The sequence below is a fragment of the Micropterus salmoides genome, unplaced genomic scaffold, assembly GCF_014851395.1.
Source record: "Micropterus salmoides isolate LMB-PRFRI ecotype aquatic unplaced genomic scaffold, ASM1485139v1 Ms_hic_scaffold_17, whole genome shotgun sequence".
NCBI classification, from domain to species: Eukaryota; Metazoa; Chordata; class Actinopteri; order Centrarchiformes; family Centrarchidae; genus Micropterus; species Micropterus salmoides.
The window spans coordinates 3,210,791-3,353,341 of record NW_024040817.1 but is presented as its reverse complement, the minus strand read 5'-3'; the positions used below and the strand labels follow the sequence as shown (position 1 = coordinate 3,353,341).

Genomic DNA, 142,551 nt, shown 5'->3' with positions numbered 1-142,551 from the left:
AATTTCCCCTTTATCAGACAGAAACCTCAAGCAGAACCTAGACTCAGGTGGGGTTCCAAATAATGGTAATGGGTAACACCACATTTGGTCCATAAGCAGGAGAAGTGTGTGTATAGGGCTTGTATAGTGGAGGTCTGAACCACATTATATAGGGAAAAATTGTGCCTATATAATGTGGAGTGCTTAAAAATCAATTTACTTTAAAAAGACTACATAGTGCTATATATGTAAATTACCATGTGTAAGATAAAAGAAGTTAAAAATAATGCAAATATTTAACAAATTCATTAAAATGGGGGAGAGCAGTAAGATACATCATAAAAACACAAATAATATGTTAGTTTTTTTTTTAACTAATAAAACACTACTAAAATCCAAGATCCACAATTTTTCCCTCTCTGAGAAAGTTGACTTAACACCTCTTTGGCTGGGCTTAATCATTTGTATGCCTAAACAATATGAAGATGAAACGTGATGTTTTACATTTGGTAGTTGTTGGAGCAGGTGTAGATGTTGGGGCTGCCGTGGTTGTTGTTGGAGCAGGTGTGGTTGTTGGAGAAGCAGGAGTTGTGACATTTATGGTTGTTGTTGGAGCAGGTGTGGTTGTTAGAGAAGCGGGAGTTGTGGCATTTATGGTTGTTGTTGGAGCAGGTGTGGTTGTTAGAGAAGCAGGAGTTGTGGCATTTATGGTTGTTGTTGGAGCAGGTGTGGTTGTTAGAGAAGCAGGAGTTGTGGCATTTATGGTTGTTGTTGGAGCAGGTGTGGTTGTTAGAGAAGCGGGAGTTGTGGCATTTATGGTTGTTGTTGGAGCAGGTGTGGTTGTTAGAGAAGCGGGAGTTGTGGCATTTATGGTTGTTGTTGGAGCAGGTGTGGTTGTTAGAGAAGCAGGAGTTGTGGCATTTATGGTTGTTGTTGGAGCAGGTGTGGTTGTTAGAGAAGCGGGAGTTGTGGCATTTATGGTTGTTGTTGGAGCAGGTGTGGTTGTTAGAGAAGCGGGAGTTGTGGCATTTATGGTTGTTGTTGGAGCAGGTGTGGTTGTTAGAGAAGCAGGAGTTGTGGCATTTATGGTTGTTGTTGGAGCAGGTGTGGTTGTTAGAGAAGCAGGAGTTGTGGCATTTATGGTTGTTGTTGGAGCAGGTGTGGTTGTTGGAGAAGCGGGAGTTGTGGCATTTATGGTTGTTGTTGGAGCAGATGTGGTTGTTGGAGAAGCGGGAGTTGTGGCATTTATGTTTGCTGTTGGAGCAGGTGTGGTTGTTGGAGAAGCGGGAGTTGTGGCATTTATGGTTGTTGTTGGAGCAGGTGTGGTTGTTGGAGAAGCGGGAGTTGTGGCATTTATGATTGTTGTTGGAGCAGGTGTGGTTGTTGGAGAAGCAGGAGTTGTGGCATTTATGGTTGTTGTTGGAGCAGGTGTGGTTGTTAGAGAAGCAGGAGTTGTGGCATTTATGTTTGTTGTTGGAGCAGGTGTGGTTGTTGGAGAAGCGGGAGTTGTGGCATTTATGGTTGTTGTTGGAGCAGGTGTGGTTGTTGGAGAAGCAGGAGTTGTGACATTTATGGTTGTTGTTGGAGCAGGTGTGGTTGTTGGAGAAGCAGGAGTTGTGGCATTTATGGTTGTTGTTGGAGCAGGTGTGGTTGTTAGAGAAGCAGGAGTTGTGGCATTTATGTTTGTTGTTGGAGCAGGTGTGGTTGTTGGAGAAGCGGGAGTTGTGGCATTTATGGTTGTTGTTGGAGCAGGTGTGGTTGTTGGAGAAGCAGGAGTTGTGACATTTATGGTTGTTGTTGGAGCAGGTGTGGTTGTTGGAGAAGCGGGAGTTGTGGCATTTATGGTTGTTGTTGGAGCAGGTGTGGTTGTTGGAGAAGCAGGAGTTGTGACATTTATGGTTGTTGTTGGAGCAGGTGTGGTTGTTGGAGAAGCAGGAGTTGTGGCATTTATGGTTGTTGTTGGAGCAGGTGTGGTTGTTGGAGAAGCAGGAGTTGTGACATTTATGGTTGTTGTTGGAGCAGGTGTGGTTGTTGGAGAAGCAGGAGTTGTGGCATTTATGGTTGTTGTTGGAGCAGGTGTGGTTGTTGCTGAAGCCATGGATGTCTGTGCATTGCCTGAAGCAGCTGAGCAATGTAACGGATCATCAGTATAATTATCAGATTTCGATCAATTCAATTCAATCAACTTTATTAATCCCACTAGGGGCAAATTGAAGATCCCACATTTCAAGGCATTGTCTAAATCATATTTTATGTGTATTTTATTACTTGAACTTACCAACAAACAGAAGAAGAATGGCACAGATCTTCATCATCATCATTTTGGATAGTTGGCTTTGCTATTTTAAAAATATAATCATTTATTTGTTAGTTTCAGTTTAGTAACTATTCATTAACAACTCAATAGTGTTTTAAACAAATCTGGATCTTCTTACTGATTTTTACAAGCATTATTTTAAATTGCTGAATTAACTAAATGTAGTGACACTATTTCATGAAATGCACGTTATAGCTGTCATTACATTTTCCACTACGTCTTTAAGACAATAATTTGTTAACTGTAAATGCAAACTACTACCATTTGTTAGGTTATTAATTAATTAAGATTGTAATTGTGTTACAGTAAGCATCTACACTGTTACTGGAATTCATTTCTTTGTTAAAAGTTTTAAGTTAAAAATAATAGTCAAATACCTATATAATAATATAGTTTCAATTGTAAACCCACACAACAGTTACACCCAGTGATAAAGAATAAATATGCAATTGTATATTTAGACATTTCTTGAAGATAGAATATAATCACATCTTGCTGTGATGAAAATTGGACAAATATCCATCATTAATGTACTTACAGACTTTGACATTGACTTGTCTTCACTGCAGTGACTGAAGCTGTGGTGCTCTTTGATTCCACTTGTTGATTATCCTTTGCTGTTTGCTTGTTGATGTCCTACACTGAACAAACAGCAACGTTTGTATCCACACAATGAAGACAATTCTCTGAACAAATACGAAAAAGATTTGCATCAGTAATGCTTTTTCCGTTGTGTAAGATCAGCCACACGTCCATACTTCCTTTATTGATATAGATGATATGTTTAGTGATTAAAGAAACTAGTTGGATGAGTTTTTTTTTTTAGACATGACGTTGGATGCAATAGTTTGGCAGAGGTGGCATTAGCTATGAATATGAACTGGTCGTGTGTCACATCTCTCGTCCAGCTGCTGTCTCACCCTCAGATCTAATGTATTAGTTCCTGTTGGTGCTGTTTTTGCTGTGTGGCTGCTTTGACATGTTGGTCTTCAAGTTTGCTGTCTGCTGTAGTGTAAAATGTTCTCTAATTGGTTTAAATTGTTGTCAATAACTATTAGATATAAGTTATTTTGGTATAGTATAGCCTGCGATGGACTGGCAACCTGTCCAGGGTGTACCCCGCCTTGCGCCCGATGTCAGCTGGGATTGGCTCCAGCACCCCCGCAACCCTGTACGCAGATAAGCAGTTGACGATGGATGGATGGATGGATGGTATAGTATAGCCTAGTATAGTACGCTATACTATAAGAATAGTTTGCACACTTCACTGCTACTACTACTACTACACAGTCCGTCATAGAAGAGACCGGGGATGGTTGTAATACGGTTCAGTTGTAACACGTTCCCGTTTCTCCAGTCAGGATGAAGTAACAAATCACCTGATTCATTCTGCACATGTTCAGTTTAGTCTTTATTCCACATGGGAAAAAGTACCCCTGTGGCAGGCACTGCCATTTTTATAAAGAAAAAAGAAACTTAAATTATTTGTTACAGCATTACCTGCTTTGTAGTTAAACTTCTCAAATTGTAATCTGTTTATTGTATGTCTATGTAAAGTTTTAGCACACTGTAAGGTAAACTCTTGGCTACAAGAGTTTGGATTAGAGGAACCAAAGAGTCTGGGTTGGCTGTAAGAACAAAGATTATGTTTAGTTGTATTTATGTGTTTTCTTTGTCTGACACACCTTATTGTTTAATTGTTTTTGTTAATTGTAAGAGCTGTAGGCTTCTCTATGGGCCTATGAGGCCTGCACTCCAGGAGTGCCAAATGTCTGTCACCACTGTGACGGTGCAAAACAAACAAGCACAAACACACATTTTTTCATTGTGTTCACTACTATGACTGACTGAGTAACTAAAATACTTTGATCACCCCTACAGACACACACACACACACACACAAACCAGTTATATTAAAAAATCCTTTCAGTGTTGAATAAACACTTTGAAAATCCTGGGTATGTTATAACTAACCCAGACTATGGGGTGAATTGTAACATTTTACTAAACCCGATGTCTATGAAGATTCTCAGTCATCCAGGTCATAGTTATCCAACAAAGGTTAAAATCAAGGGCAACTGGACTTGGTTGAAGCTACTGGAAGACGTTTCTTATCCAAAGGACTTCTTCAGTTCTGACTGACTGGCAGGGAAACTCAGCTATTTAACCTCAGTGGGGTCGTTATCCCGGGTCATCGATACCGCTGGTTCGTTAGTGTTCCTTGTTGCTGTGACGACAGTCGTTACAGTCGTTGAGACTACCTGTGGCCAAGACTGAACGACCATCGTTGGTATCTTCACCTGAGGCCAATAGGTTACGTTTGTTGAGTTTCCTGGGAAGTGATGAAAGGACAGCATTGTAAGTGGGGGATAAGTGGTGGCGTAGACCCCCTCCCCTGTTCAATGACGGATGCAGAGTCTCTGCTGTCTACTTACATCTGAAGGACAGAGGACACTCGTTTGAGGACCACCAGGTGCACATTTTAGACAGAGAAGATGGATGGTTTGAAAGAGGTGTCAAGGAAGCATCTACACCAGGGTTGAGAAGCCGTCATTTTTCAGTTTTTGCAAACTATTCATTGAACCTGAAGTCATTTTTTTGCTTTTGTCTGAATTACACCACAATTAAACAAGACAGTCAGCCTGCAGGTCTCCTCTGTTGGGATTGTTCTGGTGCAGGCTCCGCTCTCAGGGCTGCTCCAGATCAGGAAATGCATGCAGTGCCGTAGATTTATATTTAATTCATAAGTCAACATTGTAACATGAAAACTATCAATTCTTTCTAGTTATTTGTAACAGTTGCTTTTACAACAGCAATTACATGGTAAAAGTTTTGTAAATGAGTGAAGCTGCAACCTTTCATGGTCACTGGACAGTAAAGCTGGGCTCTCATTTGGTAAAAAGGGGGGATGTCAAACACACAGGTGGGATTAATTTAGTATAATGCTTCTAATTCAAGGCCAAGGTTCACTGAAATGTAATAAATAAATGCAATAAATCATTCCTCTTTCTTCTCTCCATGTTTACAGTCAAGAGCGCTCTGAGCTCCTTTTGGTCTGTGTCATGAACATGTCATGCAAGACAACAAAATTTGGATTTTCCAGTCTTTGTGTCTGGACATCATGAGTTGCTCTACATGCTGCATCAATAACTGCCATCATCTTCACTTCCAAACTCTCAAAGTGACAGCATTTGGTCTGATGCCAAAGATAAAAACAGGAACAAGGAAATGTTTTAATGCTTCTGCAAATATATGTTGACATATTTCATTTGTTTTTCATCTTCTTCTAGAAACTGCAGTAGAATTAAGTTTGCTCTCCATGCATACAATTGAAGAGCTCTGTGATCTTATATTGTTCAATGTCACAAACATATTAAAAAAGATTAAAAACATTCTTTGTCTATAAAGAAATATCTATGAGTCTTTTGGAATTGTGTGTAAGTTGACAGCCAGTAGAAACTGGAGTCAAAATGCTTTCAAGAGTAAAAATACTTTGCCCAGGAAGCTTATTCAGATCCTGATTCTGGACAGAAAACAAATGTCTTTGTTAGCAATGTGTTGTGAGAAGGTATGCTGTTGTCGAATGTTTCACTGCTGCTATGTACATGACACAATGAATGAAGAACAACAAAATAAAAGAACATCACTCTACTGGGATTGGGGGAAGAACTTATATCGGCAGCAGTTATGTTTCCTCCAAAACATACAGTATATGCAAACCAGACAGTGCAGAGGCTGGTGCTCTGGGTGCTTGACCACCTGCCCTTTTGCCCTTTGATGCCTAAAGTGCACTTTTTTCAATGCAAAATGTCCCAAATTAATTTACTTTTAAATTAATAAATGCCCTTTTCTGAAGGCCTGCCGAATCAAACTTTCAGTAAAATAAATGAATTCTAATTTTGCAGTAAATGAAATGACCCACATGATGACCTTTCACCTGACGACCTCATCCGTGACAACCCTCTTGTTTAGACACCGTTAGCGAATCAGCAGCACCTACAGGACACCTTCGATACCGCTGGTAAGTGGGGTTTGTCGCAATATGCTTGTTGTGGGTTGTTAGATGTATTTTATAAGAAAGATGCAAAAGAGCACATGCACAGTAGCTTTTTTGTTTTAAGACCTGACTTAAAAGACTGTAAGGTGCTAGCTAATGTTACTTCTACACACAGATAAAAAAAAGCTGCTCCGTTCACTTGTTCTTGCTGTTTGAGGGAAAAAATTTTCATGGGCATCAAGAGGTCTGATCTTTTTTATGTAATTTGACTAAACTTTTCATTTGAACTAGGATTATTACATTAACTTAATAAAAACCTTGTGCCTTAAAATAATTATAACAACTTTGGTAAAACAGGCTTACTGATACTCCGACTTATAGACTATTTATCAGCCCTTTTTAAAATGATGAAATTCAGAAGAGTTTTGGAATAGATTTACACTTCAATAGCAACAGTAGTGTTTATAACAGGAAAACTAATATAAAAACTCAATAACTAGAAATACATATAAAAATGTCAGTGTCAATGTAAAATAAATAATATTCCTGACATCAAAGTTAAGAGTGAAGAAGTAATGACCAAAAAGGTATGAAATGTTAACATGCAGAATTAATTATAGTTTATTTATTTAGACATATGATGAGACATACAGTATAGTCAATAAAAATCTAAATATATTCACAATGCAATATATAAAATCATTGTCACAATAGTGCATACTGTAGACACACAAGCAAGCAACACACAGACAGAGAGACACAGACGCACACCTCTGTCTATAGATTTGTCTGTCTCACTCGCACTGCGATGGCCACCCTCATCCTTTCCCCCGTTCATTTTTTCTTTTCAGATTATTTCCCACACTTTTTTGAATCTGGCATCTTATTTTCTCTACATGCGGCTCTCGGTGTGCAGCAGTCTCTGGGAGCGTCTCCCTCTTATTTTCTTGTAGAAGTCAGCCTTAACCCTAACCCTACAGCAGGTCAGTCACTGTGAGCCAGTCCCCAACACTCAAAAATCTTTACATCTTTTCATGGTCACATAATGGTTTAATCAGCTAATATATATGCTATTTTTGTTTTAATATCTCTATTCACAGATCACCTCCAGTAGTATCAGCAGGAACAGTAACAGCAACATCCCCAGCAACAGCACCTGTTCCCTGTAAGTTATGTCAGCCCACAGTATTTACTGATGTATCGATACAGAAGCATCTGTATATGCATTTCAGCAAGGAATATAAAACAATATATTTTAAATCCTTGTTCCATGTGCCCTATTTTATACTTTGAGCACCTGCCCTTCCAAAGCTCTCTGCACGGCCCTGAATCAAACCAAATCTACTAATTTGGTTTGTTAAAAGTTTTCATCACATGATTATCGCTTGATGTTTTCAATTCAATTTCCCCTTTATCAGACAGAAACCTCAAGCAGAACCTAGACTCAGGTGGGGTTCCAAATAATGGTAATGGGTAACACCACATTTGGTCCATAAGCAGGAGTGTGTGTATAGGGCTTGTATAGTGGAGGTCTGAACCACATTATATAGGGAAAAATTGTGCCTATATAATGTGGAGTGCTTTAAAAACAATTTACTTAAAGTCATTCTACACAGTGCTATATATGTAAATTATCAAGTGTAAGATAAAAGAAGTTAAAAATAATGAAAAGATTTAACAAATTCATTAAAATGGGGGAGAGCAGTTCTAATAAAACACTGCTAAAATCTAAGATCAAGAATTTTTCCCTCTCTGAGAAAGTTGATTTACCACCTCTTTGGCTGGGCTTAATCACTTCTATGCCTAAACAATATGACGATGAAACGTGGTGTTTTACATTTGGTTATTGCTGAAGCAGCTGTGGTTGTTGTTGGAGCAGCTGTGGTTGTTGTTGGAGCAGGTGTGGTTGTTGTTGGGGCAGGTGTGGTTGTTGTTGGAGCAGTTGTTCTTGTTGTTGGGGCAGCTTTGGTAGTTGTTCGAGCAGTGGTTGTTCTTGCTGTTGTTGGGGCAGCTTTGGTAGTTGTTCGAGCAGTGGTTGCTCTTGTTGTTGTTGGGGAAGCTGTGGTTGTTGTTGTTGTCCTTGTAGTAGTTGTTGGTGCTGATGTTCTTGTTGTTGGGGCAGGTGTGGTTGTTGTTGGGGCAGCTCTGGTAGTTGTTCGAGCAGTGGTTGTTCTTGCTGTTGTTGCTCTAGTTATTGTGATGTTGTACATTTCATATTGAACATGAATACATTTATCTAATAGTTTAGATATACCATCTGGTTATGCTAAGGGTAAAGTCAGAAGTTCCCCAAAGTCACTAGAATTCATCATCTGTCAGCAACTGTTTATATCCAAAATTTGAATATCGCCGCCACCAATTATGATCTTACTGTTTGTATTGTTTTGCATTTGTCTTTGCTTTTATTGTTGGCTTTTTTTCTTTTCCCTTTAAAAGTGCAGAAATAGTTAATAGAATGATTACTAATTATCACAAATGCCAAATAATTTTCATTCAAGACCAGCTGCGCGTGAAAAATTGCTGTTCATAAATGCCTAATTTTGCAATTTAAATTAAGTTAACAATTATTAGAAAAGTCACTATAGATACTGGAGTACCTCAATCTTGGAAGCTGTTTACTTGTTAGTTATTTGGCACTATTTTTAATGCCTGTATAAGCTATTTTGTATAATGGTTTTTGCTATAGTTAGTTCTTTGTTGCCTATTTGGGGCAGTAATGATGAACTAAAATTATTCTACTGTGTTCCATGAGATGCAAAGCCAACATGGGCTCGGCACAAACCAGAATAGACAAATATGAATATGATGCTGCATCAGAAAAAGGAAAACAAAGGACACTCTTGTTCTTTGCATTTCATTGTTTAATAATTTGAATGCTTATTTGAATACCTATTAACATGCACACCAAAGTGTAGGCTACAGAGCAATCGCCACAGTATGCTGAATAGTTTTTCCACCCTGCAAATACCTTACACTGTAATTGAATGAAACCACTATATATATTAACTAACTCTGTTGAAATTCGACCTGAGATCTAGTCTATAGTGCATGACATAAGCTCTGTACTCATAAAAATTGTGTTTGGAAGAAACATAAATCACACTTAAAGTGTGTTCAAACTTCAGATATACATTATAAAATCACTGGTATAGACGTGATAAATAATGATTATAATTTTTGGCAAGTCCTTTAGTTTCTTCATGATAAATAAATATTATATATAGCTGTAAAAGTGGCTGATGTTGTAGTCTCTTGTTCCAGTCGAGTTCGTAATTCCAATGAACTGCGTTAACCACTGCAATGATGAAAAGGACACTTGTATTTTTGATGACTGCTAAAGAGGCAGATGTTGGAGCCTTCGTGGTTGTGGTTGTAGAAGTTGTTGAGGCACCTGTGGTAGTTGTTGGGGATGCCGTGGTTGTTGTTGGGGCAGCTGGGGTTGTTGGGGCTCACGTGATTGTTGTTGCACCAGATGTGATTGTTGTTATTGAGACAGCTGTAGTGGTTGTTGTGACAGCTGTGGAGGTTGGGGCTGCGGAGGTTGCTGTAGGGGCTGCTGTGGTTATTGTTGAGGCAGCTGTGGTAGTTGTTGAGGCTGCGGTGGTTGTTAAAGAAGCCGTTGTGGTTGAGGATGCAGTTGTTGTGTTTGTTGGGTCAGCTGCAGTTGTTGGAGCTGACGTGATTGTTGTTGGAGCAGATGTGTTTGTTGTTTTTGAGGCAGCTGTAGTGGTTGTTGTGACAGCTGTGGATGTTGGGGCTGCGGAGTTTGCTGTAGGGGCTGCTGTGGTTGTTGTTGAGGCAGCTGTGGTAGTTGTTGAGGCTGCGGTGGTTGTTAAAGAAGCCGTTGTGGTTGAGGATGCAGTTGTTGTGTTTGTTGGGTCAGCTGCAGTTGTTGGAGCTGACGTGATTGTTGTTGGAGCAGATGTGTTTGTTGTTTTTGAGGCAGCTGTAGTGGTTGTTGTGACAGCTGTGGATGTTGGGGCTGCGGAGTTTGCTGTAGGGGCTGCTGTGGTTGTTGTTGGGGCAGCTGTGGTAGTTTTTGGGGCGGCTGCAGTTTTTGTTGAAGCTGCTGTTGTTGTTGAGGCTGCCGTGATTGTTGTTGGAACACCGGTGGTTGTTATTTAAGCACCCATTGTTCTTAGGCCTGCTGTGGTTGTTGGGGCAGCTGTGGTTGTTGTTTTTAAAGCAGCTGTAGTGGTTGTTGAAGCCACTGTTGTTGTTGAGGCTGCCGTGATTGTTGTTGAGACAGCTGTGGTTGTTTGGGCTGCCGTGGTTGTTATTGGAACACCGGTGGTTGTTATTTAAGCAGCCATTGTTCTTAGGCCTGCTGTGGTTGTTGGGGCAGCTGTGGTTGTTGTTTAAGCCACTGTTGTTGTTGAGGCTGCCGTGATTGTTGTTAAGACAGCTGTGGTAGACGTTGGGGCAGTTGTGGTAGTTGTTGGAGCAGCAATTGTTGTTAGATCTGTCATGGTTGTTGTTGGGGGAGCCGTTGTTGTTGTTGAAGTACCTGTAGTTGTTGTTGAGGCAGGTGTGGTAGATGTTAGGGCTGCTGCGGTGGTTGTTGGGACAGCTGTGGTAAACGTTGGGGTAGCTGTGGATGTTGTTGAAGCAGCAATTGTTGTTAGATCTGTCATGGTTGTTGTTGGGGCAGCCGTCGTTGTTGTTGAAGCACCTTTAGTTGTTGTTAATGCAGTTGTGGTTGTTGTTGTAGTTGTTAGAGTAACAGGTTGATGTTGGAGCAGATGTGGTCGTAGTTGGGGCAACTGTAGCTGTCGTTGGAGCAGATGCGGTTGTTGTTAGAGCATCAGTAGTTGTTGTGGCAATTGGGGTTGTTGTTGGAGCAGCTGTAGTTGTTTTGGAGGCAGCTGTGGTACTTGTTGTGGCGGTTGTGGATGTTGTTGAGGCTGCTGTGGTTGTTGTTGGAGCAGGTGTGGTTGTCGTTGATGCAAGTGTGGTTGTTGTTGGAGCAGTTGTGGTAGTTGTCAAGGCAATACAAGTTGCTTTTGAAGCAGATGTGGTCATAGTTGGGGCAACTGTAGCTGTCGTTGAAGCAGATGTGGTTGTTGGGCCTGCCGTGGTTGTTGTCGGAACAGGTGTGGTTGTCGTTGATTCAGGCGTGGTTGTTGTTGGTGGCAACAGAGGTTGTTGTTGGAGCATCTGTGGTTTTTGTTATTGATTCAGCTGTTGTTGGGCCGGCTGTGGTTGTTGTTGAAGCAGCCGTTGTTATTGGGGCAGCCGTGATTGTTGTTGGTGCAGCTGTGGTTGTTTGGGCTGCCACGGTTGTTGTTGGAGCAGATGTGGTTGTTGTTACTAGCTCAGCTGTTGTTGAAGCAGCCGATTTTATTGGGGCAGCCGTGGTTGTTGTTGGTGCAGCTGTAGTTGTTTGGGCTGCCACGGTTGTTGTTGGAGCAGATGTGGTTGTTGTTACTAGCTCAGCTGTTGTTGGGGCAGCCGTGGTTGTTGTTCCTGCAGCTGTAGTTGTTTGGGCTGCCATGGTTGTTATTGGGGCAGCTGTGGTAGTTGTTGGATTAACTGTGACCCATCCACCACTGTGTCCCTGAGTTGATGTTGTTGGGGCTGCAGTGGGTGTTGTTGAAGCAGCCGTTGCTGTTAGGACTGCCGTTGTTGTTGTTGGGGCCGCTGTGATGGTTGGGGTTGCTGTGGTGGTTGGGGCTGCTGTGGTGGTTGTTGGGCCAACTGTGGTTGTTGTTGGTGCTGCTGTGGTTGTTGTTTTTAAGGCAGCTGTTGTGGTTGTTGGGGCAGCCGTGGTTGTTGTTTCATCAGCCGTAGTTGTTGGGGCTGCTGTGGTTGTTGTTGGGGCTGCTGTGGTTGTTGTTTCAGCAGCCGTAGTTGTTGGGGCTGCCATGGTTGTTGTTGGGGCAGCCGTGGTTGTTGGGGCTGTTGTGGTTGTTGGGCCTGCCGTGGTTGTTATCGGAACAGGTGTGGTTGTCCTTGATTCAGGTGTGGTTGTTGTTGGGGCAACAGAAGTTGTTGTGGGAGCACCTGTGGTTGTTGTTTCGGCAGCCATAGTTGTTGTGGCTTCCATGTTTGTTGTTGGGGCAGCTGTGGTAGTTGTTAGATTAGCTATGGATGTTACTGGGGCTGCCATGGTTGTTGTTGAAGCAGCCGTTGTTGTTGGGGCTGCTGTGGTTGCTGTTGGGGCAGCTGTCATTGTTGTTGTAGAACCTGGAGTTGTTTTTGAGGCAGCTGTGGATGTTGTTGAAGCAGCCATTGTTGTTAGGACTGCCGTTGTTGTTGTTGGGGCCGCTGTGATGGTTGGGGCTGCTGTGGTTGCTGTTGGTGCTGCTGTGGTGGTTGTTGGGGCTGCTGTGGTTGCTGTTGGTGCTGCTGTGGTTGTTGTTTTTAAGGCAGCTGTGGTTGCTGTTGGTGCTGCTGTGGTTGTTGTTTCAGCAACCATAGTTGTTGGGGCTGCCATGGTTGTTGTTGGGGCAGCTGTCGTTGTTGGACCAGCTGTCGTTGTTGGACCAGCCGTGGTTGTTGTTGAAGTAGAAGTGATTGTTGTTTTTAAGGCAGTTGTAGTGGTTGTTGGGGCAGCCGCAGTTGTTGTTGGTGTAGCCGTGGTTGTTATTTCAGCAGCCATAGTTGCTGTGGCAGCAGTGGTTGTTGTTGGGGTGGCTGAGGTTGTTGGGCCAGCCGTGGGTGTTGAAGGTGCTGCCATGGTTGTTGTTATAAAGGCATCTGTGTTGGTTGTTGGGGCAGCTGTGGTTGTTGTTTTGGCAGCTGAAGTTGTTGTTGCCGGTGCAGCCGTGGTTGTTATTAAGGCAGCTGTAACTGTTGTTGGGACAGCTGTTGTTGTTGGTACAGCCATGGTTGTTGTTTGGGCAGCCGTAATTGTTGGGGCCGCTGTGGTTGTTGTTTCAGCACCTGTTGTTGTTAGGACAGCCATGCTTGTTGTTGGTGCAGCCATGGTTGCTGGTGCTGCTGTGGTTGTTGTTGGAGCAGATGTAGTTGTTATTTATAAGCATTATTTTAAAAAGCTAAATTAACAAAATTTATTGACACTAGCATTTCTTAAAAATACATGTTACCACTTTCATTACATTTTCCTCTACAAACTGTATTCAAGACATTAAAAGTTTGTTAGCTGTAAATGGAAATGACTACCATTGATTTAGAGAAAAAATTTTAGCATCTATGAATTCAAGTCATTGTGTTACCATAAGCATCTATACTGATCTGGAACAAAAAGCAAATTTTTGTGAATTATTTAAACTTGTAAGTTAACAAGCAAATGTCATATTCACACTACTACACTATTAAATCTCACTATAATTAAAGTATTCAAATTTAACCCCTTCCAGAAAATGGTAAACAACAAGCAGAGAGCCATAAAGTACCTGTTGAACACTATTGATAAGGGAAAAACTTTTAATTGAGTATTAATTGAAGACAGACAGAAATCACAACTTGCAGTGATGGAAATTTGACAAATATTCATCACTGAAATACTTACAGACTTTGTCTGGCATTAACTTGCCTTCACTGCAGCGATTGAAGCTGTGGTGCTCTCTGATTCCAATTGTTGCGTAATTTTACGTCCAAACAATGAAGATGAGTTGTCATCATGCTCTGAACAAAGACTTGCATGGGCAATGATTTATTCCTCTGTGCAATGTGTGGCCACACCTTTCATTCATACTTACAGGTGTAATCACTTTTCTTTGGTCTGACTACCACCTGAATTAAAACTAGACTGCCAGCCTCTCATGCTTCCAATACAGGCTCTGCTCTCAGGGCTGCTCTAAATGTATGCAAAAAGTACAAAATAAAATTCTGTTAGCACTTTTGGTGGAAGCAATTTTGTCATTGATTTATATTTAATTAATTAGTCAACCTTGTAATGTGAAGATTCTTGAAATGTGACATAATTTGATTCAGTCCATTCTGGCTTCGTAGCATATGACATATAATCGTAACATGTATATCCAAGACAGTGCAGGAAAATATAATGCCACATACAAAACTGTCCTTTCAACCCTTTCCAGGAGATATAAATATTATTCACATTTGGCCTCATGTGACAATGCCAATGACGGTCATTTACACAATGCACTTCATCACCTTGGTAACGGCCCCACAGAGGTTATATACCTGGGACTCCCTGCCAGCGAAACATCTTCAAGTATCTGTAAAGTCTTGAAGGCTTTGATTCAACCATCCTTGGATTTCTAAATTGTATAAATCATGATTCTACACTACTCTAGTTGAACAAAGATCTAGAGGCAATGTTCTATTTACTTATCAAAATGTGAGAGGCACAATGTTATCTAGTTCAAAAATGTATTTATGTATTTATTTATATATGAACTCTACTCAGAGTTCAGTATGAGTAAAGAGAATGCACCAAAATGTTTGAGATTGTTAGCATGATTGCGGTGGAGCAATTAACTCTACTCTAATGGATCAATTAAGGCACTGTTCAGCAGTAAAAAGATTTTGGGTTGATGACATTTCTTGAATTATTTTATGTGTAAATATTCCAATATACCCTGCAGTGTGGTACTGGGCAGTAAGGTAGATGGACTCAATTCCCAACAGCTAATTGGACTAGCATGTCTCTCTGTGAAGACGACAATACCCATCCACTGGAAAGTGAGGAAACCTAAATGTTTCATCTTGGAGAACTGGCTCAGGGAATATCTGGACTTGGTCTCAATCGAACAAATGACCACAACACTAAAATTTTGGACAGTGGACTTGAAGGTCCTTGGACTTTAATTAGGTCATTCTTGAAAACACCACATTCTTTAATAAAAGGTGAAGTAATAGAGAAATTATGTTTGTGTTGTAATGATATGCAATTGATATTTATATGTGAACAGTCTGGTTTCTCTGCAATCTCTGCCTTGAGGTATTTTTAGGGTGGTGTGATGTACACTTCCTTGGTTTGATTTTGGTTTGAGGTTGGTATGGTAGGTTATGGAGGTTAAGTCATGTAAGTAACGTTATTTTAAGCCAAACCATGATGTTGTCCTAAACCTAACCAAGTATTTTTGTTGCCTAAGTTTCACAACATTAACAATTTAATAACTAGTTTTTATTTAAAAGTCTTTCCAGAGGTTGCATATTTTTTGACCCCTACAATTTGAAAAATGCTATACCCAGGGTGTTAAAAAGCAACGACAAGTGTTGACCAAGCCTCCATACGTGACGAGTTGAAAGTGATAATGTGTTGTTAGTTGCAAACGAACAAATATTGTAAGAAAACAAATGAAATACATTTTCAGCAAATTTTCTGTAGACACATTCAATATAATTATTTTGCAACAGAAACCAAGTGAAGCGCCACTTGAATACAGAAAATTTGATGCATGCAATCAATTCATGCTGACTGTAAGCATTTAAAACAAAAACTCTAGGGCTGTTGCAGTTTCATAGGCCTTTTATTAAAAACAATCAACTGTTTTTTTCTAATATAGCTGTTTTTTATTTGATTTTTGTTTCATTCAGTAGCTTTCAAATGACTTGGCAGACACTTTGAATCACAAGTTAAAATGTCACCATAATCAGTGGAGAATAACTAGTTTTAGTGTAAGTACAATGAGGCATTTCTGCTTTACTAGTTAGTATTTGTATTGTGACAGACTTTCTGTTTGTTGTCTTTTATAATCTATATACATTCTGATATGTTGGGGGAAAAGTGTAATCATTATCCTTTTTTCCTTTCATTCTTTAAACATTTGTTTGGTAACCTTTATTTTTTCTTTCATCTTTTCATGTTTTGACTGTAGCCCCGAATTTAACTCAACAACAGCAACAAAAATATTTTCCATATTAATATGTAATAATCTTCATGACAGCCTCTCTCGCAGGTCTTCAAAGAGCGGAGGCTACTCGCAATAACTGATACATTTTGCTTGAAGTTCACGTAATGTGACCCCCCCACCGTTACTCAGACCGCCTGCATTTAGAGAGAGAGAGAGAGAGAGAGTGCATTGCTCACAGCTTCAGGGCTTCTCCGCGACTTCTGCATTGCAAAATTGTAATTAGTATATTTAAATATAAATGTTGTCGGTCAGTGTCTAGTCAGTGTATTAACACAAACGGTTAACAGTCGCCTCACAGCAGTGAGAGAATATCATGACACCTGACGCTCTGTGTCCTGCTGTCTCTGTCCCTCCTCCCCTACTGTTTTACTGTCTCCAGGATGCTTCATTCCCTCTGAAGCGGCTGTGAGCTGCACTTTATCAGAAGTGCAGAAGTGAACATTTGTGTGGAATTGTGCTGATATTTCTGTCTGATCACAAGTGTTTTCAGTTTTTTCTTCCTCTGATGAAGATCAGTGCGCTCGTCTCATTGAGTAAGCCAGAGATGCGCTCTGTGTCTGTCAGAGGGTCTAAAGGGGGTAGCCTCAGGGGTGGACTGTAATCTGGGCTACCGGCCGACGAACCTTTAGGGCCGGTGTTACGTAATTAGTTAGGCTATTTATATAGGCCTAACTGATTTTAAATAATGGGCCAACAATCAGCCCATAAGCCTATCCTGACATTGGGCTGGCCCAATCACATCTCTTACTAACCCCCACTCCCTCCCCCTCTGCTCGATCTGTTTCTTGTGTGGTGGGCCAAAAACAAAACCGCCAAATGCGCGAAAATAACCTTTATGTTTGGAACTGGAGCTGCAGTAGCTTCATCATTAGCTGCATAGAGCAGGCACTTGAAGGAGTAAAGGAGAGCTGTGGCCACTCAAAAATAGCTTGCACCAAGAAATGTTAATTAACAAATAAAATGCTATGAGAAAGGTTTATTTGCACAATAAGAAAACCTGCAATACATATATTGAATATAAATATATTCAATAAAAAGTAACTTAAGGTAAAAAAAAAAAAGAACAAGCTACTGATTACGGCATTACGTTCTATTATATTTTTATATTCTGAATTGTCACCTGCCACCTAACTTTTGTCCTTCACTTTATAAAAATAAAGACATTTCCACCATAAATTGGCGCAAAAAATGTCTCCACAATTCAGGAAATTAATGCTCAAAATCTTCTGGGGGGGGCAGACCCCCGATTTAACATTTCATCAATATTTCTTTTTAAACTAAATTCAAATGAATTAAGCTAATTTATCATTAAGGTGCCACATGCACAAAGACGTTAGGCTACTTCAGGCATGTCTGCATGTATGGAGACTCAGCTGGGATTAAATTGTATTAGAAAAGTTGATCTACAGGAGAAACATATCTGACATCAATACAGAATGCCTGACAGCCTTACTGCATGAATTGCCACCTCAGACATTTCCTCAATAAATTGGTGTAAAGAAAATTCACCAGAATGCAGAAAATTAAGTGTTTAAAGCCCAAATGTTTCAGGGGGAGGACCCCCAGACCCCTCCTAGTTAATATTATCAGTGTTAATTATTATCAGAAATGAGACAGTTGTTAGAGTTACTGCGTGGAGGTCATTTACTGTTGCTTTACAGACGTACTTTGGGTAGCTGGCAACGGGGGTTGGGGGGTGAAAACAGGTGAAAACATGAAAGGTTTCTGGGCTGGGCTAAGCCCCCCATGTTTCAAGGGCCTGGAAACGCCCCTGCTCTTCTTTACAGATTTGTTGCGTTTGTACTATCGTCTTTGACCTTTTTGTGATCTTTAGGTCTAAGATTCATCTCTGGTTCCATAGGTTTTGCACATTATCACCTTCTCGAGTCATTGACACTATTATTTCTGTGTCACCGCATCAGCTATGATTTCCCATGTTTGTAATTACCTTAGCTTATATATTAATTGATTTCAAGAAGCGACCAGGAAAGACTCAGCAAATAAACTCTCTTTATTAAGTTGTCATCTGGAACTGAAACTTTCAGTCTCTGCTGTCAGAACAGATGCATCAAATATTTTGCTGTTATATTCATCAGTGAGTTACCTGTCTGGGATCAGCTGAGGTTGGATTAGTGTGAATACAAAGCTGTCTTTACCTTTAATTTTTTTCAACATTAGAGAAGTATATCGTTTATTTAATTATGTGTAAGTGAATTAAATTGAATCTGTTAAATTAGCTAGATTTGGGGCTTGTTTTAATGTTGACAGTGCAAATTAAATTAAGATTCAGCATTTAAATTTGGGAATACACTTTTATGAGCATGGGAGTCTTGTAAGAAGAGCTGGGTGTGGGTGCTGACACCACAGGTGGAATTGTACAGAGAGACAGAGGAATGTGTTCACCTCAGTTTTCCTGTACGCATTAATTGTCATCACTAACTCAGTAAAAGGTTAGACACCAGAACACTGCAGGTTCCAGAGACGCCACAATGATGAGTGACATGTTCGTAAATCCTGCAGGCAGGTTAAAGTAACGCTCCAGTGACGATGAACATGGAGAATGAGACAGGTCACAGCAAGTTTCATACACTGAAACATACGCATCACAGCAGCCAGGACGCTTTGTTACGGCTTAGCAACCAGAGTCACGTGAGTTTTCAGTCAAGCGAACAGTTTTAATAATCTAGGTTAAGGTCATTATCACCATCATTCACTCACCAAATGACACAAATAAATCTATAATATATTGTCGAGCGCAAAAACAATCATCTCAAGATCCATTTAACGACTGTTCTTGAGGTTTTAACCAAATCACATTATCGTAATCAACAGATGGAGTTTCCATTTCTCATGGAACTGTCGAGGCTCAATTTTCCACTTTTTCAGGGGAACTTTAAGGACTTGTCATCCATGTTCCCATTAAAAGTTGAGGTTTGTTTTGTGAACTGCTGGTTCCAACATCAAGAATGAACTTTGACCTGCAACTGCTTGAAAAACATTTGAACATGTACAGTTTTATGACAACTTTGCAAACTCCATCAGCTGAATAATGTTAATGTGACATGATGAAAACCACCACAGCAGCTACTAATTAACCTTAAGTTGTTTTTGTCAAAAGCTTTTTCAGTGGTCGATAATGAAATTTAGACCTCAGCATTTTTCATTTTCACATCAACACAGCCTCTTTTAATTTGAATCCTGGGAAAATGCTACTAATCCAGATCATTTGATGCACAAATTTGCCACCTCGTCATGAAAAAAGTTGTTACAGGACTGTTTTGATCCCATGCAGTTCCAGATGATCACAGATGTCTGTCTTTCAAATAATGGATTTGATACATGCTTTTGAAGGTTTGATTATGTGGGAATGTTGCCATCGTTTTATAGAGAAACCAACCAGATTCCTTTTTTAAATGTAGTTTATTTCATTATCATTTCATTCAGTGGCTCTCAGATGACTTTGATGAATTTTGTCCAATAACTGATCTGAGGAGTCTAATCCCCTTTTCACCTTCTTTTTTTCTTTCATTCTTTAAATAGTTCTTTAATATTGTCTTTTCAGCATGTACAAACAGTCCAACCATGCTTACGTTGTGTGAAGCTGCCTCGTGACTGTTTTCCTGATGGGCAGCTGACAGAATTGAATTGTGAGTGAATTGCGTTAATAAGATCCTGTCAACCCATCAGGGTGTGTCTTTCATTATTGTGCTCATCCTGTACTCTAATAGCTGTCAGTCTCTGAGAACAGACATGGCTGTCTGGAAGAAGCTGGGGTTGGATCTGTGTGAGAACTATGACATATTTAGTTCAAGTGCGTTCATCATTAAGGAAGTAATGCTTAATATTTTAAATACGTAACCATAAATAGTTCAGAAGAAGAAGCTTATTAAAAAGAATCTGTCGAGCTTTAAAGAGCTGGGTGTGGATAGTGACACAGGTGGAATTGTTTGTGGAGAAAGAGGAATGTGCTTCCTTCAGTAATTGTATATGCATCAACTGTACTTCCCCAGCTCTGTAGAATGGTTTATGAGGAATGTGTGTCTGTACTTTATGGTACACCAAGACAAATCAACACATTCTCATCTCAATGCGTCACGACTGAAACGCCCCCATTTGCTATGTTGCAGCGACACAAGGGAGGCTGCAGGTGTAGGGTTAGTCGGGCAACATGCATACATTCAGTGACTTAGGTTTAGGTACTAACATTTCAGACGGTTGTGGTAAGGGTAGGGGCTTCGGGGGGATGTCAACACCCCAGAGCGTCAAATAACTACGCTTTGCCACTCTTGATGAGAACGGGCTGGACAAATAGACAATATACAATAACTAAACCATTTTCTGGAAAACAAGAGAGTATATCGCTTGAACCCTTCGTTCTGAAAATATAGTTTTTGTTGCTGAAGATGCTCTTCTTGAGATGGATTCTCTATGGAAACCCATTTCTGCCATAAAAGAAAAATATGTTAAAAAATACATGAAATGAAGACGAGACTCAAACTTTGTGTCATTGCAACTAAGTAAATTATTTTCCTAATTTTTACGTATGTCATACTATATTATATATATATATATATTATATTACTTACAATGAGCATATTTATAATGTGTAGGAGAAACAGAATAAATAGGCAAAAGGAGCTTATTATATACTAGATTTTCTACAGACCTGTTGGCTCTGTAGGAAAACTGCAAGAGGTCCAGGAGTGGGTCTGTGGCAGATTTGAAGTGGGACAAGACAAGGCACTCAAAAGACTTCATTATCACAGAGGTCAGGGTGATGGGTCTGTAGTTGTTAAATCCAGGGATGCATGTTGGAGGCTTTGGCCGGCTGGCGTATGGCATGTCTTGTTTCACAGTAAATGCAGGTTGTAGAGAAATATTTCCTGTAATGGAATGCAAAGTCTGCGGCATCTGAAAAAACACCAATCCATGTCACTCTCCTCTGGCGTTTCACTGCGTGAACAAAGGTGAGAGCACCTTGGACCAGAATGTCCATTAATTTCACTGATGACAGGTGAGAGAGCTTCAGGGAATCACAGCAGAAACCTGAATTTATAAACACGACAAACAAACGCGCAGCGAAAAACAGAAGCAGCTATCCGTAGCGCAAACATAGTTGTCAAATACTGTCCACAGCCATAAAATCAGGTTTTAATTTGGCATGTTTTTAGGAACAAAATGTTATAAAAATCAGGCTATGAATGAAAAATCCCCACTGCAAAAACGTCTGAATATAGATTAAACTGTAAAGTTTCCAAGCTCAGAGGATGAGAAAAAAGTCATTTTGAGAAAACAACCTTTAAAGATATGTAGGCATACACGTAGCAGCCAAAGGACGTGACCAAGCGTCTATATGTGATGACTGGTTTTGTAAAAACAAATAATGTTTGTGTCACCCCTTCATCTAGTAACGCGTTGTTCTGTCACTTTCAAATTCATTGAGAAAGTTTTTTATATATTTTGATGCAGGCAAATGCTTCTTAAAAATATAATTTCAAATCAACATTTGAGTCAAAGCTGGTGGAAGTAATAGATCTTTTACTTGAGTAAAAATATCAATACCAGAGCATAAAAATACTCGGTTACAAGTGAAAGTCTTACATGTACTTAACAACAAAAGTATAAAAATATACTTCCAAAACTAAAAGTACTCTGGATGCAAAAACTACAGTATCTGCTTCTATAAAATACCTCAGAATTGTACATCAAAGTCAAGTAATATGCACTGATTGCATCAACCAGAACAGAGAAGATCTTGTGACATGGCTTTTGAACTGCGTACACAGTAGGCATTAAAACATTTAAGCAAAACAGCAGGAAACAAGTCTTTCTTCTTCTAAAAATTCCCTACCCAGTAAATATGTGGTAGTGTGTTATTGGTAATTACCACAGGTAACAAGTAAATGCAGAGAAACTACAGCTGAAAGCTGAAAAATTAGGAAAAAACACCACTATCAACTGAACAAAATACTGCTGTGACCTGTTTAAGTTGGTAATAACTCAGATATTATTGTTTACTGTAAAAAGGACTCTTACTATGCTTTGCCAAGGAAAACACGACAATTTACTGAGTAAGTAAAATGAAACTGTACTGTAAAAGGAACCCTAGTTTGTTTTTCACCCTCTGTAGCAATCCCAAATTTGGCAATGATAGCAGTCAAAGCGATCGTGTTCCTGTCCACGTCCAGTGTTTTGCAGCTGAGGCTCACGCTCCTGGTGCGACTAAACTCTTTTAGGACAGCTTCAGAATCAGAATCAGAAATACTTTATTGATCCCCGAGGGGAAATTCTTTAAGCTGGTATCTGTGCATCTCATATTAGTATTTTTACTTAAAGGATCTGAATTCTTTGTCTGCCACTGCCACACACACACAAATGAATAACTTGAATTATTACTGAAAGGGCAGCCTGTTTACAATGATAAATAAATCGGAAGGTTTGCCTGTATTTTGAAATTCTGGTTGACATGTCAGCAACCCCTGAAACATAACCATAGTACTTTTTACTTTTTATATCAAAATCAGGTACTTTTGTACTTTAACTTTAGTAGAAATTAAAATGGAAGACTTTTAGTTTTAGTGGAGTAATATTTAGAAAGGGTATCTGTCTGCACTTTTACTCAAGTACAAGATTTGCATACTTCATTCACCACTTGTGAAAAACAAAAATGTGCCGAAAGAACGCAAAACAAAATGGTAATTACATCTACAAATGTACAGTAAATACTTGAAATACTGTTATCTTAAAAAAATTTAAGTGTTGCATATAATAACACATACTGATCTCCTCAAAACCTGCCGACAAAAATGAACTATTCTGTAAGGAAGGTTTTGTCCAATACACTTTTCTTCTGCAACATCACCTTTTTGCTCTGTCCACGGCTCATCTGTCTCAGAGTTTTAGGTTCTTCTGCTCACCTGTAGATCCACCTGTCTATAATTACTGTGAGGAAGTGTTCAGGAAGGCATTCGGTGACACTTAGTGGCAGCTGCATGAAACTACAAGATCAGTGAACTCACCTCAACCAAAGGCCTTTCTCATTTCTCAGTTTGACCCTTCTGGACATCTTGCATCTCGTCTCAAGCGGAGGAGACATTTAACAAAATGAGATGTCCTTGCCTCAGAGTCGTCATTTTAAAGCAACGTCAGTTAAATATGGCTCAGAGGCATACAGATCATATCTCCACAATGTAGAAACATGTCTGTCAACATTATGGCATGTAGAAACGTCTTGCGGTTGCAATAAACAGCATATGTTGAAAACAGTCACAGATTACAGTAGCCTAGGTCATCAGGCACTACACAGACATCCATTAACTTTAAGGCAATACGCCTTTAGCCTGAAAACAGGAAGTCATCCTCAGCTTGATGAGGCGAGAATTTCACCATCAGTCCCTGTCAGAAATGACAAGTGAAATTTATTTCAAACAGCCTACAGCCCCAACTACAACTGTCATCACAGGAGTACAGGAATGGCATGTGCAGACAATATTATTACAGCATGAAATACAGCAGATCAGTGCTCTGGTTGATATTACAGCCTAATAATTTGACGTTAGCTGTTTGCACTCGTTTTGTACCGATTATAGCAGCTGAATTGCTGTGATAAATCAAATAAGCATGCATAAATCTTCCACCCGCCCCCCTCAGATTTAGAGAGCACACCTGCATGAACATTTTACCCCCCCCCCCCCCCACCAGTCACTGTAGCTTTCCAGGTAATTTCTTTATTGTGTTGTATTGCTGTGTGAGTGTTTTCTTTAACGATGACTTTAATGGTTAGAGAGGCTGCTGTCAGTCATTTGAATGTTGTCACAGCAAATAGGCCTACCGTAGGAAACCTGCAATAATAAACTTGACAGGACAGACTGAGGAAACACAACTAAACTTTCATCTTCTATAATCCATGTTAAGACGCTCTGATGGAGCTCAGGATTGGCCAGGAGGACGGCTGCTTTACTCCAAACTGTTTCACTGAATGAACAACGAACTCCGGACTGTGTGTGAGACATTTTGAATGTGTAGAAGAACATAAAACATTAATAAACATTAGATCCTTGCTTCCCAGTCCATTTCACACATTTAAAATAAATGGGTTTCATTGAATAGTATGAGCATATAGTTTGGTAGGATTATTCAAATTTTGTTTTTAATATGAATGTGTTTATTTTAGGTTAGCTATCTTGCATGTCTGTTATGGAGACTGATCATGTACCTTTTGCGGGTGCATTTGGGAGTTTTCACTTGCCTAAATGTGAGTCAGTCTTTTGACCACTTTTTAGCACTTTCTATGGCATGAATAGATTTTTTGTTTCACTGCTATATAAAGTTAATTTAGAACAATGTTTGGAACATTTTTGAGTGTGTTAAATAAATTAATCTGATTTTTGAAGTGTGGAGAAGTGGTCTAGTGGTCACCAGGTGGCGCTGTAGGAGGGTGCAAGACAAGCCGTCCAAATCATACAGGCTGTTTTATACAGTTTATCAGGCTTCACAGATCTGATCCTCTCAAAGAAGTGACAATCACTCACGTAAACACCCCCTTTTTCACTATATGTTTTAAGTTAATTCTGTAAAAATCCTTGACAGATCTTCTTTACTGTAATTAAATAAGAAATAAATGTTTTTAATGCTTGTTCAATTAACCATAAACAATCAATGAACAGCCACCTGTGAAATGGTTGTTGAGACCCTAACAGCGGACAGACTGCGTGGTTATAAAAACACTAAAGAGACCTTTCTACTGACTCTGAAAAACACTAAAAGAAAGATGCCCAGAGTCCCTGTTGATCTGTGTGAACGTGCCTTAGACATGCTGCAAGGAGGCACGAGTACTGCAAATGTTGACATAAGTTGCAATGTCTGTACTGTGAGGGAGACAGGAAGGACAGCTGATTGTCCTCGCAGTGGCAGACCACATGTGATAACACCTGCACAGGACCACACCAGATAGTGATTGTTACTTTTGATTTTGAGCCCCCCTTTGTTCAGGAACACATTTTTCCATTTCTGTTAATCACATGTCTGTGAAACTTTGTGCAGTTTATGTCTTTGTTGTTGATTCCTTTTATGTACATGCATATATTAACACATGTTAAGTTTGCTGAAAATAAAAGCAGTTGTGAGTGAGAGGATGTTTGAGTATATTTCATTTATTAATTAATATAAACTAAGATTTATTTCCATGTTGTGTTGGCACATTTGGTTGAAGGACATATTTTTGTAGTTTGGTAAATATAAAATAAGTCTCTAAAAACATCTATTAAATAAAATGCTTTCACTTGGAGAGTCAGATTAGATGTCAAAACCAAAATGTGCTTAAAAAGCACAAAAACCCAAGAAAACATGAAACCAAAAGTAAAGTGGAGTTTCAACAAAGATGTAAAGCAATTTTAAAATATGACAAACTTTAATCCATTTCTAGGCTGATATATGATTTTATTCCAAGTCACCTGGATATCTCATTACTCGATTACTTAAAAAATCTTTTCTTTTAAATCTATAAAATTATGTTAATGTTAATTCAGGATTCTGACAGGTCTCTACTAATACTAACAACAGATCACATCTCTCCAATGATCATGACTGGCTGTATGTATCTGATTTTAAAGTCCTCTTGTCAATAAAAAGTTTTTTTAATTTGGAGTTCACTAACTAAGACCACGCCAATTAAGGCAAGGCAAGTTTATTTGTATAGCACATTTCAACAACAAGGTAATTCAAAGTGCTTTACATAAAACATAAAAGCAAAAGGGAAATATAAAAAGTTTAAAAGCAACATAGGAAAATTGAACAAATACACTAAAATACAACAAACAGTTACAGTGCAGTGTACAATTAGGGTTTGTAATGAGACCAGGGGTTCCATTACCTGAAATAGTCAATTGAGTATTCAGGTGGGGATTACTGATAAAGCAGGAGCCATACACATTGTTATTTTGATTGTTTATTTAATTTGTGAATCATCTGATAGCTGCCTTTGTGAGTGGTTCCACAGGGGGGGTCTGGCCATCGTGCCTGTGTGGAAAGAAACCTCAATCAGGGATAGTCAAGGTTCACAATATAGTATTGACTGCTTTTACTCTATTTCAGTTAGTTGTTAAATTAGTTTAAACAAGAAGACAAACAATGTAAGTACTCACCTCTTCCTGGTTGTCTCTTCAGCAGGGGGCGGAGGCAAAGCAGTGTCGTAGGCCCAAGCACCTGCTTAAGAGCTGCAGGAGTAAACCATGAAGCTGAGAGGGGGGGGGGAGTAAAGATTGCTGATTTACGTGATTATTTTGAGTATGCTTTATTGATTTACTGATAGAAATTTGTATTTATGTAAATATTCATTCTTTGGGCTCTATTTTTATGTGGTGTTGGGTTTTTGGGTAAATTATTTATTATTCTAAATGATGGTGGTCCCACCTGAGTAGTTTTACCCACTTAATTACCTGCAGGAGGGAGTGTATAAAAGGCAGCAAGTTACTTCTGGTGCAAGTTCTTTTGTTGCTTGTTGGTGTCGGTGTCTCCTCTTGTTGGTATGGTTTGTGCTTGCATTTTACATCTTTCTCATGTCTCTCTCTGAAAAATGTAAAGCCACCGCCAGGCCATCGGACAGGATTAAAAGAGTTAAATGGAAAATAAAAACTGGCTGAGGGGTTGAGCAAATAATTGAATTACAATTATTCTGAAAAGAGAATAAACAGGGAAGTACACTTAATCTACTCTCTCTAGCTAGTCTGTACTCGGGTCCACAGCAATCTTTGGGTCCACTGAAACTCCAAAAACCCTCGGACACTACAGAGAAACCAGGACATGTCTGTCCGCAGGCCACTTTGATCCAGTTGTACTCTGGACCCACTTGCGCGTTTACAGGTGGACAGAGGTTCCTGCAAATCACTCAGGTGTGAGATTTAAGACCACTTAACACACTCTGTTCAATCTCACTCTCATTATCTTTTCACTCAATTAAGGTATAACACATAGTTTATTTGGTTAGAGAGAAGGTTCAGGATTGAATGGAGGGACGGGTCGGATGGCGGCCGGAGCAGCAAGGAACCCGGGGGTCGGGACTCAGGGTGTGGACACATCTCTATAAGCGTCTTGCTTTATGATCCCCCTGTGGTTCCTGTGGTAAAAAAGAACAATTAGGCGGAATAATGAATTTTAGCATGCATGTCTTTGATGGTGAAATCGGAGCAAACATGGGGAGAACATGCAAACTCCCCTCAGAAAGGCCTGAGCCGACTGAGGTCTGGACCCAGGGCTTTCTTGCTGCCCACTGAAGAGGAGAGAAACAGGGTTTGGGGGGGAGGTGTTGTGAGAACTGAGATACTGGCAGAGGAAGGGCTTCGTCAGACCCATGTAAATATTCGCTGGTGATTGGATTGTAGAGGCACAGGTGGATGAAATGAGTGAAGCACAGGTGTGGATGGATTAATGAGAGAGGTGTGCTCTTGTTCCTGAACCTCAATTATAATAACATGCTCCTATCCCCAGGAAAACACCTAATATAACAACCATTAGGCCTATATGCACATTTTCAGAGTAAATGGAGATGCAGTAAAGGAAAAGATGAGATTTTCGTATAAGATCTAAATTTCAAAGGCAATATCACTATTATAACCAAGATCCTGAAGATGAAAATGTAACAGAATGTCTTGTACTACACCTTGACTACACCTAAACTTTAAATGTAATGAAAGAAATAGAACCAATTTATGATTCAATTTATAAAGATTTACCCAGGCGCTCTCCATGTTTTTATTTAATATTTATTTGTTTGACTGTTTAGTGGGAGTCTTTCTTCAGAGCATTATTTATTTCCATACCACCATGTTACAATAACAAATTTGTATTCAGCAATACATTGACATAAAGAATCAACATCTTAATTACAATTAACATTTTCAACCAAGCCTTTGCTCGGGAGATGGGTACCAATGATTCTCTGAGCAGTTTTAATTACCTGCTGCAGAGCCGTCCGGTCCCGAACCGTGCATATCTCATGCCATTTTGTGATGTTTCCAGTCAGGATGCTTTCTGTTGCCACTCTGTAAAAGCTGACAAGAACTTGTCACGGGAATTTGGCCTTCTTGAGCTTCCTCGAGTCGTTCCTGAGCTTTCTTCACCAGTGTGGAGATGTGTGACGACCACGTCAGGTTCTCTGTGATGCTGATTCCCAGGAACCTTAAACTGTTCACCTGCTCCACCTCAGCTCCACTGATGTAGACCAGTGGTTCTCAAACTTTTTCACATCTAGAACCCCTAAACTGACACTCATTAGAGATAAGATTTTGTCCCATGGTCCCCCATCTGATTGCATTTTGCTTTTAGATATTTAATTACAGAAAGAACATGAAACCCTTGTCCAAAACCGACCCTGTATTCTGTCATTGTGTTACTTATAGATGGAATAGTGAAAATAAACTATTCCCCTTTTTGCTGGGGACAACCTGGAACCTCCTCAAGGACCCCTGGGGGTCCCACGATCCGTCTTTGAAAACCACTGATGTAGACAGGAGTGTGTGTCTATCTCCTTTTTCCTGTAATCAACTATGAGCTGCTTGGTTTTGCTGTGTGTGTATTAATGTAGGGCAATATCCCCAATATTATCCTGCAGATAATAAAGCAACTGAATGTCTTCTCCTACACCTTGACTACAACTGTAACTGTAAATGTGATGAAAAGAAACTAAAATACAACATTTATGATACAGTTTATAAAATATATACCCAAGGGTTCTTCAAGTTGTTGCCATATTTACTGTTTACATGTTGACTGTTTACTGGGAGTTTTTAATTTAAAAAATGTTTTATTTGCATACAACCATGTGATAAAAAACATTATTCCTATGACTGAAAAACTCCATGCTATTGAGGCAGATAATTGGAGAATAAAAGGGCCCACAGTGGTGCATACAATACCAAATTATCTCATCGTCTCTGTGAGTGGAAAGAGTGTCAGTACTATGAGTCAGCCACAAGAGGGTGACAAAGACCGTCTACGTCAGTCCCAGATGTCAGAGTGCACAAATTGAGATATTTTTGGTTTATGGTCAAACTTTTCTGAGGTGGTGGGGATGTGTCCTTGTGTGACTTTCCTTTATTTCAGGGTGACAAGTCAACAGTATACGGACATAGAGAATGAATGTCATTATAACAACTTTTCACTCTAAATACGGTAATACTCAAGATAAACCTAAAACAATTCAATGATTAATATATATAATGGCTCAGTACTAAATAAAATGAGAGAAGTAGGCCTTCAAGGAACATAATATTATTTTAGTCAGTCCACCGTTTAATCTGCCAATTTACATACTTTCCATCAAAATGCAAAATTCTTAAACTGGACTTTAGTTTGTGGGATCAATATTTAGCCAGCATAAAATCATGTTTTTGTTAATTTATTCAGTCTATAAGTTATAAGGATGATGTGCTCACCACCACCGGATTTACACATTTCGCATCATTTAGATTTGTATCATTAAATCTGCATGTATAAATCTGCCTTTATATTACACTCTTTAAACTATGTTTGAATGATATAAGACAAATGGTCAGTGGTGGAAGAAGTATTCAGAGCCTTTAAGTAAAATTACTACTACCACACTGTAAAAATAATCTGGTGCACAAATAAAAGACCTGCACTGAAACAGTTTCTTTTGCCTTTTGAAATGTCACTTTCATTTCCATTTCGTGAATCTGTTGCGTAGAAATCAGATCAGCCAAACATCACAGCATTTCAAGCCGGTGATGTTGACAGCCACCTACAATTTGATGACTTTATGTGATGTGCGTTTCAGCAATCCGCACAAAAGATGCGTGCATACAGTTCAGCTGAGTGGGTGGAAGCACATTTCCACAGTTACACCCTGACAGCTTGCATTCTTTCTGAGAGGAACTGGTGTGACCTATGAGGGGACCCACACCTTCCACACAAGAGTCAACATGTAGCAGCTACTGTAGGAGTAGGCTGCTGCAGCGTTTCAGGGTGTATTTGTTATTTTTGATCTTCTTGTGGGCAACTTGCCAAAATGTAGAGGACATCCCATCACATGCAGACACCTTGAAGGACTTTAAGGGACAGATGAGATTTTAAATGTCACATTTTGGTGGCGGTCCAACCCACCAACAGACACTCCACCCAGTACAAGTACTGGTTCATGCCAGTACCTCAAACACAAATTAGGCTGGGCGTGATGACATGATAACAGTTTGGGTACAACAATGAGAGCAGGACAAAAACCTGAACCAGTTTTAACAACATCACTTAATTAGTTCCATTTCATATCAACTCACGTGTCTCATAGCTGAGTTTTTAGAGTCAAACATCACTACGATAGAAAGAATTGTACATGTAAAATATCAGTACACATTTATTTTTGTACACAGTATATGACCAAAAACAGGACACAAAAACAAGCCTGTAAAATGTTTTAGTTTGCAAATGTCTTGCCCAGCTTACAGCCTCGGTGTGTAGATGAGTGGTTTTCAGCTCATGCCCACTTCACTGTTTTCTTTTCCTTCTCAAATGAAAGAATTAATGTACTTTAGCAACAGAAAAATACCACGATAGATTTATCTTGGGATCCCTCGGCAGTCCTGCAATTTACAGAAACAGTTGACTAGTATTAGAGACACTGAATGTTGTATTGTTGTATCTTTGCTTCACTTTGTCCACTTTGTTTGTTTTTTAGATGCACGTGTGTAAATTGTTCGGTAACATGGGGAGAAAACTTCAAACCAGGGTCAAATTCCTTCTGTGTGTACAATTACTTGGGCAATAAAGCTGCCTCTGATTCTGGATTACGCTAGCAATTCAATTAAAAGATGCTGGTAATCAAAACCAAAGTCAAGAAAATGTAGAAAATATGAGGAAGCTTGTCAATATAAAATACATGTCAAATGCAGACAATTGTCTTTTGTGCCTCAGAACAAGTAATACGAGTACACGGTACTAGTCAGACACGACAGAGAGATATCACATGCCAATAAGCCACACAGGAAACTCACTGTGTAAAAGATGCATCAAGCTGAAGTAGTTTTTATTTGCATTACAGGAACCTGTTTAAAGGTTCTTTATAATGTCTTTTCAATAAAACTGATTTTGAAACTGATTTCCACAAAATGAATAGTTGATGAATGATAAATTCCTCTGTGGTGAGATGGAGGAGGCGTGAAACAGTTTCAGCTTCTAAAAGAAGGAATGAAAGATTACATTTAACTTTTTCTGTGACAGAACCAACTCCACAATCTCAACTCAGGGGAGAGGAGCCTGAGGCTTCTTCAAAAAAAAAAGGTTAAAAAAAACAGGTGTGACCAATAAACGTACATCAATAAACCTGAGGCAGCAGGTGAGTGTGAAACAAGGAACGACACCAAAGATTTCCCTGGTGCAGCTACTGAGGGGTCCTGCGTTCACTCTGTCGTCAGTTTCAGAAAACTGATTTGCTCAACTGAAAAAAGGTCACATCTCATGATTATTTATAAATAGTTTTTTAACAAAGTCTTAAATATATTTAACAAAACTCTGATTTCTTTACCAATTTATTTTAATTCCTTCACTCTCATGCAATTGTTACATCATTTTACAATATAATCAGTTTATACAGGCACCATTCTTTTGTATTCACTAGAGCAGGCAACAGCAAAGGAAACTCTGCCACAATGTGCATGTTTTCTATGCTACTAGTATATATGTAGAATGACATCACCAAGGAGGGGGATGTAGTTTCACTAATAATTTGTTTATTTTGCATGAGGCAAAAAAAACAATTCATGTCTTTTGGTGTTATTGGAATACATAACACTTAAAAAACAAAAATCTTCACACTAAACTGAGGCATTGCGCAACAGGCATGATTAAAACAAATGTTATTTACTTTTCGTTTCACAAGTTAGATAACATCCAGCTTCAAAAGAAAACTAACTTGCCTACAAGGATTTTCACATTTGAGCGAGCTCGGGCTGTCTGTATCATGTAAAGATCTATCAGCAGACAAGAAACTGATTGAATGGATAGTTATAGTTACTGTTTCAGGCAGGATACGTTTTTCATGGAGTGGTCAATTTTGAGATTTTGGTCTATTTTTGTCTTCTTTTACTCAAAAGGAAAGAAACTTTCAAGAATACACATTTTTAAGCCTACTACCCTCCGTCTGTTTGCATCTGTAGATTTCTTCTAAACAATCCGAAACAAGTTAATCTGCATATTTAAACATAAGAAGCCTCTTGTTGTAAATCATTAACTGAGGAAGTTCTGTGGTGATAAGCTTTACTTATTATGTTTATCCTATTCACCTGCAGTGAATGTCGAATGTATGCAAATTTTTGTGATGATGTTATTAGACATAAATTTTAATGTATTCATCTGTAGTGACTCCATTAAGTACAGTACATTAGGCCATGATTTATTGCCATAGCTAAACTTTAGTTACTCATGAGTCATGCGTGTTAGCGAGACACTAGTTTACGATATTTGTCTTTTGCCTAATTAGCTGTAAACTTGAGGCACTGGTAGCTACTACGTTGTCGTTTTAAAGCGCAGACCTTTTGCTGCGTTTGCACCTCCCGTCCAGACTAAAATGGCGAATCCGAAGACCTAAAAGAGAGGACAAAACGCTTCCAACCCTGTTTTCGTTTTAAAACTACAGACAGAGTTTTTGTTTTGGTATTTTTATTAATAAATGTAGACCATGCAAACAACACTTACCCACTCGTACTGTGCTTTCGCCGTTTGCTGCCTCTACAGGTCTCTTTGTATTCCCGCGATACTTTCAGTAACAGTCGGTCCATGCAAAAATTTTTTACTCAATAAATATGTTTGTTTTGCAGGGAAGCTGTGCGCAAACAGGAAAATATATGTTAATTTATTTTTTTTAAAAGCACCCCAAGAAAAAGGGCAGGTGCTTGAGCCCCCTTTTGATGTCTATGTGTGCACCTGCCTGCTAAAAGACAATAAACAACAACAACAATAAAATAAAGGGAATAGAAGAATAAAATGTATAAGTAAAACAGACAGATAAATGAATACATAAAAAAAATAAAGGAAGTATGATGAATTATAAAATAAATACAATTCATCCAAAAGTCTGGTTAAAAATTTAGTTTGCTTTTAAAATGTACTCTGCTGCCCTCAAGTTCTCAGGAAGGCTGTTCCACAGACCTGGGCCATAATAATAAAATGATATCTCACAGTTAGGTTATTTCCTGACTTTAGGGATAATAAAAAGGCCACTACCAATGGACCTGAGGTTTCTGGAAGGTTGATAAGAACACCGTAACATAGACTAAGATTATTAAACTAATCAAAGGCTCCTAACATCACTTTTGAAGCAGACAATTGGTTTCATGTGTGCTCTCTCTCCGGTCCTACTAATCATTTCAACAAAGTTTGAAATTATATTAGCTGTTCTGCTCTGTTATGTTATGTATGGCAACAGCTACAATTTAATTTACAGTCTTTTGCTCATAATATTTTTCAAGTTCTATATTTAGTATTTTTTATTGAGGTCATAGCTAAAGATGGTGTTGAACTGGACTACATTATATAGAGAGGTGTTTGTAGTTTTGTGTCTACATGAGAGAGTCAGAATATTAGAAACACATCTGAATAGGATCAAACTGGTGTTTTTGTGGAGCTGGTGTTTGGCCCAGCTCCACACAGACAGCAGTTTCGATCCAGTAATGGTGGTTTGGCAGCAAAGAATCTTGATGTTACGAACTACTGTCTCTTTTCATCTACACATTAAAGAAATCACCAACACCGCCCTTTCCCCCCACACAACATGATAAAATAAGTAATTTTTCTGTCCTCGGCTGATGCAGAGATCCTAATTCAAGCTTTTGTTTCATCCAAACTTGATTATTGTTATTATTATTATTGTTGTGCAGCTACAATAATAACTAAAACTATCTGATCATATCACAAAATTCAGCTTCCCTTCATTGGCTGCTTATTAATGTCAAGCAGTGGCAGACCGTAAGTACATTTACCCAAGTACTGCACTTCTAAAATATAAATTAGAGGTTATTGTACTTTATTTGAGTGTTTTCTTTTCATGTAACTTTCTAATTCTGCTCCACTACAATCTCAAAGGGAAATATTGTACTTTTTACTACACTACAGCTCCAGTTATTAGTTACTTTACAAAGTAAGATTTAAGTAAGAGGGGAAAAAATATTATGTTTTGTTATAAATTAAACCACAATTTATACAAGTACAGCAGAAACTATTAGTCGATTGAAAGATATTTAATTGCCAACTATTCTGATAATACATACAAAAACGTTTTTTTTTGTTTCAGCTTCACAAATGTAATTTCGAAGATTTGCTGCTTTTCCTTTTGATTATTTAAATGTATTTTTAGCCATTTCAAGGTTTGGACTGACAAAACAAGCATTGTGAAGGCGTCACTTTTGCCTCTTGGTAATTATGACAACATTTCTCGGAATATTTCTGAATTTTTACAATCAATTAATGGAGAAAATAATCAACAGATTTATCCATAATAACCATTAATTGCAGTCTGATAAAAAAAAAATTGCTCAACTTTAACCAACTACAGCAGTAAAATCCTGCTTTTACATGAATGCATGAGGAATAATAACCTCATGATATAAAATAGTATAACGGTCACAGGGAACATTCTTCCTTCTGCTTTGAGCACTTACATTTTTGATACATTAAGGCCGTTTTCCTGATTATACTTAAGTAACATTTTAAATGCAGTGGTTTTACTTGTAACAGAGGTATTAGTATGTTTACTTAAGTAAAGGATCTAAATACTTTATTCACCATTGGTGTCAGATCAGACTTTAAGCTGCTTCTCATGACTTCATATCTGTCTGCTCTCCTTAAACCTGATATCTCATCCCGTGCTCCCCGCTCTCAGAATACAGGTGTCCCCAGAGTTAAAAGATGGCTTCAGGTTGTATAATCCTCTCAGGTCCTTTTCCTCTGGAATAACCTCCCTGCTGACATTAGACAGTCTCACTCTGTTGGGACAAAATCTGGACACTATTCCTAATTAAAGTCAGAACAGTTGGATTAGATTGCATTAGAAGGTGCAGGTGTAAAGAGGCCACTGAGTGTCTGTTTGTATTGGACAATTTAAGTCAATAAACTACTACATTTACCTTCAGGAAAGTTTAACAGCGAACATATGTGTTTGTTTAGATGTCACTGCTGTGTGTTTGTTGACTTACCTTAGCCACACTGTGTCCTCTGTAAATAAAGGAATCAACGTCAGTCTGCCACACCAGGTGGAAAGGGTGGCGATGCTAATTAAGGCCTGCGTCACACGTAGCTGCTAACACATTCAGGGATGGTCTCTAGCATGTCTCTTTATTGTTCCTTTGTCGAACAGCAATGTAAACAAGTAATATTTGCCTTTATTTCCTATCCTGATCATTTGTAATGGAAGTGCAAAGGTGCCAAATGACCTCTGCCACGGGTCACTCACACCAAAAATAGCAGTTGCATTTCCAGTATTTTGCTCTTCTAAAGAAAGAAGCTCCTTCTTTTCAAAATATCAGGATTAATTCAAAAAACAATTAAATAAAACACAGAATTACGCAGAATTACAGCTACAACAACACCAAGGCTGGAAGTTTGCACATGAAATAAAGGGAGATGTTCCTACCAGTATTTTGGGAAGGTAGAAATGTCACTACCAATTTCTGAGCAAACCTGTTCACATTTTGTTTTTGGAGTAAAGTCCCGAGGTTACGTCAGAGATACATGTGACTGTTCCCCAGCTGTTGTTGTGTCCTTACCTGTGTTGAGACCAAACCTACAGTGTTGGAACACAATAAAAGAGGCTTTAACTACAAAAAATAACCATCCCAACAGTGTTAAAAACGAGGTGCAAGGTCAGCAGAGACAGACACAGATTCAGACACGTGTGTCAAACTAAATGTGACTTAAGTCATGTGACTTACACAATGTACTTAAGGTCCGGTAAGCCTGTCGCTGGACTGGTACTTTCCTAAGGAGATATTAGCTATCACATTCTGACCACTGACAGGGGAAGTGAATAACACTGATTATCTCGTTACCATGAACCTGTCAGTGGGTGGGATATATTAGGCAGCAGGTGAACATTGTGTCCTCATGGTTGATGTGGTAGAAGCAGGAAAAATGGCGTAAGAATGTGAGCGACTTTGACGAGGACCAGTCTGTGATGGCTAGGCTACTGCGTCAGTCCATCTCCAAAACTGCAGCTCTTGTGGGGTGTTCCCGGTCTGCAGTGATCTGTTCCTATAAAAAGTGGTCCAAGGAAGGAAAAGCGGTGAACGGGCAACATAGTCATGGGAAGCCAAGGCCCATGTGGAGAGAGAAGCCTGGCCCGTGTGGTCCGATCCAACAGACAAGTTACTGTAGGTCAAACTGCTGAAAGAGTTAATGCTGGTTAATGTAGTTTTGCATTTATGACAGATCAGTTAGATATAGAGCTGTCAAAGAGTGGTTCCAATGGAAAACAGTGTTCTGAACCAAACTATGCACCAATATGAACAAATAAACTTCACCTGCTGCTTGTGTGAGGATGTGCAAATCTCAACAGCATCCTCTAATAGAAAGACTTTGTCTCGTACTTTCTTCACCAGGCTGTCAGGGGTTAATCAGCCGGGACAAAAAAGGGAGACAAGTTCAGGGAAAAGTTTAGAAATTAAATCAATATATGTATGCATAGGCCAACTTTACTTTTTATATATATGTTTAGTTGTTTTACTCTAAAATAAGTAAAGATGATTTTTTTTAAATACTTTTAAAACATTTACAAAATCACTTATATTAATCTAAAATATTAAATTTTGTATGCTGTGTCCAGTCAGGTTCACATCTGGATATCCTGATCTTCGTTTTCCTTTATTGGAGTGGTGGTTCTGTGTTGAGGTAGTGGTCAGGTCTGGTGTGTCTCTTTCCCTGCATCTGTTGGCGTTGTTGGGGAAGTCTTTCTTCCAACAAAACCCACTTAAAACCTTCCCTGCAGCTGGCAGTAGCTTAAATTTCTGTAGTTTTCTGAACAAGCAACATTGTTACCTGGAACTTGTGTTCATATAGTAATAATATGTTTTCTCAGTGATGTGTGGTAACAGTTGGTTGTAACAACAAATGTGGTGAAGAAAGCTCGACTGGATTTTAATGAAACTGTTTTAGAGAGACATTGATTCAAATGTGTCATAATTTTGGAAGATGGAGATTGTAGTGCTGTAACTGTTTTGCGTCACACAGACAGGTGTTTCTGTGATTTAGCATACCAGACCCATTGTGGGCTACAACAAACAAACTAATATCTGTGCATCAAAGCACACTGGCAACCTTTTAGCAAAAAACCCAACCCTAATCTTAAACTATTTTTATTGTCATACTGAAACATGTGATAGTACTAGAATGAAATGATTCACAAGGAATCTAAAATACTCAAATTGAAACCACCCACAATGACATGGACACTCTCTTTCATTCTCTATCTCACACACATATAATAATGACAATAAAACCTTTTCCTTTCCTCAGAATACGTTTTCCACTAATCATATTAAAACCTTTAGCCTCTTGTGATGCTTTTACTAGCAGGATAGAGGCAGGGATGGGCAAAGATACATCAAAATGTATTTTTAAATAAGAAAACAATATACAATACAATACAATACAAAAACTAACCACATGGTCTAAACATAAAGTACTACAATTATAAACAATACATTTCTTAATTACCGGTGGCAATGTCATAATGGCATGAAATGTTACTTAACAAGTTTCACATGTCCATTAACCACACAGAACGAGCGTACAAGCATCAGAATCCAAATCCTTGCCATGAACAGAAAAGGGGATACTACGCCTTAATCTGGGAGGGTAAAGTCTTCACGTCTATAATTAAGTGATTATTATTATTAGTTAGCCAATACATGCGTTGTCTTCAGACGTCATAACTTGACTACAGAGACGTATCTATCTATATATATATATATATATATATATATATATATATATATATATGAGGTGGATGAGACCAAGAGACAGATAGCGAAGACAAACTCAAGTAGAAGACACTGAGATAAGCCAAGGAAACAGACAAACGCTTTACTTTACTTCACTTCATCATCATCCAAGTAAGTACTAGTTTTTTTAAATGTTATTATACATCAATATGTGTATAATTCTGAAAGTAGGTGATAAAACTAGAGGAAAGATGCTTCCCCCCTAATTTGTGAATCCGTTTGTGAATTTGTGTTTCATTTTTTTTCTTAAAAAACTAATTTAAGGGGCAAAGTGCTTTTTTTACTAGTGGCTCACATTATACAGACTTTTGTAAATACACAAACCAGGATTTTCTTTTCTTTAATTTGTCGCAATGTTAGTGTTTAAAAAACTGCCATTTAATTTTCACAATCCAAGAAAAATGTTGTTATATATCTCTTGGCTTGTTGTGTTTAAGAATATTAAACTTTTCTTGGTTCAGGCTTTTCTGATGTGAGGGTTTGCTGGCGTCACTTAGCCAGGGAGCTGTATAACTGTTCATTACACACATTTGTTTTCCCTCCCAGTGGCTTCTATTAGGTCATTGGGATTTTTTAAATAAAGTTGTGTTGTGTTCGCCCTTCAGTTATTCAATGTGTCTCTTCAAGACATGCATTTTGGGTTTGAGCTGCTGTCATAGCACAGACTTAAACTGAATTCATAGCACTAGCAAAATCAGGAAAGGTCCGTCTGTTTGTAGTTGGCTACAGGTTCTCTTTGTGTGAAACTGCATTAAGAGTTTGAACTATTGCTGTAGTACTTTCATATACTAATGTGACCCACAGCTGCTCACAACAAGAAACAAGCTGTGACAAGACACATGCTTATGAACTACAAACAATTAACAATTAAGCATCAAATCAATTCTAGCATTTAATATAAATCTACAAAATGAAATATGCCGTCAGAGAATGGAAGCAGTTTGTCATCTTACTGAAAATATATCTGCATTTATTTTTATTTTTCAGGGACAATGTACATTGATCAACATCACTGTAAATGTACCAGTGGTAGCCAAAAGGCACATTTTTAACTGTTGTTCCTTGGCCAGAGATTAAAAATATTCTTTCTCCTATTTCTCTTTTTATTCACAGGAAATGATCAAATACTTTTTTGGAAGAAAAAGCGGTGGAGAACAAAAAACAATCACAATGATCATCAAGACTTTTATCGTCATCCTCATACTTGGTAAGTAATAAAAAAACAAGATATTTAAATAGGAACCTACACTAAGTGTGACAAATGTATGACTGAACTCTGACCAAACTCTTAAATGAAAACAGCATCCAACAGCCAGCCTGCTGATGGACACCTGAAAGAGAAGTGTCCAGGAAAAACTACCACAACGGCCCTGCCAACAACCACAACCCCACCAGCAGCAGCAGCAACAGCCAAAACAGCAGCAGCAACAGCACCTTGCAGAGGAACAACAAAAGCACCGCCAACCACAGACAAACAAACTGCAGCAGTGACAGCATCCAACAGCCAGCCTGCTGATGGACACCTGAAAGAGAAGTGTCCAGGAAAAACTACCACAACGGACCTGCCAACAACCACAACCCCACCAGCAGCAGCAGCAACAGCATCCAACAGCCAGCCTGCTGATGGACACCTGAAAGAGAAGTGTCCAGGAAAAACTACCACAACGGACCTGCCAACAACCACAACCCCACCAGCAGCAGCAGCAACAGCATCCAACAGCCAGCCTGCTGATGGACACCTGAAAGAGAAGTGTCCAGGAAAAACTACCACAACGGACCTGCCAACAACCACAACCCCACCAGCAGCAGCAGCAACAGCATCCAACAGCCAGCCTGCTGATGGACACCTGAAAGAGAAGTGTCCAGGAAAAACTACCACAACGGACCTGCCAACAACCACAACCCCACCAGCAGCAGCAGCAAAGACACCTTGCACGGGAACAACGGACGCTCCGCCAAACACAGACAAACAAACTGCAGCAGTGACAGCATCCACAGCAGCAAAGACACCTTGCACGGGAACAACAGACGCACTGCTAAACACAGACAGACAAACAGCAGCAGTGACAGCATCCACAGCAGCAGCAGCAGCAGCAACAGCAGTAGCAGCCACAACAGCAGCAGCCGCTGGAACAGTGAGATCCAAAGAAGTAGACGCTGCAGTCAAAGCTGCACAAGTAGCAGCTAGAGCTGCCACGTTACTAGCAGGAGGAGAAGCATCAGCAACAATGGCAGCAAAAGCAGCCGTAAATGCAGCAGAAGCAGCAGAAGCAGCAGCACTAGCAGCAATGCAAGCAGCATTAACAGCACCAGCATCAACGGCAGATGTAGCAGCACAAATAGTAGAGGCGTCATCAAAAGCAGCAATGGCTGCAAGACAAGCAGCAACAGCTGCAACAAAAGCAGCTTCTGGAACGGCAACACCAGAAGCCATTACAGCAACCGCAAACGCTGCAAAAACAGTGTCAGAAGCAGCAGAAGGAGCATTAAAAGCATTATCAGCAGTCACAGCAGAAAAAGCAGCAAAAATGACAGAAGAAACACGTTCAGCAATAGCCGTAGCAGAAACAGTGGCAGAGATCGCGGAATCAACAGCAATTACAGCGGAAACACTTGCAGACGCTGCAGCAGCAGACAGCACAAAAATGATGATGTCAACAGCTGCAGCGGCAGCAAGCGCTGCAACAGCAGCAGCAAATGCAGCAGAAGGCGCAATCCCAACGGCATCTCAAGAAACATCCGGAACAATGGTGACGACAACAGTGGCAACAACAGTGGCAACAACAGTGGTTGGGTCCACAACAGCATCTGCAGCAAATGCAGCTAAAGCAAAGGAAGCAGCAGTGGTTGGGTCCACAGTGGCAGCCGCAGCAGCAACAGCAGCAGCGGCAGCAGCAGCAGCAGCTGCTGGACCAGCGGCATTGACAGCAGCAGAAAATGCAGTAAATGCTTCAAAATTAGCAGTAGTGGCTGCCACGTTAGTTGCAGCAGGGGCAGCCCCAGTGGAAGTGGCAGCAGATGCAGCAAGAAAAGCAGCTGAAGCAGCAGAAGCAGCAACACAAGCAGCAATACAAGCAGCGTCACCAGCAGCAAAAGCTTCACTAGCAGCACAACTAGCTGCATCAGCACTCAAATCAGCAAACGCAGCAACAACAGCAGCAACAGCTGCAACAATGGCAGCATCTGCAAATGCAACACAAGAAACAATAGCAGCAGTTGCAGACGCTCTCAGAACAGTGACCACAGCCGAAGCAGCAGACAAATTACAGAAAATATTATCAGGTGACACAGGGTTAACAGCAGCAGAGCGTGCATCAGTAACAGACGCACAGCTGGTGGCACAGTTTGCACAAGGAACAGCAATGGCAGCAACAGCAGCAGCAGAAACAGCAGTAGAGCTATTATCAGCATCAACAGCAGAAATAGCAACACACCTAGCAGCCATCATGGCATCAACAACACAGGCAGCACTAACAGGTGCTTCAACATCAGCTGTAGCAGCAGAAAGGGCAGTGTCAGGAGCTCCCTCTGGCAACGCAGCAACAGGAGAAACACCAGCAGCAGCAAATACAACAGCAGCAGCAGCAAATACAACAACAGCAGCAGCAGGAGCAGGATTAGGATCAGGGTCAGGAGCAGGAACAGGAGCAGGAACAGGAGCAGGAACAGGAACACAAACAGAAACCGGAACAGGGAGCAGCTCAACATCAGCAGCTGCAGTGAACAACAAAATCAGTCTAATTTCTGTCACACTGGCTCTCATCGCTGGTGTGTTTCTATGAAGACCAACATAACAACATCAGCATATCATGACTGATGGACTCATAGGTTAACTGTACTACAACTATATATTTATAATTTTATTGTATTTTTTCCTTAACTTATTCATCATGTGTATATCTAAATTATGAAATTCAATATTTATTAAGTCAGAGAAATGAAAAAGGAGAGGAAGGGTCAACCAATCTTAACTGTGGATGTAGTGACATTTTAAAATTGTTTGTGATTGTAAAGTTGTGAAACAACTGTGTAGGTTATGAAAGAATATGCTAACTTCTTAATAATCAATAAATGCATCACAACTAAATATTTTTGCCTCTTTGTGTTTCACTCAAAACCTCAACTTCATTTGAAATTTCAGCTACGATTCCAAAGTTTTCAAAGACACCAAATATCTGAAAATTAATTTTGGGCAGTGTTGGAATCAATATCAATATCAATTTTATTTATATAGCACACTTAAAACAACCAAAGTTGACCAAGGTGCTTCACAGGTTAAAATACAACAACAAGACACTATTTACACAGTAAAAGTACAGCAATAAAACATTATAATATACAGTATACGATATATAGTGAAATTGCCAGGGATAATAACAGACTTAACTTGAAGGAAATGCCAAAGAGATGTTTTTTAAAACGTTTGAGAGTTGAGGCAGTTCTGATATGGACTGGCAGGTTGTTCCACAGGTTAGGGGCAGCTACACTAAAGGCTCGATCGCCTCTGGTTTTAAGTCTGCTTCTGGGTGCATCCAGGAGGAGGAGATTGGCGGATCTCAGCACTCTAGCTGCAGTATGAACGTGAAGAAACTCCGTTAAGTACAATGGAGCCAATCTATTAAGTCATTTAAAAGTTAAAATCAATCCTGTAATGAACAGGAAGCCAGTGGAGGGAAGGCAACACAGGTGTGATGTGGTCCCTCTTCTTCTTTCCTGTCAGGAGGCGGGCAGCAGCATTTTGGACTAACTGCAGGCGCTGAATAGATGACTTGTCTAAGCCCACAAATAAGGAGTTGCAATAGTCAAGGCGGGAAGTCTCCAAATCTTCAGGAGGGAGATAGGTCTTTAACTTGGCTATAGTTCTCAACTGGAAAAAGCAGGATCTAACTGTGGCAGATATCTGTTAATCAAATTTAAATGCACTATCCAATACAACACCAAGACTCCTCACAGTTGAGCGGTTGTTTGAAGTTAAAGGGCCGAGAGAATCTACATCAAGCAGTTCAGGGTGTCCAAACACTATGATCTCTGTCTTGTCTCCGTTTAGGTTGAGGAAATTTAGATTCATCCACGTTTTGATGTCCTTCATACAATCAAGCAGGGGCTGCAGTGAGCCCTTTGCTTTTACATTCAGGGGCAAATAAATTTGAATATATCAAAAATGGAGGCCAGGGGCAGCATATACAAAGAAAATAAGATGGGGCCTAAGACAGAACCTTGAGGGACACCGCAGGTAAATGGGGCCGTTTCAGAGGAATAATCACCGAGGTGGACAGAGAAGCTCCTATCTGTTAGATAGGATTGAAACCACCTAAGTGCAGTACCTTTGATTGCCACACAATTTTCCAACCGTGACAAGAGGATTGAGCGGTCAACAGTGTCAGAGGCAGCAGTGAGGTCTAAGAGCACTGGGACGGCAGAGTCAACAGTTAAAATCAAGTCATTAAAAACTCTTTAAAGTGCCGTTTCAGTGCTGTGACGGGGTTTGAAGCCGGACTGGAACTTTTCATTACAGTATTATCAATTAAAAGTGTTTGCAGCTGGGTAAAAACTACTTTCTCCAAGACTTTAGATAAGAAACACCGTTCAGAGATGGGCCTGAAGTTAGAGAGAACAGATGGGTCGAGATTTTCCTTTTTTTTAGCAGGGGCTGTACAACAGCCAAGTAAGTCAAGACAGGTATTTATCAATGACAAAATACATGGTCCAGTGGTATCGCTGACCTAAAAGTGCAATGAGATAACTTTTGTTATGAATTGGTGCTATATAAAGAAAACTGAACTGAACTGAATATGTGTGATGGCAGCCAATGTGGAATAATATGATTTTTCCTAACTTCAAGCTACTTGTGGGGAAATTAAAGGTTAAACTTTTCAATGGTCCTACCCTGGAAAAAACTAAATCTTTACAAAGCTTCTGGGAAAATGTCCATTGGACAGATGAAACAAACCTGAAGCTGTTTGGCAAGTCACATCGGCTCCATGTTCGCAGATACAAAAGTGAAGAGTACAAAGAAAAGAACACTGTCCCTACTTTGAAGCATGGAGGAGGCTCAGTTTTGTTTTGGGGCTGCTTTGCAGCATCTGGCACAGGATGACTTGAATCTGAACAGGGTACAATGAAATTTCAAGACTATCAAGGCATTCTGGAGCGAAATGTGCAGCCCAGTGTCAGGAACCTTGGTTTCAGTCGCAGGTCATGGGTCATCCAACAGGAAAATGACCCATGTAGTGTACCTACGTATGGTTTTTAATAAAATTATGAATATTAATATTTCAGAAATATTAATTCATAAAGCTCTCGTCGAAGGGCACCACCTAAAGACTTGCTGTCCGCCCAAGGCTTTAGGTCCTTGAGTATAGCTTGATAATTACACAAATTTCTGGTAATTCGTTAGTTATTAATGGTTCAGTTATTCTAAAATCGTTAAGTTTAATCAATCAGTCAGTCTCAAATCTGAGGACGAATACTCTGTACAGGGACCCAGGACGCTAAACAGTACAAACACACAAATCACTATAATCAAGGTGAAATCTATTGACTAACTAAAGGGAATAAAACAGTGTTAGTAAATATGGGAATATTACAGGAATAACAGTCAAACATGAAACAAACTAGAAGGTAATGAACAGAATATGCAATAAGACAAAATTTTCAAGTTTGGTATTGTGGAGGGAGAATATTCTAAGAGAATGAGGTAACGAATAGCCGTAAATTATGTTGCAAATTTGGTTTAAATAAACTAGGGGTTTCTTAAGTAAAGATGAGGACCAACTATAGGACACCAACGAGTCACAGAATGTGGTTTGTTTTGCCTTACTTTTGTCGTAATTCCCCGTGGCAAAGGCTCACTGCCGGTTTGGCTCGTTGTTGTTGTCCGGGCCGGGCTGGGTTGGCACCCCAGCGGCGTCTCGAGCTAGTTTTAAACAGGTGGATTTCTTCCAGAGTCATATGTGGGAAAACGCGTGCAACAATGGGCGGTCAGTGCTGGCTTTGCGCTCTGAGTTCGTTTGGTGTCGCTATACCTCAGAGGAACACACTCCAGACTCTGTCGTTGGAGCCATGACTACGTTCAACCCGAAGTGAGGATTGAACGAGTTTCTGGGTTTCTGGGTCAAAAGTTGTGTAGAACGGTCCCGACATGCCAACACAGTCTCACTCCCTACTCGTCAAATGTCTGACGCATGGTCAAGGCCCTTTGTCGTCGCTTTTTAAAGACTTGGGTAGCCCTTTTGCATCAATTATTGACGTCCACAGTCAAGTTCGCAACGCTTAGCAGCAATAAATATGCAATATCCGGTTACACTTTCAAGATAAAACGGAACGTTTCGTTACATTGCCATGTTGAAACGCGCATAATTAAAGTCGTGAAACGTTGCAGTTTCGTTAGGTTTAGGCACAGAAAGTACTTGGTTGGGTTTAGGCAACAAAACTACTTGGTTAAGGTTAGGAAAAGATCATGGTTTGGGTTAAAATAGCTATGTATGTCAATTAAGACTTAAGTTAACTAACGTTAATGTCAATTTACCTCACTCGCCTAAATAAAAACATTTAATGTTTTGTTTCGCACGGGACACAAACCCAGTTCTCCTGCTTCAAGGTCCGGGTTCTGGCCCTCTATCCACCTCAATCACCTCCTTACTTCGTCTTTTCTCTTAAATATCATACTTGCCTTTACCATCAAAAACTGACACAACAGGGCTTCCCTCAATATGTCGAACTATGACGTCAAAGGGATCCCTAGTGCGTCACACACTGACGATTATGGCTCTTGACCAAGCGTCCATATGTGACGACTTGGGAGTGATACCGGGTTGGACATACAGGCTAGGTGAATTGGTGTCTCAAAAATTGTCCTTAGGTCTGAGTGTGACTGGTTGTTTGTCTATGTGTGGCCCTGCGATGGACTGGCGACCTGTCCAGGGTGTACCCCGGCTTTCGCCTGATGTCAGCTGGGATTGGCTCCAGCCCCCCGTGACCCTGTACGCAGGATAAGCGGTTGACGATGGATGGATGGATGGATGGATGGATGGATGGATGGATGGATGGATGGAGTACCCTAGGGGTCTCAAAGTTTTAACATTAAATAGACGAAAGTATATTTGCGTGTTTTTCAATTGATCTCTTCTCCACAACATCAAAATTTGAAAAAATGCTAGCAAAACAAGGTCAAACACTAGAGGGTTAATTATTTCTTAATTGTTAATACTTAATAGAAGGCGTAACACAGCTTAACTAAATAATTCCAGTGTTATATCGATGGTCACATGTTTTAACTCGGGAGACAAAATATGTGTAAGCATTGCAGCAAATAATCCGTTATATAGTGACATTATCAGAGATATTTGACACTTCTTCTCGTTTCAAGAAGTATTCTAAGCACTTGTGTGTTATACCTTTTCTGTCCTCTTGTTGGAGCTCTGTTTCCATAAAAGGACAGTGGATATTCACCTTTTGTGTTTTATGACCTCAACAAAACAAAGCTAAAAACACGCAAGAATGTCTCAGAGAGAAACACTGGACTATAATGGTGGCCTTCTGTGAGCCCCGATCTAAATCCTATTGAACATCTGCGGAAGGTGCTGAATCATGCAATCTGGAGAAGGCACCCTTCGAACCTGAAACAGCTGGAGCAGTTTGCTTATGAGGAGTGGGCCAAAAGTCTCATTTAGAGGTACAGAAATTGCTTGATTGCAGTGACTGCCTCAAAAGGTTGTGCATCTATCTATCTATCTATCTATCTATCTATCTATCTATCTATCTATCTATCTGCGGGAGTTTTCAAGGCTGTCGTGCAGCCGGGGAGAACGCGAGTTGTTCCTGGGAGAAGAAGAAGACGAAAGATTAGCTAGCAAAAACACTGGCTCAAAAAAATGTTTTGTCTGTTGTTTGTAAAATACATACTGTTGTGTGTTTGTTGACTTACCATAGCCACACTGTGTCCTCTGTAATTAAAGGAATCTACGTCTGCGTGCCACACCAGGTGGAAAGGGTGGCAATTCTTCAAATTAAGGCTAATTAAAGCCTGTGTCACACCTAGCTGCCAACACATGCAGGGATGGCCTCTCAGATGTCTCTTTATTGTTCCTTTGTCAAACTGCGATGTAAACAGGTAATATTTGCCTTTATTTCCAGTCCTCCGGCGTCATTGATCATGCGCAAAGGTACCAAATGACCTCTGCCACAGGCCACTCACACCAAAAATAGCAGTTGCATTTCCAGTATTTTGCTCTTCTAAGATAAGCAGCTCCTTCTGTTCAAAATATCAGAACACAGGATTCAAGAAACACAGCATCATGAAAGAAATAAAATGATTATACAGCAAAAAAACCAATTTAATAAAACACAGAATTACATAGAATTACAGCTACGACAACACCAAGGCTGTAAGTTTGCATATGGACAATGGGGAGATGTTCCTACCAATATTTTGTGAAGATAGAAATGAATAATGAATTTCTGAGCAAACTTGTTCTCATTTTGTGTAAAGTCGCGTCCCCGAGGCTACGTCAAATTACCAGCTGAGATACATGTGACTGTTCCCCAGCTGTTGTTGTGTCCTTACCTGTGTTGAGACCAAACCTACAGTGTTGGAACACAATAAAAGAGGTGTTGGAAAGGCACAAGGTCAGCAGAGACACACGTGGATTCACCACGTGTTAAACTAAATGTGACTTAAGTCATGTGACTTACACAATGTACTTAAGGTCCGGTAACCTGTCGCTGGACTGGTACTTGCCAACGTTCGTACATGTCATTTTGGGGAACAGTCACATATGTAGCTATCACATTCTGACCACTGACAGGGGAACTGAAAAACACGATTATCTTGTTACCATGAACCTGTCAGTGGGTGAGATATATTAGGCAGCAGGTGAACATTGTGTCCTCAGGGTTGATGTGGTACAAGCACCTTGTGCTTTGGCGAGGACCAGTCTGTGATGGTTAGGCTACTGGGTCAGAGGCAGTGTGATGCTTTGTGCAAGGTTCTGCTGGGAATCCTTGGCTCCTGCTATTCATGTGGATTTTACTTTGACACACACCTATCTACACCCTTAAACAGTATTCCCTGATGGCATCTGCATGTTTCCGCAGTATAATGCACTCTGGTACATAACAATGAGTTCAAAGTGTTGACTTGGCTTCCAAATTCCCGAGCATCTGTGGGATGTGCTGGACAAACAAGTCCCATCAATGGAGGCCCCACCTCACAACTTACAAGACTTAAAGGATCTGCTGCTAACGTCTTGGTGCCAGATACCACAGCACACCTTCAGAGGTCTAATGGAGTCCATGCTTTGATGGGTCAGAGCTGTTTTTGTTGCAAAAGGGGGACCTCCACAAAATCAAGCAGGTGGTCATAATGTTATGGCTGATTGAGAATTGACAACTAACCAATTTTATCATTTAGGTATGAGGACATGTTGACCAATGAAGATCTCCAGGAGCCCATATAACATTAACATTTGGGTTAAATATTATTTTTAAGACCTCTCTGGGCAGCTTGTTTGTAGGCAAAGGTTCAGGCTTGTCATGCCAGTGTATGTTCCAGTGATGCAACAATGCAAACAATGGCAGGTAGGATGATGTTATTTTAATCCCTTAATTATTCTATCACATCAACCCCAGTACTGTACAAAAAGGGGGAAGAGAGTCAGATCCTGCTCATTTATGTAGTTTTGCATTTATGACAGATCAGTGAGATGTAGGGCTGCCAACATTACATTACATTTATTCATTTTTGCTGACGCTTTTTATCCAAAGCGACTTACAATTGCTATATATGTCAGAGGTCGCACGCCTCTGGAGCAACGAGGGGTTAAGTGTCTTGCTCAGGGACACAATGGTGGATGGGTCACAGTGGGGGATTGAACCTGTGTCTCTCACACCAAGGGCATGTCTTATCCATTACACCATCACCACCCGCTACAAAGAGTGGTTCCACTGGAAGACAGTGTTCTGAACAAAACTATGCACCAATATGAACAAATAAACTTCACCTGCTGCTTGTGTGAGGATGTGCAAATCTCAACAGCATCCTCTAATAGAAAGACTTTGTCTCGTACTTTCTTCACCAGGCTGTCAGGGGTTAATCAGCCGGGACAAAAAAGGGAGACAATTTCAGGGAAAAGTTTAGAAATGAAATCAATATATGTATGCATAGGCCAACTTTACTTTTTATATATAAGTATAGTTGTTTTACTCTAAAATAAGTAAAGATGATTTTTTTAAATACTTTTAAAACATTTACAGTGAGCTCTGAAGATTTTGTACATTTTTTTTTTTACCAGAATCACTTATATTAATCTTAAATATTAAATTTTGTATGCTGTGTCCAGTCAGGTTGACATCTGGATATCCTGGATCTTCGTTTTCCTTTATTGGAGTGGTGGTTCTGTGTTGAGGTAGTGGTCAGGTCTGGTGTGTCTCTTTCCCTGCATCTGTTGGCGTTGTTGGGGAAGTCTTTCTTCCAACAAAAGCCACTTAAAACCTTCCCTGCAGCTGGCAGTAGCTTAACTTTCTGTAGTTTTCTGAACAAGCAACATTGTTACCTGGAACTTGTGTTCATATAGTACTAATATGTTTTCTCAGTGATGTGTGGTAACAGTTGGTTGTAACAACAAATGTGGTGAAGAAAGCTCGACTGGATTTTGTTCACAGGCAAGTAGCCTATAAGTAAAACTCCACATGTTGACTCAGGTGCCAGTATATTAGGTACACCTACAGCTAAAACTAATGCAGTAAATGCAACAAGTCTACATTACATCCTCTCTTTATGAAAGCTATAATATTCTGTTTTTAATGAAACTGTTTTAGAGAGACGTTGATTCAAATGCGTGATCATTTTGGAGGATGTAGATTGTAGTGCTGTTGAACTGTTTTGCGTCACACAGACAGGTGTTTCTGTGATTTAGCATACCAGACCCATTGTGGGCTACGATCTAAAGGGTAACTGGCTCACAGTTTTGATGAGTGGGGTGGCAGGTCCTTGATCCCACTTAACGAGCACAGCACTACCCTGTCAGAAGGAGAGTTTGTACCTAAACCAGACCATATGATCACAAAAACCTCAAACTAATCTGTGCATCAAAGCACACTGGCGACCTTTTCGCAAAAATCCAACCCTAACCTAAAACTATTTTTATTGTCATACTGAAACATGTGATAGTAATAAAATGAAATGATTCACAAGGCATCTAAAATATTTAAATGAAAAGGTATTATCGAACCACCCACACTGACATGGACACACACCCTCTCTCTTCTTTTCTTTCTCTCTCACACACACATATAATAATGACACTAAAACCTTTTCCTTTCCTCAGAATACGTTTTCCACTAATCATATTAAAACCTTTAGCCTCTTGTGATGCTTTTACTAGCAGGATAGAGGCAGGGATGGACAAAGATACATCAAAATGTATTTTTAAATAAGAAAACAAAATACCCTAATATTATGTGTAACAAAGTAAACTATTGTACTTTTACAGGGTATTAAATTTTTCTGTTCTAAACTAACCACATGGTCTAAACATAAAGTACTACAATTATAAACAATACATTTCTTAATTACCGGTGGCAATGTCATAATGGCATGAAATGTTACTTAACAAGTTTCACATGTCTATTAACCACACAGAACGAGCGTACAAGCATCAGAATCCAAATCCTTGCCATGAACAGAAAAGGGGATACTACGCCTTAATCTGGGAGGGTAAAGTCTTCAAGTCTATAATTAAGTGATTATTATTATTAGTTAGCCAATACATGCGTTGTCTTCACACGTCATAACTTGACTACAGAGTCGTATCTCTATATATATGAGGTGGAGGAGACCAAGAGACAGATAGCGAAGACAAACTCAAGTAGAAGACACTGAGATAAGCCAAGGAAACAGACAAACAGACTTTACTTCACTTCACTTCATCATCATCCAAGTAAGTACTTCACTGAAGATTTAAAGCCATTTCTGATTTCTGCTACTTTAGATTATTATCAGATTAAATGTTTTTTTTGATTTAGCAATTATAGGTAATTGTAAAGTGTTATTATATATATATTATATATATATGTGTATATTATATATGTGTGTATAATTCTGAAAGTAGGTGATAAAACTAGAGGAAAGATGCTTCCCCCCTAATTTGTGAATCCGTTTGTGAATTTGTGTTTCATTTTTTTCTTAAAAAACTAATTTAAGGGGCAAAGTGCTTTTTTTACTAGTGGCTCACATTATACAGACATTTTTAAATACACAAACCAGGATTGTCTAATGTTAGTGTTTAAAAAACTGCCATTTAATTTTCACAATCCAAGAAAAATGTTGTTATATATCTCTTGGCTTGTTGTGTTTAAGAATATTAAACTTTTCTTGGTTCAGGCTTTTCTGATGTGAGGGTTTGCTGGCGTCACTTAGCCAGGGAGCTGTATAACTGTTCATTACACACATTTGTTTTCCCTCCCTGTGCCTTCTATTAGGTCATTGGGATTTTTTAAATAAAGTTGTGTTGTGTTCGCCCCTCAGTTATTCAGTGTGTCTCTTCAAGACATGCATTTTGGGTTTGAGCTGCTGTCATAGCACAGACTTAAACTGAATTCATAGCACTAGCAAAATCAGGAAAGTCCATCTGTTTGTAGTTGGCTACAGGTTCTCTTTGTGTGAAACTGCATTAAGAGTTTGAACTATTGCTGTAGTACTTTCATATACTAATGTGACCCACAGCTGCTCACAACAAGAAACAAGCTGTGACAAGACACATGCTTATGAACTACAAACAATTAACAATTAAGCATCAAATCAATTCTAACATTTAATATAAATCTACAAAATGAAATATGCCGTCAGAGAATGGAAGCAGTTTGTCATCTTACTGAAAATATATATGCATTTATTTTTATTTTTCAGGGACAATGTACATTGATCAACATCACTGTAAATGTACCAGTGGTAGCCAAAAGGCACATTTTTAACTGTTGTTCCTTGGCCAGAGATTAAAAATATTCTTTCTCCTATTTCTCTTTTTATTCAAAGAAAATGATCAAATTTTTTGGAAGAAAAAGCGGTGGAGAACAAAAAACAATCACAATGATCATCAAGACTTTTATCGTCATCCTCATACTTGGTAAGTAATAAAAAAACAAGATATTTAAATAGGAACCTACACTAAGTGTGACAAATGTATGACTGAACTCTGACCAAACTCTTAAATGAAAACAGCATCCAACAGCCAGCCTGCTGATGGACACCTGAAAGAGAAGTGTCCAGGAAAAACTACCACAACGGACCTGCCAACAACCACAACCCCACCAGCAGCAGCAGCAAAGACACCTTGCACGGGAACAACGGACGCTCCGCCAAACACAGACAAACAAACTGCAGCAGTGACAGCATCCACAGCAGCAAAGACACCTTGCACAGGAACAACAGACGCACTGCTAAACACAGACAGACAAACAGCAGCAGTGACAGCATCCACAGCAGCAGCAGCAGCAGCAACAGCAGTAGCAGCCACAACAGCAGCAGCCGCTGGAACAGTGAGATCCAAAGAAGTAGACGCTGCAGTCAAAGCTGCACAAGTAGCAGCTAGAGCTGCCACGTTACTAGCAGGAGGAGAAGCATCAGCAACAATGGCAGCAAAAGCAGCCGTAAATGCAGCAGAAGCAGCAGAAGCAGCAGCACTAGCAGCAATGCAAGCAGCATTAACAGCACCAGCATCAACGGCAGATGTAGCAGCACAAATAGTAGAGGCGTCATCAAAAGCAGCAATGGCTGCAAGACAAGCAGCTACAGCTGCAACAAAAGCAGCTTCTGGAACGGCAACACCAGAAGCCATTACAGCAACCGCAAACGCTGCAAAAACAGTGTCAGAAGCAGCAGAAGGAGCATTAAAAGCATTATCAGCAGTCACAGCAGAAAAAGCAGCAAAAATGACAGAAGAAACACGTTCAGCAATAGCCGTAGCAGAAACAGTGGCAGAGATCGCGGAATCAACAGCAATTACAGCGGAAACACTTGCAGACGCTGCAGCAGCAGACAGCACAAAAATGATGATGTCAACAGCTGCAGCGGCAGCAAGCGCTGCAACAGCAGCAGCAAATGCAGCAGAAGGCGCAATCCCAACGGCATCTCAAGAAACATCCGGAACAATGGTGACGACAACAGTGGCAACAACAGTGGCAACAACAGTGGTTGGGTCCACAACAGCATCTGCAGCAAATGCAGCTAAAGCAAAGGAAGCAGCAGTGGTTGGGTCCACAGTGGCAGCCGCAGCAGCAACAGCAGCAGCGGCAGCAGCAGCAGCTGCTGCTGGACCAGCGGCATTCACAGCAGCAGAAAATGCAGTAAATGCTTCAAAATTAGCAGTAGTGGCTGCCACGTTAGTTGCAGCAGGGGCAGCCCCAGTGGAAGTGGCAGCAGATGCAGCAAGAAAAGCAGCTGAAGCAGCAGAAGCAGCAACACAAGCAGCAATACAAGCAGCGTCACCAGCAGCAAAAGCTTCACTAGCAGCACAACTAGCTGCATCAGCACTCAAATCAGCAAACGCAGCAACAACAGCAGCAACAGCTGCAACAATGGCAGCATCTGCAAATGCAACACAAGAAACAATAGCAGCAGTTGCAGACGCTCTCAGAGCAGTGACCACAGCCGAAGCAGCAGACAAATTACAGAAAATATTATCAGGTGACACAGGGTTAACAGCAGCAGAGCGTGCATCAGTAACAGACGCACAGCTGGTGGCACAGTTTGCACAAGGAACAGCAATGGCAGCAACAGCAGCAGCAGAAACAGCAGTAGAGCTATTATCAGCATCAACAGCAGAAATAGCAACACACCTAGCAGCCATCATGGCATCAACAACACAGGCAGCACTAACAGGTGCTTCAACATCAGCTGTAGCAGCAGAAAGGGCAGTGTCAGGAGCTCCCTCTGGCAACGCAGCAACAGGAGAAACACCAGCAGCAGCAAATACAACAGCAGCAGCAGCAAATACAACAACAGCAGCAGCAGGAGCAGGAGCAGGATTAGGATCAGGGTCAGGAGCAGGAACAGGAACAGGAACACAAACAGAAACCGGAACAGGGAGCAGCTCAACATCAGCAGCTGCAGTGAACAACAAAATCAGTCTAATTTCTGTCACACTGGCTCTCATCGCTGGTGTGTTTCTATGAAGACCAACATAACAACATCAGCATATCATGACTGATGGACTCATAGGTTAACTGTAGACTATAAATATATATTTGTTATTTTACTTATTCAATTCATCATGTGTATGTGTAAATTATATAATTCAATATATCTAAGTCAGAGGAACCCAATCAAAGAAAGTAGTTGTTAGGAAAGGAGAGGAAAGGTCAACCAGTCTTAATAACTCGGTGCAGTGACATTATAAAATTGTGTGTTTGTGATTGTAAAGTTTTGAAAGCAACTGCACTACTTTATGAAAGAATATGCTAACTTCTTAATAATCAATAAATGCATCACAACTACATATTTTTGCCTCTTTGTTTTTCATTCAAAACCTCAACTTTATTTGATATTCCAGCGGAGTTCCTAAGTTTCCAAAGACACCAAATATATGAAAATTAATTATGGGTTGGAATATATATATTAGATAAATATTCCACTCACTTTAACATCATACAGCTTTAATGAAGGTTTTATACAGGTTACGTATATTTTTTGGGTCTGAAATGAGATAACTTTTGTTAGGAATTGGTGCTAAATAAATAAAACTTAATTAAATTGAATTAAATAAACGGTTGGAATGCCCACTTTGAACAATCGGCATATACTCTTCTCAATTAAAAAGAAATATAAGACTTTTTTAAAATCATATTTTACTTTAACATCTTCTTATGGAAAGAGCAATATATAAATGCCATGAAAGTGGTGACATTTTACTTACACTTCTTATTTAGCATTTTATAGACAGAACATAACCAGTTAATAGCCTAAACAATAGTTTTACACAGATTTATTAATGTACATTATTTATGGACAACTATAACTGTTCCTTGAGGCGTTGGAAAGTAGATAGTGACTGAGAAGTAGTCCCCTATATGCTTCCATAGAGAAGAAAGTAAAACATTCATGATGTCTTTATAGGAGAAGATGCATTTGTTGATGTTTATAATGTATGCATAGTTATACTCCATATTATTTGCTTACTTACATATTGACTTGTTTATTTTTATACGCTGATTGGCGTAAATAACTTTGTGATGCTAATTTTTATCTTTATTTTTTTGCGTGTTTGTATATGTATTACTGTAAACCACATTATGAGACATATTCTTATTTTTAACTCTTATTTTATCTTGACTTGTTTATGTTTTACACTGATTGGAAAACACTGTTACCTGCATTGAAATTATTATACGAAGAAAAGTGTTTATTATTATTATTATTATTATTATTGTATGGATTCATTATTACTTTATGTACTTTATATTTAGCAGGAGATAAAGGTGGCATTAAATAATGGTTTGTCCTGGTATCTATCTATCTGTCTATCTATCTAATGAGTTTTGTGTTGTAATGCACGGACTGGCCTCTGGGGGCCGCTGCCGCTGGGGAAGGGGTGACGCATCCGCCGTGCAGCCGGGGAGAACGCGAGTTGTTCCGGGGAGGAGGAGAAGAAGAAGAAGAAGAAAGATTAGCACGGCTAACGTTAGCTAGCAGGTGAAAAATGTTGCGCTGCAGATGTTTTTATCGTTTTTTCTCCACCAGCGAGGCACAGCCGTAACTAAAAACCACCCAGGCCACATGTTAAAGAGTCAGACAGAAAATAATCACCGGTGTTTGTCGTTAGAGTGGTTTATTAAGTCTTGTTTTAGGAGGCTTCGTGCAGGCGGAGGGGGTCGCGTCTCCTCCGGACAGCTGCCCGTCAGTTAGCTAACGTTACAACGTCAGGTGAGTTTATAGTTTAATTTACTGCTTTTTCCCACGCTTTAATTTAAAGTCTCCGTCAAGGATTATGAAGAGTTATCTCTGTGGTTGTTAACCTGGCAGAAAAATGTAACTTTGCAAACTTGTTTATTTATTAAAACCGTGATGAAGAGTTACTGTTTTCTCCTTGTTGGAAGTTTTACTGTTCTTTTCCAGTATAAAGATGGATTCTCCCATCAGCAGTCAGTCTAACATCACCTGACGAACAGATTGCTGTTATGTTTGTGTTCTTTTCTTTTAAACTTTAGCCTTATGTTGTTGTTTCTCATAAATGTGCTTGAAGTCTCTGTGTTGTTGAAATTTCAGTAGGTTTTGCTCTTTTGTTACATCTTTAAATTAGTTTCGGTTTTGATCACCTACACAGTATAAAGTAGGGCTGGGCGATAAAACATCATCATCATTCAATATCCATAATTATCAGGATAAATGTCAAATCGTTAATTCTCTCAAGTTTAAAGGCTGATTTTTGCTCCTGAGTTTAAGTTAATTGTGGTTTTAAACTTTTCTTTAAGGTCAGAACAAACACTTGATGCCAAACAATGAATCACTTCACAAAGCTGAGGTATCTTAATAGAAAGATGAAGTGCTATTTCGTTTGTGATTCAAATGAATTAAATCAAACACTTGTTTTAATGCCCAGCCCTAGTATGAAGTAGGACCGCAACTAACCATTAGTTTCATTATTTTTGAGGAAAGAAACCAAAATATGCCAAATATTCACAGCCTGAGCCTCCTCTGAAACAGTTTGGAGGTCTGCCTCCCACTTTGAAAACCTCTGCTTTACAGTTGGTGTTATTTTTTTCATTGTCAACAAATTCCATGAAAAACAAAAACAACATCATCTCTGCGCGTCTCAGCTCCAAACCCAGTGGTTCCTACCGAAGATGTTAATATTTAAAACACCTCACAAATATATAGTTTCACGTTAATAAAGCTGCTCACTGTTTTGTTTTTTTTTAATAAAAAAAATAATAGTGCATATGTTGAGGATGAATCCACATGTGACACTGAATCAGAATAAACTGTGTGTTCATGGGGATGAAGGAACATGTGACCCAGTGCAGCAGAGAGACTCACTGATGGGGTTTAATAGTTTCTGGACAACAGTGGCGGAAGAAGAAACATCAGGCTGTGAGACGCACAGGACTCGTTAGGAAATACATTCACTTCTGGTTTAGGTCTGCACACACACACCCTAAGATCATCTCCATGTTTGGTTCTATGTAAGGGACTGAAGGCCCTCACAGGTGCAGGTGTAGAGTCTTAATATACGTGTTCTCCCTCTCTCTCGGTCCAGGGAGGATTGTGGAAAACAGCAGCCATGGCAGCTCCAGTAAACATCCAGACTCCCAGTAAGACCTGGGAGCTGAGTCTGTATGAGCTTCACAGGAGCCCTCAGGTAAGAGAGTGTGTGTGTGTGTGTGTGTGTGTGTGTGTGAGCTTATTTTGTATTGACAGCATTTTAAAAACACATGACAAACTCATTAGATATCAGCAGTTAAGACGTCCTCTATCAGTCTGTTCTTAGTTACGTTTTATTATTTTAATCATACAGTATGAGAAAACAGGGTTCCCACGTGTCCTGGAAAAACCTGGAGAGCACTTGACCAATTTTCCAGTCATTTAAAACGCCTGGAAAATGATTTTAACATTATGTTGCGGCAGCGTTGTGAACACATCCCCAAGTCACATCCAGCCAGTAGCACAAGTTGAATGACATCAATTCAAGTGTGTGTGTGTGTTCAGGAGGCGATCATGGATGGGACGGAGGTGGCGGTCTCTCCGCGCTCTCTGCACAGCGAGCTGATGTGTCCCATCTGTCTGGACATGCTGAAGAACACCATGACGACCAAAGAGTGTCTGCACCGCTTCTGCTCCGACTGCATCGTCACCGCGCTGCGATCAGGGTGAGCGCAACACAACGGAAACTAATCATCGTTTGGTTTTTGGATGAAGCAGCTGCAACAAAAGACTTTTCAGCAGGTTCTCTGCTTGTCTTGTCCAACCAGTAGTGGTGGGTTTTATCATAATACTGCAATAAAAGGTAGTATATTTTCTGTTTTCAACATTTTAATTGTATTCCAGCCTCCACTTTTATTTTAGTGTTTATGCATTAATTTATTCGGCTCCCTTTCCCTTCAGTTGTCTTTTCCCCTCATTCACAAACGCACTGAGTTATACTTTTGAACAGTTATACTTCCACTGCGTGGCTTAACACCCTGTTACACGCACACACCTACACCCCTGCTGCAAACTCAGCGGCGTACGCCCGCCTCGTTCTGTCTCTCTCACCCTACATGTGTCTGCTCCCCTGACGAAGTGTTTGTTTACAGCAGCACAAGGAGGAGGCTTGTTAATGACGTAGCGTATGAAAATGATCTGCGCCGGTGTGTTCACTGTCGCTTCACTTGGTCCATGCTTGTAAAATATTCACCATGTCCGCGTCTTAATAGAAAACAACTTTTGATTTATTTTATAGCAATAGAATAAGCTAAACATTTAAACAAGTTTGCTACTTGGTTTTACAGAAATTAATTACCACCAGATTGTGCGTCTGTCCCACTAGTATTTTTTATTGATGGATTTCTGGGCATCTGTTTCTGTGATTTCATTTAAGTGATTAGTGAGAACAAAATGGTGAAAGTGCTGCATACCTAAAGCCCAGTCAGACTCGTTTATTGGCTTTATTTTAACCTCCGTTATTTTGACTGGAATACTGTGCAGATACTTTAAACTGAACACCATACGAGGTCAGAATTAACACCCCACCATATCTCCTCCCCCCCCCCCCAGGAACAAAGAGTGTCCGACCTGCAGGAAGAAGCTGGTTTCCAGGCGTTCGCTGCGCCGAGACTCAAACTTCGACGCGCTGATCTCGAAGATCTACCCGAGCCGGGACGAGTACGAGGCCCACCAGCGCCGCGTCCTGGATCGACTCAACAGGCTTCACAACAAGGAAGCACTGAGCTCCAGCATCGAGGAGGGGCTCCGACAGCAGGCTCGCTACAGGTCCGAGAGGTGGGGAGGAAAGAGGGGGATGGCCTGGGGTTGTTCTAACCTCACGGTTACAGCGGTCTAGGAAATAGGGCTGGGTATCGAGTTCAATACTTTCTAGGCCTCAATACCACTGAGTATCAGAAAATGCCTTGTGTTTAGGTTGCAATGTTGCCAGAGCACAAATTCACATATATGCAATAAAAAATATGTAAAGAAAGACAATAAAAACACAATATAGGCCTATGTGTCACATTAAAAATGTCTTGCTTTTTGACAAGCAGTAGAATTTTTCAAAGGAACAATTATTAAAATAAATGATGATGATAATGTGATAATTAAGTTACTTTATACAAACAACAGTAGTTCTCAGTTTGTTGAGAATAAAATCGGTATCGAAGTCGAGATATCGATATCGAAAATCTTTGAACGATACCCATCCCTACTAGAAAAAGCTTTTTTTGTTTTTAAAGTAGTGTTGGGTGGTCGGACATTTTCTTCCAGTGTCACACCTATTTCAAAGTAGCGATGACCAAAAAGTGTTGTTTTTTTTTTTGTTTTTTTTTGCAATTCCTTCTCCAGCCAACAAAGTGGAAAGTAAATCTGAATAACGTAGTTCATAATTTTTCAAGCCTGTCAAAAAACAATAGCCAGGTGCCCACATGAACGTTGAAACAGGTTTTGCATGCTGTAATAATTCCTCCTGTTCATACTTGACTGTGAGTAATCCACATTCCTGACGTATTTAAAAGTGTATCTCAAGCTAATATGAGGCTTCAGCTGTTTGAGGTAGCGTTTCTTGAGTTTCCCTCTTTGTGTTACTGTCACTGGACACACAAAGAGGGAATGTTTCACTTTCAGAACTCTAAATTTGGAGAACGTGATCAGTTTAATTCAGACTGGTGGAGCCTCGAGTTAACCTCCATTCAAACATTTGCATTTAATCGTTTAGCTGAGGCCTTTATCCAAAGCGACCTACAATTGCTATGTATGTCAGAGGTCGCACGCCTCTGGAGCAACGAGGGGTTAAGTGTCTTGCTCAGGGATAAATTTGTGTTGCAGTGGGCATCAAACTCGGGTCTCTCTCACCAAAGGCTTAAAAATATCTACACAGAACAAGAATTGTGAATTTTGGAAGTGCATTAGGATGGGATCTCTTACTGGTCAGCGTGGAGAGATAACAGGAAGAGAGAGATGCCCGGTCTGAGTCAAACCAGAGACTTTGTGGTTCACACTCAGTGTCATACGCCGTGGTGACTTTTTATACTGTTTAAGAGATTCATTTTAATCCATTTTAATTATTTTGGGCCATGGAGAGATGTTTTCTTCGTGCCTACCACAGCACACTCTAGTTTTATAATTGTCTTGCTTTAGTTTTTCTTGATTGAGAAAGACTTGAAAACATTAAAAATGTAAAGAACAATAATAATGTTTCTGTAGATTTCCCTTTATAAAACTTTGCTTGATTTCTATCGGTAATAATAAATACTCACCAAGTTAATGTCTGAGATCTGTGAACACGGTGACTTCAGTGAGAAGAAGTCTGATGGGGCAAAAAGATCGAGCTGCTGAACCAGAATTTCCCCTTGTTAACCTCCGCCCTGCAGGAACCACCGGGTGAAGAAGCCGACTCAGGAGAGTGACAACACCACCTTCAGTGGAGGGGAAGATAACGGCGACGCCCGCTCTCACCTGTCTCATGACTCTGCCCCCTCACACACCCCTCACCCCCCGGGCCAGACCCCTTCTGAGGCCGGACCGAGCCGCAAGCGGCGTGTGTCGGAAGACGGCTCGGGGCCCGAGGCGGACAGCGGCAGCCCCACCCCTCCGCTGAGACGCCACAAAGAGGGGCCGGGGTCGGAGATAGAGCTGGTGTTCAGACCACACCCGCAGCTGGTCCACGCCCAGGACTACAACCAGACCAGGTGAGGCGGGACCTGAGGGCCAATTTGGAACTTCCCAACGTGATCCTTTTCACACCTGAAACCTTCCTGCGTGATTTTAATTTAATTAATTAAACGCAGACACTGATTAGCTACAACAAATCCAATAACTGTCACGAGTACAATAGTAGTTAAAGTTATAAGTCGATGTGCGGAGACTAAAATCAGGAGCGTGTTTGATCGTCTGAGGAGAAATTTTCTTTCTTTGCAGATATGTGAAGACGACAGCCAACGCCACAGTGGACCATCTGTCTAAATACCTCGCTCTGCGCATCGCTCTGGAGGAAGGACGGAACAACAGAGAGCCGGAGGACAGAGGAACAGCGGAGAGGGGAGGAGAGGAAAGAGGAGGAGGAGGAGAAACTGAAGGAACAGCAGGAAGCGGAGAGGGGTCGACTCTGAGCAACATCAGTGAGAAACAGTACACCATCTACATCCTGACGAGAGGAGGACAGTTTTCTGTGAGTAACAAAACCAATTACAAGCTTTTTTAAGGTTCAAGGAATATTTCATTTTCCCCAAAATGTCAAACTTCCTTTAATCGACCATTAGAGACATGCAAGACAATAAAAAGTGAATTTGTGGCGAATGATTGAACATTTATTTGCTATAAGTTAGTGAGTAACAATACTAGGGGCTGCAACTCCTCTGCTGTCCGATCAACAGTCCAAAACCCAAAGATATTCAGTTTTGGTTTTATTTGTCCAGGTTTTCAGGTATCATTGGCTCAGGCGTATGTAGTGGTCAGTGGAATTTGATTTGTGTTGCTCACAGCAGTCTTTCCACCGAAAAGTAGCGCAGACTTTACATGTTAAATCTGTGCTGTTTCCATCCGCGACTGTTAGGAGTTGATTGATGGAGATAAACAGCTGCTGGAGCTAATTAATTAAATGATGAAACCACTGAAGAAGAAGACAGAACGAACGAGGTGACGTCATTTAAAAAAAAAAAAAAAAAAAACACCCATCAAAGCTCAAACTGTGGGCAACCTGGTAGCTTCGTGTGTTAATGTGAGGAAGGTACAGCTGGGCGATAAGGCCAAAAATGTTGTGTAAAAATGTCATATCATTCTATATCCATAATTATCACAATAAATCTGAAATAAAAAAAAAGAAAGAAATTCTGTCAAGTTTAAAGGCTGATTTTTGCTCCCGAGTGGGAAAGTAGAAGAAACCAGATGGTTACTTGTATTAAAAAAAAAAAACTATAGTGATTAAATCTTTTTTTCAACACACACAAAAATAAATTCTTAGATGCATCGTGATGCGGACTTGAAAGATTGTGAATTGATGACATAATGTACACGGGACACAAAAAGCAAATCAGTGGTTAGTGCTAGCTAAGGTCTCCCTTGTGCAGCAGGTTGTTTTGGCTGTTATCTAAGTTAACATTAGCTAAATTAGTAATGAAGTAGTGTTAATTAGTTGCATGTCATTACTACCTACCTACAGGGGTTGGATAGATCAGTTAGAAGCAAAGACCAAACAGGTGTACAGTTGTGTTAATTACATATACTGTATGTTATATGTAAATTATATTAAATCTTCAAGAAGAGTCTGAAAGCTGGTTGTTAAATAAAGAACTGTGGTGACCAGGAGGAGCTGAGCCTAGTAAAGTAAAGTAGGGATGCAAACTAGTAATTTTAGATGTTTCTTTTAGATTTTTAATGTGCAAATTAAATTCCTGGTAATTTTCCGGAAATCACATAAGAAAAAAAGATGCATCAAGTAGCATCGATAATCGTTTCATAATTGCATCGCTCTGATTCTCACCCATAATATGCATAACTTAGATTAAGTAAAAATCTTTTTTCAGTCCCTTTTTCCTCAACAAAATAAATATTGTAATAGAAAAATGAAGCACTAATTTGTTCATGATTCACATGAAGTGAATCAAACATTCGTTATTGAGGACATGCGCAGATTGAAAATGTGCATAAAAACAGATTTTTTCATCCTTCCTCCCTCTTTCCTTTCCCCCGTCAGACGCTGAACGGCTCTCTGACTCTCGAGTTGGTCAACGAGAAATACTGGAAGGTCAGGAAGCCTCTGGAGCTTTACTACGCTCCCACCAAAGACCAACCACAACCACCGCAACAGAAGTCTCCCCCACCACCACCTCCTCCTCCTCCTCCTCCTCCTCCTCAGAGGGAGGGATGAGGCAGAGCAGTGTGCCGCTTTTCTCTTCAACGCTCCTCCCGTTTAACCACATGGTTGAAAAGATTATCAGTGTCTCTTTTTTAAAAATGGACTGGCATTAATACTGCCCCGTTTGAATTCATCTGCAAACTGGACTGATCATTCAGGATGTGTGAAATCTGACCTGAGACCTGATTTTTGTTTTTTTGAAGGATTAATCAACAAGAAAAAAAAAAAATGGTCAGCAGCAGTGAGGAGAAAGAAAACAGAAACCACTAACAGCTGGTACATCTTTGCTTTTTGTCAACAGACCTGGAGGACGAGCGGGTTGCCTTTTGTTTTCTCCTGAGGCTGCGAAAACATCTGCGACTTGTTAGCTTTTGTTTTCCATCAGTTTGAATATCTAATGACAAATACTTAACTACACGCATTTAAAATACAAAGCCGTGCAAAGGCTCTGCTGCTGCAGCTTCTCTGATCTGGATAGTTTACATTTTTTAGTGCTGATGCCAAAAATGAAAACTAAGTTTCAGTTCTGATTCCAGGTGGGATTGTTTTTCCAATACTCAAAATAAACACACTTTATTTATTTCTCCTAACACAAACAGCCATTTAACAACAACTAATAGAGAATTTAATGACATTTGGCGAACTTATTAAGGCGATACCTACGGAAGCCCGTGTCTGCCAGAAAAAGAAAATGAACAGTTAAAAATGCTGAAAAATACTCAAAATTATGTGACCATTAGGACTAAATATGAGATCAGTCATGATTTTGTAAGTAGAATCTAAATTTATTGACATTTTCTTTGTCAGAATTATGGCAAACAAATTTATCATTTTGAGATTAATCGTTCTGGGTAAGTCATAGAAGCTTTCTGAACTTTCTCTGTCCAGAAAGCTGTATGGTTAAATTTTGACAGTAATTCAAGTTTGGCCTGAATTTCATTGCTGTGTCGCTATAAACATATCATTTTGCCTTCCAGTAAGTTATTTTTGTCATTGCTAACATTACGTTTACTTTGAAAAATTTCTTGCCGAAGATGCCGTAAAACAGGACCAATAATCCGACGAGTTTGACTTTGTTACTGAACTTACTGCTTCAAGACGTTAAGAATCCTCTTTTAGAAAAGATCAAAGTCAAGTTTTGGTTTTTAAAAACTTAAATCTTCTTAGTTTCTGAACTCAATTTAATGTCAGAATTAATCTATTTATGAAGTATTTGTGCAATTTAATTTTTAAGAACACGACTGAAGCTCTTTGCTGCTTTCAGACAGAATCAGACCGCTTGGCACTAAAGCAAGTGATTGTGCATTACGTCTCAGTTTGACCTGCTCTATCACAGATTCGCTTTCCTCCTTATGCACTTAGAATTAAACTTTAGTATTGTTTTCACACACACGGGCTGTAACGCGCTTCAGCAGCACGTTCAAACCAGTGTTGAGTCATTCCCATTTCTGCAAACGCGCCCATCAATTCTCTGAACTGCTTATCCTGTTGAGGGTGGAGGAGGGGCTGGATCCTATCCCAGCATGCACTGGGTGGCTATACACTTAAGAGCAATACTCTGGCTGGTTAAAGAGGAGATGTGCAGGTTCTTTGAACTTATCTGCTATATTTTACTAAAAAACATCTCACCTTTAAACATGTAGCTGTAACACCCACCATACCTCATGTTTTATTCTGTAAACATACCAAGATTTTGTTCCATGTTTCCCCCTAAAAAAAAAAAAAAAAGCATGAAAATGTCTTGAAACCTTTTTCCCGTTAAAAGGCCATACGCTTTAGTTCCGGTTTAACCAGAGATCTTTTCTGTTTCGCCTCTTTGCTCCACTTCTGTCTTTATGCACTTTATATTTCCTGCAGCCATATCAATTCTACTTTACCTCAGATTTTAATGGAACATTTGTATATTAAGAATAATGCAATATTTCCTTTTCTTCTGTTGTATAATTACTCTTATCTTCTTTTAGCAATGCAGCACAATAAACATAACGATCATATGTTTGGTGTGATTTGTATTGATCTTCTCAGATTTAGATTTTTCTCCAGTAGAGGGATGTGATTATTTTCTCACAGTGGAGTAGAAATCTACAAATAAGATAACTGAGTATGTCTTACATGCCTGTATGTTGAAAGCTACTGGTGGCCGTTAAGTCTTTTCTTAAAGCAATTCCAATGTGGCTGGAGGACAAAATCTACAGTCCTGCGTGTTATGGTTTTTTTCTTGCCAACAAATCCTTCTTAGTGTTAAGGATCACTTTGTGGACAGGAGGAGTGATTAGTCACTAGTAACCAACATGCAGGTGAGCATCAGAATCAAACGTCTTGAGATCAAACGAGCTCCGTCATAGGTCTCTTCCCTAAATGTTTCTTCTCTCACTGAACAAAATGCCAATACCTGCAACTTTGTCAATTTTGCCTGTTCGGCTCAAAGGAGCAAATGAGGGTCTAATAAAGACACTTTACTGTTGCTGGACTCGTAGGGACTAAAAAGGTGAGGATCTCGCCGCCTCTGCCTCTTCAACCCGCATGCTACCATTAAATGAGCTTTATCCCAAAACTGGCACCAGTGTCTTAAAAACTGACCCCAAATGAAATGAATGTACACCCAGTGAAACAAAACACCCGGACAGAGATTGTGACAACGGTGGCATTTTATTGAAACAAGGGAAGCAGGGGAGTTTACTTCTTCTTGGACACACCGACAGTGCGACCACGACGGCCGGTGGTCTTGGTGTGCTGACCGCGCACACGCAGACTGGAAGGAAAAGAGCACATAGGGTTCCAGTTAGAAAGTGCACAAGACAGTTCAAAATTATCAAAGGCCACTTTTACTCATGCTGATTGACTCAACACTGTGTAAACTTTATAATGCTTCTAAAGAGAGGTTTTTCCCCAGGACAGGCTCTCTCTGCACAGAATCTCCTCCACTGACCCAGGAATAAGATTTCAAAGACTGAGCTGCTGGACGTCTCCCGAGATACAAACACTTCAGCTCACGGAGACGCTGCACCGCTATGGCTAGGATCATTGTTTTTATTAAACGCTGTGGTGGACTAAACCTAAAAGACTGCGCAAAACTGATCAAAACTGATCAAGAGGACGTCAGACTTTGGACTTAACGGGATCAGATCTCTTACCCCCAGAAGTGCCTGAGACCACGGTGAGCCCTGATCTTCTTCAGCCTCTCCAGATCTTCTCTCAGCTTGTTGTCCAGGCCGTTAGCGAGGACCTGAAATAGACGCAACACAGAGTTTGTCAGGTCGCAGCACCAACACGAAACCGCCACAATAAAAACATGACGAGCACAATGAGGCTGTGCAACCTGCAGCTAATCAATCCAATACTTCCAGCGTTTGCCTTAGGATATTTTTCCAGGGGGGGTGGGTGCATTACGATATGTGGTGTCATCATTGACGTGCCTCACTAATTTTTGCCACCTTCTCCGCTCCTTGACATCTGAACCCGACAAGCGAGAAGCAAACTCCCTATATGTGTTTGCGTATTCTTTTGGGGGAATATAGGCTAATCATTTCTTTATGTCATTCTTTCAGGGGGTGGGGGGGTCATTTATCAGCTAGCTACGATGCCTGGGAGGCTGAACTCAGGGAAAATGTTGTATTTGTCGATGATCATGTGAAACGATCAGAAGCTCCAGAGCAGCTACTAAAAATGGACCTTTTAGTGACCAAAGTCCAAGTGACCATTTCCAAATTCAAGACCGGACAAAGAACAATCTGAAATCTGCTTAGTTTTCTTTTTTCTCAGAGTGACTTCACATTTTGATAGGTTCATTTTGTATATAAGACATTTAAGTTAGAACCGACCTGAGTGAACAAAGGTCAACTTTGTCAGCTCTTCTGACAGACACTGTTTCAAACCTGCTGCTCTGCATCAACAACTGTTTTTATTTGGCACATATAACTACTAGGTTAGTGTGCCAGTGTTACTGCTACAAGGTATTTCCCCCTCTGTAACAAATCAAAGCTGACTACAGATATTTTGAGGACACCTGTCATTAAGGTATTTGACCCAAAAAGAAATTGTTCTCTCTGCCAAATACAGCTGGAAGAAAGTGTGTCAGCCAACACCACATGATGCAGCAGACACCTGTAACGACAGCACCGTCTGTGTAAGAATCTCTGTTGTCAGACTGGCTGGCTACTTTCTATCTGACGGGACCGTGAGATGGTTCTTAGGTGACGTGTGATAATCTCAGCTACCTCATAATTAAATGTGGCTATATTCCCCTTCACCAGTGAAGAGACCTGGAGGCTCTGACTGACACCACAACAAGATACCTGTCATTAGGGATGGGGCTGAATGATTAACTGCATGCACACGACACGCGAGAGTAAAGCAGTCTGCAGAGGAAGCATCAAGCTCGCACGCTACGCTGTACCGTGACTTGTTGTACAATGACCTCAGGCTGGGCGATGTGGCCAAAACTGTTACCACGAACAAACATTTCATATTATTCGATAGATAATTATCACAATAAATGTCAAATGTTCCTTTCAAGTTTAAAGGTTGATTTAATCGGAGGTAGAACATTCAAAACTATTATGATAAAATCTGTTGTAATATTTTCAGTCCCTTTCCTCAAAAACATTTTTTATATATATAAAAAATTATATTGCGATAATTGTTATTTTATTGCCCAGCTCTACCTCAGGCTCGACAGAACCTGAGACTGCGGAAACTTTAGTGTCAAACAGATGTGGAGAGACTACGGTGGGTGGGTCAGAGATCCAAGAGGGTCCGTTTTATACTTTCTGTGAATATAATCTTATTCCATCCTGTGTAGACACCTTATTTTGAAAACCAGACGTTGTCACATGTGTTTCCTCCTGAAATCGTCAAGACCCAATTTGATAAATAATGTGTGATGTGGTTATTATATTATAATTATTATAATTCATGCATCTGCTAATTTCATAACATGTAGGCTTGGCCTACAGGAAAGAATAGTCTGTTTAACCTCATATTGTGTCTGTTTTGAGTAATACAGAAGATAAAGAGCTTAAAAATATATCCATAATTGTTCAGCCCTAGCTGGGGATTTAACATAATCCATTACAAAAATACATTTGCATGACTCGTGTCGCTGCACAAGGTCTAAGCAGGGATTCCCCAAGAAAATAAGCTACAGCGTTCAAGTTTTGGAGGCTTCTAGACAGACTCAAGAACGCGGTACTCTCAACTGGAAATGCAGGAGCGCTACTGCTGTGCACGAACACGTGAAGTAAAATTATCCCGGATCGCTGTGTCAAGAACAGCAGCAACATTTTAAATCGCTCCTTGTTGTTAAAAAGTCGTTTCTGACCACTAGCATGTAACGCAACACCACGTGTCATTTAATGTTTGCCCAGTTTATATTTGCTGTTTATTTAAACAGCCGTGCATGAGAGAGAAAATTTCAGGTGCAGTATTTTTATGACCCGGCATCAAAGCAATGACATTTTAAAAGACATGCCACTATTCTACTCAGATTATGCGTCTTTTCCAGGATAACTGAATAATATATTATTAATGAGATGTTTGATATTTCTTTTGAATAAATTGTTATCTTAATCAAGTAATAAAAATCCTCAGATCATCATAAATAAATTAGTTGTTAGGTTAATCAATTGGAAAAGTTATTGTTAGGTGGAGCCCTGTCTGTCATAAATCTGAGGTGAGGACATGAGCAGATAAAGATTTTGTTTAACATCCTACAGTCTTGCTTGAGATTATTTTACGATAATTATTGTAATCATAGTTTTGAGCTCACCTAAACTTAAAGATGAAATGCTTTACAGGTGGGCACCTACCTGGCTGTATTTGCCGTCCTTGACGTCCTTCTGCCTGTTGAGGAACCAGTCTGGGATTTTGTACTGGCGAGGATTCTGCATGATGGTCACCACACGCTCAACCTGAAAAACAAACGCAGCTGTTAATTCATACATTCTCACAGACCCCAACAGTTAAAACATGATACAACGCCACATCTATTAAGCTGCTGCAGCATCTGCACACATGCACCTCTACAGGGAAGCTAAATCGTCAACGTACTGTCTGGAAATCATACCCTACTGTATTACAAAATCATCAATTCTCAAGTTTCATGGAAGGACAATGGGGTATTTTTCTTGCTGACCGTGTGGTGCGACTGCTGTTGGCTAAGAAGTTTTCCAAAATGTGCAGCGACGCTACAGAATCAGAGTATAGAGAAATTTGGCTTTTTGTCCAATCAAAATAGCTGTGTGTGTGGTAAAGTAACCATCAAACCGTCTATGCATTTAAAAATACATCCTACTGTGGCTAGTGTTGAACTTAATGCAGAAGAAGCAGCTTTAAATCTGATGTAACCAAGGGGGGAAGCCACAGTTGAAACAGTGAAGCCGACCAAAGCCTGCACGGACGGTTCCATGTAGGCCCAAAAATGACGTCAAACCCTGTGACATCGCGTCGCACGCCTCTGGACCAACTAGCACGAAAGGCAGGCGTCTTATCCACTGCACCATCACCACCCTTACATAACTTCTGAACTCAAAAGCTACATTTCTTAATTTTATGCATTATCCCAAAAATCCTGAAACAGCCCATGAAATAAATGGTCTAGTAGCAGGATTTGAAGTCAGCAGGGATCCAGATCGACGCTCATAGAGCAACACAGACGTCTTCACTATTTAGGTGAAACAGTGAAATCAAGTCATGATGGGAAAAGGAAACGATGTCGAGCAGAGATGATGAATATCTGAGCTAACCCTAAAAATACTGATATTACTACATTTACAGCTCTTTGTTAAGTTGCACCAGAGATGATAAAAATCAAAACACCCGTCCTGCTGTCGGGACCGTCTCCTACAATGTGAGAAATCTAAGAACCCTCGACAGACGCCCGGTTCTCCTCACCTCCTCATCAGTCAGCTCTCCAGCCCTCTTGCTGAGGTCGATGTCGGCCTTCCTCAGGACGACATGGGCGTAACGTCTGCCAACACCCTGAGACAAACGGGGACATTAGGGTCATTGTACACCCAATACACAAGATTAATGTCTCGTGTGCAAAATTCGACATCAGAAAACACGCTGTAAATATATTCATGCTAATCAGTCGGTCTTATACTGAAAATTCAAAAGGATGAAGCTCTACGTGCAGGTAAAACGTTCCCATTCTGCGCTTTATATTTCAGAGAAAACCTCACCTTGATGGCAGTGATGGCGAAGGCGATCTTCCTCCTACCATCGATGTTCGTGTTGAGAACACGAAGAATGTGCTGGAACTTCTCTGGGATGACAAGCGACTGAAAAACAACACACACACACCATCAGGGTCGCATGAACGTCAGAATCAACGTTGCCATCGCTCACTTTTAGATACGAGTTTGAAATGCTGAAGCAATGCTGGTGGCAACACTTCTCTGACCCAGAGGCATTTACGGTCAGTGTTGCATTTAAGGCTACGTGTTGGTACTGCTTGCTGCTGTAGTAGTGGTGAATTAATGCGCTTGTGTTGTCTCCAAGTCACTTTCAACCTTGGAACTTTAAAAATTACGGTTAAATTCATGTATAATGCAGCAAAATGTGCGCCGGATGCCTCAATGACCATCTGACAGTGTTTCCAACCTGTTTTCAAACCTAGTAGCATGTTTAACTTGACAAACTACTGAATTTCACACAGACCACATCTTAATAAACTGAACAAGAGGCACAACTCCTGACTTCTGTAAAGTTCAGCCGAAATAAATGCCTTCACATTAAAAGATCTGTTGTTATTTAATATTTAAGATTATCTTACACTGTCTGATCAGTAACTTTGTTGGTCGGGGCCAAATACATTTAAGCTCTGGACTCTGGGCTGAAGTGTGGCATCTCTGTGCAGCTAACGTTACACTCAACACATTTGGCTCCAGTTAGCAAAGCTACAAGAGCTGTTGCTGCTCTCATAACCAGCTTCCAGGCATCTCCAAACCCTTAAATACGACCCAACTGCAAACCAAAGCAACAGAACACTCTAACTAATCCGGCAAACAGTGTATTTACACTCACTAACATCCACTTTGTCTCCCAACATGATAATGATCACTGGAACATGTTAAAGCTAGTTAGCCTTTGCAGCTAGCCGCCTTCACTTCAACACGGATGTTTCTTTAAACTTGTTAGCCGGTAAATTGAAACCGTACAGGGGTTACAGCTCTGCTTTAAATCGTGAATAAACTAAATATATGTGAACATAAGCCACGGACAGGAACTTTAGTGAGCCACCCGCGCTACTTAGCCACCATCCGTCCGTTCAGCCCGGTCCAACGCCGACAGTAAACTGCGTTAATACGTCCATTTCTGCTACTAATATTCCAACAATTCCACTTTATTCCGCTCGCAGAAGCTATATAATATTAATAACGGGTGTAAATGTAATACATGAGTAAGATTACAGCTAGATGATTACAGATTTTAAAACTAGTCCAGGTTGACAGAAAATGAACTCACCATCTTGGAAGCAGGTTCCGTGCGAAGAGGAAGCCGCAAGGTTCTCGCGAGAGTTTGTCGCTGTCGGCAACGGAAGTCAGTCCGTCGCTTTCTATCTGTCCGACGACGCAATTAAACAACGGTTGGATTAAACAAATGATAAATATAGCTTTGCTAACGCAGTCACAACAAAAAGTAATACATAATTGGAGTTTAGTTTGTATGTAATCACATTGATATTTTTGTTTGGTTCCTAAACGCCTGGACGCCTTTTTGTTTTCGGGGACGAAGAAGCGGAACATTTGTAGTTTTTTTTGGACGTTAGCCTAAATTCGCCGCAATGGCGGAGGGAGCGGCGGCTGCTGTTGGACCTGGTTCCGATGTAAACACAGCTGGAAACCCCACCGAAATCGCGATGGCGTATTTACAAGATGAGGTTGACTTTTGATTACTTATATTTGAATCAGCTGTTGTGAAAAACTAAGATAATCAGCGGTTTCTGCGCTGTTTCACTCCTGTGTCCTGTTAGCATTCATAACAAGAAGCATTATCAATGAACTGTAACGTTAGATTTAGCTCACTGGCGTGTTTCTTGTTAGAATAACATCTAGGTGAATCAAAATGTTGTGATACTAAACAAGATCTTGCCAAATTGTGTATTTTGACAACGTGTATTCATGTCGCTTGAAGCTAATGTGACGTTAGCTGTTAGCATCCTGTCAAAACACCGAACAGCTCAGTTATTTCCTGAATGCATCCTGTGACAACAAAGGGTGTTTAAACGGATTAGGCTTTCAATCTTATTGTATTAATTAGTCATAAAGCAAAGATATCTGTTTGCGGCTTCATACGTGTGAATATTTGTTCAAATTCAACAAATCCTGCACTGTCACTGCCCCAGTGGCTGATGCCACTACAGAGTCAGGAAAATCCTTATTAAAGAAGACCTGAGTTTCCTTAGCAGATACAGTCTGCTCTGGCCTTTTTTGTAAAGTGCTATCCAGTCCAGTCTATTGTTCAGGTGAACACCCAGGTACTTGTAAGATGCTACCGTGTCAGATCCGTACCCAGGATGTTCACCGGTAGAGGAGGAGAGTATTTGCTCCTGCAGACATCCACCACCAGCATTGATCTGGAGGTGGTTCAGCTGGCACCAGGCCACAAAATCCTGCTTCAGTTCTCTGTACTCCCTGTCGCCACCACCTGTTACGTGGCCAACCACTGCAAAGTGGTGAGAGAACTTTTTTATGTGGCAGTTATCCGAGTTAAATGTGAAGTCTGCAGCGGAGAGGCTGAACAGGAACAGGGTCAAAACTGTCAGATAAACTGAGTTTCTTTTATTAATTTATGTATGTTAACTATTTATGTGTTAAAGATAGACCCACCACTTAAAACAAAATAGTTGTCTGAAATAATTATGTGTGTGTGATTCTATTTGTTTCTGCTAGAAGACTGATGGAGACATCGCTAACCTCAACCTGGGAGAACTGGACATCACCACTGATGAGTTTATCTTGGATGAAGTGGACAGTAAGGCAACATTAGGGCATTAATTAGCAATTAATATGTCCCATTGTGATCAAGACGCGAAGGAGAACAACACAGATGAATGGAGCGCCCTTGTTGGCCTGACAGCATCATCATTTGCAAACAATATGTTTACAGTGCCTTTCTAGAGTTAAAACAGGCAGAGTAAACCTTAGCAAAGGATTAGTTGCCACATGAGGATAATAAAAGAATATTACAATTTGAATGTTTTACAAACTGTAGCAGGTCCTTACATTTTATAAAGTCACATTCAGACCTTATAAAACCTCCTGCATGGAAGGAACTACCAGTTAAAAGCCATAACAGTCTTCTCAGTCAATGTTTTTGTTAAAGAGAAGCTGTAGGTGAACACCATCTGTTGTCCACAGCTTCTGTTGGATGTTTAATTTGTCATGAAGGCTGATCCTTTCTGCCTGTTCCTCTGCAGTTCACATCCAGGCCAACCTGGAAGATGACCTCGTGAAGGAGGCGCTTAAAACGGTGAGAACCTCATGATACTTATATTTGATCAGACAGGCTGGAGTGCAGGATTTAACATGGACGTCTGAGAGAGTGGTGAATGGAGGTGAATATCACCCGTCATGGATTCCTGCTGCTGTCTGTAAAAAGACAAAGAGTTTACATGCTCAGCACCTTCTGATAAATTAATATAATTTCAGCATGATTATTAAACTAAAACATAGTAAGTTCAGTCTGAACTGTGAGCCAATATGAAGCATGTTTTCTTCAGGTACAGTGTTTTAAGTGTGATGACGGCGGCCTTTCTTCCATCTGTTTTCAGGGCGTTGACCTCCGACAGTACTCCAAACAGGTGGAGTCGGAGCTTCAGAGGATTGAACAGGCCTCCATCAAAGACTGTATCCTTCCTGCTCACTTTGAATATCTGGATGTTTAATGCATTAAAGATAGTTTTTTTGGAGTGACTCAAAATATATTTTGTGATGACCTTGTTATTAAGTTTTATTTTTCTGCTGGATTGGTTAAGAGTATTTTGTCTAATAGAATAACAACTGCATCTTTTTTTTAAACAACTTAACTAAGTGTCTCAAAAATTGAAAATATTTTGTAACTGCAAAACACAAAAGTTTCTATATTTATCAGCAATCACAATATTAAGGTGTGAAAATACTGGATATTGATATTACAAAATACTTTTTTTCTCATTCCTATTAGAGTCTTTAAATACAATAATTGTGACCACAGTATCAGCTTTTGTCATAGCGTACGCGTATTTAGGTTCTTGTTTTTATTGTGAACATGTTTTATTTCATTTGATATACAATATATAAACATTTGGGAGGGTATCTGTAGTTGTTTTCCTGACTGGTCATCTGTCAGACATCAAGGAGAGTCAGAACATCGCTCTTCTGCACAACCAGATCACCGCCTGTGACTCCATTCTGGAGGTAAGACGAGACCCCTGATCCCACAATCCACTGCTGCATGACGAGGTTAGCGTGAGTCAGTAGAAGATATAAAGAATACAAGACAGCAGATGTGTTGCTTTCCCGGCTCAGTTTTTGCTACACAAAACTTGTTACCAGTTCTTTAAACTAGATGTTGTAAATATAAAATGAAGCATGGTTCTGCAGCCGTGTGCGCCTTATTGCGCTGAGTTTATTTAGAAGCTGGAGTTCAGTTGATATTTCTAGATTTTTCAGATTTTCACCTGAAATTTTCCTTCATGTCACCTTAATTTCTTTTTGTTTCTGTCCCTCTGTGCTCCCACCTTACTCGTCTGCTTCCACACTAGGTATCATGTCTTCATGGTTTTGCAGAGTGTGGGGAACGTAAAGCTCTGTCCTCGTCCTCTTTTGTAAAACAGCATTTTCTGCCAATAAATGTCTCTCTCTTCGTTCTCTCCATTTGTTCTTGCAGCGTATGGAGGGCATGCTGAGCGGCTTCCAGAGCGACCTGTCCTCCATCAGCAGCGAGATCCAGACTCTGCAGCAGCAGTCGGTCAGCATGAACGTCCGGCTGAAGAACAGGCAGGCGGTACGCAGCCACCTCAGCCAGCTGGTGGACGAGCTGGTGGTGCCCGGAGCCATGATTTCGTAAGTGTTACCGGGGGGATTTAAATATCTCCTGTTAAATGTACCGTTGAGGCGTGAAAGAGAAGAAGAGTGTCTGTCTGACGTCGTCCTATGTCGTCGCAGCACCATCCTGGACAGCCCTGTGACGGAGCAGGATTTCCTGGAGCAGCTCCACGAACTCAACAATAAGATCAACTTTGCCAAAGAGCTGAGCTTCAGAGAGACGCTGGCGTGCTCCGACATCCAGGACATCGTGGACCGCCTCAAACTGAAGGTGAGAGAGAGAGAGAGAGAGAGAGTGAGTGAGTATATGTTGGGTCTTAAGTCTTCAAATTTACTTTAACAGAATAACAAGGGCTCTAAGTGACTTATCTCAGATGAAGATTATACAAATATCGTGTGCAATAAAAAAAAACTCTGGAAATGGATTTTGTTTATCTCTGAAACTCTGGCTGCTTTTCTCCCGATTTTCTATTTTCTTTTACAAATCAAACTCATGCTGACATGAAACTATATCAATATGTTTGCCTCGCTTCAGGCGGTGTCAAAGATCCGAGAGTTCATTCTTCAGAAGATCTACTCCTTCAGGAAGCCAATGACCAACTATCAGATCCCACAGAACACTCTGCTCAAGTACAGGTGAGCACAGCTGAGCGTCCACGTCCTCAGACTCTTTGTAAAAATATTTTAGTCTACAAAAATTATTCTTCTATCATCTCTAATGTATTTAAATTCTTTATTAGAGGTTTTATTGTTCAGAAAAAACAAAAGTGAAGTCCAGGAAAATGATTCCAAGTTTTCTTACAGCTACATTTAGTTTTCTGGAACATTTTGACTTGACACAGTTAAAGTTGTATACTTGAACTTCATGCACAGAAATGATCATATTTATTCTTATCAAAACCCTCCGTAGTGTAAAAAAGACATAAACTTTCTGACAGTTCTGTCCTTTATTTCTTCTTGCTGTAGATTTTTCTATCAGTTCCTTTTGGCCAATGAAAGAACAGTTGCAAAGGAGATCAGAGACGAGTACGTGGACACGATGAGCAAGATCTACTTCAGTTACTTCAAGTCGTACAGCGGCCGGCTGCTCAAAGTGCAGGTCAGTGGGTTCACACAGGAAACAACACAGTCAAGACGTCTGTGAGCTCATTTCTATTCCATGAAACTCTACACGTGTACGGTGAAATGAGTCCTTCCAAGAAGAAGATACTCTAAACACAGAAGTGTTGCATTAAAAAAAAAGAGATTGTATCAGCAGCTAACAGATAAACTGAGTGGAGGTCAGTCTGACTGCAGCTGTGAGCGCTGCAGACTGTGTTTCGGTCTCTGTGGTTTCCTCTCTTTACCTGTGACCTGAGATTTCTGTGTCCTGTCTGCAGTACGAGGAGGTTGCAGACAAAGACGACCTGATGGGAGTAGAAGACACAGCCAAGAAAGATATCCTTTAAACTGACTGCGTGTGTGTTTCTGAACAGATATTCATATCAAAACCTTTTTCACACGGTACACCACAATGTTTGCTGGTTTCCACACTGCAGGCACTTTATATTCATTTCATCCTTTCAACTTCAGTCATGTAAAAACTTAAATCCAGCTACTAAGATCAATTTAGCTGTTAAATCAAAAGGATCAAAGCGAACAAATAGATTCAGTAATGAAACAGGTGCATGAAAAAGCACAGGCATCTCTGAGGAAGCTCTGATAAAGCCGCCTTACCTGCCCAGCAGCAAACAGCACACAGACACAGTTAGAGATTAGATGGTGAAGAAACGGCTCGATCAAAGAGTGATTTCCCGTCTCCGGTTTCATTGGAAGAATCTTTAGAGGCGTGAAGAGGTTAATTCATGGGAAGGTTCTTGGAAGGGACTGTTTCATTTGGTAGTAGTGCAGTAGCTTTGCAAATGTTTTACGAGGAAGAAAATGCACCTGACGTGTTAGAGCGAGATTTGATGAGAAACACTGAATGTAAAAAGTTTTTTACAGTCAGGTCTCTCTAACTCTTATGACCAAACGTCATAAAGGATGCACGTATAAAATGTAAATCCTCAGTTTGACTCATAAAACAGTTTGATAAGAAAAAACAGCACTCAAAAGTCTACAATAGTATTTTGTAATTTATCAAACCACAAAAGAAAAGTTCAGTCCAGTTTAACCAAAGTAGCAACATAGATTCAGTCCATCACAAAGTAGCAGAGGAAAAACAAAGAAAACTGGCCAGTGAAAGCAAAGGGGGTTTGTTGGACGGAGACAGTAAGGAAACTGGGCGATTATTGTACTCAGCAGTGGTATAGAGGTGGAGTAGTTTATGGTTGGTACAGAAAAATGATTGCATTTGTTGAAGACAACCTCAGTTTTACAGTATTTATTTATTTTTGTCTAACAAAGAGCGTGTTGCTCCACTGCTAATTCTCCTGATCCTCTGTCGATCCTCTCTCCATTTTCCCTCATCCGCTCTTTTCTGAGAAAAGATTCAGCGGTGGCCCCAGGGCAGGGCGAATCAGTGAGTCCGATGAGGAGTGGAGGATTGTTTACAGGGCGGTGCAACCTGATAGTTACAGGTTGTCACAATTTGTCAAATTATCATTCCCAAGCTCACACAAAAACTTTGATACTCAAACAACACTAAAATAAATCCAGTGGAAATGACGCTCATGACTTGTATGTGAACAACAATAGATCTAGTGGTCAGGTTTTATCTGATGGCCCCTTGTAGGGTCCTGACCCGCGGGTTTGGAACCACTCAGAGTCTTTAAGATGAGAAAATTTTTCGACAGAAAATATTTTATTCTTCCCAAACAAGCAAAAACGTTTTCCAACTGACTAACCATCCGCTCAGATAACTGACTCCAGCGCTGAGTGATTCTGAGTTTTAGAAATGTGGGTGAGGTGTTGAGCAGGCGAAGTACCCGAACAACTTAGACAGAAATATCTCTGGTTCTTCTCCAAGCAATAGTGAGACACAGAACTGGCAGAGAATCAAAGTCCGTTTTAAATTAGGGTGGGACAACACGGCTCACACGCCTCAGGTGACCTTACCTACAGGACACCCGGTACACGTGCAAGTGGATGCAGTTGTTACCTGCTCATCTAGATCAGGTGTGTTTGTGTCGCACACGTGGATGAGTGACACATAACGAACATACTGATTAGATATCTGCTCATTAATGACTCACGAGGAACGCCTCGCTAACGCTAAGTTAGACTCAAAGGGTGTGAATGGTCGTTTGAGGCGACGCAGGAAGCTCCTTGACTCCCTGCTGCAGGTTTCTTCTCCAAACCGTCTCTGAAGAGCAGGAACACCATCTTCACCGTGGGCCAGAGGGGGGCCATCCTGAGTCCTGCTGAGCTGGAGGGGCCGATCCTGGTTCCACACACAGCTCAGAGAGGAGACAGCAGGGTGAGACGTCGCAAACGTTCAGACACACAACAGGGCTGCAGCGATTATTTTCATTATCGATTAATTTGTCAGTTATTTTCTCTTATAATATATGGCGGTTTTGGTCCCTAAAATGTCCTCAAACGGCTTGTTTTGTCCACAACTCAAATAAATTCAGTTTAATGTCACTGAGGAGGAAAGATACCAGAAAATATTCACACTTGAGAAGCTAAAATCACAGAATTTCAATTAAAATAGTTGGTGATTAAGTTAATAGTTGACAACTACTTGATTAATCGACCAATCGTGGCAGCTGTAATACACAGCAGCACAACCAGGCTGAGAAATGCTTTGTAGGAGTTTATAGGTCAGTTTTAGTACTCGTGGATCTGAAATGAGATGTTGTGCCTGTGCAGTAATACTGACCAGCGGGGAGTAAAATGTTGACTCTGAAGTGAACTAAAGACAAAGCAGGACTCTCTGAGCTCAGGGTGAACTCAGGACGTGATCACACAAACTCATCATGTAACCGTCTCCCAGCGTGGAGCTGAGGCGCAGAAGCAAACTGTTGATCAACACTGACATCTTGTGGCATCCTGACAGACACTTTGTGAGAACAGAGTGTGTTTAATGGTCACGTTCCTCTCTGTCTCGCTCCTCCAGTATCCCTATGAGACGTTGTTTCGCAGCCAGCACTACGCTCTGCTGGACAACGGCTGCAGAGAGTTCCTCTTCATCTCCGACTTCTTCATGGTGGCAGGAAACTCCGCCCTCGACCTCTTCAACAGCATCATGGGAAAAACTCTCAGCATGTTCCTGGTACGAACAACGCACCTTCTCTTTCAGTGTTTTAAAGGTCGCAGCAGAGAACATTTATTCATATCTCATGACAACGTACAAACAAGATGTATCCTTAACATCTAAAGATGGACAGATGATTGATTGATTGACAGGGACAGCGCACAATTAAAATACCATAGTTAGCTAGCAGCTAATTTGCATCTGTTGTCCCTGGGCAGGTAGACAAAACAAAACAAAAGGCAAAAACAACCACTAAACAACAAATACGCTACATAAAATAACAAAATAAATTATAACCATCAATTCAAAATTGATAAAAACTTTTTTTATTCATACACCAAATGCAGAATACAAAAAATACAATGCAATCATTAATAGTGACACAGTCTAAACTATGACAGTACTTGTAACCTAAATGTACTTTACAGTGTTCAGAACTTTAGCAGTAAACAGGATTTTGTAGTTATTTGATGTGTTTATGTGCTTTTTGTTTGCGTTTCACTGCTGACATTGCATCGGAACAGCAGAAAGGATTGTTCATTTCATATACAGTATACAGTTTTTTACCCACGACCCCAGCTATTATTGGACACCCGGCTTTTATTTGAGAAAACATGGTAATTATTTTATTAAATGTTTTTTCCTCTGCTCTGTAAAGCGCTGTGTGTATACTGAAAAATAAGTTTATTTACTCGTTGTCATGTAAGACTGTGCCAGACTTACCAGATGTTTTTAATTCAATATGTTGGAAAGCCAAACCACACGGTGTCCTATCATTCTGTCCTGTTGTCTGTGTCTGCTCCGTCTCTGCAGAAGAGTATGTCCACGTACGTGTCCGACTGCTACGACAGCATCGCCGTCTTCCTGTGCATCCACATCATCCTCAGGTTCAGAGCCATCACCGCCAAGAGGAACATCCCTGCTCTCGACAAGTCAGTGTCGCATTACTGATCAGAACTATTAGAACAGCCAGAAGAAGTTTTACAGTTTAGTGTGTTGTGAATCAGTTTTGGTGCCTTCAAAGGTCTCGAGACTCACCCAGCTGCAGTAATATATATCTTTGGACAAAATTAATCATTTAGATCCAGTCCAGTTTCCAGTTTTTTAAAGAACTGGATTAAGACAGTGATGACGATAGTAATGAGTCTCACCTGTGTGTGTGTGTGTGTGTGTGTGTGTGTGTGTGTGTGTGTGTGTGTGTGTGTGTGTGTGTGTGTGTGTGTGTGTGTGTGTGTGTGTGTGTGTGTGTGTGTGTGTGTGTGTGTGTGTGTGTGTGTGTGTGTCAGGTACTGGGAGGCGGTGCTGGAGCTGCTGTGGCCGAGGTTTGAACTGATTCTGGAGATGAACATCCACAGCATCAGGAACACAGACCCTCATAAACTGGGAGTACTGGACACCAGACCACACTACGTGGGTCTACACACAGACACACAGGGACGAGGACAAATGCACACTTGCAGTACATTTAACTGAAACAAGTGTGGGTGTGTGTTGGTTTCAGATCACACGTCGTTATGCAGAGTTCTCATCAGCCATCGTCAGCATCAACCAGACATTTCCCAACGAGAGAACCCACACTCTGCTGGGACAGCTGCAGGTATAACACACACACACACACACACACACACACACACACCACTTGAAACCGCTGAATCTGAAGCGATAGAAAACCTAGAAAAGACAAAAGACTTGAGACTGGAGCGGAGGTTCACCTTCCAGCGGCACAATGACCCTGAACATACAGCCAGAGCTACAATGGACTTTAGATCAGAGCATATTCATTTGTTAGAATAACCCAGTTAAACCCATAGAGAATCTGTTGCAAGACTTGAAAATTGCTTTTCACAGACTCTTTCAATTCAATCTGACTGAGCTTGAGCTAGTTTGCAAAGAAGAACAGGCAAAAATTGCAGTCTGTAGATGTGCAAAGCTGAGAGAGACATACCCCAAAAGACTTGCAGCTGTAATTGCAGCGAAAGGTGGTTTTACAAAGTATTGGCTGAATATTTTTGCACGCCACACTTTTCAGATTTTTATTTGTGAACATTTTTGAAAACCATGTATGATTTTTCCTCCACTTCACAATTATGCAGCACTTTGTGTTGGTCTATCACATGAAAACCTAATATTGATACATAACGCTTGTGGTTGTAACGAAAAAAAATGTGGAAAAGTTGAAGGGGTAAGAATACATTTGCAGGCCACTGTATAACAAAACAAAAGCGTCTGTAAGAAAGTAAAATGATTTAAAATTATCTGCATGATAGACCGCGTTGTCTCTTTGTGAATAGATTTTCTTTATTACTTTCTGTCACAAACAGAATTAGATATTAATGACATTTTTCCAGAAACAAAACGAACGAGTATTTGTTTCCCAGGTTGAGGTGGAGAACTTTGTGCTAAAGATGGCGGCAGAGTTTCCCTCCAGAAGAGACCAACTGATCTTCCTCATCAACAACTACGACATGATGCTCAGTGTCCTCATGGTGAGCGTCAACGCTGCATCTTCACATGTTCTTTCATCAAACTGAGTCATTGACTTTCTGGTTATCTGTTCTCGTGTGTTTTCTGTCATTCTCACCTGCTGGAAATGACAATATTCTACTTTTTTATCAAGTCCTTGTGTGATGATTGTTTCCCTCTCGTTTTGCCAGGAGAGGGCAGCAGACGACAGTAAAGAGGTGGAAGGTTTCCAACAGCTGCTTCTGGCCAGGACTCAGGTAAACCTCACAGAGAGGAGTTATGGGAAATCTGGGCACACAAAAGAAGGAAGTGTAACAGGACATAAGAGTTATTTACACACACAGGTATATTAAAAGTGTTAATTGACTCTAGAAACAGGTACAGGGTTACAAACAGAGAACTAGAAACTGGATATGAGGGTCACAGTTAAACAGATTAGGAGATGATGTCATTGGTTTTATGCAAATTTAGAATTATATAATAGATGCAACCCTGAGTTATGGGCTTAAACACAAACCGATGCGATTCAAGTATTTCCTCTGTCTTTTTGGTCAGTACCTTTTTGTTGTAAAACTTTCTTTTTATTTTAATGTTAGAGAGAGCGTGATGTGTGTGGACGTATTCTTGTATCACAAAAGTCAGAATTAACTGGATTCAACCACAGACTGTATATAAGAAGAGGACGTAGTCATGGTGACGTCACCCGTTGGTTTGTGGACTGCTGTTGAAGCCTTCGAGTTTGGCCGATAGGGCGCCGCCATGTTGAGTTTTTGCAACCAGCGGCACCGGACGTGACCATATTTGGACGAGAAGGTGGAGCTAACGGCCGTGTGTGGAGCTAGCTAGCTTGCTTAGCTTGGTGCTTCTGTAATTCACGTTAACTGTCATTTTAACAGGGCTGATAATTTTAAAACCAGCCTTAAAATGAAATGTCCTCACCAGAGAAAGTGAACAGCCGACTCCTAATAAGCTTTTTCAGCAGCGCTGGTTAAATTTGCACAGTGCTGTGGGTACGAGTCACTCTAGCCTGATTGACAGGTCGTCATTGTAACGACTTGTCAATTATAGATAATCCCGCCCTGAAGCATCCTCTGCTTTCTGATCTATTTTCCTCTAAATGAGACCATAATTTACTAAATGAACATCATGCTGTGTTGAAGAAGACTTGAATCTAGCGACTGAGACCATAAACTCATCAGGAAAGTGTTTACTGAGGGAATAAATCAGCTGACAAGTACAAACATTTCACTGTTATTTCTAATGGAGCCGGACTTCTTTTTGCAACCAGAAGAGTCGCCCCCTGCTGGCCGTCAGATAGAATGCAGGTGTCAGGGACGAGTCAGATCGCTGACGGAAGCTTCCCGCTTGGATTTAAGTCTTGATTTTCTGTCGTGGATCTTTTCTCCTTTAAACAAAACTCATTTTAACTATTTGTAACCCTACCTTTAATGTTTTTTTCCTCCTCCCCCCTCTAGGAGTTCATCGAAGAGATTCTGTCTCCCCCCTTCGGAGGGATGATCGCCTTCGTGAAGGAGGCCGAGGCTTTGATGGAGAAAGGGCAGCTGGATCGATTAAAGAACGAAGAAGGTGAGAGGAGTCGATTTGATCAAATACTCCATTTAAGATTTCTAAAAAAAAAAGATGGAAGGAGAATATCTTTTTATCTGGATAAAGCAACAACAATGAAAGACAGACACAGATTTTTATCCTGCATCCTGAACAGGACAGCCTCACAGAGCTGCTGCTGTGGTAAAATCACTCATTCGTTTTAGACTCTTTCACTTTGTGGTTCAGTTTTGTTTTACTAAGTAATGAATAGCTTTCCTTCATAGTCACTCAGCCGTCCTCTCAGTTTTGTTTCTCTCGTCACTCTGAGGCTGCAGAATTTCTCACTTACGACGTCGCTTCTGCTTCCCACATCCTTTCTTTGTTTCCTCACAATCATTGCATCATTCCAAGTCTGTATGGTCTCTCGCACATGCGACAAGAAACACGAATAAAGAAAAGGAAACAAAAGCAACAAGGCAGATGTGTGCAGTGAGGCGATCTGCCCCAGGAGCAGCTGCTGCTCTGGCTCATGGACATGGGAGACGCTGGGCCCAGGTGTGCCAGTTAGGTCTGCAGCTGTGGAGACTGCAGAGGGAATGTCCCAGTGACCAAACTCCCATCATATAGAACTTCATACATGCCTTAACTTCTCTGTGTGCGTGTGTGTGCGTGTTTCTGCTGCAGCTCGCATCACTCAACTGGTTCGGGGGTTTTCCAGTACGTGGAAGCAGTCGGTGGAGTCGATGAGTCAGGACGTCATGAGGTCATTCACCAACTTCAAAAACGGAACCAGCATCATACAGGTGAGACAGCAGACAGGTGTGTCGTGCTCCTGCGCCTTTAATTTCTAAATGTGTGTGTGTCTCTCTAAGAGTAAATAAGTGGTGGAGTTAAGTCATGACCACTTCCTGTTTCCTCCTGCAGGGCGCGCTGACCCAGCTGATCCAGTACTACCACGGCTTCCACAAGATCCTGAACCAGCCGACGTTCCGCAGCCTAGCCGTCCGCTCCGAGCTCATCAACCTGCATCACCTCATGGTGGAGGTGAAGAAGCACAAACCCAACTTCTAACCGTGTGCCCCATCATCTGCGTCATAAACAAGACACAGGCTGATTGTTTTTGAAACAGGATGCCTGAAAACACCTGGAGTCTGGAGGTGTTGAGTCCTTCCATTCCCCCTCCCACAAGCTGAGCAAAGCAAGACATTTTTTCCACAGAGTTAAATAAGTAATCAGAGTTGGACTTTAAATTAGAATCCTTCAGATTTCAGCCCCTCATTGGTTTGGGCGCTCTGTAAGTGGTGGTAACTGTGTTTTACTACCACAAGAAGGTGAACTGGTACATTTGTTTATCGTGCAGCCATTTTACATTTAAGTCAGTCAGTAATTGTCGTGCTATGAACACACAGTGAATGGACTTATGTTTCTGAGAAGTTGGAGTTCTTCACCCAACAGCTCACTCTGGCTGCTCCTGACTCTCCATGACTCACCCACAGTTTTCCAACTCAATCCACTGACAACAAAATGGCCTCTGTCGTGTTTTGTAGACTTAAAGAAACGATCGCAGTCTCTCGTGGCTGCTTCGCCATGAAAAACACTAGTTGACGTCTTTTTAAAGGGAAGTAGCAGCGGTAAGAAATGCAGCTTAATCCAGCTCTGACACGTCTGTATGAGATCAATCCCATCAAGTTACAAACACTAACACTGCATCGTATCCTCCTGTGTCTGTGTGAAGGAATTTTGAATTCCCGCTACTGACAATGAACACTATTAAATAGGCAGACCACAAGTAGTGACTAGGTTTATTAAAACAACAACTTTTCCACGGGCCAAAATTTAAGATCAGAATTTGGACCTTAATTATGAAACACTGGTTTTTAATTTAATCCTGAAGCAGAATTCATACACTGATAGGGTTTGTAACCCTACTCTAGAGAGGGAGAAGCTCTTGCAAACACTTGAAAAACCATTTTTGCCCGTCTGTGATGCAGTTGAGAAAGCTGGTGATATTCTGTATTTTTCTTATTTTCTGCAAATCCCATGAAAAAAGACCCAAACCAACAACTTAGTCTGTCTCAATACGTCCCAACTTCCTGTCTGTGGTTCTCAACTCAGAGCTCACTGGTTCCTCCTGACAATAACCAACTTTAGATTTAAAAACAGCCCCAGTAATTTCCTCAGACAACGGCTCACTGTAGTTTTTAATCAAACAAAACAGGAGCAAATAGTGCAACATGAAGAACAATATTGAATATCACCTCACTTAAATGTTAAAGTTGTGTGCCTTTGCTCATATATGTTGCTGTGCAGTTCATCGTGCTGCTGTGTGAATCTGAATGTGAAGTCATTCCTGGTCTGGAGTTTAAAAATGAACGATGGAAACATGACACGATTGTGTTTGCTTGTTTTATTTTCATCTATTTAAGATTTTAGTTCGAGTTAAGTGGAAATCAAGAAATCATAATTGAATCAATTTGTTCAAAAAGACAAAAGAATATATTTGAATACCAAAAATGTATAAATACCATCAATATGACCGATCACACCAAAAAGTATATTAACTACAAACATTTTACATTACTGTTGATAGATTTGCATTGAAATCCACCTGTGGCTGTCTGAAAGCAGGAAATCAATCTAATTACAATAGTATTTAATTAGATACAAAAATATCATCTGGATAGTTTAAATAATGACAAACATACAGATTTTCAGTGGCAGATTCACCAAATCAAATTTGGTTCACATTTTTAAGTTTTAACCTCTTTAAACTGAGAAATTTGCTTCTGTTAACCTGTGAGGATCCCAGTCAGGAAATACTCCTGTACATATGATGTATATATAAAAACATTTGTTGTTTTTATATACACTTGTATTGACAAATAAGCATATACATACAGCATGTAAATGATGGATTTCTAAACATAGAGCCAAGATAGCCCCTCTGCTTTCAGCTGTCATACTAAACTACGCAAATGGACACATATCCAAGTGTATGGAACACCAATGAGGTCGTTATTCGTCTCCTTTTCCCTGCCCTCATGTTTTATATCGTATATATATATATATATATATATATTTTAATTGGTGTTTATTAACGCTGTCGCAGGCGGCGCTCAACGTTTGTGAATGCTGCCCTACGCACACGCACACCTGTGGATCTGAACGCCATCCTGTACGATGACAACAACCCCAGCGTGCGTCTGTTCACACTGGCAAAATGTAAGGAAACAAAAGTTGTTGTTTTTTAAAATCAAAAACAGGCTTCCGTAGAACATATTAGTTCATTAAAATACAACTGAGAACATGACCACAAATAGTAAAGTATATGAAAATTACATGTTGCTTCTAAAAGTGTGAGAGAAGAGATTACTTAAAATATAAATCTTCGGAGTCCCAAGTAGTTTTAATGAACTCTCATGTGTCTTTTTTCAATTAGTTTATATTCTTTATATTTAATTCTTCTAAAAACAGGAGCTCTACATTTGTGTAAATAATATTTTGCTTGCAGAATCAAATTGTTTGCAAGGTATTCAACCTTTTTTGTCCTGTTTAGTAATTCCAAAAGCAACAATGTTATTTATTTCCTTACATTTCACCGGCGTAAACACGTGCACGCTGGCGTTGGTGTTGTCATACAGGATGGCGTTCAGATAGCTTGCAGGCTCACGGCGTTTATAAACAACAGCTGGAGAACTAAATCAACATACGCATAAAACATCGAACGGCAGGGAAAAGGAGACGAATAATGACCTCGTCGGCTTTCCTTACATGGTCTTAATCTTCTCATCTAACTCTGCAAAAAAAAAGAAGATTTCAAAGAAATGTTGAACTATTTAAACACATTTTGTCTGAAAATGCCGTTCAAACAAACAAAAACTTTTCTTCAGTCAAATCACATCTCACACACTTAATTTACAGTTGACATAATTCCTCTCACGGCTTATATGGTGCAATTGAAATATAATATGGGTTAAAGTTCAGAAGCACGATAATAATATCTGACAGAAACATTTATATTGTTTGTTAAAGTGTACAGAGATCTGTGTGCGGTTTGCAAATTTCTCAGTGATGAAGAATGTGGAAACTCGTGACAAGAACAGACAAGATGAGGAGAGCTGAGCAGCTACTTTTGGCAGCGGCGTCATCTGGAAAGATATCAGAGGTTGGAGATAGAGGGTTTATTTCAGGTTATCTGAATATCTGGTTCATTTGCCAGAATAGAAAGGTTATTTTTCTCACCTGTTGTTTCTGGATACTCCTGAATCTGGTGGACTTTCAGAGCAGTGGAGTTTTCTGGGAAACGGTGAACAGTAACATGTGAAAATAATGCAAATTATACCTCCACATATATATCAGTTTAAGGACAGGAACATATTCTGCAAGGCTATAAGAAGAAGGAGGAGGAGGAGGAGGAGGAATGCGGCGGGTACAGTTTTAACTGTATTCATTTATAAAACTCAGTAAAAAAAACAGTAAGAGCGCTGAACATTTAAAAAACAATTATCAGAAGAATGCAGTTCCTAAAACCTGACGTGACATCTTCATAATGTCTTTGTAGGACCAACAGTCCCAAAGCCAAATACATTAAATTTACAAAAACAGGAAAAAATCCTCACGTTATTTGGCTTTTTTTATTTTGCTGGATAAATAACTTCAACGATCAACTTATCAACCAATCGATGCATCTACTAATGCACCAGGGGGTAAAGCAGGCCTCTCACCTTCCACAGAGAGCTGCACGGTGCTGACAGCGAGGCCATTTTCATCCAGAACTTTGTACGTTCCTTCATCTGAGCTCTTCAGTTTCTTAATCGTCAGCTGCTCTCTCAGCGGATGTTTCTCCAGACGCTCACTGTTTGCATCCCCCTTCATCCACACGTCCAACCACTCCGAACTGTTCCTGTGCAGCAAAGTTTGGTAAAGTTTGGTAACTGTGAAACATAATTCCCGACATCACCATCGTTTGTTCAAAATGTTTAAATATACTGGGGAAATTATTCATTGACTGGATCTATTAAGGAACCCTTGATTTTTATTTCTATTTTCAAGCGCACAGAATTTCCAGCACTGAATTACTTTATATTTTCGCCAAAGCAGCTGAAAAAGACTTGCAAGGCCGCAATCAAAATGAGGAGGGGGGGGGGGGGATCAATTGGAGCAGGCAGAATTATAAACGTTAAAGACGACTTTACTTTCATTTTCTGAGAGACCATCTGATGAGGGATTCAGACGAAACGCACAAGAATGAGTAGTTTCTGTACTTTCTGTGAGGGAGTGCGTAGATTTAACCATAGCATCGTTTTTTTCACCCTGATATTTCCTGCAGTTCTTGACATCTTTTGTCTCAAGCCAATTCAGCGATCCGCACAATGACCTCTTCCTTCATCCATGTCTACAGTGAAGTTATCCCATTTAACATGCGTTTTTGAGGTCAGTTCAATTTAGTTTAACTTTGGCATGAAAATCAGGGGGGTGTGCAGAGCTATTACTGTCGATCTGCGCAATGCTGAATTGGTGTTGAAACATCTGAGTCTTTTGACCTTGACATAACTGTTGCTGCAACAAAACATCAGATTTATCATGAAGGGCAAACAGTTGCACCAAACAAAGAGCTGCTAAGTGTTCAAAATAACAACCACCTGATATCAACACTGCTTTTCAAATGTCCTCACTGTACATAAAAAAATAAATAAATAAATCTACTTTGATTGTAATTGTTTGGCAAATTTAAAACATTCTGCTCAGCAATAACAATATCTTGACCTTTCACAACTGAATGCACAGCGGTTATATAGGAGCAACAAAAGTGATCACGTAGACAAAACAGCTGCCAGCTGGTGGCTGATTAAATGTTCTGTTTCAGCTCTGAAACATGTATAAACATCCTGCTGTGGAGCTTAAAACAAACAGTAAATGTCCCAGCAAAAGACTGATTGTTAATGACTGACTGAATTGATGAATTAATAATTAATAAATGTGTTTATGGTACACAAGAAGAGCTACCTACTTTGGAAAATTCTCCTACGTAGTCTTTTGTTTTCCTAAACCCACGAATCTGTCTGTATTCAGCTTCTATTCTGTAAGCAGACGTCATAGCGTGACTCATAACTGCAGGCAGCCTGTAATTTGCTTTTATTTGATGCAAATAATGGAGACGAGACACGTAATTAGAGATGAGAGTAGGTGAAGTGTGAAAAGAAGAAATGAAGAGGAAAGAAAAGATTGGAGCACACGTGAGAAAAGGACGGAGGACGTGAATGTTCAGCTCACCTGCCCTGGAAGACCACTCTCACAGAGTGACGTGTGTGGAGATCCAGAACCAAGTCCTGACCTGGACTGTGAGACTGAAAGGATTTGTGGTCTGAGAAAAAGAAAACAGCATTGTTATAGACAAATACAAACGAGACGTGCGAAGACGTTAGATGAAAGACCAGAATGAAAAGTTTACCAAAGTGGAATGAAAACGAACAATGAGTCAAGAGGAAAAAGATTATTTAATTTGAGGTTAGAGAGACTGGAAAGGGGGGCGGGCAAAAACACATGAGATATGAGTGTAGAGGAGAAAACATGACGTGCCAGGAAAGAGAGAAGAAACGATAAAGGAGAGCAATGGAGGAAGGATGAGATGAGAAAAATTGACATTATACAGAAATAGACGAATAAAAAGAAATGACTTGAGAAAAGGAGATGAGATTCAATCAGATGAGAAGCATTGAAAACTTAGAGTAGGACAAAAAGTCACGAGGGGAGGTGCACGATCAGAGAGGAAACAGCAATATGAGATGAGAAAATTAGGTGCAGTTTGAAAATGAATCCAAGAAGATGATGATGGTGTAGGACGAAAGAGAACGGGAGAACTGAGGGATGATCTCTCATGAGATGAGGTTACAATCCCTCGTTCGAAAAGTCGAAGAGATGAGATGGAAAAACACGAGGAGAAACATCAAGACGATATTATAACAAATCAGTAAACAGAAGAGAAAGTGGAACAAAACCCAACTAACCAAACACGGACAGCTTGACGCTCTGAATGAAGACCCTGGTTTTTGCGGACCTCCCTCCATCCACCACCATGAAGCTCTCGTATCTCCCCGTGTCGGCGATCTGGACGTCGCTGATGATCAGGGAACAATCCCCGGACCCGAGCTTCTCCTTAGGAACCTCCACCCGGCCCTCAAACACCTCCGCCTGCCACATCTGCTCTCCCCACAGCTCGAACACGGCCTCGACCGGGGTCCTCCACTGGATGTGGCAGGCGGACGGGGCCACCTCCCCCAGACGTGGCTTCCAGCTGCAGGGAAGAACCACCTTGTCTCCCACCGTGGAGATGACAGACTGGAAATGGCTGGCAGAGGACAGCGAAGAGGAGTCTGGAGAGGAGCGAGGCAGTGAAAGAGAAAATAGACGTCCTTTAAGATGTTAAAAAACATACTAGTACTACTGCTTTGCTTTGGTCTGCTTTCTGTCCCCAAACCAAACCTGGAGAAGCAGCGTTCACTTTTTGTGCTCCATTTATCTGGAACAAACTCCAAGAAATCTGCAGGTCTGCTGAAACTCTCAGTTCGGGCCTCTGGTTATGTTTCAGATGTCTATGAGTTGTTATCAGTTCCACCAGAGAGACATTTGGTTCTCTTTTTGTAAAACACAAGTTCACATTGTCATAGGTCTACTACCATTTTTGGTGTGATCGAGATTTCGGTTACAAAGAGAGAGAGAGAGAAATATTCTCTTGCACTTTTGACAAAAAAAAAAAAAAAAAATCCCAACTCAAGCTCCACTTACTAGCATGTTCCAGGGCCTTCAGTCATATCACACGGTCTTCATCAGTGGGAGGAGTTTGCGTAGTTGTCATGGAGATTGATCTGTTGACATGCAAGCTGTTACGACTTCAAAAGCAACTTCTCGATCACGCTGGGTCCAACGGCAGGCATCAAACTCCACTCTTGGACATAACGGTTGAATATCAGTGTGAGAGACGGTTGAAAGCTCTGGAAAAGCTTGCACGTGGACCTTGAGTTGGGATTGTTGTGCCAAATTTTTATTTTCAAGGTCAAAAATTAACTTCAAGTCCTCAAACAACCCTCTGACATGACTGCACTCAAAATGTGCTATTTTCATACAAAATGTTTTGATTTTTAATTCAGATCTGCATCCACCAACTGCTGGGGAGAATAGCAAATGCAACTGGAACGATATCTACAAGGTGTGATTTATCATTTAGAGTCTAGTTGCACTTTCATATATCGCATTTTTATCTGTGTTTTAGCAGCGTTGATCTCTAAAACCTTACAACATGTTGTCCCTGTTTCTGCAGAACAGACTGAACATCAGGTGTTACAGCACAACAGTGTGTGTGCGTGTGTGTGTGTGTGTGTGTGTGTGTGTGTGTGTGTGTGTGTTACTCACCAACTAAACTGCCAACCAGGAAACACAGCAATAGCTTTATGAAGAACCTGAAAGAATCAGAGGATTCATGAGAAAAGAAACCAGCAATAAGTCTATGGCAACAGACCACACCCACATAATCTAACAAATAAAAAAGCTTTTATATGAGTTTTTATGGGATTTAATTAGGACACATTATTAATTTAAGTTTGTTTTAAAGGATGTAAGATTTAGGGATTAGAGAGTTTAATTTTTTTTGTGTGGAATTTTTTGTATTTAAATGGAAAGAAATGAATAATTCTGCCTAAATAATCCAGAATAAGAGACGTTATGAAAATATACACTTGTATTTAATATTTGAAGTTTCCAACTTCTTCTGCGCAGCAGATGTCTGACTGATTCATATTTAAAAACTGAAGCTAAAATCCTGTTTATGTCAGAGCTTTAAAACAGGAGTCACGAGCCAGTGAGAGTTTTAATATTGACTGTAGGTCTGAAGCTGTGTTCTGTTGCTTCAGGCATTTCTGCACATTCAACATCTGTGTTTCAGCAGACTTCATACTGAATTAACAAATGTAGCCTGTGACTATTTCTTATTAATTGCTTTTTATTATTGTCTTGTAATTTGAAGCTTAATTGGCATCACTGCCCTGGTGAGGATAATTGCATCTAATTGACTGCGAAGGTTATGTTTCGTTTCTAGATAAGTGTTGGTTTCCACAGTAACGAAACCGCAGGTGTCCGCAGGGTGTCCGCTTGGTTGCAGTTTGCACAACGAGACAGATTCCTGCTGCAGTGACCTGAATGACCCTGCATGCACCTTTTATTCTGCAGGTATGTTCAACCTGCAGCCTGGACGTGTATTTACCGCCATATGTATAAAAAAATAATTCTGCATCTAGTTAAGGGACTATGTAAAAAAAATATACATAGGCAATATAAATAAAACAGGTGTAAATACTCCAACTCAATGTGAAGGAAAACATAAAGCGTGCTGTTTCTTACCGGTGTCGTTTTCTGACGGTTTTCATGATGTCTTCTGTTCGGAAACTTAGTTCAGTCCTCTTCTCTCCGCTCCAAGTTCTGTGTGATGTCTGTTTACAATCAGCTGGGATCCCCGTTCTTCTCCTGCCACGCTCTAAGTTTCGATTTCCTGTGTGTGTTTAACAAAATAAAAGTCCTTGTAGCACGGCTCGCAAGGTGAGAATAAGAAACAATATGAGCATAAAGTTATTGACCGGCCACAAACTGTTCTGAACTAAAAAAGAGGCATTATTTATTTTATGTTTGTTTGTTTGTTTACTGACATTCATTTTACCTACTGTATCCTGGTCCAAGCTTTTGTATATTTTTGTATTTTTATTATTATTATTTCTTAATAAAACTTAATAATTAAGTGATTGAGGGCAATTCTCTATGTGGCCCCATCAAATGTAAATGTAGTCCCTTTCTTCCAACAAAGAGTGTCCTTTAAAAACACTAGGGACATTTTGTGGGGCTTTTATTTTGAAGGACTTCCTGTTGGTCTGACATAAGCATGTGAGTTGATTGTTCTCCGCAGAAACGAAACCTAAGGACTGCAGCTTGCGTTAATCAGTTTCAGCCCTGTCTTCAGGAGAAGTGTGTGTGGTTGCTGTGTAAGTGGAAAATCTTCAGTCTTCCGTTTTCTGGCCCAACTAAGATGCTGTTGGTGGTCTCTACTGTTTTTTTAATGCATAATAAAATCCCCACACACTTCCTTCCACTAAAACACTTTGTTCACTTTAGTGAACTGGCCAGACCTCCTGCTCCTGCAGCTGCACAACAAAACCTCCACAGTGTTTTCCTAGATTATGGCAGGTCTCACATGGATCCTCTCTTTGCTTTGTAAGTTAATTTATATTTATATTTTCTGATTTAAATGCAGGGCAGAGCACAAGGCTTCACTTTAGGTATCAAATTCAAGGGCGTGTCACTTGAGTTTCAAGGTTGGCGACTGTGTGGGAAAAATTCAAGGGTTTTTAGGATAAGATAAGGCTTAACTTAGAAGGTTAATGTTTTGTTATGTCTGGTTGTGTTTGTTTTGTCTATGCGTTTAAGTCATGGATCAGGTGGTGGTGTGGTGGTGGTGGAGGTGGTGGTGGTGAAGTCACACCTGAAAATGTAAAATCTAAACTGAAAGAAAACAAGCTGAGACCTGTGCCTGTCCTCTGGGTTTGTCTGTGTTGCAGCCGGTCCGCTCAGTCTTGCTCTGCACTGGGACAGACTTTTGCTTTAGGCTCAGTTGGATTATATGAAGTATTCAGATCCTTCACTACAGTAATACTAATAGGACAGGCACATTGTTAAATCTGCAGATGACACAGTTGTTGCTTCATGGAACAGAGTCATTGGCCTTTTGCACAGTGATTATTTCCAAAACCAAAGATAAATGTTATTGACTTCCACCTCCCCAGACTGTTAAAGGACAAGAAGGGACTGCAAAGGCTGTTTTATCTGCCGAGGTTAAATGTTTTTAATGTTGACAGACACCAAATGGTGCTTATTCTACAGATCCATCATAGAATCTGTCTTTAACCTTCTCACTGATTTATTTCTGTGGAACTGTGTCAGCAGAAAGCTCTCCTCTCATTAATGAATTGGACATCCACTCGGGTCAGAGATGTAGGTCACCAGAAATGAAGTATTAGCAAGATGTTCAAGATTTCATTTAATCTAATAAATTACAATCTGCATCCTGCTTCCTCACACAGCTCAGCACTTTCTTTGTCTTTGCTTTATTCTTGTAGTTTTTATTTAGCCTTTGTTGCTTTGATCAACCTTTCTATGGATATTTCCTGAAAAACTATATTTAATTTAAATAACTAAATGTATCTAATCCAGATGTAAAAATACTCTGTACAAGTAATATTCCTGCAATGATACTTAAAAGTATGAAAGTACCTTAAAGTTAAAAGTTAAACTCCCCTGTGACATCATTAGATTATTATTCCTCGTGCATAAAAGCAGGATGTTACTGCTGTCGTTGTCGAGGTGGAGCTCATTTTTAACTATTTTGTATCTGACTGCAACTAATAATTCTTTTTATTGTGGATCAATCTGCTGATTATCTCCATTCAGCGACTGTTTCAGCTCTACTTGAGTATTAGCTAGTAGTAACTGTGATGTACTTTATTTTTGTATGAAAAACATCTTAATTTGTAAAGTGACTGGTTACTAATGCTGTCAGATAATTGTTTTGAAATAAAAAGTATTAAATATTAAATAAATACTGAATATTTCCCACTGATGTGTAGTGGAATAGAAGTAGAAAGTAGCGTGAAAAGAAGAGACTTGACTAAAGCAAGTATGGTACTTGGTAAATATACTTAGTTTGATTCACTGTGTGCAGGAAAGCAAAATGTTTCCACACTGACTCCTCGGGTTCAGTGGGTTGAGCTGCATGCAACGTCGGGCTGGGGATCAAACCTCAATAGTGTTTTGGTACTGACGGAAATGTGTCCTCAGCACAGAATATCAGAAACATATTTCCTGATGTTTTTTATTCCTTTAATCTTTGTGTGGCTCATCAGATTTAAATTGGGACCCCTTTAAGTCAAGTCCTCTAAAGGAAATCATAGGTGTCCTTTACACTGGGGACGCTGGGGACATGTCCCCACCACTTTTTGAAAAACATTTGTTAAAAATGTTCTGAAAATAGCCTGCACCAAAAAAGGTGACTAACAAATGAAAAGGCTTTGAGAATGATTTGTTTGCACAACAAGAAAACATGCAGTGCAATTTAAATATGGAAGAAACAAAAAGCTGCATTACTGCATTGTATTCTGTTATATTTTTGTATTTATGAATAAATGCAGACATTTCCACTATAAATTGGAGCAGAAAATGTCTCCAGAATGCAGGAAATTAAGTCTTTAATGCTCCAATTTTCTGGGACCCCCAGAGGCCCCTTTCAGCATTTCATATTTCTTTAAAATAGTGTTAAAAATCTTCACCTCTTGTACTCGTGCATCGTCATTTCTCGTGATCCAAGTGTATCATGCACCACTTTTCAACTCAAAGTGAAGCCCTTGAGTGAAATCAGCCACGGTTACTCCGGTCTGACCTTCCTCCTCACCTGTCTTTACCCTCCTCAGGTGTTGCAGCGTGTCACCTGTCTTCAGCCTCACCCGTTCTCCGCTCTGCCCTGTTGGTCCAGGCTGGGCAGAACGCCTTGCTGACCTGCAACCTGACGTCCAGCAGCACGATCACCTGGTACTTTCTGCACTCAGATCAGCTGCAGCCTCTGCTGACGGTTACATTAGGTAAACTGGGAGTAGAAACAGTCGAGTTCCACTCCGCAGACAGCCGCATCAACAAACAGGGAGATCTGGAGAGCGGCCAGGTCAGTCTGGAGATCCTGGAGGTGGAGCAGAAGGATGCCGGGCTGTATTTCTGCACGGGGCAGTGTGAAGGAGGAGTTTGTGTTAACAGAGGAATTCATCTGGCTGTGGATGGTAAGAAAGTCATTTACTTATTTATAAATAAGTTTTAAATGAGATTTTAGCTGAATTTAGACAGTTTATCTCTGAGGAGGATGATGAATACAAATAATTCACAATGAACAGAAGGACAACTGAAGGATTGTACTTTAGCAGGAGAAAAAGCTTCTTCAGTATTAGAAATGCATGCAAGACGAATACAGCAGTGCTTTAAGCTCACAGTTTGCAGGTCATCACCATAAAGAAAAGTATTGGGCAAACATTTGATCTGATGATGGTGCTGGAGGAAACGTTAAGAAATCACCAAATTACTGCAATTCATACAATTGTTGTTGACACATTTCACTAATTGTCAACCTGTTGGTGGCGCTAGAGGGAAAGTCAGAGGATCACCAAAGTCAGTAGGACTCGTCATCTGGGGAACATGAATGTCTGTACAAAGTTTTAGATGTGATAACTTGAACTTCATGCATGATTTCCCGCCTAAATACCCTTCTAAACAAAGATGAAAAGTCATTGTTTTGAAGAACCATTAAAAGTCAACGCCCAGCTTCATTTGACAATGTTCCAATGTGTGTTACTGTAAGAAGTCGATACCAGTTTTTCTTTTTATTTAAGATCTTTAGAAAGACTAAGTAAAGGAAAGAGTCTATTTGAGATCAGTGGTTAGCATGACTTCATCTCATTATTATCCAACTTCTCCTCTCTTCACTGGATAATCCGGTTATATGCAGAATAATAAAGTAATTTGAAGCCCTTCTGCATTTGATATCTACATGTTTCACATGGAGTGTCGAAGGTTGCAGGTGAATTAAAACAACCTTTCATTTGGTTTCAAACCGGCCAGACAAATTCTGACTGTTGTTGTGGTTCACAGGAAAATGATAAAGAGTAGCCTAGTGTTTTCCCCAGCTGGAGCTTGTCTCCCCACTCCGGATGAAGCTGACATATATTTCCAGAATGTTTAATATCGGACATCTTAAGAAAGACCAGAGGTCAAAAACTAAATCAATCAGTCAGTGAACTGTTCCTGTGTTCTGTGTTTCCAGGAGCTGACGGGGAGCCAACCAGGCAGCCGTGTTGGAGTCTGGGGATCTGTGTTCTTCCAGCCTTACTCCCCCTCTGTTTTGTTTTCATCGCTGGAGTCTACCTGTGCACAGGTGTGAAGTTGGTTGTGTCCTCTAGTCTATCTTTTGGAGGACCAAAAGTTTAGACAGTGAGAGAGACGGCATGTTTGGACACTTCTTCAAACTTTAACTCTTGGTATTAAAGTGAGAATTAAGTTTAGGTTAAGATTAGGTCTGTGTGTCAGTGTCACCACCCAGCGGTGGAAAGCAATTACAATTACTCAAGTACTACTTTACTTGAGTAATTCCATGTTATGCTACTTTATACTTTCTGTTACTAGTTACTTTGCAAATTCAAGTTATTAATGCAAAATATAATAAATTAAGACATTTTATTTAAATATTATAGATGAATTACTCAGAAATATATTGTTGTGGTAAAACTTTATTTTACCTACATGACTTTGTTAATTATATATCTACTATTGTGTACTTATATTCAACTTTTGTGGTACTCCCATGTGAACTCAAGCTTTTAAGGCCACTGCAGAGAACAGTCTCCTTGCTTTAAATGCTGTTTGTCCTCTGCTTGTGGCCAGATGCTGCAAGCAGGTAGTGCTTATGCTTGCAGCTGCAACATGAAAGTCATACTACTACTCATTATATCTATAATAATACTACTAATAGTATCTACAGTATATTTATCTGATTCTGAAATGTGCCACTCTGCATGATTAGTGCTATTTTTGCTACTTTTTATACTTTGATGATAGTACTTTAACTTAAATTTACTTGTAACAGAATATTTCTACACTGTGGTGTTGCTTCTTTTATTTCAGTAATAGATCGGAGTACTTCTTACACCATTTCTTTCAGCATGCTGTTTGAGCGCATAAAATCCAAAATCAAGGTGAACATATACCCTGAACAAAATTATAAACGCAACACTTTTGTTTTTGTCCCCATTCGTCATGAGCTGAACTCAAAGATCTAAGACTTTCTCTATGTACACAAAAAGCCTATTTCTCTCAAATATTGTTCACAAGGCGTTTCAGAGAATTTGGCAGTACATCCAACCGGCCTCACACCAGCCCAGGACCTCCACATCCAGCAGCTTCCCCTCCAAGATCGTCTAAGACCAGCCCGCTGGACAGCTGCTGCAACAATCGGTTTGCATAACCAAAGAATTTCTGCACAAACTGTCAGGAACTGTCTCAGGGAAGCTCATCTGCAGGCCCATCATCCTCATCGGGGTCTCGACCTGACTGCAACTTCGCACAGCTGTTGAAGAGGAGTGGACCAACACTCCACTGGGCGCAATCAACAACCTGATCAAGTCGAAGAAGATGTGTTGCACTGCGTGAGGCAAATGGTGGTCACACCAGATACTGACTGGTTTCCAGACCCCCCAATACAGTGAAACTGCACATTTTGGAGTGGCCTTTTATTGTGACCAGCCTAAGGCCTTTTATTGTGGCCAGCCTAAGGCCTTTTATTGTGGCCAGCCTAAGGCACACCTGTGCAATACCCATGCTGTCTGATCAGCATCTGGATGTGCCACACCTGTGAGGTGGATGGATTATCTCGGCAAAGGAGAAGTGCTCACTAACACAGATTTTGACAGATTTGTGAACAATATTTGAGAGAAATAGGCCTTTTGTGTAAGTAGAAAAAGTCTTAGATCTATGAGTTCAGCTCATGATGAATGTGGGCAAAAACAAAAGTGTTGCGTTTATAATTTTGTTCAGTGTATATTATATTATTGTGTGTTAAACTATAATTAGCTCCGTTTGCGTAGTTATTCAAGTGAAGTGAAATAAAAATAAATAAATCTGCTAAAGCATATCTGCTTTCTGAAAGGAGAATGTGTTAAAAGTCAGAGTTAGTTCCAAAGATCAAAGTTGAATCATGACAATTAACACAAAAAGACGCTGTAAAACTTCTACTCTGAAAATAACATAGTGAATATTTCAGTGTTAGTTAGTCTATAGTCTGTAATAGTAACACATACTTTTACCCAAGAAAAGTATCAAGTGAACTTCATATCTCATAACATTTTCACTTCAGAGTCTAACTGTTCAGAGGTGAAATTAATTTCTTTCTCTCTTCCTCCTCTGTGCACCTGAACATGTGCTACAACAAAAAAAACAGTTCACCAGGTACTGATCATCCAGCAACTTTAATTATTGTTCAATTATGGTCAATAAGGAAGAGGAAAAAAAATAAGTAACAATTACAATCGGTAACATTCTCTTTTTAAATGGAAACTAGACTAATTCAATGTCACTACGCTCATAACAGTCAAAGCTTGTTATCAGAACTACTTAATATTCCATTAGATGGCAGCATAATCAAGCTGTCAGATGCAAAGGGACTCATTCCTACAGTCTTTTCTTACATTTGAAGACATCACAGAGAGAAATAAACTGGTTTTAACGCTGCTGATGAAACAAAAATCCCATGAGCATTTTATTTGTATTTTCTATTAGTTACAACAACTATATGTTAAACAAATCCCCCAAAGTGAAACTGATTGACACAGATCTCGTTTAAACATGAAAGTGAAAATAAAGCAGGTGAAGGCACAGTAGTTCAGCACAAGGTCCCAAGTCAGTGAAGTAGGAGAAAGTTCCCAACCTCTTCAGTGACATTTACTTGATCAAGTGGATCAAGTGTGATGTCTTTGTGAGGTTGTTTGTTGATAATCAAGAAAACTTCAAGCTATATATTTATTTCCCAGAAAACTCTGAAGAGGTTTTATAAGTTTCCCCAGAGCTCGATTCACGCCTGCATCAGCAGCAGCCCGTACGGTCGGATGGACTCCTGCACGATGGCCCTCGTCTGGACGTCGTTAAAGCCTTCAGGGATGTAGACCAACCAGATGTCTTCTCTCTGGCACTTTGTCCTCTTCTCTGGGTTGATGCGGTTCTGAAGAACCACTTTGTACGTCTTCCTATCCACTTTGGACTTAAACTTCTTGCAATACTTCTCCGCCATCTTGATGTCTGGCGTGGAGTACACCCCTCTGCCCCTCGTCTCCCCGGCGACCAGAGACGCTGCAGCGACATCCAGAAACTTTGGCTCTTCGACGACACTCTTGTCACGGGTCAGGATGATGCCGAGGGAGCCGTCCATGTTGTGTCCGTTGTAGGAGACAGGCCAGGCGTCCTTCCCCGTCCCGAGCCAGGTGTCCCCGCCATCATATTTTTGCACGACCCGCAGGGCGGCCCGGTTCCACCCACAGGGACGAATGTACTGCTCGTTACCACGCGTGAACTTGGTGTCGCCGTCCTGGAGGTGGACAGAGGGGTCGACAGGGTCAGACCTGGAGCCACTTGCAAGAAAATGCTAATATGCTACATGCTAATGACAATATGCGCTGCATCAGTTCTGATCAGGCCATAATATCAACTGTTTTATTTACTCACTCACTCACTCCCTTCATCATTCAGTCCCTTCCACACTCACTTCCTCACTCACTTCCTCACCCTACCCCAACCCCACCCACTTCCTTATTCACTTCCTCCCTCACTCATTCAACCCCACTCCCTTCATTCCATTATATCCAAACAAGTGATTACTAAACAAACACTGTATTAACTTTATTGCGTGTGTGAGTGAATGCTGCAAGCATTTTGCAGCCTTTGTTCTTTTATACCTTTATACCGACTCATTTCAACTTTATTCTACACAAGAAAGGTAACAAAGAGATTCAGTGTTATGTAAGATGTGCGCCACCTCATCTCGGCTTTATGAACTCACCTTTATGTTGGTGAAGTCGTAGTCGTACTGAGGATGGAAGAAGTCCTGAGGGTTGATCTTCACCGTGGTTCTGAGGCTCTGCTCCGGCCCGGCGGTGGAGGGGCCTTCTGTCAGAGTTAGGGGGGAGCTGTATATGTCCTCACAGTCCTGGTCCTGCACGGACAATTTCCCTAAACTGGGGTACTCCAGCTCCTTAAACCCCTCCTGCTTGTAAAACTCCCTGAGAGCCACGATGTTGATAAAGTCCTGCGGGGTGAGCTGGGAGGCTCCGCTGGTCTGCTCGACGTTGCAGCCGGAGAGAGCAGACAGGGCCTCCAAACACAGCTTAATGTCCGGCATGGTGCTGCGAGGAAGAGGGAGGCAGCAGAGAGGCAGCAGAAAGTTTCCTCTTCCCTTAGAGAGAAAAACTCTCTTTTCTGAGTTTGTTTCTTGAAGTAAAGGTAGAAAAATAAGAGGTCGAAGTCACTTTCTGCTAGCTGCTCCGACACAAACGACTCGCCCTAGTTTCACTTTTACTACTTTTTTTACTTTTACTTTCACTTCCTGACTGTGAGTCACTTACTAATGGTCCCAGCTTGCTCTACTCTGCTCTGAGGGCTGGGCTTCTGTTTTGGTTGTTTATCCAGGACACAGATTAAATTACCTCATTCATTCATTCATTTTGCTCAGTCCTTCAGTAAAAGTTTCAAAATGATTCATATTTGTTGCTAGAGTCAATGCTGGATTCAGATTGAATGAAATGCTGCTGGACCTGTTTGGCAGTTGTTGAATTCTTGGTGTTAAATTTTAGCTGCTGACCGCAGCTCATCCTGACACTATTTCTCCTTTCTCTGCAGGTAAACCAGCTGTTTGCTGCTGTAATTCAGTAAGAAGCAACTCGAGTCTGAGGGTCACAGAGGTCAGTAGATGGTGATGGTGATTTATTTTCTATTAAACACAAAAACAGCTCTGCTCTTTCTCCACTAAATATATTAGTTTCCATGTAAAGATATAACTTATAACATGAGAGAAACTCATAAATTATCACTAATGTAATGTTCCTTTTTCTTTCTTTCATCCCAATTTTACTGCTAACTGTTGGCTAAAAGCAGGAGTGAAAGACACATCTTTTACTTAAAGAGGTGGTATTATGGTTTTTGGCTTTTCCCCTCTCCTTTATTGAGTTATATTCCTTTTTTGTCCAGCCCAAAGGGAGTTCCCATCTCCCACAGAAAACTCTGCTCTTAACTCAAAACAGCTCATTTGTAGTCCAGCCTTTACTTCCCTTTCTTGTGATGTCACAAGTAAATACGTGCCATAATGCTCGCCGAGTGGCTACTCCGACAAGCCCTCAAAAACACCGGTGGAAAAACAGTGAGCTGCAGCACACACCTCTCCTCCCTCTTCCAAACACTAGCTACCCTCCAGGCAGTCAGTGGACATAAAGTTGTTCCTGTGATGTAGAGACAGAGCTCAGTTAAAACTTTATAGATGAAAGATCCTTTTGTTACAGATTAATAACTCCCCACTCTGAAACTCTCGCTCCAGTCCATGTTGCCGAGCTGGTCGGTTTCTCACTGACCCGCCTTTCTCTGCTTCTGATTGGCTAGTAGTCTTTAACTAGGAACTGCGCATGTGCAACTCCTGACAAAGATCATTTAGAGACAAGATGCATCATTCCATAGCTAAAACGAAGCCTTCAACACAGGATGAAGGCTGCAGCAATGTGCAGTATGACAAAAACTATGGTGTTTTTTGAAAATGAAACCATGTAAACCTGTTCTGGTACAATCCCTGAATAAGATTTTGAACCTGAAAATGAGCATAATACCACCTCTTTAAGTAAAAGTAGAAATACCACAAGCTATAAATATTATGTGAATACTCTTGAAACTACTGCATTCAAAGTTGTACAAAAGTATTAGCATTAAATTATACTTTAAGTACCAAAAATAAAATTGAAAAAGGTCTGATATCAACTCGTATGCCACAAAAGCATACAGATTGTGCCTTTAAACTAAATCTTCTTAAAATCTACTTAAAGAGGCTATATGTAGTCTTTCAATAAATCGCTTTTTGACGGGCTGAAGCCTCACTTAGAAAATGAACAACAAGCCTGTCTTCTCTGTTGCTGGTACAGCCACTATTCTTGACGGTATCTGGTCAGGTTGAAACTGCATGCAAGAGCCTTTCTCCAAATACATGACAACCCGCCAGCTAAAGAAATGCAGTCCACTAACAGCACAAAACAACCGTTGCTATTGTTACCCGGTGCAAAATACTATAGTTGTAACGTGATGGCTTTCCACATTACTTCACCAGCTAACACGACCCATATTACTATCATGTGTACCACCGGTATTATGTCAAAGTGCTTCGTAACGTTCACTTTGTATTTAGGGTTGTTTTACCGAACAGTCTTAGTTGCTGTAACTTACGTGACCTGCTTAATATACAATATACACTGAACAAACTTATAAACGCAACACTTTTGGTTTTGCTCCCATTCATCATGAGCTGAACTCAAAGATCTAAGACTTTATCTATGTACACAAAAGGCCTATTTCTCTCAAAGATTGTTCACAAATCTGTCAAAATCTGTGTCAGTGAGCACTTCTCCTTTGCCGAGATAATCCATCCACCTCACATGTGTAGTATTTCAAGATGCTGAACAGACAGCATAGGTATTGCACAGGTGTGCCTTAGGCTGGCCACAATAAAAGACCTTAGGCTGGCCACAATAAAAGGCCACTCTAAAATGATAAGAATAAAAGATTAAGAAATTGTTCTGTTTCTGCTCTCGTCTCATGGACTCTAAATGCTTTACGTTAATGCACATGTTCTCATGCTTCATGCTTCATGCTGTGAACATTACATCCTCTTTGTTTTAAACACTCTGCAGCTCTTTTAATTTTGAAAACATATATGCTTTACATTTTTTCAAATATATTCAAACAATAGTATATATTTTTAATAGATTTTTGCAGTACTTGTTTTTTCTTTTCTCTTACTATCTTTGTTGTTAGGCAGCAAAATACAAAATAACAGAGTCTGATTCTGATGTGACTGAAGGTTTCATCTATTTCCTGCAGCGAGCTGTTGACCCTGCAGTTTGATTCGTGTTCTGTCTCTGCAGGATGTGTCTTTGCACTATTCCAGCCTGAAGCATGCAAACAATCCCCGCCCCTCTGGCCAAGGAAGGACAGGATTGGTCAAAACGGATGTCACGTACTCGACAGTGACCAGTCGCAAGAACCCTAACGGATCACATGATCACAGATAAACCCGCCTTAGGGCATGGTCACACGTGCACTAATCCAGGCGAGTGAAATCTGCATGTTGTGCTAAATGCAGTCAGTGCAGGATGTGACAGCAAGTAAGCTATTTAAAGGATAATTTTTAATATTATGATGATATGTAATTTGCTTCCTTACAATCATTGACCTACTCAAATGCACCACAGAAGAATGTTACTGCTCGCACATAATGAAAGTTTAATTGTACATACTCTATAGGCTTAGCCCAAAAAGCACTGTTTTTAAGCTCCTCTTGTGTTTCACTGTTTTTCACTTGTATCTGTCAAGAATTTGTTTTCATTTTTAATAATTACATTCTGATGCAACAGGCTCCTGTCGTTTTATACAACCCATCATTTATGAAATGCTTGTTAAATAACTTAAAAGTCAACAATACACATTTAGAATATACAGTTTTAAAAAATTGATCTGGTGAGGAAGTTTTACTGAGGATGATACAATATTTGGGCACCTCTGTAAAAAAAGTTACACATGTCTAGTGTATAAAAGTCAGCAATAGTATCGACACGCCCGGCCTGCAGCGGAAGCTAAGAGGAGTTTGCATTGCCTAATAACGTCTGACTTCCTGATCAACACCAAAGGTGATGCAAGATAGCTTTTCCTTTGCTCTTGTTTCAGCAGATAATTAATATAAACTACAAAATAAAGTTTAACATGTATATTAATATATATTATATTATTTCGTGTGTGTGTGTACAGTTGCAAGAAAAAAAGCATGTGATAGTTTTGAATTACCTGGATTTCTGGATAAAGTAGTCATAAAATGTGATCTGATCTTCATCTAAGTCACAGACAAACACAATCTGCTTAAACTAACTCCACACAAACAGTTATGTTTCATGTTTTGATTGAACACACTGTGTAAACATTCACAGTGCAGGGTTAGAAAAGAATGTGAACCCTTGATTTTGATAACTGGTTGGCAGCAGTTTCCTGTGGCTTCAGATCAGTCCTGAACAACAAGAGGAATTGTGGACCATTCCTCTTTGCAAAACTGTTTCAGTTCAGCAAGATTCTTAGGATGTCTGGTGTGAATCGCTCTCTTGAGGTCACAGCATCTCACTCGGGTTGAGGTCAGGACTTGTGTATTGTGTTCTCCTGAAGCCATTCTGTTGTTGATTTACTTCTGTGTTTTGGGTCGTTGTCCCGTTGCATCACCGTTATCTGCTTCAATTGGCGGACAGATGACCTTACATTCTCTTGCGAAATGTCAGGCAGCAAAGCAGCCCCAAACCATGATTCCCCCTCCACCATACTTCACAGTTGGGATGTGGTTTTGAAGTGAATTTTTCTTTGTTGAAGAGGATAAAATAAATATCCACCCAATGTGGGAACTGATTACAAAACCCTTTGATTGAGAGTTCCATGCTACCAACCAGTAGTGGTCTGGCCATCTGGAGTATCGAGGCCGGTGGGCTGCCTTCCTTAGTCTATACCTTTTTACTAATAAATAAAGGTTCTCCCCTGTTAGTCTATTGGCAGCCCTTTGCCACACCTCATCCATCTCACTCACACACCACAGTGACACTGACAGCTGGAAAACGAGCTACAACAGAAAATCAGCAGAAAAGCTGAGCTGAGTTTAACTGAAATGCAAGTAAATGTAATAAACGTAATGGACTCGTTCTGTAGTGGCACTAGTACCAGGGCCACAGACGCTCAGACCGGGAAGAGGAAGATGCCACAGCCCGGTTCATGGGTGAAAGATTAAACAGAGAGGACAGTGAAGCCACAGATAGTGCAGCTGAACAGTACAGTGATCCCATACATGGATTTATTTCTGGGGGCCCACCTCAATATCATCGCTGACCGCCACATATTGATTATCGATTTTTTTTTCCTCTGCAGAGGAAACAGAATTCAACTTTTCTGACGGAGCTCAGAATTGATCAGGAGGACGGCTACTTTCCTCCAGACACTGTCTCCAGCCTCTGGATGACCTTGGACTGTGTGTGAGACCGTTTGGATGTTTACATCCAGGATTACATCCTGTCAGCTTGTCGGGAGATTTAAATATGAAGTTATGCTGCTGTGGCTCATGCGTAAATGCGCACAGCGTCTCTCTTGATGGGGAGACGCTTCACCCTGTTTCACACACCCTGAAATTCGCTAAATGTATTTATCGCCCAAAATTCTGCCTGCAAACAGCGGTGCTCTCAGTTAATGCGCGCACAACGTTGTCATGTGCTTCATGTGTTCCCCCAGCTCTGGACACTGACCATCGATGTCCCCAGTGTCCCCACCACTTTTTGAAATGGCTGATTTTGTCCCCATCACTTTTTCAAAGCATTTGCTGAAGGTTTTCTGAAAATTTGCTTTTCTTATAGATAAACAAGAGTCTCTATGTGCATACTTCTGGATCCGCCAGGTTCCCCTAACACAGAATGGAGGAAATTAAGAGCTTAATGCTCAAAATCTTCTGGGGGAGGAGCCCCAGACCCCAATCAAATAGCCTATTTCATTAATGAATATTTCTTCAAAATAGCATTAGACTATCTTGTTGTCTTGTTCTCGTGACTCCAATATTGTGCATTTTCATGTCACTACAGTGTTTGGTCACACCACTAATATGAGGCCTTAAATGTCCCCACCACTTTTCTACACAAAGTGTAGAAAGCTCCACAGGGTCCTAAAGCCTTTATTTTAGTTGAGCTTGTTATCAATGTTTTTTATTCAAATTTGTTTTATTAATAGGCTATAGACTAAATATAATTATGGAGATCCGGACCTCGGAGACCTGATAGCTGGTCACAGCCATGCCTTTTTAAAGTAGTAGCCTACTGCCATAGTGATCAATGGCTGTGATACTGCCAGGTGGTTTATTAGAGGCTGGTCCTGTAGTATACAGTGGACTGGATTACAACATAGTCTATATTGTAGTGTTTTTATGCTACTATGTTTTGAGATAGTAACCTGAAAGTAACGCATACTTTTTCATGTTCTTTACGAGTTCACCAGGTAGGCCTACTGATCATCAACTAACTTTAATTATTGTTCAACTTTGGTCAACAAGGAAGAAAAAAAAGATAAGTAACAATTAAAATCAGCAAAAATAGAAACTAGAATAATTTAATGTCACTACTCTGACAATAAAGGTTATCAGAACTGTGTACTATTCCACTAGATGGCAGCATAATCAACCTCTCAGATGCAGAGGGACTCAAACTCTGGGACCTGTTGATTATTGCATCTTTATTTCCTGGTCCCACAGTCTTTTCTTACATTTGAACACATCACAGAGAGATGGTTGATTGCAGCTGCCTGGATTTATATTCAGTGTCTAAAGATGAAACAACAATCGCATGTTCATTTTATTTTTATTTTCTAAAAGTTACACCAACTACGTGTCAAACAAATCCCCCAAAGTTAAATTGATTTCTGCAAAGCTCGTTTTAAACATGAAACTGAAAATAAAGCAGGTGAAGGCACAGTAGGTCAGCACAAGGTCCCTAATGCAGGAAGTCAGTGAAACACGAGAAGGTTCCTAACTACTTATTTACTTGATCAAGGTTGAGAAGTGTGATCTCATTTTTTGTGAGGTTGTTTGTTGATAATCAAGAAAACTTCAAGCTATATATTTATTTCTCATATTTTTAGTTCCACCCACAGGGACGAATGTACTGCTCGTTACCACGCGTGAACTTGGTGTCGCCGTCCTGGAAATGGAAAGAGGGGTCAACAGGGTCAAATGCTAATATGCTACATGCTAATGACAATATGTGCTGCATCAGTTCTGATCAGGTCATAATATCAACTGTCATTTATTTCAACTCACTCACTCACTCACCCCCCAACTCACTTCCTCCGGTCAGTATATTCTGTAGCTTCATACTTGACATTTGCCCAAACAAAAGAAAATTCAGTCAAGTTAAATCAAGTTAAGAAAATCCTGTATTAACTTTATTGTGTTATTTACGTCAATCTAATAACTAACTATTCATCTCACATTTATTCAGCATCTAAGTTCGAAAGTTAACAAAGAGATAAAGTGCAGCTAAGTCCTGCAAGCACCTGACCTCAGCTTTATGAAGTCACCCTCGTGTTGTACTGAGGATAGAAGAAGTCCTGAGGGTCGATCGTCACATTCGGTCCCCAGCGTTGCTCAGGCCCGGCCATGTCCCGCAGCGATAAAATCCCTATGTCGGGGTACTCCAGCTCATTCAACCCCTCCAGCTTGTAAAACCCCTTGAGGGCCACAATGTTGCTGAATTCCTGCGGGCTGAGCTTGGGGGCTTCACTGTCCTGCTCGACGTTGCAGCCAGAGAGAGCTGACAGGGCCTCCAAACACAGCTCAGTGGCCAGCACGGTGCTGACAGGAACAGGGAGGCAGCAGAAAAGAAAGTTTCCTCTTCACTTAGAAAGAAAAACAATTTGTTATCTTTTTTACGAGTTTGCAGATGTTTTTTTCTTGAAGTAAAGGTAGAAAAATAAGAGGTCGAAGTCGACTCCACTAAATAAAGTTTCCATGTGAAGATGTAACATGAGAGAAACTCATTAATTATCCCTAATATTATCTTCCTGGTTTACCTTTTTCCTCCTTTCTTCAGCTGAAAAAACAAAACAAAATGTAAAAACAGTCACTGTGGTTTTAGGGGATGTTATATGCCGGACTATTTCTTGGCTGGTAACCTCCTGCCTGGCATCCTCAGAGTGACGACAAAACTCCAGGTCTGGTATCAATCCTCTCCTCTAAGTCTCAGCAGGAAAGCAAACGACCTTATTTCCCAAAATGTTGAACTTTTCCTTTAAATGCGGGTCTAAATGTAGTTTAATTTACAGGACTGAATGTAAAGTTGAGTGAAATAGACAGAGAGTGGAATAGTATATATTTACTTTATTAAAGTGCATTTACATGTACGGTTAAGATCAAAAACAGACTCATTGTTTCATATGTGACATTTCGACTGTTTGGTTTCTATTTGGCGGCAGGTCTGGTGATGATGGACGAGTAGATGACATTGAGGTGGTCCTGTTCCGGCGGCGTCCTGTTGGGTCTCTCCCTCCAGTTCTGTCGGCCCAGAGAGGCATAATGGATCGTCTCCTCCGGCAGGGACGGACTCCCGTAAACCTCATACTCTGCAGAGAGACAGGTGAGCGTATTTAAGTGTGTTTATTTAAAACACACCTGAGGATTAATGAAACATTCAGGACAAAAGGTGCGATGGTGTCACCTGTTTGTGTGTCGGACGTCTTCCACAGCTGCAGCTCAGTGTCCTCATGCGTCTGTGCTGCTGCTGCTGCAGACGAAACAGAAGAAACTCCTATCACTGATGAAGATGCTGCTTGAAATATTTTCTGAAAAGAAGCTTTCTATCTTCAAGAATAAGAACAACTAAATTTAAGTCAAGGTTTGACTATATGCACAAACATTTTAAAAGGTTTTTGTGGACGCTATTGTGTCATGCCATACACTGCCACCCTCTGGTAAGACGTTGTAAGTGCAACTTAAATTTGGTAACATCTAGTAACAACTGAGGAGTAATACAATTGTTAAACTTTCCAAGTATGTTGGGAGGAAATTAGGATTAATCACCTGTCCAATAAATTGGACATTAGGCATCGCTGGCTATATTTCAACTACAATTAACTATAACTGAGACTTTTCTTGAAAATACTTCATGTGCACCAATTTCTTTGGATGTAAATCAATAGATTTATGTGACACTTGCAGTTTTTGTAACAAAAACAACATTTTGTGCAGATTAGTTCCAATTTATGAGTAACATTAAGTGTGTTGCAGCAAGTGACATTCAGGATAGTGGAGCAAATTCCATCAGAATCAAGTAAGGATAAAAGTAGGGGCAGTGATGATGAATGGCTGCCAGAAATAGGTGGATCCCCAAATGCTAGCAGCAGTGATAGTGGAGCTGAGGATGCCGAGGAGTCAGAAGTGAGGTTCAACCCTTTTGCATCGCATTAAACAGTATTAGAATATGTTGAAATATGTAACCACATTAGTTTAACCGCATTAAAAAATATAGATTTCACATAATATATAATTTAATTTATTGGTTTGTTAAATAAATATTTCTTCAGTTAAAACCTTATGTGCACGCTGTCCACCTTAGTACACAAAAATGTGTATTTAAAAAAAATTAAAATAAATATTTTATTATATAAAAACACACATCCTGACAGAGGCTGTCGTAATTCGTGCATGAAAGGGCTAGTATGCAGCAGTTTATTTACATTTATATTTATTTACATTTACATTTTTAGTTTGGCTGCGACGTCTAATGGCAGAAGGAGTCGGGTGACGTAGTACAAAGGGCGACAAAGTCTGTGTAAGGAGGCGGTGGTGTGGATGGATGTGTCAAGTAAAGTCAGGACTTTCACTCAGGACACCGAGTTTCAAGTCTTGTGTAAAAGAAAGTCAAATGTGACATGTTTGAAGTTAAATAACATTTCGTAGATTACTAACTTCAGGTGATTTAACGTGACCCAAACCATTTACCGTTCTTAAATCTAATCAAACTACAATCATTGCACAAAGTTTACCACGTGGTAAACGTCATGTAACTTACTTAACGTACTTGTGGTTCTGTACGCTTGTCGCTGAACTGGTACTTGCCAACGCTCCTACATGTTGTTTTGGACCAAGTCACCGCAATTATTATATATACTACAGTCGCCTAATCCGACACAGGGACCATTTTAACACACAAAATATCATGTACCCTGAATCCATATTATGTTATATTTTGGCCTTTGTGTCTTTATTTAATTAATTTTTTTAATTTGTACCTAATCTAGAAATAATGGCACTTGCGGCTCTCTGTATGTTAGACCTACCTGTACGTCTGCATTTCTTCTTCCTCCGGCACTTCATGCTGATCATTATAACACAGACTGCAGCCAACAGGAAGATCATGAACCCCAGACCGACCACAGCAACCACAAGCAGGGCTGAGCGAGACCACAGACAGAACATCTGTAAACAATTAACTTCATGTGTGAAAGAGCGAGGGAAGTACGTGCAGCTGACCCACCATTCTCACGTCTCTTCTTCTCCTTCGTCTTTATTTCAGCCACATCTGACAGACACAACAGGAAGAGCACAAATATTATTGATATTCTGTACAACAGATCATCCGCTTCCTGCCTTCGGAGCAGGATCCCTCATCTGTCTCCACTTACTGAGTTTTTCCCCGTAAAAGTTTTTTTTGAGGAGTCTTTCCTCGTCTGAATGGAGGGTCTATGTATCCGGTATGAAAATTTAAATTTATGATATTGGGCTATAAGTAAATATTGACTTGACTTGACATTATTGTCATGTGTGTGATGAAGAATCATTATCATTTATGGTAAATCACCACATGTTCAGAACGTTATACTATAATGTTCACTCTCTTGGGACTATTGTGTTGTACTAAGAGAAAAATATGATTTTTATGTTTATTATTATTATAAATGTGTGTCCACCAACAGACTGGAGACAACATTTCCTAATATTCATACATATAACTGATTAGCAACTAAACCAGTTTTAGCAAAGTAATGTCATGTATGGGTCATGGATAAATAAATTACAACTTAGTAGATGAACTCTTTATGCCTCCCCTCTGTCATTGTGGGTAAACTGATTTTCTCACACTTCAGTCATGTGTCCTTAGTGTTAATATAGCGAAACAAATCCTACCTGTGTTGACCGCAGCAGGTGATGCAGTTGTACTGGCGGTTTGTTCGATTCTGGTCGGCTCTGGCTGCGCTGATTAATCAAAAAGTGGATGAATCACTTTGAACAAGTTGTTGTTTTTCTCAAGGTTAATGCAAAACGCACCTACCTCAACATGTTTCTTTAAATGTGAACTGAGGACAATGTGCATATTTTAAAAGTTCATCAGTGTAAGCGCCACTCAACGTAATCAAATCTTTTTATTAATACTTTTACAAATTAATAAACAATCTCTTTTTTAAGTCATGGCAACGCTGGATAATGTGTAAAATAATTAAAATGCTTTGTACCACAATTGCATTTTAAAGTAAGGAAATCAAGTCTAATCTAGTAAATCAATGACAACAATGACAGCACGTGCACATTAAAATGAATGAACAACAGGTTGGAATGATGAAAACATATTGTGATACTGTCACCCGTGATTAGTTATAAATCAAACCTGCAAATGTTAATTATTTAAATAATAAAAGTATAGGCTACATTTGATTCTCTTTGTTTAGGAAACACAGGACAAAGAGCCTCTTTTAGTATTTATTTCTGAGCAGATTAAATCAAGTTTATAAATCAACTTCTTTAGCAATATATATGTTAAACAAAGTTATTAAATTCCAGCTGGACGAGCAGTAAAGTAACTCACCTGTCAGGACGGTGACTCTGACCCACATCTCTCCATTACACTGATACTCTCCAGCGTCCTCTGGCTGCAGGTCCCGGATCTGCAGGGCATCGTTGTCATAGCTGAGCCGGCTCCCCTTCCTCTCTGGTGTCACCGTGTTGTTTTTGAACCGGGTGAAGATGGCCTCCTGCTTCCTTCCTTCCCTCCTGTGGTACCACCTCTTTTTGGGTCTGGAGGAGCCGCTGCAGGGGAGCAGCAGCGTCCGGCCTGCAGACACCCTGAAGTCATTGCCTGAGGGGCAGGAACAAAGAGGAACTATGGGTATTTGTCATTGTGTCTGTCAGCTGGTGGTTTTTTACAGAGGGAGTTGTCCCTCTACTATTTATAATTTTTATTTTAAAACATACATTGACTCTTTGTTTTTGTGCATTCTGTTCTCACGAATTAGTTTTAATCCCTGACATCACAGCGGTGGCTCAAGGCCTGTACTTAAAGAGGCTACAGTTTGGAGGTAGGCCCTACTTGTGCTGTCCTTGAGAATTTTCAAATGAATGCCACTTTATACTTTATTACTTCTGCGATTACTCCACTAAATGTCAGAGGGAAACAAAGTACTTTTTACTCCAATACATGTTTTGACAACTTTCACTACTAGTTACTTTCTAGATTCACATTAATACAAAACAGAATCAACTAATAAAGAACGTGATGTATTGTTGTGGATTACTGCAATAACCAGGTATCAGGAGAAACTAGCCGCACCTTTACCAGCTGCATGCTTGCATGTATCACTTTCTATAATATAATAATATACATTATTCTGAAATGGGCCATTCTGCATAAAGAGTACTTTAAAATAAACTGCAGTACTGAAATATTGGATGAGACTTAATAGTCAAATTTTAGGTAGATGTATAATTGAACCACTGCACAAAGTCTGTCAAGGTTGACTGAGTAAATTATGGGCCATGTTTTCCTCTTTTTATTCCACTAGGTGCCACTGGTTAGCAGGTCACTGCTTTTCATCAATTATTTTACATAGAAACACGGGTATTTGTAATTTCCCCAGTTAAAGCAAACTCAAAACGTTGTCCATGTTTTCCTGTTGTGGGGATGACTTCAGTATAATGTCACCTCAGGCACTCCACGAAACTACAAATGATGAAACCTGTCCCTGTTGAGGGAGGCTCTTCTTCCAGTAAGATCTTTATTGGCAAAAGATTAGCAACATTAAACAATGAAAGAATCAAAGAACAAACAAGAAAACTGCATTCCCATGTTTTTCCCATGTTGGATTTATTTGCAGCTCTGTTCCGATTTCCTCCATTTTAACTAAATATCTGTCGCTTTCAATTACACTTTCTTCATAGATGTTACAGATATAAAGTACCAAACAACTCTTGCTAGACTTTATATCCTAGTATTTGTTGCAGCCATTTGTTACATATCATTTCCCAACATTTCCATCAAGTGATCCACACTCACTCCAACATGTCTGATGTCTGTGTAAGATGTAGGTAGGCTTTTAATGTGAAAAAACATCAGGCGGGGTTGAGTTGTGTTGGTAGTTTAGCTTCAATCAAAAATACGGTAAATAATAAGAATAATAAGAAAAGAGTTAGATTATGAAAACAATATTTCTAAGCATTGTGGTAAGTACAACGTGAATCTCTTCTACTGATGTCAAGTTCTGTGGAACATAACTTGACATCAACAAGTTCTGTGGAACATTAAACTAAATGTACCATGTGATTAATCTAAGCCGTTGCATTAGACTAAACATACGTAACACAAGAGACCAGTCTAAAATATCTGTGAAACTGGACACTGAGGCTAAACTTGTCCACCACCTCAACTGAGGAGGAAACATGTAGGAGGAAACATGTAGGAGGACTAACAGCGCCACAAGTTTCCTTTCCCGGGTAAGCAGCTAAGCTAAGTGTCGACTCATGCGCCTATGTTCAGTCATTGGGGGAACAAACGTGGCCCATTTACGAATGCCACATTTGGAGTGACGTCCAACTCAGTCATGAGTCTGGAAAGCAGGCATGTCAGTCACTGCCAGTCCAAACCACTGTGGCTACCCGGGTGGTTACTTATTCCTCAAAGCTCAAAAACCTCTCACTTCCCGTCTGTAAATTCCAAGGTCCCATGAAATGTGTGAACACTGTATGTCATGTCCCCGGCTGTACAACTATCTATTTATCTATATCATTAGCAATAAAAGCCCTTATGCTTTACCTCTTTTCTGTAATTTTACCTCTAAAAGTGCCACTTGGTTGAACACCCAAGCACATATGCATGCATTTTGAGGTGGGTGGTGTTCGTGACACATCCAGACTGTGAGAACATTAACTTTTGAACTTTCAAGTCAAGTCACTCCCTTTGGGCACTCGGCCCTCAACATCCTCTTTTACGCAGAAAGGGATGGAAGGGCATTTACCATGTAAAAATGATTTTGTAATATCTTTCACAACTTATCAGACTGATCAGACACTAGACTGCAAATGGTTTCTGTTGATTTCTGTTGAAATCCACAAACTGAAGGATCCATATGATACATAGATGTTTGTTTTCTGATCTGCTATGGTTAAAGTTTGGTCAGGTTGAGGCACATCTACTTACATCCACTTGGTTAATGAAAGATGGTGGTTAGGATTAATAGAAACCAATGCTGAATGTTGAGATGGGAACTGAAAGGTTTCTGTTGTGAGATAGTGTGTATAAACTTCCAGTAAACTTTAACCATCCTACCAATATAGAGAGTTTTATGACCTGCAAAACAAACCTCTAATATCCCGTTCCTATAACGGTTCATCTATAGATGCACACACATATTGCACTTTAAGTTTTGTATGCCGCATTAAATAGGCACACTTTATTTACCATTATTACCATACCATTATTGGTAAATCCCCTCACCTCTCTGCCAGTTTGGGAACAGGCTTGGCCCTAACTCTACCCCTAAAACTTCTGGTGTTAAAGTCTCAGGCTTTGCTGACTAAACCATCCACTATGATCTCTGCTCTAAGAGGGTTTGTAGCTCTCCGTCACGTCCCTGACAAGCAAGAGTTATAATTTACATGACCACTAGAGGTCCCCTTCAAACTCTGTTTCAACACATTTGTATCTAACGAATGTCAAAGCTGCGTGATCTCCCAACGCGTTCTCATCTCAGTGCGTCATTACCGACGCTTTCAGACAGCGTGACAAAGTGGAATTATTTTACGCTAAAGGTAACCTTCAGCGTCCGTATGAAACGCCACCGTTTTCTACGTCGCAGCAACTCAAAGGAGGCTAGTCGGTCGACATGCACAAAGTCAGATCTGTTCTCTTGTATATTTATAAATTCTGAATGTGTCGACACACATCTAAATATGTCTTTAATTCCCATAATGCACCACTTATATCTCCACCTGTACCTGTCAGCACCTGCAGCTCGGCCACCAGCCGCTGGTTACAGCGATACTCCCCGCTGTCAGACTCATCGAGCTGCAGGAGGCGAAGGCTGCCGTCAGACTCCAGATGGTAGCGTTGAGGGTCCTCGTTTGTCTCGTAGCGGCCCTGTCGGGTCACCGGGACCTTCTTGTCCTGATAAGTCCAGACCACAGAAGATCTGTCAGAACTGCCGCACGGCAGGCGGATGTGGTGATCCTCCGGGACGGAGAACTGGATCACTGATGGAGGACAGAAACAGATTTGAAACTGAGACCTGAGGCAGCTTTTAATGTAGGCCTTGACTTTTACTTACTGTTGCCGGTTTTAACCCAGACATACAATTTCAAACCATTTGTTTCCGCAACCTGGCAACCCAAAACCTGATTAAAGGGGGAAACTGCAGTCCTCCCTTCTGAGGCCCCTAGTTCTGTGAGCCAAAAGGGTTCGAGCATGAGTAGTAGGGTTCCTGAGCTTGAATGTGTGGTTCTTAAAGTCTGGTCAGCACAAAAATCTCTGTAGTTAAATTCTACAACCCTGGACTTCAGCTACAGAAGAGAAGCAAGAAGGTATTATAAAGTCAAGCTACCGGTAATATGGGCTGCGCAGTTTGGGGGAGTAGAAAACAGAAACTGAGTTCTGATGGAGGATTTTCAAGACAAACAGGGCCTTCCAGTATTAAATGATGGCAGACCAACAAGGTTCCAAGCAAGGTTGACAGCAGAGTCATTCATAGACTCAACATTCACATCGCCTGAGCTCACTTTAGTGGGGGAATAGATCATGTTCCAATATTGAGAAGGTTTGTAGGGCGCTAGTAAAAGAGCAGGATAACAAGGAGAGTCAATTACTCAAAGGCAAGGTGGAAAGAAAAGTTCACAGGTCCAAAAGAATGTAAGATTCTTTCACGGTGGAATGATGCACGCAATCACATTAAATGACACCTTCGAATCTACGTCCGATTCCCTCTTGAAAAAGATGATGAAAATTGCAAATACTTTTAAATACATATTTGTGGATATAGCGGAATATTTGGAACCTTATTGTTTATTTGTGGGTTTGTTTTGTATTTATGTACAATGATAAATACTTTTATGGAGAGAGTCATTTATATATAAATATAAATGCGATCTGACTCATAACGTGTCAGTTCATGGTAAAAGAAAAAAAAATTACCAGCTGCTGTTTTAGATGCAGCGCTGTGTCACTCATATCCTGCTGATGGTCAGGGTTTAGCTTTGGTTCCTGTTTTATCAGCCATTCCTCTTTTATCTCATGGAAACATGCTCACTGTCTTTCAGCCTCAAATTACAACGCAGGAAACATACAGACAGACAGAATTACAAAAAAACAAGTGTCATTGTTATTATTTAGAAAATTATGTTAATAAGACTGTATGGAAAAAGGTGTTAAGGGCTGAATGTTAAGTACGTATTTCTTTTTTACATATACATCAAATATTGACACACATAAAGCAATATTCAAGAAATACAATCACAAATCACACTGAGAGTATAAAATTACCTTTTTTGCAACTGTTGATAAATGAAAATTCCCAAAGTAAAATGTAAAACAAATCTTTATTCTGTTGAGTCAAATGTTTTTTTGTGTTTTATAGCAACAAACGTTCTTAAGTTTAAATCAAAATAAACATTTATTCCAAAGTATTTTATGTTAAACTTTGAAAGGTTTTGGTAAAATTGAACCTGTCTTTTATTTAGCCATGAGAACTGTTAGCGAACAAGTTCCTACATGAGGAAACACATGATTGAGATAAATGTAACATTCTTAACACAGAAAACAACTTTATACAACTATACAAAGTGACCGTAAAACAATTTTGCAAATACTTTTGCACTTGAAACATGAATCCAAAGCAAATACAATCTACTGGTCAGATTAAAATGTTAATATACGATATTCTTCTGTACCTGTGGAGTTTTCACTGCAGCAGATCAGAACTGTGTGCAGGAACCAAACGTGACAGAAGTTTGTAAAAGTGAACATCTTCGGATAAAAACCATCTGACTGCAGAGCTGCTGCTGATCTGACTGAAGTGTGAGAAAAAGTTCCCACTCATCCCTGCTCTTCTTCCTCTTCCCTAAACAATGTCTGGGAAGAACTAAGCGTCATTGTCCTGGAACATGGAGATTTGTGTTGACAGCTTCAATTATTGCTGTAAAAATCAGATGGTTAAAAAATAATAAATTAATGTAACTGAAGATTAAAGATGCTTGTGTAATGATTCATTATATTAATTTATCAGAAGACACAATTTCAAAATATTATATTGTCTTGAATAATTTGCAAAAAGTTAAATTAACTGAATATTACAATTAGTGTTGTAGTCAAGACCGCCCAAACTGAGACCAAGTCAAGACCAAGACCAGAGTTTATCGAGACTTTTAGGGGCTGCGACCGAGTCATCTTTAATCAACTCTCCTTTTCCATGTTTACCATCGTAGGGGGTGAGTTTTTAAAGGGAACAACACATTCATAATTAGGGTTTGAATGCATTTGAAGCAGTACGTTTTACATCCAATCAAAGTTAGGATGTTAACAAATAAATATACGATGTAAAAACAATTTATTGATATTCCCAAAGTTATGTTCTTGACTGGTGTTGAAATAAAATCCCGAGTCCTCAACGTCAGATACCGAGACAAGACTGAGTACAAATGCGACTCGAGTCCGAGACGAGACCAAGACCATCAAAAAGTGGTCTTACTACTTTATTAATTAAAAGTTCAGCTGAAACATAATATATCATACGGCATAAATTATTGGATCAACATCCAGCTGGCAGGAGGAGATGAAGGCAAATTCTGTTTTTGGTTCTCAGGAATTTCTGTAAAACAAAAATTTTAAATTAACTTACTCAAAGCGGTTTTAATCCAGGCTGTAGAATTAACACTTTTCCTAGAAGTAAATATTTACCTGATTAAAGTTCATTATTCAGGTAAAAATATGCAGAGTCATTCATCTGTGACCTGTGGAGAAAAAAAGACAGAACAGAATAACTAAACTATATTTATGATAATAAGTCAAAACTATAAAGAATGAATTTGCTTTTCTAACTGAGAATAATCACTCAACTTTGCAGCTTAACAGCTCCTTTACTTTACTTTTATTTGGCTGTTTAGCTTATTATTTATACCATTCCATTAGGCAACTGTTTGCTAGCACATTACCTAAAACTACTTCATAACCTTATGGTAACTTTATATCAGTACTCTTTTTCCCTTCTCAGTTCTGAAAAATTACTTCATGTAACTTTACGTTTTAGCAAATTGTTCAAAAACACTGATCCTGCTCAATTGTCAAATTCAAAGGTTTTCCACCAAACTTTTTTCAGTTTTTTCTGTAATTTTTTGAGCTAAAATGATTTAAGTAATCAATTAGCATGAAATTATATAATTAAAATTAATAAATTGGCACCTATTTTGATAATAAATTAATCATTTAAATATTTTCTGATTTTGTATTGGGTCGTTAATTGAGCATGTTTGGGCATTAGAGCGATTTGAAGATGCCGTCTAACCAGCTAATAATCAGCAGATGAATCAATTTTAATCAATAATAATTAGCTGCAACAACGGTTATGTTGAAATTGCAATGACATGACACTGTAAAGCCTATGATAACTGTCATACACTTATTAAACTTACAATACACACTACATTATATAAATAAATACCGTCCAAGCCAACATAAAGAATGATAAAAGTCACCTTCATATTCTCTGAAGACCAGGCTAGTTTGATCAGGGAATAAGGGCTCTCATTGGGCCGAGAAGCTACTGTAAAAACAGACATTAATACAACAAATATGAATATATACAGTAAAACAAAATCACCAATCCACCACCTGAATGAGTTGTGGATGGACTGTGTAAAAGAAAGTACTGAGCCAAGGTCTTTACCGGTCTTGTTTCCTGTTGGGAGGCCTTGGATGACGGAGTATGTGACGTCAAGTTGTTTTGATCCATCTTGAAAAACAGTTTAAATTTTTCAACATGCACATGTTTCAAGCGTGTTTTTAAAATCAAACGTTTATATCCGATAGACCACAGATACAGATAAATTAAAATAAAGAACAACTTGTATTTCTCACCTTGTGGTTCGACCACCAATCCATCAGTTATCTCAGCGTAAACCACCTCAACCTTTTGTTCACCACTTCCTTCCAAACAAAGCATGAAGGTCACAAGATTATTAATTCAGTACACAGTCAGTGATTATCTGCTTTAAAGACCAAAAAATGACAAAACCACACAAAGTTTTACACTTTAAAATTGATGTGACAAGTTAAAATAAAGAAAAACATTTTTATGTACTTTTGCCTGGGAAACTGTTATTATTGCAACCACGGAGATCACTTGTTTTCAATTTGCTAGAAAACTGAATGTGCTGCGATTAAGTTTTTATAACATTTGTGTTCACTGAAATTTTATTTGATTGGAAATGATTTCCATTAATGCATTTTCAGATATGTTTCAGGTCATCATTCAGTCACCTCGTCTTTTGATCCTGCATCTCCAAATGAGGAAGAGGATGATGAGAATGATGAAGAGCAAGGGGAGGAATATTCCAAGCACCAAAACAACAGCTGGAAGACAAAAACAAAAAGTTCCCAACACATACTAACACAGTACATACAGACACATATATGATGCTCGAATGCATTTCCCATGATGTGATCTTTTTTATCTGTTCAGCAACAACTGTAGGAGACCTTATAGTATAATACACACTGTGTGACGTGGAGGGACACAGGGGACACTGACTGACGACCGCTCAGCGTAGCATGGACAAACATACAGCTGATAGTCAGAGCAGCTACTTTCAGACTTTCTCTGTCTCTTCAGTGTTCTGCTTTGTACATGTGGCCATCGAGGGGTGGGGCGCCTCTGACATATATAGCACTTGTAAAATTAGTCTGTACGGCTAAATCTGGCTCATTTACAGTGTGGACATTGTCCCTATATTCATTAATGTGCACTGTCCCTTATAAGTAAACAAACAAGCATTGCTGTATGACACAAAATGAATTTCCGAAAGTACTAATAAAATATCTATCTATCTATGTGGGGTCAGAATAATCTGAAAAAATAAAAACTGGGTAAATTCACTTGAAAGCCACCACAAGTCGGAACTACAACTCGGACAGTTGGCGATTGATATTGTCATATTAAACAGAACATGGAAGAGAAAAAGTAAATTATTATATTTTATTCACGTATTGTACATGCCTTTTTGCTCATGTAATTTGTAAAATGGTATTAGGTTGTGACAGTTAGTTGCTGTCTACATAGATTAGTAATTTATTAGCATTAACCACGATAACAGTCAGGTAAAGCAATATTTTAGTAGTTTTAGAGAGTGTACTGGTGCAGCAACATATGTGGGACAAAATCACAAATTTTCTGCTCAGCTGTTTCAACAAACTTTGGTAGCAAAACAACCCATCAGCCAAACGCTATGCAAAACGGTCCATGTTGTTGACTTAAATGCTCATGAATTGCCTATTTTGTCACGGTTAGGGAGGGGCCAGGGAACTTTTTGTTTGGCCTCATGGCAGCACACTGAAAGCGGCCAGTCTTGTCATCTTTTTAAAACACTTAACAAGGCTAATTTATATTAACCAAGTCAACTTGAGCTCATTTTCCCCACATTTTCAGTCCATGTCTGAGGCATTTAGTCTGTTTTACAAAGTGTGTCTGTATTCGTGGATGTCAGCAGGTACAGTGATAATTAAGTATCTCCTAGAGTGTTCTTGTCTCTCACCTTTCTCAGACTGCTCATCTTTGGTCACATTCAGATGCACAACTGGTTTTCCATCACAGTAGTACAGTCCAGCGTCATCAGGCTGCACGTCTGTTATAGTCAGCGTCTCTTCCGTGGTTGAATATCGAGCGTGCTTATCCATCTCATTTTGACTGGAAACAGTGATGTTTGTTCCACAGTTTTCTCTGGTCCATGTTGGATCTCTTAACCCAGAAACAGCAGAGGGACAATTCAGAGTGATGTTGGTTCTTTCTACAACAGTGAGTCTGGCTGTTTCTCCTGCATGACCAAACACAAAGTAAAAAATATGTTTTATGTCATTAAATACATGGATTTTCTTTGAGAAACTGACCTGTTTTTACCCCAAAGGTGGAGGAATAACATGGTCTAAGTGCATTTACGTGCTGTACTTAAGGACAGTTTTGAGGTACTTGTACTTTCCTTTGGTATTTCCATTTTCATCAGCTTTATACTTCTACTCCTCTACATCTCAGAGGCTGAAATTGTAATTTTAATCCACTACATGTATGACATGATAGTTACTTTTCAGATTACAATTTGTTTACCATCCTGTCCAGTGAAAACCATGTATCTCCAGATGTTTGAGAAACTGGCAGATGATGTGTTACTTTAGTCTGACAAAATCCTCCACCTTTTAATGCTAAATAAACTATTTAAACCCGCTTGCGTGGGCTGGAAAACACATCGTCACAAAGCTGAGAACAGGCTGTTTTGTCTGAGCTAATGAAAAGCTGACTTTTTAAAGATACGTGGTTGTCACTGGACAGCGATGTTACATGATCTTATAGACCATGATGCATTGATGCAGATTAAACTGGCCAACAGGATAAAGAGGAGTTCTACAGCAGAAAAATGCAACACACACAGCAGGAATAATAATCCAGAAACATCCGATATACCAGTGAAACACATTTTACAGTACTTTTACTTTCATACTTGTAGTATATTTTGCTGATAAGTCTTTTGTATTTTTACTTTACTTTGAATACTTGAAGTACCTTAACTTAAGTAAAGCATCTGAATACTTCTTCGACGCCTGGCCATGACTTTGCTGATGCTCAGCTGTGGTTCTTCTGGTTTGAGGGCTAAACTAACATCATGGACTTTATCTTGTTCCACAAACTACTGAAGTAAAAGTCCATTTAACAAAGTTTTGTACAGTACATGGAATTTCCTTTGTAAGACTCTAAAGAACAAAAGTGTCACGTTTTAGCACAGACCCAGGGAAGTAAGGATTTGGACACAGGCTCAGAAAACCAGGCTGAGCAGGTTTATTAACTTAAACCAAACGTACAACCAATGTGAGGGAGGAACACTCTGCATGATATGAAGACAGACTCACAAAAGGCCGGGGAAGCACAGACTATACACACACAGGCTGGTTAAACACATGTGAGACACATTAGGCATCAGCAGTTAAGACAGACTAGAAATAGAAATAGACTAAAACACAAGAGGCAGACATTTTCAAAATAAAACAGGAAACTAACACAAGTGGACATTTCTCATTCCTATATTTCTTTAATTGTAAGTATATTGTGAATTACTAAGTTCTCTTCTTTACTGAATGATCATACAGTCACAACTGTACACCACTAAAGCAGGAGTAAATGTAATGGAGGAAACGAAGGTAAAACATAATTTCTCATTACTTTCAAAAACATTTAGTATTTAGTATTTAGTAGTATAATAATATTATAAATTCTACAATAGTTGTGTTATTGAAGGTAAAAACACATTTACATCTAATTTATATATGTTAGTAATATACAGCCCATTACTTAACAAAATGTACTGTACATGCAACAGGAAGAGAAAACAGGAAGCAGAGCAACTTTCTTAAAGTTTGATGTTACCTGGTTTGATCACCGTCAGCTCCACAGCTGGTTCATTATTACACAGGTATCTTCCAGTGTCCGAGAGATTAACTCTGTTAATGAAAAGTGACTTAAATTTATCTGCCACTGAATTATATCGTCTGTCGGGATCATTGTGTCTTATTTCTCCGTCACCATCAATTATAAGTATGTCAACTCTGTTTCCGTTTCTCTCTCTGCTCCACGTCACTTTACCCTCCGCAGGGTGAGGACATGGCAGAGTGATCTGGCTCTTCTCCTCGACTACTGCATTATTTATTGCTGCAAAAGAAACAGAATTTCTAATAAAAAGGTATTCATAACAATTTTTTAAACCAATTTTTTCAAGCACATCTTGTTGAAGATAAATTACAAACAATATTTTATAGTTTAAATATATAAAAACAATTTACCATAATCATTATTAGTTAAATCTAAATCTAAGCACGCTATATAAACATGTATATATGCTACATAGGTGTATACATACATAACCACATAGTAATCTGTTACATTAATCAGTCAATATTTCCATGTTTTATGTTCAGCTTTGTTGTCCTTGTTTTTAGCTGCATGTCTTTTCCTGTCGTCCTGTCGATTGTTCTGTGTATAACACTGAGAGCAACTTAAAACCTGAGTCAAATTCCTTCCGTGTTCGCATACTTTGGCCAACAAAGCTGATTCTTCATATGACCTTTTTCTAAATATGAATATGATCTGTGCTTCTGTAATACACAGTCCCCTCCAAAAGTATTAGAACGGTGAGGCAAATTCCTTTGTTTTTGTTGTTCACTGAAGACGTTTGGGTTTAAGATCAAAAGATGAGACGAGAGTTCAGAATTTCAGCTTTTATTTCCTGGTATTCACGTCTAGATTTGTTAAATAACTCAGGACGTACCAACCTTTGTTTGAACTCACTCATTTTTCAAGTGAGCAAAACCTTTGGCAAAGCTTCTCTTCCTCATTCAATACAGACGAGAGCTGCGTGCTTCTTCAACCTTCTCCCGTTACTTTTCCCCTTCTTAAGGTAATTACTACTCACAAAGCAATGTAAACTTTAACACATGTTGATAGTACATCTCGTTATGTTGCTGTGATTTTTTTTAGGAGTAAAAGAAACTGTTCTGCATGTGTATATTGTTTAGAGTTTCGTGCTAACTGGGAAGATGTGTAACGTTATGCTAGCAGCCAGAGAGTCCCGCCATGTCCAACCGTTTACTTTGTCGTTGGTGTTCAAGCGAGCTACTGCTACGTCCACATATTTTAGCCGTAAGGTTTGTGTATTTGTCACTGTGTGGGTGAGTTCACGTCATGCTGAGACAATGAATAATGTTAAAAGTATAATTCATTTTAGTGTTCTGCTAAAATGAGTCACATTTCATAGCGTAATTTCGTTAAAAAGATAATTTAGAATGTATTAAGATAATGGTGACTGTGGTCCTGAATCTGATGAGTGCATTAATATTGAAATGTATGGGTTTTTTTGGTATACATTGTAAAAAATGATTCAATACAGACGAGTGAAGGCGAGAGCTGCATGTGTGTGCTTCTTCAACCTTCTCCCGTTACTTTTGCCCTTCTTCAGGGCACAACACAAGCACAACAATTTGGAACGTCCTGAAAAAGGAACTGGAACAGGTCGGCCAAGGAAAACTACAGTAGTTGATGACAGAAATATGGTGAGAGCTGTGAAGAAAACCCCCAAAACATCAGGAAGTGACATCAGCAACGACCTCCACAGTGCAGGGTGAAGGTATCACAATCCACTGCTGGAAGAAGACTCAGAGAGCAGAAATCTAGAGGCCACACCACAAGATGCAAACCACTCATCAGCAGGAAGAATAAGAAGGCCAGATTGAAATTTACAAAGAAGTACAGAGATGAGCCGCAAAAGTTCTGCAACAAAATCTGATGGACTAATGAGACCAAGATTAATCTCTAGCAAAGTGATGGAAAGGCCAAAGTGTGGAGAAAGAAAGGAAGTGCTGATGATCCGAAGCATCCAAGCTCATCTGTGAAGCATGGTGGAGGTGATGTCATGGCTCGGGCTGCATGGCTGCTTCTGGAACAGGCTCATTAATATTTATTGATGATGGTAGCAGCAGAATGAATTCAGAAGTGGACAGAAACATTTTGTCTGCCAGTTTAAGCATTGAAACTAATGGGGAGGAAGTTTATCATTTACATTTATTCATTTTAGCTGACACTTTTTATCCAAAGCGACTTACATGTCAGAGGTCTCACGCCTCTGGAGCAACTAGGGGTTAAGTGTCTTGCTCAGGGACACAATGGTGGATGTCTCACAGTGGGAATCAAACCCAGGTCTCCCACACCAAAGGCAAGCATCTTATCTATGCGCCATCACCACCCGCAGCAGAACAATGAGCCAAAGCACACTGCCAACAAAACAAAGGACTTCATCAGGGGAAAAAAGTGGTTTCAGACTGGCCAAGTCAATCAGCTGACCTTAACCTGCATTTCACCTCCTTAAGAGGAGACTGAAGGGAGAAACGCCCCGAAACAAACAAGAAGTGAAAGAAGCTGCGGTAAAAGCCTGGAATAGCAACACAAATGAAGAATGCAACAGTTTGGTGATGTCGATGGGTCGCAGGCTTGAGGCAGTTATTGGCAGTTATTATTAGGTTATGGCACCAAATATTAAATGTTATTTACTTTAAAATTATTTGTTCCTTTACCTTTGCTCACCTAAGAATGCTGTGGTCTAATACAAACGGCGACATGTCCTGAGTTGTTTAACAAGATGTGAATACCAGGAAATGAAAGCTGAAATTCTGAACTCTTGTCTCATCTTTTGATCTTAAACCCAAATGTCTTCAGTGAACAACAAAAACAAAGGAATTTGCCTTACAGTTCCAATACTTTTGGAGGGGACTCTAAATATAAACTATACAGCACGCAGGCCTAAAACACCAGGACCTCAGTCTTTAGTGTGGCCTTCATGTATGACAATAGCTTAGACACTTCATCTTAACGTTCAAAAAGGGCAGAAAACAACACATATTAATGCAGGTGAGATAAAGTTATGCATATAACAACAGATTACAGTCCTTACCGGCAGTGACATTACAGCCCAGAACAAAGACTAACAGGCAGCTACAGATATTCACCGTCTTCCTCATACTGACTGAAGTGACTCTCTATACAGGAGCCTGATGTGTACTGATGTCTGACCTCAGTCTCTGTGTGGGCTGAACAGGAAACTCTGAGTGTTTGAGTGTTTCTTAAGAAAAAATCCATTTCTCAACACATCTCAGTGTCTTTACGCCAATACTGCAGAGTACATTTTAAATGTGTTGAAAGCTCTTGACCACTGTATATTGTGAACCTGCAGCTGTTTGGTAACTGACAAAAACACCAGAGGAAGAAGAACTTCTGCACTTTAGTGGTTTAGTTCTGCTAGTGTTCACTAACAACTATCCACAACCCGAACACGTTAATCGTATTTACGAACAACGAACAAGACAAATCGTCTTTGCGGCTCTCAGGATGCTCTGTAACCCACGTTCAGTGGCTGAATGTATTTGATTGTATGTGCAGAAATGGCTCGAGATGTATTTCCTTGTTGCGTTAATTAGACAAAGAACAAATTCTTTACATGGATGTATCAAGATCCCTGAGTGGATATTTCCACATACTGTTTACAGACATAATTACACTCTGTTGTGTACGAGTCTTGGAGAGACAGATGTGTGAGTCTCAAACCGCCTCCAGAGGTTTTCAGTCTATCTTGAATGCTTGTGCGACACATTTACACTTTTTTTTTTAACATCAGTGACACACTATAAATGGAATCTTAGTAATATCATCGTATCTGTGGCCGTTTGTCTTGGACAATAAAAGTGAGGGGGAGGTTCCCCAGTGGAAATTACGGCCTTCATTCACCTAAACCACATAAGGGAAAGTTGGTTCAAGGTGGTCGATTAATAAAAATGTCAGCTTTGATGATTACAGACGTGAGAATCTCTATTGCTAGCTCAAATGTAGTTAAACAATTCCTCTTGCTGCTCAAATCATCTGTTACACTCACGATTCTGTCCTCCCTCACGCACAAATCGCTCTTACTGCTGTTACAAATCCGCCCCTGCTCGTTCTCAGACCGAGTAGCACTAAAATTAGTTTACATTTACAGTATGAACATGAAGGTGTAGATCACTGAGGTCAAAGAGGGAGTAAACATCTGTGGGAGTGAGGTATTTTTAACCCAGTACTCATAGTGCACTGTATTGCAACGTGTCAAAGTGAGAAGTGATTGTAAAACAGGAAAAGAAAACAGAAAGCAGAACAACTCTGGTGAAGTTCGATGTTAACGATGACATCACCGTAGTGTAAGTTACACAGCTGGTTCATTAATACAGACGTATCTTTGAGTGGCTGAAACAATAAATCTGGATTTTTCAGTATTTTAACAGACTTTCCAGTGTAAATGAATCCAGTGGTTTTTAAGTTTTAAAGTCAATGCAGCTAAACGGTCCAAAACATGATACCTACAATGGTGCGACTAGAAGCTTTTGTTTTACATTTTCTTCCCGGAGGAACTTCAATACACTGGTGTCTTAGGGCAATTGTAGTTTGTTTTTTTATTCGGGAGCCCTGCGAGAAATTTATGAGATTTATGAGCATAAACACATTTACGAGAAATAAACTTGTATATTCTCGGAGAATAAAGTGGTAAATTTATGACATAAACACATGGACTTGTATGACAAGACACACCACCATCCTACACGCCTCCTCAAGTGTAACAGAAAGAAGTGGACGAAGTGGTGCGAACATGGAATCACACAAGACCAGACCCAGGCCAGGTTCAAGATGTGCATGGAGGTCGGAGGTTGACCTTAAAGGAAGTGGCTGTGTGCAAAGAGTCAGTTTCCTGGTTATGAGACTGTGACCCAATCCCAATGTCCCCCCTAAGCCCTGAACCTTCATAGACTTTACTGACGTCACTTAGAAAGTGATTGAGGCTGCAAGGGCTCAAAATGCTGCAAACAGGAAAGGGACAGAACTTTGCCACTTTATCACGTTACCTTGACGACGCTGAAACACGTTGTAAACTTTTTATTTTATGTTTTTGCCTGATTTTAAGTCCTGCAGGCTCTCGCCCTACAGAGTGGAGGAGAGGTAAATATCAATATATCTTTGTCAATAATCAATACACTATTGTTGGTCAAAACAGCATCATTAAGCAAAAACTAAAATAAATAGTTGAAGAAACTAAGTGTGTAATAAGGTGATTGCATTCCTCTGACTTCATGTGTTCTATGCAGCATCTTAAGTTTAGAAAAACAATGTTAACATCAGCGTTGGTATCGATGCTTGTTTGTTTACCGTTTTTCTTCTTCTTCTCTTATAACGCAGATTTGCCGTGATTTTTCTCTCACTTCCGGGTGTCCCCTTGTAATCCCCGTGTTTAACGTCATGCCGCTATGAACTGTGAGCAATTCCCTCAGGCAAAGTCTGCAGAACTTACGAAAAAGGGTCTAAAAAGGGCTCAAAATGTCTGCTGGAGTCTGTGAGGGCCTGTCTGTGTACTGCTGATGCAGGAGAATAGATGGGGATCTGTACATATCTAAAGATGGGCTTTACTAGACCAGGACATTTATTAAGAAGCCTGTCTGCCACAGTAAAACAACCATTTAGGTAATTTTTCGCCCCCTTTAGTGGCCGTACAATCCAAACACATGACAAAGACGGTACCCCGAGTAGTGTGTCGCTGCAGTACCGGATGCTGCAGTTTCAGGACTGCAATCCTGGGGCTGCATTTATAGGACCTTTGTTTACTTTGATACTACGAGCTAGCTGGCTGGCTAGCTAGCTATGTTACTCTTGACAGCCCCCTGAATTACCCTTACCACAACCATCACCGAGTGTGTGCCTAAACTTGGGTTATTGATTATATGCATGTCGACCGGTTAACCCTACAGCTGTGCGCATCGGCCGTGCCAGCAGACAAGGTTAACCTCCTTCGTGTTGCTATGCATTACCGCCACCACTCCACTAGATGGCGCTGTCGCAAAAGAACTATGGTCCTAGAACTGCAGTCCCAGGATTGCTGTGGTCCTGAAACTGCAGCCTCCAGTACTGAAGCTACATAATATTGGGTAACCATCCAGCGGTGGCGGGTTGGGTGGAAGGATAGTAAGGTCGGCGTTTGGTTCCAGCGTGAAACAAGAATGATTAAAGTTAAGTAGGCCTAGTGTTAGCTATGTTAGCATTCCTAGCTAACTATTTTCACCATTGTTAACTATGTTTACCCAATACCATAAAACGTAGGTCCGGTTGGAAAAACAGAGTTCGAAATTGCAATTTTGGGAGGCATGGATGAATGCCCCTGGTAGGAGGTAGGAGGTAGGAGCGCTATTTTAGGATACGCTGATGAGTTTGGAGGTTTGTTAAAATGACCTATGTGGTTGTTTAGGTTGGAGGACTTATTGTTATTAAACACTGTATTTAAATACAAATTCAACATACCAGTATTTTACTTAAGTATTTCCATGTTATGCTACTTTATATTTCAACTTCAACAAACTCTCATCTGACAGCTCAAGCTAGTTACTTTTCAGATTACAATTTTTCAAACCCTTTGCTGAACCGTACTTATGTAAGCATATGTAGCCATACTTTATCTTAAGGTGTTGAATGCAGGACTTGTGTGTTGGTTACTGGTAGCTTAATGTATAATAATCAATGCAGTAAAAGCCTACTCACCAGTTCCTTTTCACTAAACTGTGCTGATCACTGATATATTCAGATAATAGAGAAACAATGGTTATGAAATCATAAGAATGTTCTGAATGCATAGCAAAGAGAGATAATGTCTCATAGTTCATAGTTTTCACGTGACATGCGCGGTGACCTGGAGGGCAAAACAACAGACCAACATAGCGGCACACAGCACGACTCCCCCGTAGAGACGCTGCAAAAGCAGTCAAATTTTATTTGGATCACCTTTCAACTTAAGAAAAAGAAAGATAGGAACACAAACTGGAAGTGTTGGGCATATCTGATCCATATAACGTTACAGCATCCACTTCTGCATTTCTACTGTTAAAAACCGCCAGTTCCCTGCTGCTGCTCGACTGCGGTAATGTTTAGCCTACTTCTACCTGCTGGGGAATCCCTCACCTAACACAACCCAGGCTTGTCTCCTCCTCGATTAGTAAATCCGAAAGCACAACAAGCATCCAGCATTTTGTAAACGCAAAAAGTAACTCAAAGTAACAGTGCATTACTTGCATATTGGTTGGCAGGCAACGAAAATTAATGTCTTTTTGCCCTCCAAGGGAGCGTTTTCCTTGGAGTGTGACGTCACATGAAAACTATGAATAATATACAGTATATATAGATATATTAGTCAGTGCAGTTCAATTAGTTTAACTACATTTTGCAGTGGCTGGGTGATAGTTTGACTTGAATTCTCAGTACTTTTTTCAGTTGTTAACTTTTTTGGGTCATGTAGTTCAGGTAGTTAATTACAAACCACATATTTCACCCTGTCCTTTCCTTAAAACCCACCCATAGGTATGCCTGAGTGAGGTTTTGCCTGTTCTAGTCACAACATCAAAACACCCAAATTTCACAGTCTGACAAAATAAATAATAAAGTACCACAATGCAAAAAAAACATGTATTAAACTGCCGTGCCTGGAGTAGTACACATTCATTTTGTGATAGAATACAGAGCACTTACCTCAAATAAATGGGTAAATGGGGTGCAAATATACACATATTTAAACCAGGAAAAGAACATACTGTTGAAAGCAGCACAGTTTAACAGTCATATGGGCCTTCAGCATTAAAATAGGACCAGTTTCAGCTGGAAACAGTTGGATAACGTTGATTTGCAGAGCGAACCCTATCTCGAATCTCGTCTCATGTAGTTAGCTAAGTGTCTTGTCACGGCCCTATCAAATATATATATTTGGTATGAAAAGTCCTTAAATCAAAATCACTAGGCAAACAAGCACAAGTTTAAACTTTACAGAGGCGGTTTCTCCCTTAGCCGGAGTTTATCCATCTATCCAAACAGTTGACAAAAAACAATGTTATTTTCAACGCCATTTTGCTGACTTACCCATGTGAGGAAAATGATAAAGTAACACAAACTCAAATGAAACAGAATTAAAATGATCATGTGGCTTCATTTGAGCTGAAAAGACAAGATGAAGCAGAACTTTGCAGTCTATAATCACAATCCTGCTCTCAGTACTTCATTCTTAAGGAAAAAAAGGCTCCTCAAGCAGCTTCATTTGTTTCCGCTGGTCTCACACTTGTGTGTTTTAACAATATAAAGTCGAGTGAATCTTTCACCACAAACACTGCTACTAAATGGTTTCTCCCGTGTGGACTTTCGAGGGTCGTTTCAGATTTTCCTTTTGTGTCAATCTTTTAGCACAAACTGAACAACTCAATGGTTTCTCCCCAGTGTGAATTCTCATGTGTGTGAACAAATTGCTGCTGAAACTGAAGCTTGTTTCACAGACTGAGCAACTGAAGAGTTTCTCCCCTGTGTGAACTCTCATGTGATTAACAGCATCTCTTCTCCATAGAAATGTTTTTACTACAAATGAAGCAGCTGATCTGTTTCCTCTCTGAATGGAGTCTCATATAAATCTTTAAGTAGTTCTTCCAGCTGTATCTTTTACCACAAACTGAGCAACTAAATGGTTTTGCTCTTGTTTGGGCTCCACTGTGGTTCTGCAGATGTTCCTTGTAACCAAATCTTGCAGCACATTCAGCAAAGCTAACTGATGCTTCTCCAGTGTTACATTCCTGATCACTTCATTGTTTTGCAGAGGGTTTAAACCTGGCTGAGGTTCCCTGGTCTCCTCCCAATCACATCACAACTACCATCAGTCTCAGGTTCAGAGCAAAGTGAAGTCTGGTCAGAGTAGCTGGTTGTAAAGGACTATCTGGATTAAAGTTCTTGGCTGGTTCTGGTCCTCCACAGTCCTCTCCACCAGCTTCTGTTTCCAAATGCTCTGCATCTCTGCTCTCTTCAGTTTGGCTTTGATGAAGCTGTGAGGACTGAGGTTTCTCTTCAAAGGGACAGGAGTGAATGGGAACTTGGTGATCTCAGCCTCCTCCAGCTCTGGAACCTGCTTTCCCTCCTGACTGCTCCAGAGCTCCTCCTGTTCCTCTTTAATATGTGGCGGCTCTGGCGGAACTAGTGCACATGAATGTATTAGTATAATATTATAACATTAAGCTTAATGTTCAGTTAAAAGTACAATGTTAGTAGCCTTTAACATTAATATAGTCATTAAAAAAGTTAAAAAAGTGAGAATAAGCAGTAAAGAGTACAAACCTGCTCTGTGTAACCAGACTTCAGGAAAACAGCGTCCAGTAGTTTCCTCTGTCTCTGTTTCTCCTCTTTGGAACGACAGAGTTCCTCCTCGTACTCTGATATGGTTCACTGAGACTGCCCTGCTTAAAGTCACCAATGACCTTTTAATGTCTGCTGATGAAGGCATGTGCTCAGTCCTTGTACTCCTGGACCTTAGCGCTGCTTTTGACACCATTGATCACAACATCATGTTAGACAGACTGAGGCACTGGGTGGGGATCTCTGGTACTGCCCTAGAATGGTTTTCATCTTACCTGTCAAATAGGAAGTTTTGTGTGTCTGTAAACAACTATGTCTCTTCATTCTGTCCAGTTAAATATGGTGTGCCTCAGGGGTCGGTCTTAGGACCCATTTTGTTTTCCTTGTATCTGCTTCCCCTTGGACATATTATCCATAAACATGGCATTTCTTTGCATATTTATGCTGATGACACACAAATATACTTGCCCGTCAGATCCACAGACCCTGGAATGCTGAGTTCACTTAACAACTGCCTTTGTGAAGTAAAAAAATGGATGTCAAATAATTTCCTCCAGCTGAACTCAGACAAAACAGAAATCCTGGTCATCGGGTCTCAGCAGATGGCAAATCAAATACTGCCATCTGCTGGTTCCCTAGTAAATCACACTAAGCCTGTGGCAAAGAACCTTGGTGTTTGGTTTGATAGTAATTTAAATTTCAAGCAGCACACCACAAAGCTTGTTCAATCATGTTTTTATCAACTTAGAAATATAGCAAAAATTCGACCTATGTTAACTTTTAAGGATACCGAGACCATTTTACACGCCTTCATCTCATCACGCCTGGATTATTGCAACAGTCTTTTCACCTGTTTAACCCAAAAATCTATTGATCGACTCCAGACTGTCCAGAACTCAGCTGCCAGGCTTTTAACCAGAACAAAGAAATATGACCACATTACTCCTATTTTGGCTTCATTACACTGGCTCCCAGTATGTTTTAGAATTGACTTTAAAATTCTATTGATCACTTTTAAAGCTCTTCATGGCCTCTCGCCTTGTTATATTTCTGACCTTTTAGTCCCATACGCACCAGCACGTACCTTGAGATCCTCGGGCAGAGGTCTGTTGTCTGTTCCAGAGTCTCGACTGAAAACTAAAGGGGACAGAGCGTTTGCTGTCAGGGCCCCGAGGCTCTGGAACAGCCTGCCCGAGGAAATCAGGTCGGCTGAGTCAGTGAACTCTTTTAAGTCCCTTCTTAAAACATACTTTTATAGGAGAGCCTTTCCCGATCTTATTTTATTCCTTTTATTTTATTGTATTTTACTAATTTCATATTAATCGGTATTTCAGTCTTTGTTTTCATGCTCTTATCTTGTTTTTTTGTGTTTTATTCTTTATACTTGTTAAAGCACTTTGTAACTTGTTTTTGAAAAGTGCTCTACAAATAAGGATTATTATTATTATTATTAAGAAGAGCGGCTTACCAGTATCGGGTTCTTCCGTTCGGCCTTGCACTCTCTCCCCGCACGTTCACCAAATGCATGGATGCAGCTCTGGCCCTGCTGAGGCTCCAGAGCATCCGCATACTGAACTACATCGACGACTGGCTTGTCCTGGCTCAGTCTCGAGAGTTAGCGGTTCGGCATCGAGATGTCGTCCTCGCCCACCTTCTGCGTTTGGGGCTGCGGCTCAACGTGAAGAAGACAGTCTACATTCCTAGGGGTGGTGTGGGACTCAACGACGATGTGGGCCCACTTCTCTCCCGCAGGCATCGAACACTTTCAGAGTTTTTTGGGTCTCCTGGCAGCATCGTCCAGTATAATACCTTACGGACTACTGCACATGAGAGCCCTGCAGTGGTGGCTAAAATCCAAGGGATTCTCCCCAAGGGAAAATCCGCTCCGTCTGATACGGGTTACGAGCAGATGCCTTCGTTCCCTGTCTGTATGGAGGAAATCCTGGTTCCTGTCCCAAGGTCCCGTGTTGGGAATGATCTGTCACCGAACAATTATTTCAACAGACGCCTCACTCACGGGGTGGGGCGCGGTCATGGACGGCCGCTTTGCAAGAGGCTCCTGGGAGGAGCATCATTTCTCTTTGCACATAAATTGCCTGGAAATGTTCAGAGCTCTGAGGAGTTTTCTGTCCGCTCTCCGCGGTCGCCACATCCTTGTCAGAACCGACAATACGGCAGTGGTGGCCTATTTGAATCACCAGGGGGGTCTGCGCTCGCGCCCGTTATGCAAACTGGCACATCAGATCCTCCTGTGGTCCCAGCAGAGACTGCTGTCCCTCAGAGCGATGTACGTCCCTGGGACCCAGAATCAGGGACCAGACCTGCTGTCGAGACAGGGGCTGAGGCCCGGGGAATGGGAGATTGGCCCCATAGACGTGGACTTGTTTGCGTCCAAAGAGACAGCGCACTGTCCCCTGTGGTTCTCCCTCTCGCCCCAGCCCCGCTAGGGCTGGATGCCATGGTGCAGACGTGGCCGAGGCTGCATCTGTATGCGTTTCCCCCAGGGTTCTGGAGCGGGTCCGCCAGGACGGTGTCAGTCTACTATTAGTAGCCCAGTTTTGGCTGGCACGAGTGTGGATTTAATATCGCTCCTCGAGGGCCCGCCCTGGCAGGTCCCTCTAAGGAGAGACCTGCTGTCCCAGGCGGAGGGCTGGATCTTTCACCCGCACCCCGCCCTGTGGCAGCTATGGGTCTGGCCCTTGAGGGGGCGCAGTTCCTGGAGGCGGGCCTGACGACAGGAACAGTCGAGACGGGGCTCCCCGCTTCTAAACACACCATCAGCAACTGGATCATTCAGACTATTTCCCTGGCCTATCAGGGGCGCGGTATTGCCTTCACCTATGGCCGTAAGGGCGCACTCTACTCGAGGCATGGCGGCTTCTAGGGCCCTCCTCGCAGGGGCGTCACTCCAGGATTTGTGTGACGCGGCTGGCTGGGCCACCCCTCACACTTTCATCCGGTTTACAGTCTGGACCTTCCTTCTGGACCCGGCACCCGTGCGCTCCCTAGTCGTGCCGCCAGGTTCTGCACGCTGGGGGCAGGCGGGGTTTCAACGCGGCCTAAGTGGGTATCTCGTTCCCATAGTGTCATCACCGACGTAGTTTGAGTTCCCTCGAAGGGGAACGTCTTGGGTTACGTATGTAACCCTTGTTCCCCAAGAAGGGGAACGAGACACTGCGTCGGTCCGCCACACCTCACCCCGCCTGGAGTGCCTTGCTTCATAGAAAAGGGCTAATGTGTCCTGTGTGCCGGCGTGCTTATATACCCCTCCACTTATGCCGTCACACGCTACCGTTCTAGCAACACCAATAGGATTGGAGTAGTTTCATTCATAGTTCAGCCCTGCCACGCCCAGAGGCGTTCCCATAGTGTTGTCACCGATGCAGTGTAACAAGGGTTACATACGTAACCCGAGACGTTAGTCGCTGGTTGATAAAACCTCTCACGTTACACCTGATGCGAAAGCTACTGAGCAAACGTTCAAATTGTTTAGCCAATTTTTATGTAAAATTGAGTTGAAATATGGTGATTTTTGTAGTGGTTTATGGTAAGATGTGGAACAATGATGTTGTGTGGTTGTGGTTAACAAAATTTACTTTGTCTTTTTCTTACTTTGAATATATCAAATAAGTTTTATATCTTAAAGATTCCTAAAGCAGTCGTCTTACATAATTATCACTGATCTGAAATTGTACTTTCATACATGAATGCCTCCATAATGCACTATAGATGTAGTTGAATTTGAAATTAAATATTGCATTTTTCAATTTAAATTTCACTTTCAATTTATTGATGGATGGCCCCTTGAGATGCAGCATCTCATTTTCAAGAGGGTCCAGGGTCTGAAAATCATTCCTATATTAGCTTAATTCAACAAAAGTAGTCGAATTGCCTTGTAAATTTAAGTTTTGGTCCTCTCCATGAACAACTACAAGCATGTTTCACTCAGCCAATAAACAAGGATTTACTGTAAGTAGCCTAAAATGGCATAAAGTCCTTTTTACATTATATTTTTAGTAATCAGATGGCAAGCATTCTGGTATCAACAAGCAGCATCTATCACCTGTTGCGCTGCCTGTAAACGCCAAAAAGTAAAGCTGAACAAAATACCTGGCAATCCCGTTCACTGAGGATTTTTTTTTGTTTCCTTCCCAAGTCTGTCACAGTCTGTCATCCCATAAAAAGTTACCGATAGAACACCACAAGCCTCCAGGACAGCTTCTGTGCTTCTTACCGAGTCTTGTGGATCTATACTGGAGAGAAGAACACGATTCCTCCACAATATAATCCCTCATTTATGTATACCACCTTTATTTAATCAGGTCTATCTAATCATTTAGATCCATGTCTGTTTTACAAGAACAAAAAACATACATATCTAGACTTATCAAAAAGACATGTCACATCAGATACATTCACACACATCACTAATAGATTTAAAGGTAAAACTATGTTTTGTACCAGGCTGCAACATGCTTATTTCTGTTGTAGTTGGGCATTTTAACAGGTGGCTCTATGATGATTTGTTGTTTGAGTCAGCCTCAAGTGGCCACTCAAGGAAATGCAGTTTGTGGCACTTCTTATCACACCATTAAGGAGTTTCAACAGTTTTAGTGGCCTTTAACAAACAGTTACCATGATGTATTAGCATGCTGTTGTACTAGTAAACGTCCCAAAAGCCGTAATTTCTTGGCATTAAATGTTGTTTAGATACTCATTCGTTTTACAAGGATGGTAAACCAAGGAACATGTTTAACTTTTTTCTTTTTTTTACTTCAGAAGCTGGTGGAGCCCAGAGGTGGCTCCCTTAGTAAAAACACACAAACAGGGCACTTGCCATATAGACGCGACCGTATAGGGGTCCAGAAGTGACACAGGAAATAAGTAAATTATAGTGATTAATTAAAGAGTAAAATTGCAATAAATAAATATCAATATACAGTATTTTTCCATCTTTGTTCATTTATTTAAATATATCCTTTTATTTACACATTTATTTGTATTCACATTTATTTATTTTCACATTTGTGTATGTATTTCTTCCTCTTTTATTATTATAATGGTGGCTGTCATACACATTCATCATTGTCCCTCTTTGCACTCAATGGCTCACAGATGTCAGACTGGATCAAATTGATTACACTTCCCATACTGCTCTTGTTTTTGTCCCCACTGATTAATCGCACAGATTAACAACAAAGGCAGAAGTAGAAGTACAGGTCAAACGAAAGATTGGTCGTTGTTGTTTTCAGGTTCTTTCGGTTTCTCCAAGGCACTGAGCTGCGTCGAACCTGCAGATCCAGAAAATAAATTACAGTCAACAGATTTTTGTCAGTTTCCTCTTGGTAAAAATTTTTACCATCTACTTCTCATTCACTATTTTTTATAGTACAGGTTTTAATTTCTTTATTCACCAATTTTGAAATTAAGTGGCTGTATGAATCAGAGATTTCCATGGATTGACAGAGTTCAATTTAATAAAACCGCACAAGCCAAAATGAGGAACTAATGGTTAAAGTTACCTTCATTATTTCCTCCAAGGAAAGTGCTGTCGATCAAGGAATATGGGCACTCATTAGGACGCAATGTCTCTGTAAAGAATTAAATATATTGAATGTAAACTGTATTTAACCAGAAATACATGACCAGAATATTTGGTTTAAATTAAAATGTGTGAGTTTAAATGTTGAGGGCTCGGTACTTACCAGTCCTCCTTCCCACTGGTGGAAGATCAGGGATGGTGCAATATGTGGGATCATTTGGATCTGATCCATCTATTAAAACATTTACCAACAAGCATTAATAACCAGAACCAAATTAAAGCCACTTGTCAGGCTACTGTTACACCACAGGCGTTGATACCCAATTACAATTTTAGAGCTTGCTTTAGAAAACGTCTCTATGTAACCCTTGTTCCCCGAGAAGGGGAACTCGAACTGCGTCGGTGACGACACTATGGGAACGCCTCCGGGCGTGGCAGGGCTGAACTATGAATGAAACTACTCCAACCCTATTGGTGTTACTAGAACGGTAGTGTGTGACATTCCCATAGTGTCTGCACCGACGCAGTTCAAGTTCCCTCGTAGGGGAACTGTAGACATCAATGCAGGATTAATCCAATTTATAAAGTGAGACAAGAAAGTAGTAGAAGAAGAAGAAGATCACTGGTTAAAGCCTGGTTTGTCGGGAAAATGCCATTCAGAACTGCATTCAAGTACAAGAAATTCAAAAAATCATCAAAATTATCTAGTAAACATAACTCCTGTATCTTGTGACTTAACATCTCATAGTTATATGCAACAACTAGATAACATACATTTGGGGTTAGTGATATCTTCAACAAGAAATCCATGTTGAAGATATGTTAGACGGCATATTAGGGCCATGTTTAATGTTCAGTTAGATTTTCTTGGTTGTTTTGTAAGACAGAGAATAAATATAAAAGCATCTTTGTGTATGAAGTTGAAAATGCAAAATAACAGCCACACACCTTATAATAAAAACATAAATTTCTGCTTATTAACCAGAGTCGGATATATGACTGAAGTTGCACTTTGAGAAACAGGTTAAACATTGTGTTTCTCCTGAAGAGGATTTCAACATTTTGCATTCAAGTCATCAGAAGAGTCATAAATGTCACAATACTCACTGCACATGAATGCAAGCACAGTAGTGTAGAATATAATCTGACATCATTCTCAGTCATAAGGGAAAAGGGAAGTTGTGTTTATTTAAAATGTTACACTTCTTATTTCTCACCACTTATTGGCCGAAACACTACACCTTCCTGTATCTCATCATAGACAGGCTGCATTCCTTCACTTCCTGCGAAAAGATTACAACGTCACAATATTAGTAAACCACCGATTATCTGCTTTAAACCATGACGACAAACAGGATGCTGCTGATGCCAGATAGATAGTGATAGAAGAATCTTAATTTTAAGATTTGGGCAGTTTTCTCAGAACTTTAACTTGTACTACATTTTAAATACAAGTACAAATGTATCAAATAAACAAAAACAAACCAACTGAACAGCAGTGCCAGCCATTTTCACCGTCATCTCTAGTCCGTTTCTTAGTTTCAGGTGGCCGAGGCTAAGCCAAAGCTTCTTGTTGCAAAGCCGTTTGTGAGGTCTGGCTGCATCAATAATAATTTTGCAAGAATGTGGCTATATTCCCCAAAATCAGCTCTCACAGCAGGATCACAGAATTTACCCAGAAATAAAGTTTTATTTCTGATTGGCTGGTAGGTGGCGTTTAACTTAGCTTTAACTTCACTCTGTGTGCCTGCGCTTCTTCCATTAATTGTAGCCTATTTGTGGGACAGCTTGGTGGACGTTACCCCTTACTTCTCAGCGTGAGAAATACAAGGCGTGCCGTGTGAGCTGGTTGAAATGCGTGTCTCATGGTGAATGTGTGAGACTTGAGAGCCCTGAACTTGCATTAAAAACAAAGTAAATATAAATAAAATATATTTCAAAATGATTTTGAAAAAATAAATTAACAGTAACTAAACAGTACCTTGGGTGAATTCAAACTTCCTTTTGAATTGAAGTAATTTTAAGTTTGCATTTTGTGATAATATATAAATATATATAATGTTGGTCACACCAGTATTTAAAAGTTTCACATCTAATTTACATGATTCAATGGGAATAAATGGGCTCAAATTTATGATGTTGGCAAATAGCAAACCACCTTAACAGTGCTAAACTTTTAAGGGATCTGAGAGTCGGAGAGTCCAAAATAAAGGAAGTTATGGTGGCTTATTAGCTTTGCGTCACCATCCAGTTTTATTGAACCTACTCTGTTAAGAGTATGAACTGCCCCCACAGTGAGGGGACATGAGTCAGTGGCACAAATCTATCTTTAGAATAAACTATGAGAACGTACTGTCCCATTAGCAGCTGAACTAAGCTTACAAGCCTAGATCTTTATATGCCAGGGGGAGTAGGCCGGACAGTAAAGAAAAAATAGAAAGAAGCATGAAAAGCTTCTGTGAGTAGCAGGTTAGTGTGCTGGTGGTTAGATTTAGCTGTTATTGCACATGAACATACATATTATATTGTGTAAGAAAATATATATATCTTATATATTTCAATTGTTAGCTCATCTTCCTAAATATGTATTCATCAAATTTCTTGATATGTATCTGCTGTAAACAGTATCTCATTACAGTGAGTACACCTCTCGCATTTTAGTAAATATTTGATTATATCTTACGCTGAAGAAATGACACCTTGCTACAATGTGAAGTAGTGAGTGTACAGCTTCTATAACAGTGTAAATTTGCTGTCCCTTCAAAATAACACATCACACAGCCATTAATGTGTAAACTGCCGGTAACAAAAGTGAGGACACATATACTGTAAATACAGGATATGCATATAGGAAAAGTTTTACTCACCTCGTTTTTTAAACCTGCGTCTCCAAGTACAGTAAAGGATAAGGAGGAGGAGGAGCAGGAGGAAGGAGACAACTATTCCAATCCCCCCAAAAAGAAGTTGTTTCTGGTCTTTAGGAGCCAATGAAAGACAAAGTAAGAATTAATAACTTATTGAATGTTATACACAGCACGGGGGAGCAGTACAACACATTACAGACACAACACTGAACAGATATGTCATTTACAAACAAGGCTCAGTTTGTCTCACAGCACAAATCAAACAACAAACAAAGAGAGTATTATTATATAAAGTGCAGTATTTTGACATGCATAATATGTTCCATTGACTAGATTCTGTATCTATAGCTTAGACTTGATTGTTGCATTGTGTTTGTGTCAAATCTGATGTATGGGAGATTTAACAAACATTAATATCTGTTTCATATTTCACATTGTCTCTGTCTTTCTTGCTTTCTCTGTATGATATTATTTTATTACTGTGGTCTTACCTGGATTTGCCTCTGATGTTAATGTTGTACATGTGGTTAAAGTTGTAGTATAAGTTATTTTTGTTATTGAAGCTGTTGTTTTATTACCTTTTGTGCGGGGCACAGAGAATACGGCAATCACTTTTTAACACTTTAAAGATTGACAGGATTTACATTAAATATAATCACTACAATATATTTAGGACAAGTAAAAGATTAATATACGATACATCCTATTAAAATTTATTGACTGAATATATTTATCTCCAAGTTATGTCGATTCAAAATGCAAATTCAATCAATTAAACCTTTTTATGTTCAAACAGCTTCCACCACTATGCTTTGCAGATTATCTCTAACTCCTTTATAGGTATCCTAAAATAGCAATACTTCATATTCAAGATATCTCCTCTGCAGTTTCAATTAGTCATAACACCAGTCTGAGATACCTAGAAAGTAGATCAAGTAAGAATTACTGTACATTCTTGCATTCATTTAAATGGAAGTTATGTATCAGGTATTCACATTTAAAATGTAATTACAATTTAAGATAAATTTGATTCTGCATGCATGCAATGGTCCATTCTTTCAAGTCAAAATATAATGAAAGAAATTAATTAAGCCTCTGACTGGTC

The 142,551-nt window shown here is 40.1% G+C and overlaps 8 protein-coding genes and 2 long non-coding RNA genes across 15 annotated transcripts; 4 read left to right on the top strand and 6 right to left on the bottom strand.

Moving 5' to 3' along the window:
* Positions 1–55,724: 55,724 nt before the first annotated feature.
* On the top strand, positions 55,725–65,110 carry LOC119907974 (E3 ubiquitin-protein ligase RING2-A-like). 3 transcript variants are annotated; one of them, XM_038725709.1, is made up of 8 exons: positions 55,725–55,996; positions 57,077–57,210; positions 57,330–57,431; positions 57,779–57,939; positions 58,826–59,050; positions 60,634–60,951; positions 61,181–61,430; positions 62,955–65,110. In XM_038725709.1, exons 3-8 carry the CDS (start codon positions 57,354–57,356, stop codon positions 63,126–63,128), a joined length of 1,206 nt encoding a protein of 401 aa, XP_038581637.1. In that variant the 5' UTR covers positions 55,725–55,996; positions 57,077–57,210; positions 57,330–57,353; the 3' UTR covers positions 63,129–65,110. The 3 variants fall into 3 exon arrangements, with proteins under 3 accessions (XP_038581637.1, XP_038581636.1, XP_038581638.1); XM_038725708.1 differs by lacking the exon at positions 57,077–57,210 and having other exon boundaries at positions 55,726–55,996; XM_038725710.1 differs by lacking the exon at positions 57,077–57,210 and having other exon boundaries at positions 55,727–55,996; positions 58,826–59,041.
* Positions 65,111–65,746: 636 nt separating this feature from the next.
* Positions 65,747–71,705, bottom strand: rps18 (ribosomal protein S18). The gene is made up of 6 exons (XM_038725733.1): positions 71,583–71,705; positions 70,298–70,396; positions 70,008–70,094; positions 68,924–69,025; positions 66,251–66,342; positions 65,747–65,868 (listed from the first exon to the last, which is right to left on the bottom strand). The coding sequence occupies exons 1-6, from the start codon at positions 71,583–71,585 to the stop codon at positions 65,793–65,795; spliced, it is 459 nt and encodes a 152-aa protein (XP_038581661.1). The 5' UTR covers positions 71,586–71,705; the 3' UTR covers positions 65,747–65,792.
* A 46-nt stretch (positions 71,706–71,751) lies between these two features.
* On the top strand, positions 71,752–85,720 carry vps52 (VPS52 subunit of GARP complex). The gene is made up of 20 exons (XM_038725706.1): positions 71,752–71,997; positions 73,010–73,091; positions 73,537–73,589; positions 73,891–73,966; positions 74,448–74,515; positions 74,988–75,163; positions 75,266–75,416; positions 75,681–75,781; positions 76,112–76,244; positions 76,525–76,582; positions 78,409–78,542; positions 79,185–79,340; positions 80,136–80,254; positions 80,609–80,732; positions 80,824–80,919; positions 81,701–81,808; positions 81,977–82,042; positions 83,261–83,372; positions 84,018–84,136; positions 84,258–85,720. Exons 1-20 carry the CDS (start codon positions 71,902–71,904, stop codon positions 84,402–84,404), a joined length of 2,175 nt encoding a protein of 724 aa, XP_038581634.1. The 5' UTR covers positions 71,752–71,901; the 3' UTR covers positions 84,405–85,720.
* LOC119908002 lies at positions 81,601–83,391 on the bottom strand. The gene is made up of 2 exons (XR_005445176.1): positions 83,229–83,391; positions 81,601–82,073 (listed from the first exon to the last, which is right to left on the bottom strand). It is a non-coding gene; the product is annotated as an uncharacterized LOC119908002 (long non-coding RNA).
* A 5-nt stretch (positions 85,721–85,725) lies between the features above and the next one.
* Positions 85,726–92,872, bottom strand: lgals17 (galectin 17). Its single transcript, XM_038725727.1, has 7 exons — positions 92,727–92,872; positions 91,743–91,789; positions 90,341–90,706; positions 89,607–89,697; positions 88,058–88,236; positions 87,576–87,629; positions 85,726–87,481 (listed from the first exon to the last, which is right to left on the bottom strand). The coding sequence occupies exons 1-7, from the start codon at positions 92,750–92,752 to the stop codon at positions 87,399–87,401; spliced, it is 846 nt and encodes a 281-aa protein (XP_038581655.1). The 5' UTR covers positions 92,753–92,872; the 3' UTR covers positions 85,726–87,398.
* Positions 92,873–93,264: 392 nt separating this feature from the next.
* Positions 93,265–104,616, top strand: LOC119907986. 2 transcript variants are annotated; one of them, XM_038725731.1, is made up of 6 exons: positions 93,265–93,358; positions 93,489–93,587; positions 95,837–96,196; positions 97,231–97,341; positions 101,847–101,908; positions 104,126–104,616. In XM_038725731.1, exons 2-6 carry the CDS (start codon positions 93,554–93,556, stop codon positions 104,270–104,272), a joined length of 714 nt encoding a protein of 237 aa, XP_038581659.1. In that variant the 5' UTR covers positions 93,265–93,358; positions 93,489–93,553; the 3' UTR covers positions 104,273–104,616. The 2 variants fall into 2 exon arrangements, with proteins under 2 accessions (XP_038581659.1, XP_038581658.1); XM_038725730.1 differs by lacking the exon at positions 93,265–93,358 and having other exon boundaries at positions 93,365–93,587.
* Positions 99,409–101,548, bottom strand: LOC119907983. The gene is made up of 2 exons (XM_038725726.1): positions 101,011–101,548; positions 99,409–100,539 (listed from the first exon to the last, which is right to left on the bottom strand). The coding sequence occupies exons 1-2, from the start codon at positions 101,347–101,349 to the stop codon at positions 100,030–100,032; spliced, it is 849 nt and encodes a 282-aa protein (XP_038581654.1). The 5' UTR covers positions 101,350–101,548; the 3' UTR covers positions 99,409–100,029.
* A 4,509-nt stretch (positions 104,617–109,125) lies between the features above and the next one.
* Positions 109,126–118,076, bottom strand: LOC119907976. Of its 2 annotated transcripts, none has more exons than XM_038725711.1 (8): positions 117,967–118,076; positions 116,023–116,277; positions 112,622–112,891; positions 111,946–112,014; positions 111,296–111,340; positions 111,099–111,212; positions 109,478–109,543; positions 109,126–109,382 (listed from the first exon to the last, which is right to left on the bottom strand). In XM_038725711.1, the coding sequence occupies exons 1-8, from the start codon at positions 118,040–118,042 to the stop codon at positions 109,222–109,224; spliced, it is 1,056 nt and encodes a 351-aa protein (XP_038581639.1). In that variant the 5' UTR covers positions 118,043–118,076; the 3' UTR covers positions 109,126–109,221. The 2 variants fall into 2 exon arrangements, with proteins under 2 accessions (XP_038581639.1, XP_038581640.1); XM_038725712.1 differs by having other exon boundaries at positions 109,478–109,540.
* On the top strand, positions 109,296–111,568 carry LOC119908000. The gene is made up of 2 exons (XR_005445174.1): positions 109,296–109,396; positions 111,335–111,568. It is a non-coding gene; the product is annotated as an uncharacterized LOC119908000 (long non-coding RNA).
* LOC119907981 lies at positions 117,597–126,919 on the bottom strand. 2 transcript variants are annotated; one of them, XM_038725720.1, is made up of 9 exons: positions 126,772–126,919; positions 123,699–123,980; positions 121,822–122,100; positions 120,551–120,643; positions 120,149–120,217; positions 119,958–120,023; positions 119,767–119,834; positions 118,973–119,025; positions 117,597–118,883 (listed from the first exon to the last, which is right to left on the bottom strand). In XM_038725720.1, exons 1-8 carry the CDS (start codon positions 126,836–126,838, stop codon positions 119,011–119,013), a joined length of 939 nt encoding a protein of 312 aa, XP_038581648.1. In that variant the 5' UTR covers positions 126,839–126,919; the 3' UTR covers positions 117,597–118,883; positions 118,973–119,010. The 2 variants fall into 2 exon arrangements, with proteins under 2 accessions (XP_038581648.1, XP_038581649.1); XM_038725721.1 differs by lacking the exons at positions 117,597–118,883; positions 118,973–119,025; positions 119,767–119,834 and having other exon boundaries at positions 120,149–120,213.
* Positions 126,920–142,551: the final 15,632 nt, after the last annotated feature.

Excerpts from the sequence above, each read along its gene's own strand:
- LOC119907974 (XM_038725709.1), top strand. The coding sequence starts at position 57,354 with ATGGCAGCTCCAGTAAACATCCAGACTCCCAGTAAGACCTGGGAGCTG. Across the intron at positions 57,432-57,778 it reads AGCTTCACAGGAGCCCTCAG|GAGGCGATCATGGATGGGAC; the intron begins GTAAGAGAGTGT and ends GTGTGTGTTCAG. Across the intron at positions 61,431-62,954 it reads CGAGAGGAGGACAGTTTTCT|ACGCTGAACGGCTCTCTGAC; the intron begins GTGAGTAACAAA and ends TTCCCCCGTCAG.
- rps18 (XM_038725733.1), bottom strand. Across the intron at positions 70,095-70,297 it reads TCGCCATCACTGCCATCAAG|GGTGTTGGCAGACGTTACGC; the intron begins GTGAGGTTTTCT and ends CGTTTGTCTCAG. Across the intron at positions 66,343-68,923 it reads AGGACGGCAAATACAGCCAG|GTCCTCGCTAACGGCCTGGA; the intron begins GTAGGTGCCCAC and ends CGTCTATTTCAG.
- vps52 (XM_038725706.1), top strand. The coding sequence starts at position 71,902 with ATGGCGGAGGGAGCGGCGGCTGCTGTTGGACCTGGTTCCGATGTAAAC. Across the intron at positions 71,998-73,009 it reads TGGCGTATTTACAAGATGAG|AAGACTGATGGAGACATCGC; the intron begins GTTGACTTTTGA and ends TGTTTCTGCTAG. Across the intron at positions 75,782-76,111 it reads AACACTCTGCTCAAGTACAG|ATTTTTCTATCAGTTCCTTT; the intron begins GTGAGCACAGCT and ends TTCTTGCTGTAG.
- lgals17 (XM_038725727.1), bottom strand. The coding sequence starts at position 92,752 with ATGAAAACCGTCAGAAAACGACACCG. Across the intron at positions 90,707-91,742 it reads CCTGGTTGGCAGTTTAGTTG|ACTCCTCTTCGCTGTCCTCT; the intron begins GTGAGTAACACA and ends GCTCCTCTCCAG. Across the intron at positions 87,482-87,575 it reads GGAGTATCCAGAAACAACAG|ATGACGCCGCTGCCAAAAGT; the intron begins GTGAGAAAAATA and ends ATATCTTTCCAG.
- LOC119907986 (XM_038725731.1), top strand. The coding sequence starts at position 93,554 with ATGGCAGGTCTCACATGGATCCTCTCTTTGCTTT. Across the intron at positions 96,197-97,230 it reads AATTCATCTGGCTGTGGATG|GAGCTGACGGGGAGCCAACC; the intron begins GTAAGAAAGTCA and ends CTGTGTTTCCAG. Across the intron at positions 97,342-101,846 it reads TGGAGTCTACCTGTGCACAG|GTAAACCAGCTGTTTGCTGC; the intron begins GTGTGAAGTTGG and ends CTTTCTCTGCAG.
- LOC119907983 (XM_038725726.1), bottom strand. The coding sequence starts at position 101,349 with ATGCCGGACATTAAGCTGTGTTTGGAGGCCCTGTCTGCTCTCTCCGGC. Across the intron at positions 100,540-101,010 it reads ACGACTTCACCAACATAAAG|GACGGCGACACCAAGTTCAC; the intron begins GTGAGTTCATAA and ends GTCCACCTCCAG.
- LOC119907976 (XM_038725711.1), bottom strand. The coding sequence starts at position 118,042 with ATGTTCACTTTTACAAACTTCTGTCACGTTTGGTTCCTGCACACAGTT. Across the intron at positions 112,892-116,022 it reads CGAGCTGCAGGTGCTGACAG|GCAATGACTTCAGGGTGTCT; the intron begins GTACAGGTGGAG and ends CCTGCCCCTCAG. Across the intron at positions 111,213-111,295 it reads GAAGAAGAGACGTGAGAATG|CCCTGCTTGTGGTTGCTGTG; the intron begins GTGGGTCAGCTG and ends GGTCTCGCTCAG.
- LOC119907981 (XM_038725720.1), bottom strand. The coding sequence starts at position 126,838 with ATGAGGAAGACGGTGAATATCTGTAGCTGCCTGTTAGTCTTTGTTCTG. Across the intron at positions 120,218-120,550 it reads ATGCAGGATCAAAAGACGAG|GAAGTGGTGAACAAAAGGTT; the intron begins GTGACTGAATGA and ends TTTGTTTGGAAG. Across the intron at positions 120,024-120,148 it reads ATTGGTGGTCGAACCACAAG|ATGGATCAAAACAACTTGAC; the intron begins GTGAGAAATACA and ends CTGTTTTTCAAG.